Source organism: Euprymna scolopes, chromosome 36, assembly GCF_053919585.1.
Source record: "Euprymna scolopes isolate OS-2025 chromosome 36, ASM5391958v1, whole genome shotgun sequence".
NCBI classification, from domain to species: Eukaryota; Metazoa; Mollusca; class Cephalopoda; order Sepiida; family Sepiolidae; genus Euprymna; species Euprymna scolopes.
This window is the reverse complement of record NC_136517.1, coordinates 54,100,267-54,229,074: the sequence shown is the minus strand read 5'-3', so window position 1 is coordinate 54,229,074 and position 128,808 is coordinate 54,100,267. Positions and strand designations below refer to the sequence as shown.

Sequence of the window (128,808 nt, the reverse complement as noted above, 5' to 3'; positions counted from 1 at the left end):
TATTATGCACACGTGCGTATGCATATTATGTTTCCTTCTGTATTGTTCAGTAATAATATTTAAGGGAAATAACTGCTGTAGCGAACATCATAGTTAAGTAAAGTTATTTCCCATGGGTAGTATTCTATATCTTTTTTTATTATTATTATTTTGTAACTGTAAATGTTATTTTTACTTATGTATTTACTTTTTTTATTTTTTTACATATACTATTACTTATTTATTGTAATTTTTATTATTTAGTACTGTTTAGTAATAATGTAATGGGAGTAACTAATCCTTTGTTGTCCACAGGTGGCACACACGCAAACTTTCTTTATCATGCTACAGAACTGCTCATGTCAATACATAGACTAGCCGCACGCTTCTACAACATATAAACACACTGAATAATTTTCTCTTTCTTTCTCCGTGAGGAGCGTTAGAACTAAGCTGAAGTAGATTTGTATTCCTGGGTGACGCCAGATAACCCAAGGATTTAAGATAGAGAAGATAAATATATATATTTTATTTCATGTCAAAATAGATATTGTTTTAAACCAGAGAAATATATTTTTACGGCTGAAAGTTGATGACAGGAAATTTCACTTATAACATTGTCTGGCCTTAAATGAACCCAGGGTCGGATGTCAGAATCGACATCTGACCTTGAAAATCGTGAGAATGAGTAATTCAGATTTCAGGTATGGGAATGGTGCCCACCCAGAGACCTGGGACTTAGGATTTTGTGGAGATTTTGTGGAGATTTTGTGGCGAAATCTTATTGGCTGGGGAGAATTTCCACCCCATCCACATACCTTACTATATAGACGGCTGTCGTGCGGAAATTAGCGAGAGTGGAGAGTTTCAGATAAGTTAGAGTTGAAGCAGATTGCTTGTTGAATCCGAGAAGAGACGTGACCCCTCTCCACCTCATCCATCCGTCTGTCGCTGTCTGTAAAGAGATTTGAGACTTTGAAAAAAAACTTACAAAATATGAATGAGAATTGTAAAAACATTTTTGTACATAATTTTGTGAAAATTAAGCTTCTGTAGATTGACTACAATTGTTTGTCTTTCTTCCTGCCTGCCACTTCGATATTCGCTTTCAGCATACCAGATTTCATGTAACAACCTCAGAGAAGTCTAGACGACACGAGCCAAGAATTCAGATAGACAAAAGTCCCTAACCACCTTCTCGAATGAGGCGTTACACCGTTAACTGGCCTATCTCATCTACATCTCAGGACTATCTAATCCTTTGTCCCGATTACTACTGACTACAACACATGTACACTGAACTATTCTCTCCTTCAACAAGCCGGTATAATATACAATCTATCTTTACACACAACACTATAAGCTACTACCCCATTTCTCACATATACGTGTGAAGCAAAATGTAGTAGGCAAAATATCGCCCACCTCTAGAAGAGAGGGATTTCTTGACTGTAATAGCCGTAGAGAAAGAAGAAGGAGACAAAAACAAGAAATAAAAAAAAAGCAGAAATAAAAAACTCACTTCTCGCAGAAACATGGTTCGTCACAAAGAACAATTCAATCGCCGGAACCACCAACACACAATCTGCATGACATTGCCTGACTGCTTTCCTGTGTCATGCCTCTATAGTGGCTGGGAATTATATATTTGCATAATCGCGCGAGAGCAGACGCAATTCTACGAGAATTGCATGGGGTCAACACTGATAAAACCCATGGACATCATCTTGGAACTCTCTCTTCCACTCAGTCCGAACCACAACAGACGTATCTGAGGTAAGCTCTCTATTTCCCCTCATTTCGGTTATTGCTAATTCTGCTACACTCCCCCCTGATCTTATGATCACAAACAGGGCAGGGGGGTAGTCGTCTTTGTCGGGTACTTCTTCGAAGAACTGGAGGCAGCACTTCTTCCTTGCCATCTTCCTCATTCCCACCGTTATTGCCAGCAGTCTGTTCCATAAGCGGTGTTTCACAATCAGGGCAGGGGGAGGGGCAGTATTTGTCTTTTTCGGGTACTCCTTCGTAAAGGCAAGACGGGTGGTCCCTCTTCCGCTTTTTCAGTATGTGCATTATATGGCTCAAAATCCTCTCCGTCATCCTGCATCATACTCTCTGTCCTTTCAGAAGACATCATACTTTCTGAGTCTTTCTCTTACTCCGATATAACAACATAATGGCGAGGATGCGGATCTTTCACGTGGCGAGGCACACCGTCCACCAAAATCGATTAAGGACTGATTACCTTGGTCACCTCACCCTTGCCGAACCTCGTGGTACATCGATTTTGACCCACACGTGATCTCCAACCTGGTAAGAGCTGTTCTTGGGACCTGGGGACGCAGTTGCGAGATTGGTCTCCTTTACTCGAACTTCGTATCAATAAATCCTGTTGGCAGGCGCAGTGAATGGAGATGTGTCGTCTCTTGGTGTGATGTTATACCAGTAGACAGCCTCCTGTATGGGACAGCACATTTTAGCTGTTATTCGTTTCACTGTACGATGACATCGCTCCTCTATCCCATTCCCGGCTGGAGCATATGCACAATAGCAAGTGAACTCCCCATTTATGTGCAAATGCTTGGAATGCGTTGCTGCAGACAGCCACACTCGAGGAACACTGTTTCCAACTGATGAATCACGCTTGCCGAGTCATGCCTCGCCAATTCCTCCAAATGGAGAAACGCAATGGACCACAGTCTGTTAGAGTTAAAAAATGGAAGGTGCCATAATGTGTGATATCCATTTCAATTCTCTGCCAATTCTCGTTAACTTCCAGCTTTCCCTTTCCCCACCTGACTGGCGTTGGGTCAATGGACTGACATTCCTCACATTTCTCTATGACCATTTTAACAGTTGCTTTTGTCGTGGTTGGCCAACTTCTCCTGACAAAGTAGGTAGTGCGTCGCACCCCTGGATGTCCACTACCTTTGTGAATAGCCATGATTTGACTCTCATCCAGCTCGTCTGTGTGAACCGCACCTATCACCAGGTCAAGCCCATTTTTCTTTTTCATTGCCTCAAACCACCGCTGTGGTACTCGCGTCAATCGGTCAGCGATGTTTTGTGCTGATGGAACCAGTGTCATGTCCACTGTCAGCCCGTATTCTTTCATGAGCTCCTTGAGAGTGCTTAGTCACCTCCTAATAAGCATCTCACTTGCTGCTTTGGTGCGTACTCGCGCCTTTCCAGTTAGTGTGTCTGAGACCCAATGGTATACGCAGACAGAATCTGTCTTTATGTGTAGCACCTTGATCTGCCACTCAAGAGCCAAATTGATGGCTTTCAATACGGCATCCAGTTTGGCTAAGTTGATTTGATATGTTGAGAGCCATCTTCAGGTTGCAGCCAACATACATTTTCCAACACAGTTTCATGCATCTCCAAGGCTACACCAATTGCAAGGGAGCTAGCATCGACCTACACGTTCAGCTCTTTGCAATCCACACACCAATTTCCCCAGGTTGGATCGTTCTGCTGCACAGATTCTAAGGTTTCGAACATTATACAATGCAGTACGGCGTCCCTTGCTTCATCATCCCAGCCCTTCGTTACCAAACTTACTCTCCTTCTGAGTATTCCACAAGCCAAATGAAGCCAACCACTCACAGCAATGTGCCCGACAAGTCGACAACACAGGGAAAACATTGTTCATCGTGTAACAATGCTGGGAGCCTCTGGAATTGCATTTCCACGCTTCCACCGCAGTTCACTGCGTTCAATCCTGATCGCCAATCTCAGCACCCATGCACCATCCTTCAACTGCTCCGGATTCTTGCACTCCAACCCAAACTGCGCTAGGTGTTCTCTTATATGGGTTGCGGGCACCACGTCTTCATTGACAAAAATGTCATCAATATAAGCAGATGCTGCGCAGCTTACAACTTCTTCCTGGGATAATACTTCGCTGACAATTGCTCTCATGATCAGGGGAGCCACATTCAAACCGAACCCCAGACGGGTCAGACAGTATTTTTTCCCGCCGATTTCCACAGTCTGGTATGGCCACAGTGTCTCATGGACCCGTACTTGTAGGTATGCTCTCCTGAGGTCCAGTAGAAACATGTTAGCACTTTTTTGTCTCCATTCACACAGCTTAGCCGCACAAACATCTGCGTTGGCCGTAAACACGTCTATGTAGTGATTTAGCTCCCAGTAGTTCATCACTGGGCGCACTTTGGCTTTGTTCTGTTGTATCACAGCCATCAGGGGAATTAGGCCTTGGGGAGGGTCCCAATTTATCCTCTGGGTATGGCACGAGCCAACCATTATCTATCCAGGTGCGGAGCTCCTGCGTGTATTCTTCACAGATTTCTGCCGGCACTGGGTATTCTGACACTCGATTGTGTAGCCTTTCAGAGGGGTGGTCCTCAGACCACTTCCACGATGCAGTCCAAGTTCGGTTTTGATGGTCAAAGGTGACAGTGAAATCCGGTTCATTAATAGAAATGGCTGCGCATTTAATATTTTTCCTGACGCCCAGCCGCACTGATCCTGTAGACTTGACAACGACACCTCCCAGAGCTTTTATGGCATAGATCCCTAGAAATAAGTCAAACCCCAGCGGTTTGCCATACACCACCAGCACATCGATTCTGGCAGACACCTTCATCAGTGGATACAGGACCACTCCAACACCACAGCACGCATGGGATATTCCACCAATCATTTTGACATTCACGGTCGTTTTTCTCCAAAACCGGCACCGGTCTGCATGTAAAATCGTTCTAGAGCATCCTGTATCAATAAGTGCCAAACATCGCGTCCTGTCAACATGGATGCTTATCACCGGGAGCATCGTGTTCACATCTTGGTGGGGAAGGATACTGGCACTTATGCGTCCTCTCCTTGCTCATTTCCCGAGCAGTTCCGAGCCCAGTGTCCACTCTCACCGCAACGGTAACACGGTGTTCCGCGTTTTTGACAGTCCCTTGCAAGGTGGCCTTTAACATTGCATTTGAAACAGGTCACACTAACAGGAATATTCTGGACCCTGCTGTTGGGTGAGCGTGTGGCTGCAACCACATCCTGATTTTGTTCCCCAGTCGTCGTCAAAATTCTCGCTCTCGACATTAGCTCCCCCATGGTCAGGGCTTCGATATTCGGCACCTGTTGAAGAGCAATTGAGATGGCGTCAGGGAACCCAGTGATGAAAGTCAATTTTGTGAGTCTCTCTAAGCCATCTCCTGTGAATCCAGCCAATCCAACCAACTGCCTGATTTTGTTGGCGTAAACATCCACACGTTCGCCAGCCCATCTGACCATAGTTATTTTGCTGTATGCTGCAAATGTGTCATCAGTGAAATCCTTTAATCAGGCCTCAATCTGGTCTATCTCCTTTTGATCGTCCTCCTCCATTTCCATGTAGAGGGCCAGTGCATCACCTTCCAAAAGGTAGCAGACTCACTACATCATCCACCTGCTGAAGTTGTGCAATGTCTCACTTTTTTCAGCCACGCTACAACGTTGCCCTCGCCAGAGAACGGCTTGATAATATCACTGCTTATCTGCACCTTCGCCATAGTCATGCCGAAGTACCTTGAAGCAAAATGTAGTAGGTAAAAAAAAAATCAGGAACACAGATAGGAAATAGTCAGTATCGCCCACCTCTAAAAGAGAGGGATTTCTTGGCTATAATAGCCATAGAGAAAGAAGAAGAAGGAGACAAAAACAAGAAATAGAAAAAAAAAGCAGAAAGAAAAAACTCACTTCTCGCAGACACGTGGTTCGTCACAAAGAACAATCCAATCGCCAGAACCACTTACACACAATCTGCAGAACACTGCCTGACTGCTTTCCAGCGTCATGCCTTTATAGCGACCAGGAATTATATATTTGCACAATCGCGTGAGAGTAGACGCGATTCTACGAGAATTGGATGGGGTCAATGCTAATAAAAACCCATGGACACCATCTTGGAACTCTCTCTTCCACTCAGCCCGAAACACAACAGACGTATCCGAGGTAAGCTCTCTATTTCCCCTCATTTCGGTTATTGCTAATTCTGCTACAACATGCTACTAATGAAGATGACAAATAAAGTTGTTTTTGAAATATTAAAATGAGACTTCCTTTCGTTGTCTTCATATTTAACTAAAAAGGTTTGAAAAGTTCTGTTTGAGGAGAAACTAGCTTGTGTACCGTACACAGGTGTTAAAGTTAGGATCCAGTGGTAGCCATGATACATAATGTATCTTTTTGTGGAAGTCAGACCTAAAACAAAGAGAGAAGTTTGGAGATTGGTTTGGAGCACATGGAATTTTTGTTGGTACCTTATCCTGACCAAGGAAAAGGGAAGTAAGTCATATGCTAACCCTTTTTATCATATTCTATCACATGCTCAGCTCGCCTGAGAGAAAGCCTCTGATTGGACAAGTCAGAAAAGAAGTTGAATGCTTGCGCGAATAAGCGCCAAACTTATAAACCAAATACAGATTCAACAAACTTGTAAACTGTTTACTATCATTGTTGCTGTGATCATCTGTAACCGCCACTGTTGCTACATTCTCCTAGGCTTTTTGTTTTTTATTACCCAAAAGATGAAATTTGATAACGTCACCAAAATTCCACATATTATGCATGAGGACGTGTTAAGAATTTAAGAAGCCACTTTAAATAACTTTCTATTTGACAGTTTATATGCTTCCAAATTCCTTTCAAATTTCTAAAGGCCACAAAGTAATTGATCTTTTTTCAACTCAGCTATGGACAAAATGATAAGATGGGTTGTTTGTATACGCAAAACGGAAATGCATTTGAATGGATTTAATTCCGCAATTAAATTATTTTTAAATGGACTTTCTCTTAAATTTTGTTTCATTTTAGGCTACTGCGTTAATAACAATACATAATCGATTAATAATAAATAATAAAAATAATGTGTACGTTACATAGAGGCGAGAAACACACATATATTAATACAGGAAACGTGGTCAAATTAAAGATTTAAATTATTGAAATAAAAATGGAAGCTTATTACAGTGAAAAAAATTGGTTTCATTTAAACTGAAAATTTTAATTTTTAAAATTAACATCGAATTTTAATTATGAAAACTACTAATTAAAATTATAAAATGTGTATAGGGATGTTGTAAATTATACTAGTCTTACACTACTTTATACTATACTGCTATTTATAAAATTAAACACGTACATATACATACGTGAAGTGGTCGCACAATTTTATTCGTATAGAGTTTTAAAAGTGTAAGGAGAAATTTTTTAGGGAAATAATTTTAGTGGGGACTATTATGAAATGCACCGGTGACATTATCAATTTGCTATTTGATTGGTTAAATACGGCAACAAATTCCCGATTATCCAATCAGGAATCTTGTTGCATCTCGTACTGTGAGTTGCACTACTCAACTTGTGTTGCCATGCTTAAAAAAAAGGTTTAATTTTCTTAGAGAAAAATGTTCATAATTATCCTGTAAAAAAAAAAGTGATTATTTACCAAGGTTTATATTTTCCAATATTTATTTTCATTGCAATTATGGCGGATTAAGTTATTTTACAGGTAACTATCAGGATTTATCAGTTAGTAAACATTGTTACGTTTACGAAAACGAAACCAGCTGAAAATATTATAAACCAAAAAAGAAAGTAATTTTATAGAATCGCTCCCATTTCTAAATTAACGCATAAGAACTATTCGCGTTTATAATGACCCCCCCCCCGCCCAAAATTTGTTTATGCACTTATGTTACCGCACTATTTTTTAAATAGTATTTTTAAGTTTTACGATATATTTTTTAATTAAATTGTGAGGTGAAAGTTTAGAATAATTATAAAACGCCCTCCCCATGTTAAGAATAGCTTTCTAAATAACGTTATTAGCACGGTAACATAAGTGCATAAGTACCAGTGATTCTATAAAAATACTGAAAAAGAAGAGTATTTGTATGTTTTCAGTCCAAGGAGGAGAAATCTTGGATTTGTTTTACTATACATAGATTAGAAATATTCTTAGAGTGAGGCAAGTTTTTTTTTTTTTTTCCGTTCAGAATACCATTTTGAGGCAAGTGTCCCTATTTACTTGTCCTTCCGTGAGGGCAAAGTTATACGGCGATTATTCAGAAGCATAGGCGACCCTGTACCGATGTCTTGTGAAAATGTTCCAAACCAAACCGAACTTCCTTTTTTTAGTTTAAAATGGTATTTCTACAGTTTATCGCCGAAAATGGAGACGCCATTTTTTTTTTTTTTTCGGCCGCCTGCCGTCAAAATCAAAGGGAGAAATCAGTATTTTGAACTATGATTGAAGCAATGAAGCATGAAATAAATAATAATAATTAAACTAGATAATGATGATTACTCTCGGAAAGAACTAATTACTACGTGACTCATAGTAGTATAAACACTTATAATCTCCCCATCTTAAGAACGGCTTTCGGAATACCCCCCCCCAACCTCGAAAGCCGTTCTTAACATGGGGGGGGGTGTATATTACTCTGTGGGCATGGAGTAATTAGTTCTTTCCGGAAGTCATCATTATCTAGTTTAATATTTTTTATTTCATGCTTCGGTCATAGCTCAAAATACTGATTTCTCCCTCTGATTTTGACGACAGGTGCCCGATAAAAAAAAATGGCGTCTCCATTTTCGTCGATTAGAAGTACCTTTTAAAATAAATCTATAAAATATATGTAAAAATCAAAACGTGTTCATAAGTTTCACATTTTATTTCCTGTCAATTTGCTTATTTATTTTAAACTGAAACAAGAAGTCCGGTCTGGTTATCGGAACATTTTAACATCAAGGCTAGGTTTTCACCTGACACCGGTACGGTTTCACTGAGAGTCGCCTATGCTTCTGAATCGCAAATTACATATAATATAGCCTTTTTTTTTTTTTTTTTTTTTTTAAACATACGAAGTAAAGTTCATCATCACCTTCTCCACATCCCCTCTCCCAAAGGGGGTAATTCAGAATATGACCCAAAATACCTGTTTAGTCCTATTGGCACTCCCTCAGTCGATAAACAATCCTCTCATTGCCATGTGAAAGCAGGAACCGACCGAATCTGCCCGTTCTACTGAAGAAGAGGCATGTAGAAAGTTGTGTAAGATTGTTGCAGAATTTTATGCAACAACTGATCGCCGAGGATTTTAAGCATCTCAAACTGAACATTTTCTGACTCCAATTACAATGGTTTAAGTTGGCCTTTTGGTCAAGATCAAAGTGTAGTATCTTTTCTTCAGATGCTGCACTGCAGTTGCTGCACTTCAATTTCTTGTTCTCTTTCGGTGGAGGAGAAATCCTTCACGACTGAGACAATTTTTATTTTTGTACCTTTTCTCCACGTTAAAAAACGACCCTGGTGTCTAACTCTGTCCCGTGGGGAGGCATAGTAAATAGGTACAATGGTTTAAGTTTTTTATTCGATTTATTCTACCACCTTCGTATCTTGGCGCTAGAATATGCACGGCACGATACTATAAGCTCCTTCCCACTATGTTTCGTCTCGATAATTTTCCTATCGCTTTCTCGTTAGATTCATTCATAATTTGGTACCGCGCTGAAATAACGTTATTTCGAAAGCTGTTGTAACATAGGGAGGGGAGGGTGTTTTGTAACTATTCTGTGCTTCCAACTAACAATTCAATAATACCACGGCTCGGTGGCCTCGATAATACTCGCTCAATATATGTTACTGTGACATAGGCTGACATATATTCGGTGGGTTTCTACCAGTATTTTGTATAGTTTTTTTTATTTTTAACTCTTTTTCCCAAACTTGCCGTGTTCAACATAGTCCGGCGTCATTTTAAATTTTCGAATACATCGATAAACACTGTTTTTCTGGTATTATTATACAAACACCGTGACAGCGTTAGGGTTAGGGTTAATTCGCTGTCACGGTGTTTGTATAAATTTACCGTTTTTCGAGCTGAATAAACATGTAACATTAAATAAAAACACTAAAAAAGTATCCAGTTAGGTAAAGTAACTTATCTTGTCTTTGATAACATTTATTTGTTATATATTTGGGTAAATTTTCAGATTAAGTCCACCTCCACAATTTTCTTTTAAATGACGACTTTTAAAGGTTTTCGGCCATGCTGAATATGAAAACCGCCTTGAAATTTTGCTGAAATAATTAGTTATCGAGATATAAAAAGTTGTAATATGCATTGTATTCTTTGGCGGCCATCTTTGTTACGCGCGTAAATTTGTTTATGGCGCGCACGCGCGTAAAAACGATGGCCGCCAAAGAATACAATGCATAATACAACTTTTATCTCGATAACTACTTATTTCTGCAAATTGTCAATGCGATTTCCGTATTCAGCATTGAAAACTTATAAAAGTCGTCATTTAAAAGAAAATTGTGGAGGTGGAGTCCAGGTGGACCTAATCTAAAAAAAATACCTATATTTGTTTTTTGACAACTTTTTCGAATCTGTGTATAGTAATACAGACCCTAAAAAAGATATCGTGAAAAACTACCCCCCGGGCATAATGTAAACAGAATTTGTGTGAAATATTAAACGGTTCTTCTGCATGGTTAATGTCGGCGCGTTACTTACGGAAAACCGGTTAATTAAAAAGCAGAAGTACCTGTTCAAAATTTACAAGTTCTTACGGAAAAACGATTAATTAAACTACAGAAGCAATAAAAACTATACAAGTTATATGATTGAATGCCCCCCCTTCCAAAAAAGAAACAAAAAAAACAAAAAATATAAAAACATGTCTTCGTAATGCGTGCATGAAAACAATCTTGTAAATCAATCAAAAAGCATTAAATCTACTAACAACACAAAACGTGAACCATATATATATATATTTTTTTAACTTATTTCAAATGTCCGCTAAAGATTCCTTCGCAATGTGACAAGTCACTTTACTACTCGCGAACACAAGGCGGTGAAATGGTGCAAAATAGTCCCAGGATCCATGCAAACGGTAAATTTGCGATGGGTTTAAATGCCAGATTCGTTTTCAGCAGCCTCGATAACCCCTAAAAACACAAACTAGAATGGTTGGTGTTGTGTTACAATTAAAACAAACTGCGCGTGTGTGGTGCTGCATGTGAGATGACACCACAAAAAATAGGGAAGAAATGATGAATGTGAGAAATGTGAAGGGTCAACATTGCCTTCACATTTTCACCCAGTTTTAGAAAAATCTAATAGATGTGGCAAAAGTTATGGGGAAAAAAGTGTCATTATTTGCAATTTTGGAGCATTTGTGATCCCCTTTGAGCTCCTGGGAATGCCAAATCCCAGTGAAAATGGACAAACAGTGCAGTTTTATGCCTTAAGACATGTATATTTAAATTCAGCAGCATGGAAAACCACTATATAGACATACATATCAAGTTTTTAAGTAATATAAAAAAAAGAGTTCCAAAAAGGCATGTTTTTTAGCCCTAAAAGTCCCAGAGGGATGCAAACCAGAATTTTGCCAGGGTCACCCATACTGAATTTATATTAAGAACAATGGCTTCCACATTTTGGCCAAGTTTCAGGAAAATCTAATGGATGAATCAAATGCTATGGGGCAACAAGTGTCATTTTTGGGCATTTTTGAGCTCTTTTGAGCCCCTGGAGACACCGAATCCCAGTGTAAATGGATAACGATGCAGTTTCAGGCCTTAACACATGTATATTTGAGTTGACCACCATGAAAAACCACTATATAGTCAGACATATCAAGTTTTTGTTGAGAAATATGAAAAAGAACCACAAAAAGGGGCGTTTTTAGCACTAAAAGTCCCGAGGACGCGAACCAGAATTTTGCCAGGGTCACCCATATTAAAAACAGTGGGTTCCATATTTTCGCTATGTTTCAGAAAAATCTAATTAATGGATCAAAAGTTATGGGGTAAAATGTGTAATTTTTGGCCATTTTGGGGCATTTTTTTTTTTTTTTTACCTCTTTTGAGTCCCTGGGGGCGCAACGGGAATTTTCACAAAATTTTTTTTTTTACTGTGCACATCTATTTAATGAAATACAATTTGTGGCAAAAATTCAGGAAAAACTAATAGACGGTTATCTGGCAATCGTCCGGAATAACGGACGAACGCCGCTGAAAAGATAGGTCCCTCTCCAATAAATTGGGGCCCTGTCGGTGGGGCATTAGAATATGCCGACTGCCCCCCTGCAAAGGGTAAAAGTCCCTCAATGGGGGTCCTGGATATGACCTTAAACTATATCCAGTGGTGAGGCCCCAGCTTGTGGGCTTTGGGGAGTGTGGAGCCACCCTTTAATTACCATTGCTCCCAGGTCCACTCTGACCTGGAGTGGTAGTACCTGTTAGGGTCCCAACTATGGGTTAAATAGAAACCGACATGAAAACAACAAATATATTCTATTAAAAAAAGTTTTACTTCAAAATCTTTGGATTCGGCATTAAATAACCCGAAAAGGGTTGATATGCCGTAAAACAAAAACAACCAACCAATAAATTGGGGGACCAATAAGCATTTACCAAATATCTATATATCCATAAAAGTGAAATTGTCTGTCTGTCTGTGTACATTTCCCTACCAAACTACTCTTTCAATTTTCAGTCTACAGACTCGAGATTTGACATAAGGGGTATTGAGATTTGGGAAAATCATTTTAATCAGGTTTCGGCCAAAAATTTTGCTGTCAAGGGGTCAATATTCAACGATTCGACCTTTGAAAACTCTACCAAACTTCGTCTAAACACTTTAAATTTTAAATGTAGGTTACTTGGGCATGGATCTAACTTTTTAATTTGATTTGAGCCCAAAACAATAAATCTTAAGGGGTCAAAATTGGGGTCAAAGTTTAAAAAAAAAATTGACCTCTGCGGTCTCTACCAAATTACTCAGCCAATTTTTGGTCTAAACATTTGAAATTTTACATAAAGAGTATTGAGAGATAGGGCAAGCTTTTTAATCGGTTTTTGGCAGAAAATTTGGCTACCAATGGGTCAAAGTTCAAAAGATTTGACCTTTGCGATCTCTAGCATACTTTTCAGCTAATTTTGGGTCTAAACACTTGAAATTTTAAATGTAGGTTACCTGGACACGAGTGAAACTTTTTAACATTTATATACATATGCACATAAAGTTATGAACAGTACATGAGGCTCGAGCAAAGCCGGGCTGAACTGCTAGTAATAAATATAGACTTATGAGTGTGAATGGTAAAAAATGAATAATATTGAAAAATATATATATATATATATCTATATTGCATATTGGTAAAAAATGAATAATATTGAAAAAAAAAATATATCTATATTACATATTACCCGTTATCGAATTAAATTCTCATAAAATCGATTTCACTTAATTTGATAAAGTATATATTTTTTTATTTTTACAGAGGAAAATCAAATTTTGATAAGATCAATCACATCTCTCCATCTTACCTATTTCGTAGACGAGAAGGGGACGCTCTATCACCGCTTAAAGTTTGTCAAAATTTGACAAAATTATTTTGAAACCTGCGGCTGCGCAGAAAAAGTACATAAATATTTTAGTTTTTTTTTTTTTTTCTCACTTATTTTACAAAGTTTCTCCGTCCTTTTTAATCCCTTTTTCATTTTGTCCTTTGTTAATACCGTTTTCATTTAAAGGCGCCCCCTCCTCGTCTGCGAAATAAGCAAGATGGCTGCGACAAGATTGATCTCATTAAAATTTGATTTTCCTCTGTAAAAATAAAAAACTTGATCAAATTAAGTGAAATGTTTTTATGAGAATTTAATTCATAACGGGTACGTACAATATAATTTTTTTTTCAACAGACGCGCCCTATCCGGCCTTGATTGTGTTCAAAATGGGCTTCAAAACCTAGTAGATGCCCTAGCAGTATCAGAATTTTTGTAGGAATTTTTGACACCCCTAACACGAAACTGCGAATACAATATAAAAATCTCGTAATTTCTCTGTTAAAAGTGGGTTATTTATTTTCTTTATGGATTATACTTCCAAAATAAACTATTACAGTTGTTTTAAAAGTAATAAAAATATTTTTATTTTTTTTTTAAACAGTAATGAATTTTCCGAACTCAATATTTTTAAATTTTTAAACTCAATATTTTTAAATTTTTAAATTTTAAAAATCTATCAAAATTTTTCTATTGATTCTATTTTTACGATATTTTCAGGGTCAATGTGAAATTTTATGTTCTTTCCAATAAACCGAATATAATATTTTAGACAAACGTTTTTTTTTTTTTATTCACGGTTCCCCCCCCCCCCAGTGTCTATTACAAAGAAAATACTTAATTTAGTCCCGGATAAGTACATAATTATTTACTCACAAATTGAAGAGAAAAGGTCAATACATAATATATTCAAATTTAAAAAAAAACGGACATCGTGTTCTTGTAGAATTTTACCTGTAAAGTTTGAAGTTTAAAACCTTTTTTTAAACCACGTTATTTGTTTTTTCTTTTTTCTTTTTTTTTTTTTTAATGGAACCTTGGTCCTTGCTCCTTTAATTGAAAAAAAAATTAGGGCTTGAATTACATTTTTCGAGGAGTTATAAGCTTGGAAAGACAGGGGGTCGAATAATTCACGCCTCCAATTTTGTAAATGTCTAATAATAATTAATTTCGACTCGGATAAGTACATAATTATTTACTCACAAATTGAAGAGAAAAGGTCAATACATAATATATTCAAATTTAAAAAAAAACGGACATCGTGTTCTCGTCGAATTTTACCTGTAAAGTCCGAAGTTTAAAACCTTTTTAAAAAAAAAACACGTTTTTTTTTTTTTTTTTTTTTTTTTTTAATGAAATCTTGGTCCTTGCTCCTTTAATTGAAAAAAAAAATTAGGGCTTGAATTGCATTTTTCGAGGAGTTATAAGCTTGGAAAGATGGGGTGGAATTATTCGCTATTTTCACAAAAAATTCTGATATGCCCTGTTCTTTTTTCTGCAACTTGTTTCCTACAGAAAAAAACGTTGCGAGCCTGTCTCTATTCTATCATAATTTTTATGGTAAGTGCTCGACTGAACTCCAATATATGGTCCCACCCTTGCCAAACTTTTACAAAAAAAGACTTGACTAGTCACAACCACTCTGTACGATCCCCCCCCCACTCTCTATTTGTGCATAATCTAAGCGCAGATTCCATGAACAAAGCTTCTTTCCCAGAACTGCTCGCCTGTGGAATACTGTTCTGCTGGGCGCTGGTCTGCTTCCCGGTTGAATACAACATGTTGGTAGCCTTCAAATCCAATGTAAACAAGTTCTTGTTGAGCCGTCTCCATCAATAATCAATTTCTACCCAATTTACACCATTAATGATTACTACCATCTTGCATTCATTACTCCTTATCCTCGAGTGGCCTTCGGGCCTTGATTGACTCCCAAGTAAAAAAAAAATGTTGGTATTTAAAATGGGGGATCAATTTCGTATATAAATTTAGCATAAAATGATCCATTTTCGAGCCGTTCTAACTTTTTAGGGCTGTTAACCATTAACCAATATTTTTTACTAGGTATTTATACAGAATAATACGAACCTTGCTTTTTTTGTTTTTGTTTTTAGATAGAATTTTCAAGTTAAATCCAATTTTAGGGTATATTTTGTTTAGATTGTTAGGTGAAAGTACTAAATAGTTACGAAACGCCCTCCTCTCATTGTTAAAAATGAATTTCTAAATAATAACGGTATTATTTCAGCACGGTCCGTATTCTACATAAATACCCCAAGTCCTAACTAACCCTGAGTTCAACAACTGACAAGGTCATAAAACCACATGTAATCAGAGGTAAAGTAGACCCCCCCCCCGAAAAAACAGAAATTTATCTCCCATAGCAAAAAAAAAAATTGGAAAAATAATGGTTATCTGCTCAAAAACGCTAGAATGATCCGCATTTTAAGTTAAATTTATATGCGAAAATGATCTCCCTCCTACTCTAAATTCTAAAAAAAAATTTTTCAATATTTTTCCGTATCTACGAGATTTTGGATGATGCTGAGGATGCTCATACGTTATCACTCCCCCCCCCCAAAAAAATGGTACTTATATACTTATGTTATCGTGCTGAAATAATGTTATTTAGAAAGCCATTCTTAACATGGGGAGGGGGGTGATTTTAATTATTCTGTACTTTCACCTAACAATTTTATAAAAAGATATCGTAAAACTTGAATTTAGCTTGAAAATACTATTTTTAAAAGTAACACGGTTAGAAGCAGAGCAAAGCACCGAAAAAAAAAATTGGGGGGGGGGGGGCAACAACACTACAGATGCCAATGTACAATAATGCATATTTTTATTATTTTTATAACTTGTGACTTAATTGTTAGAGATGTTTTCCCGTTTTTAAACAGATTTACTTTATGAAGTAAACGATTCAGTCTTGCGGATTTCGAGTTGGCTTTGTTTTCCTTAAATTCTTCCTCTTCGTGCTACTATTTTGATTGTTGATATCACTTTCATTTTTAAACTGTTCTGCTTCTATAGAATGGTTTACCGACCCCAAAATGATTTTTAAGTTTGTCACTCATTGAAAAATTTAATTTTCTATCGAGAAATTTTGTTTTTAATTCTTTATTTGCTAAACCTTTGACCACACGATCTGAATATTAAAAATGAGATTGTATTTTATTTTCGTGCAAATTGCACTCTCGAAAGAAAATATTTTAAATTTTAGAATGGGGTTCATTCATAAAATGGTCATCCAGTTTTTAATCGATCACATAGCATACGACAGAACGAGTAACTATTTTTTTTTTCGTATTATTATTATGACTTAGTGTTGTGGTTAATAATAAAAACATTTTTAAAGGATCCTGCTTGATAAAAAAATACATTTTGCGTCGAAAATAACGAATTTTCTGTTAACATTTTTATGTGTCATCAATAAATAATGCGGGTACTTATTATAAAAGCTCAGTCACCATGACTGCCAGTATTTGCGTGGTAAAAATATGGGATTATCTTTACGATTACTGTTCCAACAACACTTCCGTCTTCTTCTCGTTTTCGACTGATTTTTTTTTTCATGATACCTTTTGCGCATTAAATTGTTAGGTGAAAGTACAGAATAGGTAAAGGACCCCCCCCAACCCACACACACTCCATGTTTTGAACGGCCTTTCCTAAATAACTTTATTTAATAATAAAGTTTATTATTTAGAAAAAATATTCTAGGGAAGAGGCAACCGGAAGTGAAGTAGAAACTGTAATCGTAAAGATAATCAAATACAATAATGACAATTTTCGAAATTTAAAAAAAAAAAAATGGTTATACGTGCTGTCTTATGTGGGCAAGAACTGGGTGATCATTTTACGTTATGTTTATATGAGTAAAAGTCCCCCCTCCCCCCATTTTAAAGTCTAAACTATTTTATTTTAAAATGATTTTTGTCCAGGTATTTCCAAGGCGTTGACGTGTAATCACACGACAAAAAGAAAAGTAAAAATTAAAAAAAAACAAACATGTTTAATTTTCCATTTACAGTGTGAGGGCAAAGGGTAAAATTTATCGTTAGTTTGGATTTTGAGCTTGGTTACTATCACAAAAAAAAAACAAACAAATCTAATGGCGTTAGTTTCAATATTCATTTTTTTTTCTCCGTCGTGTAACTTTTTTCTGTTATAATAATACTTTTGTTTTTAATAGTTTATATTCTGTCTGTCTGTCTGTCTGTCTGTCTGTCTCTCTCTCTCTCTTTCTCTCTCTCTCTCCTTCTCTGTCTCTCTTTCTCTCTCTCCTTCTCTGTCTCTCTTTCTCTCTCTCCTTCTCTGTCTCTCTTTCTCTCTCTCCTTCTCTGTCTCTCTTTCTCTCTCTCCTCCTCTGTCTCTCTTTCTCTCTCTCCTCCTCTGTCTCTCTTTCTCTCTCTCCTCCTCTGTCTCTTTCTCTCTCTCCTCCTCTGTCTCTTTCTCTCTCTCCTCCTCTGTCTCTTTCTCTCTCTCCTCCTCTGTCTCTTTCTCTCTCTCCTCTGTCTCTTTCTCTCTCTCCCCTTCTCTTTCTCTCTCTCCCCTTCTCTTTCTCTCTCTTCCCTTCTCTTTCTCTCTCTCCTTCTCTGTCTCTTTTTCTCTCTCTTCCCTTCTCTTTCTCTCTCTCTCCTTCTGTCTCTCTCTCTGTCTCTTTCTCCTCCTCCTCTCTCTCTCTCTCTCTGTATTACAGCTCACCGGAAAAGGTCTAGGAAAACATAGTTGGATATAATAAAAATGGATTTTAGAGGAAATGGGATAAAGCTTTGCCCACAGATAGGTTAGTTTGGAAGCCAATTTCTTTAAGCCGTCCAACACATGCCACCATGTAAAACCAACTTTGAATCGCATGTTTCTCCCTCATCAGACCAGATAATAATAATAATAACGACCAGGGAATCAAGAAAACTGAAATCGTAAATTGTAAGTTAACTATGCCCCCACCTCCCAATTGGTGGCATTGGCTTGCGCTACTCTAAAGAGTCACAAAGGGTCAAGGAGAATGGAAGAACCAAGGAGGGAGATCACTAACCAAACTGCCACTGAAACCTTGGCGAGGTGTTTTGCCACCCAAACTCCAGATAATACCAATGGTCATTGCCAATGCAAAATAAATGGTAAGCAGTTGTTGCGATAATGGAAAGTCATTTGCAGTGGTTATCGAAAGAGGTGGAAAGCATTGGAAATCTGAAGAGACTTTTTGTCACTCAGACTCTACGGAACATCACAGGTTATTGCCATTGAGTGATCACGTGTTATGGCTTGTGAGAACTCTTAGTGAGTAAATAATAATCCGTTTCATAGTATAAATCAAATCAATTCATCCTCAAACATTTTCTCTTTATCCTGTGGAATATGATGAATCATGTACCATTTCCAATTTATGTTGGTGATGTTCTCAACATATAACCAAATGATGTAGTCCATCCAGTGGGTTTAGTTTGGGGGAAGAGAAGGGTACAAAGTCATAGAACTCCTTCTGAAGCTTAGCCTGGGTCTTTTTGGACTTGTGGGCTGGCACTGAGTTCTGCTGCCACACCCAGGATCTGCCAGCAGCCACCTGATTGCACCAGGGGATCACCACATTCTTCAGCACATCGTGAAACCACACCAAAGACCATAACCGTAGGTCGTCTGATGCGTTGAGCTATGCCCTCAAGTGTTGAACAATCCAGATTTTCATTTTGAGGGTGCTGTCAATGGTCCTGTTGTTATAACTTGGATCGGTAGAAAGCATGAGTTGTACAGTGGTGCGTCTCCGATCTCGCTCGTTGAACATTGTGTCACTTTCAGACATGATAGAAGGCTCTTGGGATTTGTACATAACTGGCCAACTAGTAGTTGGTTTGCAACAAAAGAAGAAAACCAGTTTTCATCAAATGGAAATGGAATCATGTCTTTTTTTTTTTTGTAGGGCGACAATTTTATCGTTTCACCCTATACATTATTTAACTGATTAATTTGAAAGTACAGGCACATACATTACCATACTATCTTGTCATTGGTTTCTCTTCTGCACCCTTCCACTATTCCTTCAAAACATGTTTCTCACATTGGCTATTCAACTTTTGTTTGTATCTATGGTCCTAACTGTAACAGCATTAACTCCAAGTGGAAGGAGTCCACGTCAAGGTGGTCCATCTCTGCCAATTGGCAACTGAGTCCTTGATATACTCCAGCCATTCTTCATTCCAGTGTCAAACACCAAAAACAAAACACAGAGATCAGCCACCAGCTTCATGTCTGCCTTCACTGTTTCTATCCAAGCCTTCACTTTACCGCCTTTGCATTTCTTTCAACTGACAGGTGCAATTGGGGCTACTAACGACGAGATGTTGCATCCCTCTGCCTGTTCTACAAATACTTTAATGGTGAATGCTCTGACGAACTGCAAACACTTGTACCTCCCCGACGTAACTACTCCCGACAAACCCGACAAGCTACTAAGTCTCATCCCTTTACAGTAGAGATCCCTAGGTGCAAGAAAGCCTTTTACTCCAATAGTTTCTTCCCCAGAACTGCGGGTCTTTGGAACTCCCTTCCGGAATTCTGCTTTCCCAACTGCAATGATATGCAGAAGTTCAAGTGTAATGTTAACAAACATCTTTCTACTCTTCTCCCTTCATAATGACCCCGCTAATTAATTCCCTAATAGTAGCCCCCTGCTTCAAAGTGGCACTGTGCCTTGTTTGGGGTGAAAATTGAATTAAAAAAAACAAAAAAAAAACAAAAAAAAAAACTATAACTTGCAAATAAATTCTTCCATAGAATGTCAAAGAATGCGACCAAACCAGCAAAGGCTTCTTCTTTTAAGAAGAGTCTTTGTAATTCTGGTTGTGTTGCATGTTACATGGATGGTGCGGTTTTGGATTTGGTCTGAGATACGGATGCAATAAGGCAGTACATATTGAAAACCTTGAGTACGTAAAGATATTCTTTGTGCTTATGAGCCAGGTCTCGCAACCATACGGCAGTCTTGTAAGTGTCAGCATTTGGTATAGTTTCAATTTTGTTGAATTTAATGGCTCATCAGGAACCAATTATACTTTGGAGACAGCAGAAGACTGTGCAAGCATGATCAATACGGATTGTAATCTCATCTTATCCTGTCTTATAGTTTAGCTATGTTAGTTGAATTGCTTGACTTCTTCGATGATGACGTCATCAAGAATGGTGGGAACTTTGCTGGAAAGTGAGTAATTGGCTGCCAGAACCTTTCCATTTAATTATGTACAAGGTTAGCAATTCAGAATCTTAACCCTTGTTCTAAGGGAAATAATTCTATTTTACCTAAGAATTGTAAGAAAAAAAATTTTTTTTTTCAACTACTTTATTTAATGTAACAAAGTTTTATATAACATTAATGACAAAAACGTAGAATGTGATTTTATTTTTCTTAAAACATTTGAGTAATTGTAAGAAAAATGATTTTTTTTCAACTACTTTAGTAACATAGTTACCTCCCTTAGACCAATGAGGTAAAATTCCAAATTGCTGCAAGTTTTATTTCATTTATTTATCTATTTTATTAATTTTTTTTTACTTTTCTTCACCTCAAACAATTTGGATTTCTATTATTTTTTATTTTCGAGTTTTGTTAAGCAATTCTTGAGACTTCAAAGGTAGTAGCCTCATGTTTGACATCTTTGTTGTTTGAACTTAAGCGCTTGGCACTATCTGTATTTCACACTTAATAAACGCTTTAAAATAAGTTAAAACTCCAAAAACATATCCAGTTAGATAGAAAAGTAACTTATCTTGCCTTTGATAACATTTATTTATTATATATTTGTTTTTTGACCATTTTTTCATTTTTTGTCATTGGGTATGTTTTACTATAGACAACAAACCAAAAAAGTTGTCAAGATAAAACCAGAACAACGATGTCATATATGAGACTGCCATGTTTGGAGTCTGAAGAATCACTCGAAAATGAATAAAAAATAATGGTAGAAATTAGTGATGGAACAATTCCAATATTTTTCCCGATTCTAATACAGTTACTGATTCCGATCCATCATAAATCTCTAAATATTTAACTATAGAGTTGTATTTTTTCTCTGATTACCATAAGAACACACATGTTAAATGTGCAGATATTTTCCTAAACGTAAAAATATACTTGTGGGGGAAGATCTATCGCTTTTATCTTCACAGGTGGTTTTAAATCAATAAATATTTATTTTTTTATCATTATTACCAGCAATGGAAGATTTTGCTTTAAATAAAATCAAATTAAAAAGACAAAAGAATCGTTTTGGCATTGGAAAATCGGTACAAATTTTTCCAATTCCGATACTCTCAAATATTCCGATTTTAGCAATTCCCGATTCCAATTAATCATCCCAACACTAGTAGAAATCCACCAAATCAAAATCGCCATTTGCACATAAGGGTTTACTATGTAGAACCATGGCTGCAAGGGCACTATATAGGGGAATTGATCAGACAGATATCTGTTTGTATTATATTTAAACTTTTGCATATCAGTATAGTAGGAAACAGGGAGGGAATTCCAAAGTTGAGCAGTTCGAAGCAAGAAACTATTGGTATTGAAGGTAGTATCAACTGAGATCAAATTTTAGGTTTAAAATTTTACCTTAATTCTGTTTTGAGTGCTTAGCACTCATGATATGTTCAGTTTTTTACTGCGAACGAAAAAAGCTAACTTAATTTCTGAGGCTTGTACAGAATAACAAACCAAATTAAATTGACTTCTTGAACTAAAACTTAGTTTAGAGTTAAGTTAGAAAAATTAGAGTTTGGTTCATATTGTGTTCATTGGTTTGGTGAAGTTTAACGTTTGTCAGACTCAGAAGTGTTTAGTGAAACTGAGAATTGATGACATCAATACTGAAATTTTCTTGGATGCTTATTCCTAAAAAGTACTGTTTTCACTCAAATTTTGTCTTGTAGTTAAATTCTGTTCTTTCTTTGTTTTGTTTTTTTAATTTGTAGTGTTTCATGGAAACGTGCAAAATTAAAGTCCTACCCAAGTTCCACCATAATTTGTCTCACCATCTACCCAACACTTAACCCTTATCCTAGAGTGACTTGCAAGCCTTGATAAGTGGTAACCTCCCAAGAAACAAAAAAAAAGAAAAAAGTTTTCTTACATCTAATGAAAATATCTTCAACAACAACAAAGAAAAGCTTGATTTTGTAACTCTTTTTTTTCTCCAATTTTTATATCAACAGTGTATTTCATCCCGTTTCCAATTTAACAATAATAGGTACAAAGCTCCAACTCTATCTTGTTTACTAGTTTGCGATAAAAATTAGCCAACATTATTCTAAAAAAATCGGCAACCTCTTTTGTTGTTTATAATGTAAAAGCATTTGTTTCGAAAGTCCTACTCTTGCATAGGTAAAAGGAAGACCAAATACAATCTTTGATTTAGCTTTTGATGAGGATGGCCTAGTAGTCAATTCACTTGTTGATCTGTAAAGAAACAACGATGCTTGTTCTTATGGTTCACATTGTTTATTATGGAAAAACAAAATGAGTGAACCAGGGTCAGTTTAAAGTACCGCAGGGGGGGGGGTGAAAATGTTTCCAGTGTTTTAGTCATCGGCTGTCAGAAAACACATCTGTCTCTACTGGAATGTTAGAGAGCAAGTGAGACAGGGAGTGGAAATCACCTCCGCTCTTCTGGCTCTGACTTCACCTCCTACCTTACTCTAATTCAGTTATGAGAGGGTATGGGAATCGAGTCATCCACACAAGTAAACACACAAACGGATGACCTTAAGGCAAACACGATTATCACCCTTTAACTCTGGCAATATCATTTATGGCCACAAGGGGGCGATATTGGACTTTCACTTCCGGTTTGTATCTTTTATCCTTTTTCTTCATTGGACCTCAAAGAGTGCAGATGTGACGATAAACTTTCTCCGGTCTGGCGAATGCCAGTCCGCCCCTGACCTCGCTGTCAACCTCTCATCAAAGACTATAAACACAAGTAATGTTACTTATAATCTCTCACTGAACTCTTGCTATCATTTATTTTGTATCTGCTGTAAATAAATTTACTTTGGTTTTTATTGTATATCAGCATATTTTGTGTCATAGGAGGCCATGCAACAAATAACTTCAATCTCCTATCTAATAAATAGAGGATGGGGTCACCAACGACAATAATTGGCGACACCGTTCTCCCCCACTCCCTTAGGTTGAAGCATCCAACATTGTTATAGCATTATTACAATGTAGACAGAAAATATAAAAACATTTTCAGATTCATACTGTAATTCTTTCTTTGATTAAATCACAGAAAATTGTTTCCACTACGAGTGTTTATATGATTTAAGATTTCTTTTTCGGTTTCTTTTTTCTTTTTTTTACCTATTTTTTTTTTTTCTTTTTTTTTTCATAGAAAATTTTTTTATCTCTCTCTTTTTTTATGGAGATTAAAATAATGATTTTTCTTATTTTTCAACCTGCAGATGACTGGCCGTGAAGCTGCCACCAAGAAAAGAACTTTGTTAATATTAACATTTTTGAGCTGAATATTCTTAATACTGAATTCAAGGTAAGTAAACGTGTAACATAATGAATTTCATAGGAGGATGTCACAAGCTTCTTTCTTAGAAGTGCACGCCTGTGGAACTCTGTTCCGCTTGCCTGTTTCCCACCTGACTACAACTTGGATGTCTTCAAGTCCAACATAAACAAATTCCTGATAAACTGCCCCCTTAAGTAAGACACTTTATCAAATCTCCATTACTAATGATTACTATGATATTATTCCATTGATTACTGTACACGCAATAACCCTTATCCCCCAGTGGCTTCCGGGCCTTGATAAGTGGTGACTACCTTGTAAAAAAAAAAATTGTGAGAAGGTATTTATATAGATGTTTCTTGGTTCAATGTTTCTACCAGTTGATGTTCAGTGTATAATATTGACATTATTGGCATTTTATTTGTTATCTATCGAAAATAATATGGCTGCTACAGCACGGACCACACAAGATTGAGTATTGAACTAAAGCCACAAGTCGTATTACAGAAGGAATATGAGAAAAAGCCGGTTCTCTATTTTAGAAAGTTAAATCTTCATTAAATATGTAATTCTGTGGTGCGCTCTACATTGATCTGTATAATTTGCAGTTAATAATATTTTTGGTCCCTCGACAAAGAAGGGATTAGACCTAGTAATTCGCTCCTATTTGTTTGTTTGCATGCCTTGAATTTTTAAAAATTTTGCGCAAACATTTCATGGCGAAAGTAAATTTTTGCCAGAATGGATTTTCCAGCATAACTCTAGTTGCATCCCCAATCCCACCATATGGGGCGGCATTATAAGGGTAACGTTGCCCCCAAATTATTCATCCATTCGTTTGTTCAAACTTTTCTCAATAAACACGTCTTGGATTTTTAAAAAATTTTGCACAAACATTAGTCACTGTAAAAGTAAATTTTTCACTTGTGGAGGGGGAGCCCACATGCTCGGCTTGTTTTCTATATAAGTCTGTCATCATCATCATCATCATAATAAATAATTAGTGATCTTAAATAATAAATGTCTGTTTCTATTAAGAAAAAAATGATTCTTTTTGGGAAAATAATTGTTATTGTCAGCTGAATAATAAACCTGTCTCTTTTTTTATTTTAAACTTTTATAGCAAATTAATTATTTCTAAAACAAATATATTTCTGTCTTATCATAAAAGTGGCAGCTAAATATTCTTCAAATCGATAAAACGTCATTTTTGTCAATGTATTTATTTATTTAAACTGAGCGACAATCTGATTTTGGAATAATTCATTTTAAAAAGGAAAAAGTCAGAATTTTTTTTTTTACCTTAGTGACATCAAATTAATCCCCAATTACCATCCGTGTGTGTGAAAAATCATCATATTGTATGAATATGAAGATTCTATTGTTGGCATTGGTTTCCCTGATATTTTTGTAGTCGGAATTATTTCTAGAAAGACATCAGATACTTATGGGGGGTGGGGACCACGTGATGGTAGCCAACATCACAAGTGAAAGTCTTGGTGCTACCAGATCAGGCTGTCTGAAGATATTGACTTCCTGAGACAGAATGCATCTAGCATTAATGCTTTTTCTTTTTCTACTTCCTTTTGAAAAACTTAATTATGTTCTCAAAAAACAACAACCCATCTTTTCCCCTCCTTTTCCTTCTTCCCATTTCTCCTTTCTCTTTCTATCTCCCCCACTTCCTGACTGGTTTCCTAACCTAAAATGTACCAAACATTAATATTGTAACACTATCCCATTGCAAAACTCATTCATGTTCTGCAGGGAACAAAAAATGTTAGTGTGTGTGTGTGTGTGTGTGTGTGTGTGTCTCGCAAGAACTTTCGACAGACATGTCAGAACATGACAAAATCAGTATCGTTTTAAAGCTCGGTCTCTCAGACGACAAATATCAGAAAAATTGGCCAAAAACATTAATTCCTTCACCCTGAACTAAGCAGTTTTCTACATTGAGAGGGTCACTTTTTTTGTCGACATTTTCGCAAGTCATCATCTCCATTGGATTGACTACCCTTAATTGAACACTCATGACTTGCGGTTTCACGATGGACACATCAGCTAAGATGTTACGCTTTTTTTTTTTTTTTCACCCTCTTTTCCTTGGTAAGTTCCTTGTAAAAAGAAAAGAAAAAAAATGGAATAACCGATCACATTAGTCATGAATTCTTTTCAGGTCCTAAGTAATTCACAATTGTATTTTTCAATCGCCCACACTGAGGATTGAATCTTCAGGAGAATATCATTTTTTCCAATTGGTTTTTCCAAGTAATCTAACCACTGTGCCACAGGTCCTTGAGAACTTAAAGGTTCAATCCTCAGTGTGGGCGACATTGTGAAAATCACACTCAAGATGAGAACAGTAGTCTGATGAATCCAAATAGTATGAATAACCAATCCTCATCTCCAAAATTCACAAATGTCAAGAAAAGGACAGTATTGAAAAAATATACAATATACTGACTATAATATAATTGTCTTCAAGTCCAATGTAAACAAGTTCTTATTGAGTTGTACCCTTAAATAATCAAATTCTATCCAATTTTTACGGCTAACAATGGCTATCATGTAGTCTTTGTGGCCACCATACACTCATTAACCTTTATCCTCAAGTGACTTTCAGGCTTTAATAAGGGGTGACCCCCCTTGTAAAAAGAAAAAAAAACAGGGAATATAACCAATCACATTAGGCATTAGTCATGAATTCTTTTCAGGAAATTATCTTTTAACAAAAATGTTTTCCTTTTGTGATGACAAAAAAGAACAAACGTCACCCATAGCAATTTACTTCCCGATTTCACACACACCTGCTGGTCATCGGCGGCCATCACCACCAGCTGTCAGCCTCCATGTAATTTGACTTTTTAGTTTTCTAATAATGCATGACCAAGATTATTTCCAGAACATAGTTGACTCTTTTTCCTTGAACAGAATGTGGGAGGAGTTCTGATTGAAGCTTATTATTACCCAACAGTAAGGGGGCCCTTTAAGTTAACTATAAGAAAAACAATATTTTGACTCAAAAAAAAAACAAACATGTTATCTCCCTTACTCCAAGTTTGGTCCAAAACAGCACAAAAAAGAGCACCTCATTACCTTGCACCACGATGGCTAGGCATTTCCATACAAGATGCAATGAACAGCTTCGGCTAGAATAAAGTAATTTATAATGTGATTTGTCCCAAAATATATAAATTTAATGTTTGAATTTGCATTTTCAACAGTTCTGCTCTAGAAATCAGGTGATTTCTCAAAAAAAATCTATCTATATATAAAAGCGAAAATGTGTGTGTGTTAGTGTGTGTGTGTGTGCATTTTTCTGTATGTCCGCAAAAGGATTTTTTCTGGCAACTTCTCGAGGCCGTCGCTCATTCTTTAAACTTTTTATATCACGTCAAAATCATAATACGAGGGGTGTGCAATAAGTAATGACCCTGACCCACTTCCCATAGAAGTAGAGCAACAAAACTTGGTACAGTTCTTTCTCTACATAGGAACCACCCAGAGTTATGCATTTCTCCCATTGTTTGATGAAGCTCTGGAGACCGTTTTTGTAGAACACCCCAGGTTGGTCCTCCAACCACGATGTGACTTCAGAAATCAAGGCTGTATCATCTGGGAAACGCTTTCCTTTCAAAAACAATTTCATGACGAGGAAGAGATGAAAGTCAGAGGGTGCAAGTTGAGGAGAGTAGGGAGAATGGGGGAGGATTTCATAACCACACGCCTGTGCTTCTGATCTGGCGACATACGAGTTGTGGACCGGAGCATTGTCCTGCAGGAGGAGGGTACCTTTGCTGATCTTGCCCTGCATCTTGATTTTGATAGCTTCCTTTAATTTCCTCAAAAGTGAAGCATGATAGGCTCCTGTAATTGTGGTACCCTTTGCCAGGAAATTTGTCATCACTACTCTGTCCTGGTCCCAGAAGACTGTGAGCATGACCTTGCCAGCGGAGGGCTGCACCCTTGCCTTCTTTGGAGGTGGTGAGTCCAAGTGCTTCCACTGCATTGACTGGGCTTTGGTCTCTGGATCATAGTGATGGACCTAGGTTTCATCCTGTGTAATCAGTCTTTTAAAAAACGTTGACTCATCTTCTTGGCACATCTCCAAATTCATCATCGAGCACTCGACACGTTCTCGCTTCTGGAATGGTGTGAGCAACCTGAGAATCCATCTGGCAGACACTTTATGCATATGCAAATGGTCATGAATGATAGTTTCCACACACCCTGTGCTAATCTTGACATCTTGGACTATTTGGCGAATAGTAATGCGCCGATCTTCCAAAATAGCAGCCTCAACTTGACGGACAGATCTCATCAATGACAAAAGGGGAGGGGGGGCGACCAGGTCTGGGAGCTGTTTCCACAGACTTCCGGCCATGTTTGAATTCACGATGTCAGCGTTTTATAAGGTCATATGATGGGGCATTATCACCATAAGTTTCTTTCATTTCATCAAAAGTCTCCTGTGGTATGCGTCCTTTCAAATACAAAAACCGGATCACTGCTTGACATTCAACATGCTCCATTTTACACCTGACTCCGTTCAAACACCTGTAAAACAGAAACCATGATTAGTTCAGAGCTGTAATTTGCCACATAACCTGTAGAGATATAAATCATTGCACATGCAAAATTTCAGCTAAATCAGACAACTGGAAGTGGGTCAGGGGCATTACTTATTGCACGCTCCTTATATCTATATATTAACTATAAATGAATCTGTAGATTTGCCTTTTTCATATAATAAAAGCGAAATTGTCGAATCGTTCCCAGCGCGATCACCGGGAATGCGGATTTTCTCTTTATATCAGACAATCCCCTTTCAATGGGGAGCTGGTTTCCCCCCTCCCATCATCTTGGAGAAGCCCAAACTGCCTCGCAATAAATGAAAAAATGGCCCCGCAGTGAAACAAAGCAAACAAATGCTAAAAAACTGCCCCATCATCGTAACGCTCCCACAATGACCTCATTAAGCGGCCCCCTGTCAATCAAAACTCTTTGACTTGACTCACTTTAATCGCTCTTACATTGCCATTGTCGCTGTAGCACAGGTGTTCAGGCTCAGTCTGTAGGCGTCAATCCTGGTTCGAACCCATATGCCACCAACCTCACTCTTTTTTTATTTTTTTTTAAATTGCTATCGTTAAGTTTCCTTTTTGTTCTGATTTACCACCACGAAACACACACACCTACAAATACCCGGGCAACGCCGGGTACCCCCCGCTAGTCTATATATATATAAAAGCGAAAATGTGTGTATGTATGTATGTGTGTTCACTTTTTGTGTATGTCTACAAAAGGCTTTTTTCGCCATGATTCTTGGTTGGCTCGCTCCTTCTTAAAACTTTTTATATGCTGTCTAAATAATAATATCTACAACTAAGGAAATCAGGTCACAGCTATCTTTAATTTACCCGACTTTTACAAGCTATTTTCGAGATATTTTTTGATCGCCGCGTAACAGGGAAAACAGAAACTGGCTTCCAGCCCAAAACTAGGTCAAACATCACGCGACTTAACGTTCTCGCACCTGTTAATTTCGCTTTATAAACGTCAATTTAACACACTTATCAATTCATCTATTCCCGTCGTCGAGATGGTTAGGTCGCAGGGGTTTTTTTTTTCCATTTCCTTTCCACCTCCGTGTCAAAGGTTCGGGGTTCAAGCCTACCTTTCTACTAAAACTTTTTTTTCTTTTACACCTCCAAACACCCGGCCTATGTTTTTTTTTTTTTTTTAAACAGGGTATTTTTGATCTAACCCCCCCCCCCCAACACACACACACCTCCAAACACCCAGGCAACCCCGGGTACCCCCCCGCTAGTCTATATATATATATATAAGCGAAAATGTGTATATGTTCAATAAAGGCTTTTTTATGAGAAGCGGTAGGTCGGCTCACAGCTTCTTAAAACTTTTTATATCACATATAGTTAACAAGTTTATATCACATATAGTTTTCAAGTTAACAACCGAGGTCGCCTGTCTATTTAATTTGCTCGACTTCGGGAAGATAAATATTCAACATTTTTCACTCGCCGCATGTAGATAAGGCTTTTTCGTATCATAAAAGCGACACTAATTATGGCGGTATTTTTCCGGTCGTGATCGCCAGGAATGTCTGAAAGCAATCAGCTTTGATCAATGTGGAAATATTTTCCATATATCAAACAATTGCTATTCAATTTGGACAAGGGGAGCTGCCCCCCCCCCCTAAACATCTTGGGAAAATAAAAATAAAAAAAGCGTTCCCGCATTAAATAAAATACTACCCCGCAGTCGAAGTTGACCTCATTAATCATTAAAATGTGCACCTGTCAATTCTAAGTAATTAAATAAATTAAAACGTGTTTCTGTTAGTATGTCACGGTGGCCCAGTGGTTAATGTCGCACTTTTTTTTTTAAACTTTAATTTCCAACTTTGCCTCCAGGGTTCGGGTTCGGGTTCGATCCTCAGACTCGCCTACCAAAACTTTTTTTTTTATTCCCCCCCCCCATGAGTTTTGATTTACCCAAAACCACACACACCTCCAAACACCCAGGCTAGTCTATATATATAAAAGCGAAAATGTGTGTATGTTTGTATGTATGTGTGTTTGTATGTCTCGCAAAAACTTTCGACACGGGTCACAGATTTTCACAAGATTGGTATCATTTTAAAGTTCCAACCTTCGCCTGACAAATATCGAAAAATTGGCCAAAAACATTAATTTCTTCATCAGTTTTCTACAGGGAGGAGTCAACAAAAACCGTACTCTCATTACAACTTCACTTCTACGCATGTGCAAATGATGTCGGAACATGATTTAGTTTAAATTTTAAAAAAACAATCCAATTTCGTCGACTTCGTCTTAGCTCAGTTGCTTAGAACACGGCCTCATTATCTAAAAGTTTTGGGTTCGAATCGTGGTGTGAGGTGTCTTTTTTTTCGATTTTTTAAATTTTAATATTGAAACAGGGTTATTTAAGCTAGTTTTTTTTTTTTTTTTTGGTTTTTATTTTTCACATTTTTTTAAAGAAGTTTTAATGTTCGTTTTTCTGTTTTATTTTTCCATCACATTCGCGTTTTCTTTTTTGTTTTCCGATTTTTACATTTAACATCGTTCGTTTGCCTTACGTTAGATTGTTTTGTTTTTTCGATTTTTTTTTTAAGTTTTAACATTTATTTTATACTAGCGGGGGTATCCGGCGTTGCCCGAGTGTTTGGAGGTGTGTGTGGTGTTAAATAAAATAGAAACCGGGGAGGGTAGGATCAAACCCGAAGCCCTGAGGCGAAGTTTGAAAATAAAATTGGCCAGCCAGAATGAGTTAGTGAAAGATAGGTGCGCGCTCGGAAGTCGTCGAGCATTACGACGACGACGTCAATGACCAGATTTGTTTGTTATAAGCGAAGTAAAAAAAAAAAACGTTTTAATCAAGCGAAAAAAAAACTTACATAAGGCAAACGAACGATGAAAACAGAAAAACGAACATGTGAAAAATGGCTTAAATAAGCCTGTTTCGATATTAAAATTTAAAAAATCGGTGGGTACCTGGGTGTTTTTGGGTGTGTGGTCGGGGGTGAATAAGCGAAGTAAGAAAAAAAAAACAGAAAAACGAACGTTACGTGAAAAAAAATGGCTTAAATAACACTGGTTCAATATTTAAATTTAAAAAATCGAAAAAAAAAAAAAAGACATCTCACACCACGATTCAAACCCAAAATGCTTAGATAATGAACCAACGCACTAATCGACTGACCTAACGCGACGTACATGAAATTTGTTCAGTTTTTCAACTATTTAAAGTAAATCAGGTCATGAAGTCATCTAGCACATGCGTAGAACCGCTCGACGTTACGACAAGACCGTTTTTGTTGACCCCCCCCCCCCCTGTCGAAAATTGTCAATTTCGGGGTGAAAAATGAACATTTTTGGCCAATTTTTCGATATTTTTTGAGCGAAGGATGGGGCTTCGATATAATACTGAGTTTGGGAATTTTCGTCGTGTCTGTCGAAAGTTTTTAGCAGACACACAAACACACACACACACACACATACATACATACATACATACATTTTCGCTTTTATATATATAGATAAAATATTTACTTCGCTTATTCTTATGTTTTGATTATCCCCCCTCCCGCCCAAGCACACACACCTCTAAACACCTGGGCAACGCCGGGTACCCTCCGCTAGTATCTATATATATAAAAGTGAAGATGTATGTATATATGTGTGTTCGCTTTTTCTACAAAAGGGTTTTTTCAGAGACGCGATCGGTCGGTTCACAACTTTTTAAAACTTTTTATATCACATATAAATCGTAATATCTCACAGTTAACAACGAAGCTCGCCTGTCTATTTAATTTGCTCGATTTCGGGAAGATAAATATTCAACATTTTTCGCTCGCCGCATGTGGGTTAGTCTTTTTCCTATAACATCTTGGGAGAATAAAAATAAAAAAAAAGCCTTCCGCAGTAAATGAAATACTATCCCGCAGTCAAACTTGACCTCATTAACTCATTAAAACGGGCACCTGCCAAATCCAAGTAATTAAATAAATTCAAACGTGTTTCCGTTAGCACCTCGCAGTGGGGCACTGGTTAACGTTGCACTTTTTTTTTTCACACTTTAATCTACAACTTTGCCTCAACGGTTTGGGTTCGATCCACATACTTTTTTTTTTTTTTTAAACCCCCCCATCCCCGGAATTTCCACACACACCTCCAAACACTCGGGCAACGCCGGGTACCCCTTGCTAGTCTATATATAAAAGGTAAAATGTGTGTGTTTTTGTATGTCTCGCAAAAACTTGGGACACACGTGACGGATCTTGACCAGATCGGTATCGTTTTGAAGCTTGATATCTTTGACGACAAATATCGAAATTTTGGCCAAAAACATTCATTCCTTCACCCTCAACTGGCCAGTTTTGTACAAGGAGGGGTCATTTTTTTCACCAAGATTTTTGCAAAGTCATCATATGCGCTTGCAATGACTAACCTTAATTTGAACGGCAGCGAAGTTGTATGTCATGGTAGTCGTGGGGAAATAAGCAGTTTGCTGTTTTTCACCTTCTTTTCCTCTTTTGCGTTACAGGTTTGAGCCTGCCTGCTTATTCCTTTTTTTTTTATTTTTTCTCATTTTGAAGCTTACGTAATGGGATTTTTTTCCTTTTAAAACAAAAACTGAATTATTTTACCATTCGCTTAAACTTTTTGGGTTTTTTTTCACACATCTCTTCATCCAGGCAGCATCTATTTTTTTTTTTTTTTTTCTGGTTGTATTAACTCCTTACTACACCACCTCTGGCTGATGTATAATAGTAATTGCAATTATTAGTTTGTTTTTATTCTGTGATTTCTTTTTTCTTGTCATTTTTACACCATGTTTGTTTATTTATTTTTATAGATGGTGAAAGCTGCTTACGACTCAGTCAAGAAGCTGCCTCGCTGCTTGCGGACTGAAGATCTCCCAATTCATACTTTCACACCTCGGACATATCAGGTGATTAACTCTGAATTTTATGCTGTTTGAATCATGTCTGTGAAATCAAAATCAGAAAATTATTTTTGGATTATCAATTCCGCAGACATGTTTTTATTATCTTTAACAATTTTTGTTTTGCTGAAATCAATTGAAAATATATTTTAGCAGGCTGCCTAATGTTGCCCGATTTTAATTTATGTAGATTTTGTATTTATTATTATGAGGCCAATTCTCTATTGGTTATTATATTGTACCCAATATATAGTAGTGATTTCAAGTTTAAAAAAAAATGACTTGGATGCCATTAGCTAGAATTGAAACCAAAACATTTAGCTCTCTAGCAGTATTTGCTATCAACTGAAGTAATGATATATGCATATAAAATCTTGTCAAATTAACGCAGTTCAACATATAAATATTGTTACGATCATGCCCCACATGGGACTACATAAAGCGCTCACGTAACAAAAAAAAAAAAGAAAAAAAAAGGTCCTCTGGGTTCAATATATTTTGCCGAGCAAGAAGGGATGGGAAGAGACTTTCAAAACCTGGAGAATATGAAACGGATGAACAGCACATGAAAGCAATGAAACGCAAATACAAGTATTAAAGTTTAAATCAATTTTATTACAAAAATAAACTATGGGAGGATCGGGGAGAGGGGGAAAAAAAAAGGAAGGTGAGATTAAACAAAAAAAAAAACAAGTCATGAAGATGGAGGGGCAGGGTCTTACGCTAATGTCTAAAAATGCTGAACGGAAAATATATCCATGAACAACAAAAAAAGGCAAAAAAAAAAAAAAAAAAGACATCAATCCAATGCACAAGGAAAAAAGAGAGAACTTACAATTCGTTTTTTTTTTTTCTTTCTTTTATTCTTTTATTTGGGGGGGGGGTCCTTCGACAGATTTTGTTATTCTAGTCGCTCATCTTTATTCTGGCTTCACCTTGTTCAAAAACACACATCCACGACTCTGGGGCATATTGTTGCCCTTATCCTCGCATTGGCAAATTCCACTTCTCGAATTCACCATTGAAATGTCTTTTGACTAAAGTTTTTCAGATATCACAATTCTTACCGAGATTAATTTAAATGATGACTCGCAAGTTTTCATGTTTTTGTTTCAGATTATTTCATTACTATCCTTTGTCCGTTGTAAACAAGTTTGCTCAGGTTAGCTTTTCATCAGTGCAATTCTGTACCCACTAAAGTGTAGCTTTATTTTTGGTTGACTTCCCCGAACAAAGTTTCGCCATCCGGTCATCATGGCCTCTTGCCGAGAAGTCTCTAAAAAAAAATGTATTTCTTTTTTTTTTTCCTCTCCCTCCCTTGTTCTCCTTTTTCTTTTTTCATTCGCATTCTGCTTGCTTCTGTTTTTTTCTTTTTACTTTGTCTATTTTTGGCGATAAGCGTCCTAGGACCAAGAAGGAGTGTGTGATTTTATCAACTGACTGACTCCTTAAAAAGTGTAGGGGAGGTTAAAACCTGTTAAACCTTTTATTCGATTCTCTCATCCTCTCTCTTTCCCACTCTCTTTCTCCTCGGCGATAAATAAAACAAAATAAAAAGCAAGATATATTTTCCGGCAGCTAAAAAAAAACGATAAAATTTAAAAATGTTTTCTCACTAAAATACATAATCTGATGCAGCAACTATGTGACCATGTATATTTTTTTTTTTTTTTTTTTTTTTTTTTTTACAAAGGCATCACCACATTATCAAGGCCCAGAGGCCACTCAAGGATAAGGGTTAAAGAGTGTACAGTAGAAGTTGGTCAATATAGTAATAATTAGTAATGAAAATTTGGTAAATTTAATAACTTATATGGAACGGCTCATCAAGAACTTATTTACTTTAGACTTGAACAAAACCATATTGTAGTCAGCCGGAAAGCAGGAAAACGGAAGACAATTCCACAGGCGTGCAGTTCTAAGAAAGAAGCTTTGTTCATGGAATCTACGTTTAGGTTTAGGCACAGATAAAGAGTGGGGGAAATTATTGATAGTGTTTACAGCTAGACGAGTGTTTCTTGTGAAAGTTTGGCGAGGGGGGACCATAGATTGAAGCTCAGTTGAACACTTTCCATGAAAATAACGATACATCAGAGACAAACTCGCAACATCTCTTCTGTGAGATAGAGGTTGCAAGGAGGAGAAAAGGACATCTCCTACGAGGCTACGAAGTCTATTTTGAACTCTATCAAGGCAGGACAAGTTCTTTCTAGCAGCTCCTGCCCAGATGTGGCAACAGTATTCCATCCTTGGACGTACCTGGCTCTTATATAGATAGAGAATAGCATCAGCAGTGAGATATCTACTGGATCGATAGAAAGATCCCACCATTTTTCCAGCGGCCTTGGCAACAGATTTGATATACGTGTTCCATTTAAGATCAGGAGTAATGGTCAAGCCCAGAAGCTTGTCAAAACTTGAGGCCTCCTGAAGACGAGAGCCATTCATTTCAATTGATGACAAATGTGGATTAGAATGTTGATGATGTAAAGAGAGAAGCTTGGTTTTAGATGCATTAAAAGTAACCAGCCACTCCTTTCCCCATTGTACTACGTGCTCAAGATCAGAGGAGAGAGAATTGGAGAGAACTTGCTCGTTTACTGTCTTAGATGTGGTACCATAAATGGTAGTGTCGTCAGCATAAATGTCTACAAATGATGTAAGGATATGATTTGGAAGATCATTAATGTAGATCAGGAAAAGAGTTGGGCCCAGGATGGATCCCTGAGGGACACCGGCATTAATATTGTGAGCTTCTGATTTTTGCCCCTCAACTACTACTCTTATGAATCTATCAGAAAGAAATGATTTAATAATTGAGAAGACTTTTCCAGCTATACCATAGCTAGCGATCTTATGAAGTAAACCTTTATGCCATACCCTATCAAAGGCTTTAGATATGTCAAGAGCAATTGCCCTAGAAAGATTGCCACCGTCGAGAGATTTGCTAATCCTATGCGATATAACTGTAAGGACATCTGCTGTAGATCTAGCAGAACGGAAACCATATTGAGTGTCACTAAGAAGGTTATTTTTGTTGAGATGTTTGATTACTTCTGTATTTAATACAGATTCTAGCAACTTACTCATGACGCACAGGAGACTTATTGGCCTGTACTGAGAGGGGGATGAGCGATCACCTGAATTCTTAAATACAGGGCATACTGATGAGATTTTCCAGGGAGATGGGAAACTATTCTCCTTAAGACAACGTTTAAACAGTTTTGTAAGTATGGGCGCTAGTTCAGGTTGAAGTTTTTTGAGTACTATGATTGGAATACCATCAGGGCCAGTTGCTTTACTGGAATCAAGGTTTTTGATTAGTTTGGCAACATCACGTACAGATATACGTATATCACATAGCGTGTTTTCTGATACAAGAGGAAATATTGGGGGTTGGCGGTCTTGGTCGCAAAGGGTAGAATTAGCTGCAAAGTTCTTGACAAAGAGTTTGGCTTTGTCTGATGCTGACGAGATTACCTCAGATCCATTGATAATAGTTGGGATGGAGCACACGCTTCTGTTCAGGATTCTGTTTGCTATTTGCCAAAACTGGTGGGAACCAAGCCGCTGCTCAGCTACTTTGGACTTAACAGATTGAGCATACAACTTTCTTGCGTTCCTTATTACTTTCTTACAATGGTTGCTGGCAGTCCTGAAAACGGCTTTAGTTTCCATACATCTATTACGTTTGAAGCAGTGGAAAAAGTGATTTCTGTGCGCAATGGCAGCAGCACATTCTGGAGAGAACCATGGCTGGCTGTTAGGTTTTTGCTGAAACTTTTTAGAGGGTATGAAATGGTCAATACCTACAATTAACCATTCAGTTAGGTCTAATACTATAGAGGACACATCCTTTTTAAACATGGAATGCAGAGGTAGATCAGATATAAATGTACGGAAGCTATCCCAGTCAGCCTTAGTGTATCGATATACTGTACGATGAAGAGGTACGTCTGGGGACTTATTACATTTCATTTTTATCTTAATTGATACAACAGAGTGGTCAGAAGATCCAAGAGGCGACAGAACAGAAACTGAACATAGTTCAGGGCAAGTTGTGAGAAAAAGGTCTAGTAGGCTCGCATACTGGCCGTCATTATCGGGCACACGGGTAGGTTCCTGAACAATCTGAGTGAGGTCATAGGCAATGGAGAAATCATGACAGAACCTCCCCTCATCATCGGTCTTGTTTGAGTGGGTCAACCATTCGACGTTGTGAACATTGAAGTCTCCACATACGTGAATGTTAGCTGAAGGATAAGTAGAAAGGACTTGGTCAATTTTCTCAGATATGCTTTGAAAGATAGTAACTCCGCTGTTGTGGGGGCGATAGAGAGTAAATATAAATGCAGTAGTGTGAGCTAAAGCAACCCGGAAGCACATATAAGGTAAGTTAGGATCTTCCCTGGAGATGTCCCTCCCACATGGAAAGCTATCTTTAATATAGGCACATATTCCATGCCCATGGCGATCTTGGGGGTCAGATTTAGAAGTTAAGTTAGAGTATCCTGTAATTGCAAACTCATCAAGGGAAATAGCCTGTCCAATGCCAGTTTCACTTAAAAATAAAAGGTCTGGTTTAGTCTCCTGTAATTGGGTTTCAACCTCTGGAAGGTTAGAACGTAGACCCCTGATGTTGGAGAAGGAGACATGGTAGTAGGGGTCTACGTTGGAAGTTGGAGAACCGGGTTTAATCGTGTATTTTTTCTTGAAACTTGTCATGATGAAATTTTGGAATTTGTGGACTAGGTCGACAGATTTACTTAGAGCAGGACAGAGAGGGGAAACTAAGAGAGAAAAAGAAACGAAGAATTTTTTTTTTTTTTTTTTGTACCACATAAGGTAAAGCCGTAACAATTACCCACTAGTATGGCATCGAGAGGCCCCACCAGAAGCTACTGCATGGTCCAGATTCCATTCACCAAATGGCAATACAGCAGCCCCAGTACTTTGCACCTGCTGATAGGACAGCCTCCTTAGTGGTTAATCCAAGGTTCGGGTCCCTGACTATCAGGCGGATAACGTCAGCCCAGACAAAACGTTTACCTCCAGCACCCTTACTAGTGACATGGCTACAAGGATAGACATAGAAACAGAAAATTTCCACCAACTCTGCCAACTGTTCGCGCAAAAATACTGCCAACCTAGAAAACAGCTTTTTCTTCTCCCTTTGTCAGAAAAATCACTCATTTAAAAATGAGGACTGAGGGACAAATAGGAAGAAGCGAGAGTAACAGGAGCTGCCGATAACGCATCCACAATGCGTTTTCTACTCTCCATTAAAAAAAAAAAAAAAAAAAAAATAACTATTAAGTATTGTACTTAATAAAAGTCCAACGGACCTGTTTAAGGGAAAGTATGGTGATAGATTCCCCTCCCACGAACTAAAAATGAGTACAATTAGGTAATCTATTTTTGCAATCAACTCGGTAGATAAATAAACATTTATGGACGAGAAAAAAAAAAAAAAAAAAAAAAAAAAAAAAAATTAAAGCTAGCATTTAATACAACAGAAATACATAAATTAAATACTGAAATAAAATGTAGTTATTAATATTTGAATCTTAAAATAAAAAGTGCGAATTAATAGAGAAAATCACTTATCACAACAACGCATTCCGTCTCCAAACTAGTGAAGAATTTAACTTTTAATAGCGTTCAGAAGATTTTTTTTTTAAATTAACCGTTAAGAGAAAGCGTGATTTTATTCTGAACTTTAACTAATCACGTTTTAAGCAACTTAGGATATAAAACAAAATCGGATGGGGGGGGGGTTCTTCCGAAGTTAGTTGGTGACGATTATAAGTAATTGCGAGATAAGATGGGAGCCAGAAATTAGGGGTGGGGGACTGAAAATGATAATATAATGGATTGATTATACAATATTTAAGATCAACTTGGTAGATAAACATTTATGGACGAGAAAAAAAAAAAAAAAAAAAAAAAAAAAAAAAAAAAAAAAATTAAAGCTAGCATTTAATACAACAGAAATACATAAATTAAATACTGAAATAAAATGTAGTTATTAATATTTGAATCTTAAAATAAAAAGTGCGAATTAATAGAGAAAATCACTTATCACAACAACGCATTCCGTCTCCAAACTAGTGAAGAATTTAACTTTTAATAGCGTTCAGAAGATTTTTTTTTTAAATTAACCGTTAAGAGAAAGCGTGATTTTATTCTGAACTTTAACTAATCACGTTTTAAGCAACTTAGGATATAAAACAAAATCGGATGGGGGGGGGGGGGGTTCTTCCGAAGTTAGTTGGTGACGATTATAAGTAATTGCGAGATAAGATGGGAGCCAGAAATTAGGGGTGGGGGACTGAAAATGATAATATAATGGATTGATTATACAATATTTAAGATCAACTTGGTAGATAAACATTTATGGACGAGAAAAAAAAAAAAAAAAAAAAAAAAAAAAAAAAAAAATTAAAGCTAGCATTTAATACAACAGAAATACATAAATTAAATACTGAAATAAAATGTAGTTATTAATATTTGAATCTTAAAATAAAAAGTGCGAATTAATATTTGCACATGCATAGAGCATTTTGACCCCTTAGCAGTTATTTTTTCAGCTAAAAATCAAATTGATTTTGTTCCACAGGTTCAAATAACCCTATATATCTAGTTTCAAACCTGTAGACCAAAAATTGACAGTAGTTTGGTAAAGACTATTTTGCAGACAGACAGGGTCACATTTAAAATATATAACCATATATATATATATATATATATATCTACAGACACGTGTTTCAACGTACCATGGCTAATCAGCATAGCTGACTGTACTTGGGCTCGAACCTCCAACCATAGGTACTATGATTGAATGTAGGTACTGTTACACCACAATACCGCAATTGAAATTATGTGCTATTTTTATTGGTTTTAAAGTTATGTTGATTTTTTAACGATAATTAAATTTGATATAGAGCGTCTCCTAGGAGATCTAGGAAGTTGTCTTTTCTTAGATCCAAATGATTGCACTTCTCTTCTTTTTTTTTTTTTCTTTTTGACGTAAACAAATAAATATTATTTATTTTACTTATAAAACTATTATCTATGGGCACATTTTGCCATATCAGTATTCACACTTGATCATAGTAACTATGGTTAGAGGTTCGAGTCCTGGTATAGTCAGTTATGCTGATGAATTATGCTATGTAGAAACATGTGTCCATGGGTGATCGTTCAGATCTAAGGGAAAACTACTTTCTCGATATCCTAGGAAGAAGACACACTATACCAAATTTAATTATCCTTAAAAAAGTCAAGAAAAAAAAATCTCCATGTATATAATTAAATAAGTTCAAATGTATTGAGCTAAAATAAGCAATACTTTTTTTCAAAAGTGCTCAATACATATGTAGAGTTATTTTTGGAGTGACGATTAATATTGTGGAAACATAGATTAATCTGCATTGGGTTATTCTTGATGTTTATATAATTTAACTTGTAATAGCTCTATATATGTATTGAGCACTTTTGAAAAAAAAAAAATTTTTTATTCATTTATTTTTTAATTTAATTTTTTTTTTTTTGAACCCCATGAGGATATGATTAATATTGATGATTAACAAAGATTTGTTTTTTTCTGATTTTTATGTAATTTCACTTGTATGTAAATTATCAAACTCTGTGGACCATTTGACCGCCTTTGGTTGCATTTTATCTATCAAAAACATTGCTGTCATGGTAACCAGCTTGTATTTAATAAAATTTACACTCCTTTCCAACCATATTGAATACAAATAAACTTCAGTCTTTGCTTAACTTATAGACATAGTTTCAATCATGAAACTATGTTTTTGGTTTCAGTTTCAATTCTAGCTGATGGCACTAAAATCATATTTTTTTTTTACTTTTGAAATCATTACTATATATTTGGTACAATTGACTCTATAATAATAAATTCTGCGTAAATTAAAATATATTTAAGCATATTTTATGATCTGGCAGTGCTGGGCACCCCTGATAGTATTTTTAAATAAATTCTGTGAATATTCTCTAGAATATGACTATCCTTTATGTGTGCTATCCTTATTATAAAATCCTAATTTCTCGTTTCTTCTATTCAGCTTGAACTGTTGGACGCAGCTCTTGAGCAGAACACAATAATATGCGTCAATTCACCCGCAGGCAAGACGTTCATCGCAGTCATGCTCATCAAAGAGATGGCTGTCGATGTTCGACCCATGCCCATGGACTTCAATAAACGCAAATTCACGATCTTTATTGTATCCTCAGGTAAGTAAAGAATCACTTTCATGTGATTATCTCTTATTTCTGATTATTTTTCAATGATTTCTGAACAACAAACATTTATGCAAGTTTTTTACTTAAAAAAAAATTTTTTTTTTTTATTGTTGTTAAATCCAGAAAATGATGATTATTATAACTAGGGCTATGACAACAGCATATTCTTTTCATTGTTTTGACTTTCGAGTATATATCCGGCACAGTTAATCAGCAGAGAACCACATCACTCTGTATAAAAGCATATAAGATATTAACGGATACACACTCGAGAGTCAAAACAATGAAAAGAATGTGCTATTGTCCGAGCCCTAGTTATAACTAACAATTTGATATAAAACTATTCTTTTTTTTATATATAGGGGTCGTCCAGTGTTTGTTTTTTTTCTTATCTATATATATATATATATATATATATATATATATATATATATATATATATATATATATATATATAGGGAAAAATGTGTGTGTGTGTTTGTATGTCTCACAAAATCTTTCCAAACACGCAACGGATCCTTGCAAGATTGGTATCATTTTCAGGCCTGATCCTTCGGGCGACACATATCGAAAAATTGGCCAAAAACATTCATTCCTTCACCCTCAACTGGGCAGTTTTGTACAAGGAGTTGTCGCTTTTTCTTCCGACATTTTAGCAAGTCATCGTCACTGTTGGGTTGACTACACTTAATTTCAATGCTCCCGACTTCCGGTTGCATGATAGAAACCTTGGCTAAGACGTTACGTTTTTTTTTTTGTTTTTTTTTTCACATTATGGGTTCAAGCCTGCCTGCCTACTACCACTTTTTTTTTTTTTTTTTTTTTTGACACCTCTCCTCACCCAAACTGCCTACTGTTGTTTTGATTCTCACCTCCCTCCCCCACTACTACCTCTTTTTTTAACCCACCCCACCCCCGGTGTTCCTTGGTACCCCCACTAGTATAAATATATAACCAAAAATTTTATATATATATATATATATATATATATATATATATACACACACATACAGAGTGCATTCGGTGTTTGAGAACATTTATATACATTTTTAAGGATAATAAAAATATAAACAACACCACATCTGTAATTAAAGAAAACGACATTGGTACATAAGCAACATTCTTATTTAATAAATTCATTCAATGAAATCTTCTGCTTTAATGACGGCCTCTATTCAAGACCTAAACTTTTGGTAGGTACATATAACATGATCCTCATCGATGTTGTCTATTACTCTGACTAAGGATGCTTTCAGAGAATCTTTTGTGTTGTGAAGATGTCTATTAATATCTCTCTCAACAACACCCCACATGTAATAATCCAACGGATTAAGGTCTAGAGAGCTTGGAAGCCATAAGTTGGTCAAAGTTCTTTTTGTCTGAAAAAAAAAAAACAAAGCATGTCTTATTCAGCAGAATATTTCAGTTTGTTTAAAAGTTTCTTGGATCTCACTAGATGATTTTCTTTTGGTGATGTCGGACATCACATAAAACTTGTATCAAAGATTCTGATAGACAGTCCTTTGAATTGTGGCTCCAGAGACACCAAAGTCTTTTGCAATTGATCCCATTGACTTCTGGGGGCTCTTGTCAATGATATTCTGAACTTGTTAAATAAACTCCTGTGTTCTAATGCTGTCAGAGAAATTTGGCCATCAATATCTTCTAATTCTTTGTGACCTTTAAAAACAAAAGATCAGGTGACTTTAAGAAATTGTGCAATTTGCAAATCGCTGTGTTTTGACATCGTTGCAACTATTAAAGCATGTCTTTTCATTTCCTGTGTTAGTTTGTTATCTCCCTTGATTGATTGTCTGTAAAAAAAAAAAAAAAGGGTAAAAGTTAATATACAGGAAAGAATTAATAAAATAAGTGATGTTCTCAAACACTAGATGCACCCTGTATATAAAAGTTTTGGTTCTTGTCTAAAATTAAACCTAATTAAAAAACAAAAATACACAAAAATTTGTATGATGTATATATCTGTCATGAAATGAAAATGTCAGATTCCGAAAATCACATAAATTTATCACAGTTTTTTTACTAAAAAAAATAAAATTTTATGAGGAAGCGAGGATGGTGTATTTCACTAATATTTAAAACTTTAAAAAAAATGTATTTTGGGGTAAACTAGACCAGGTTTCATGAGGAGAGGGAGCCGACTATTTTCAATGTTATCTCTTCTGATACAGGAGAGATGAATGACTTATTTTTATTTTCAGTACATTAAAATATGAGAGAATGGGCTGGGCAAAGATGGAAGATAGGTGGGGTGAGAGAGATGTGAAAAAAACAGGGAAGGAGAAGAGATAAAGAGGGAAGTTTTTAATATAAAGATATTATACACACTTTGTTAACCTTTTCTTTTCTTTTTTTTTTTTTTTTTTTACCCAAGACAATGCCAGGTAACCTTGCTCATATATTATAAATGGGAAAATTAAGATATGGGTGCTTATTTATATTGAAACTCGAGAGAAATATGGCAGTTCAAAATAAAATGACAGGAAAACATGTATATACTTACTCATCAGTGAAGGATATTAGTGTATGCTAAAAAATTAATGAAAATAAAAAAAGTAGAATTTTCAACAAAAAATAAGTTTACTGTTTGGAGCCCACTTTTTTTTTTATTAAAATTCTACTGGATACTTTTCCATAATTTTTGGTGTACACTAATATTTTTAACTGATAAGTATACAAATTTTTCTATAATTTTATTTTGAACTGTTTTATTTCACTTGAGTCTCATTACAAATAAGCAATTTTTTTTTTTTTTTTAGATAGGAGTCGCCACTTACCAAGGACCAGAGGCCACTCGAGGATAAGGGTTATAGAGTGTTCAGCAGTCAATGGGATAATATTGTAGTAATGGAAATTTGGTAAATTGGATTAATTTGTTTATGTTGGACTTGAAGACAACCAAGTTGTAGTCAACTAGGAAGCAGGCAAATTAAAGAGAGTTCCACAGGCGTGCAGTTCTAAGAAAGAAGCTTTGTTCATGGAATCTATGTTGTGATTTAGGCACAGATAAAGAATGGGGAAAATTATTGACAGCTAGACGGGTGTTTTTCGTGTAAGATTGGTGAGGGGGACCAGAGATTGCTGTATGAGATGTGTCCTAGGAGAACGAACACAGATAGGAAGTTTATTGTAAACTTTTAGATATATACAGATTGGTCAGGGACGTTAAATGTGTATGTCATATCATCTCTGATGTTTGATAATCTGGTAGACATGATTAAATTTTTTTTTTTTTTTTTTCTTTTTTTCAGAATCTCAGTTGGAGAGCCAGGCGAAGGTAATTGCTCATCACACAGACTTAGTTGTTGCTCATTATGCTGATGATGAAATACTGAGCAGCTGGGATAAAGAAGAATGGAGAGCCGAACTGCTGAAGCGCCAGGTGCTGGTCACCACTGCTAACTTCTTGCAGAAACTCTTGGAGCGTGAATATTTCTCCTTGGCTTACGTAAACCTGCTTCTCATCGATGAGTGTTCTAATATCTGCAGCAGCCAAGCACACATGGAGGTAAATTCGTCTCGCCTTGCTTTTCTTTTTGTTTTAGTATTATTTAGTATACATCACTGCGCTGCTGTATGGATGTGAATCTTGGACAACCTATAGCCGCCATTTGAGAAGTCTGAAGATCTTCCACATAAAATGTCTCCAGAAGATCCCTGGCATCATATGGAGGTACAAAGTTCCGCACAGAGGTATTGGGGAGAGCAAGCAGCTACAGTGTGGAATTCATTATGATCCAATGCTAACTCTGGTAGCTGGAGCACCATCATTTGAATACCCAGCTACAGACTAGCTACCGCGTAGAATCCTCTATGGTCATTACTTCAAGTGCTGGTAGGCAGAGGAAGCGTTTCAAAGACCACATCAAGAGATCCCTGAAGAGGTGTCAAATAGACCTCTCTTTACTAGAGAAACTTGCTTCCTGCTGAGATCTCTGGTGCTTCCTCTGTTCATAGGGAGTGGACTGTATTGAGGAGCAGTGAATACAAGACCATACAGTGAAGCATATAAAGAGGAATACTCGCAAGGCTATGCCTGCTCCACCTGGCACCTCCTTCACATACCCGATCTGTGACCGTACTATCATCATCACTCGCAAGAAGATCCTCCTCCTCATCGGATAACAATGGACAACTAAAAAGAAGAGTATTATTTCTATTATTACTTGTACCTACCCTGGAGTGTTTGGAGTTTTATTTTTTGCATTATTTTTAAACTATGCTGTTTTTCTTTTTTTGTTTTTTGTATTTTAAAAGTTAAATTTAATTATCCCAGTGTTGTATGATCCTTAAATTACTAGGTACTTGTACAGTTTAATCAAGACATTAAAAAATGAAAATATCAAAAAAAGTTTATATTATACGTATCTGTTATGGAATGAAGTTCTCCGGGAAAAAAAAAAAATTTTACTTAATTTCATCAAGTAGGTTTTTTTTTTTTTTTTTTTTTTTTCACAGCAAAAAAACAATTTATGATACTAGCAAAAGGTTTGATTTTTAGGAAGAAAAGCTAGTATTAAAGATGAGGAGGGAGTGTCTTCGCTTTGAACGGCGTTATCTCCCCGTGGCATGTTCAATAAATTCAAAGATGGCTACCTTCAACTTGCTGTCATAAAAACATGTTTTTCTGCTGTAAAAAGAATAACTACTAGATCAAATTAAGTGAAATTTTTTTTTTATAGAGATCTTCAGTCCAAAACTGATGTGTACAATATAACCTTTTTTTCGATATTTTCATTTTTTAATGTCTTGCTTAAACTCTACAAGTACTAATTATTAATTTAACCAAATTATTATAAAACTCTAATTTATTTACAGTTGTCGCAATCTTTATTTATAAAATTATTGCATGCAAATAGCTTGTAAAACTTTAAAGGTGGATTTGTTAAGAATGTTAAATGCTTTCAAAGGAAGCTACTCTTTCGGAAAAACTGACAGTGGCTAAGTGGTTAACAACTTGGAATGAAAACCTAGGTGTTCCAAGTTTGAATCGAGTTCGTTTCACAGAAACATTTTCACCAAACTTACATCTGACCTTATCTAACCTCCTAGATAGGCAGTAAATAAATATTCTTGGGAAAAAAAACTTGATTACTTTTATGATAAGGAATGATGGCAAAGTGATCATGAGTTGTTTACCATGAAAAACTTTGGGGGATTTAAAAACAGCAGTATTTTATCTCATGATTTCTCAGCATTGCTGATCAAACACTATCCTCCTTTAAAAAATACAAACAAAAACGTTTTGGATATCAAATTAATTTCTTTGCTAAACTATTTATGTTATTAATTATGTAGAGCATGGTAGATCTGAGTTGGCTATGTGCTCGTTGTCGGGATACTTTCTCAAGCTCAATGTGGGTGCAAAGGAAATATAAGTTTGAATTAAAAAAAAAAAAAAGAATCAAAATACCGTTTCACTTTGTAAATATTCCTATCACCGACTAATAGGATTTTCAGATATCAAACTTATTATGATGGTATTCCAATCTTTGTCCCCAGTTCTGATACAATTACAGATTCTATTCTAAATTTCTGATTCTGATATGATTACTAGTTTTGATTATTTTATAACTTCTAAATATTTAGCTATAGTTATTTTTTCATTTGAATTACCATAAAAACTTGTGTCATATATGCAAATGTAAAAATACACTTGTGGTGGTCGTGGGGTGGGAGGTTTAATCTATAGATTTTAATTTTGCCAGCAATTTAAAATTATTAATTATTTATCATTTTTTCATAAATGCCACAATGGAAATTTAAAATTTTTGAACGGAAACAAGCAAAAGAAAAAATAAATAAAAACAATTTTGGGGGGGCTTCGGAAAATAGTTTACAAATTTTTCTGAATCCGATGCCATAGAAAGTTTCAATTTTGATTAATCGTATCAGCACTATTATATGCACAAATTTTATTATCATAATCTATTATTGTTCTGTCTCTTGTCTTTAGGTGATGAAGATATGCGAAAAGTGCCAGCATATAAGCCAGCCCCGGATCGTCGTTTTGACGGCCACTTTGCTTTCCAGCAAGTGCAAAGATCCCGTTGAACTTGAAAACACCATCACAATGCTGGAAACCACATTTCACTCAACAGCTGAAACTTCAACTCTTGTCTTTTCTGAACGACATGGCACCAGTCCAAAGGAAGCCCTCTACGACTGCAACAATGATTTTGATGAAATCCAGCAAATGCCCGACGTTGCTGTCGTTCTACAAGAGGCGCTTTTGTTTATTGATGAGTGTGTTCTGTCCGAAAAGGAGCTGGAAAACTGCAAGGACCCTCTTCAGGTGCCGAGGACGGTTCTTTCCGAATGCCTGAATATACTAGACGTTCTCGGTCCTTGGTGCGTGAACCATATCGCGGAGATGTTTATAAAGCAGGTGGACAAGTTAGTATTGCATGAGCAATCTGATCTCAGCAAGATGGTGCTGCGTTACACGGCGACTCAGTTGCGTCTTGTCACTCGGATTTTTGAGAAACTATTTAACATCGATTATTGCATCGATGAGTTCATGAAGTTCGTGACTCCGAAAGTCATCAAACTAGTCAACATTCTGCGCAGTTATAAACCTGAATTTGAATTTGTGATATTGCGAGATGAAGAATCTGACGGGATGCTGGATTCCGATGATGACACCATGGACGACATGTCCGACTCTGATGACTGCGATAACTCCGGGCATCAAAGTAAAGATTTACATATCACCCTCAAGCATCCCACTGCTAGAGGGGAGAATTCTGCAGCAGATCCCCTTGAGCAGGATGAGGAAAAGAAACTGTGCGGATTGATATTTGTGGACTGTAAATACGTTGCTTACGCGTTGAATAAAGTGATCGAAGAGGTGTGTGCGTGGGACGAGAACCTATGTTTTGTGAAGAGCAGTCACATCACCGGTTACAAAAACGGCGGCAAAAGAGATTCAACAAATTTCCGGAAGCACGAGGAGGTTTTACGCAGATTCCGGATGCAAGAGACTAACCTGCTGGTAGCAACATCCAATTTTGAAGAAGGTATTGACATTCCGAAGTGTAACCTTGTGGTTTGTTTTGACCCCCCGAAAGATTACAAATCATACAGTCAGTCGAAGGTAAGAACCGATTACTTATTGTTTTCACATGAAGTGTATTTTCAGCATCCAAATAATGCTCGCAGCTGAGATGAACAAGTTTAGCATGACACTATTGTCACTGAAACATGCCATGCCTTTCCAAACGTGTCTTGTGCTCCCTCAACGTACATATCCCCGACTAACCCAACAAGCAACAAAATCCTACCCTTTCAGTGTTGGTATCTAGATGCCCGAAAACCTTTTACTCTGATAGTTTCTATTAGACTTTGGAATTCCTTCCCTGTTTTCTGCTTTCCTGACTGTACTAACCTGCAAAAGTTTAAATGTAATGTGAACAAACATCTCACTGCTAAATTCCCCAGAGTCCTCTGTTAGATACGATCCCAAATAGTAGCTGCTTACTTTCCAAGTGGCAATATGCTTTATTTAAAGTGAAAAAGAGTATACAAAAAAGAAAACAAACACATAAAAAACAAAAATATTTTCAGATTTTTTTTTTTTTTTTTTTTCATTAAAAAGTCTTACAAATATATTTACATGTTTTTATAGTCAGTAGGATTTTATGTGTAAAGGAGCTTCGTTGTGTATAAGTTTTTTTGGGGGATTTTTTTTTTTTTTTTTTTTTACACTTATCAAGGCCTGAAGGCCACTTAAGGATAGAGGTTAATGAGTGTAAGGTTGTCAGTGAGACAACAGTGTAATGATTAGTAGTTGTGGAAATTGGGTAGAATTTGATTACTTAAGAGGACAGTTCAACAAGAATTGTTTACATTGGACTTGAAAACTACCATGTTGTAGTCAGCTGGAAAGCAGGCATGCTGTTCTAGGAAGTAAACTTTGTTCAGTGCTTCTGTAATAGCACTATTAGTAATCTAACCCTACCTCCTTGAAGATTACAAATTACACAATCAAAGGTAAGAACTGATTACATGCTGTTTTCAGGTTAAATATATTTTTCGTGTCCTAATGCTAACAGTTGAAATGAATGAGTTTAGCATAGCACCATATCTGATGTCACTCACATATGCAATGACTTTCCAAATGTGTAAAAGAAAAAAACCCACATATTTTCAACTTTGTTTTCTTATAAATATATTTACAGTGCATTTTGAACAGCAATAGGATATGTTCTATATGTCTAAAGGAGTTTTTTTTTTTTGTGTATGAGTTGCTTTTTTATAATAGTACTGAAATTTTGAGATGAGGATTGATAATTTGGATTATTCGGATTACTGTTCTCATCTTGAGTGTTATTTAACGTTTTGGTCGATGTAACTTTTTACCTTCTTCAGGTGTCTTTTGTTGAACTTGGGAATTGTGCATGAAAATTTGAACGGAACCTTTTTTTAATTTCATGAAGATAGCATACTCTCATTCCATGAGCAATGACCACGTAGAAGTTTTTAATAATTCTGTACCTCTATAAGACCACCATTCGCCCATGTATGGAGTATTGCTGTCACATTTGGGCTGGTGCATCTGCTGCTTGTGTCTCACTCCTGGACAGGGTTCAAAAGAGAGTCGCCAACCTGATAGGTCCTGAACTGTCATCTAAGCTTCAGCCTCTATCCCATCGACGAAATGTTGCATCTCTCTGCCTGTTCTACAAATACTTTAATGGTGGCTGCTCTGACGAACTGCAAGCACTTGTACCTCCTCGATGTGACTACCCTCGACAAACCCAACAAGAAACTAAGTCCCACCCCTTTACAGTAGAGATCTCTAGGTGTAAGAAAGCCTTTTACTCCAATAGTTTCTTCCCCAGAACTGCAAGTCTTTGGAACTCCCTTCTGAGATACTGCTTTCCCAACTGTACTGATATGCAGAAGTTCAAGTGTAACGTGAACAAACATCTTTCTACTCATCTCCCTTCATAATGCCCCCGCAAATTGTCCCCGATAGTAGCCCCCTACTTCAAAGTGGCACTTGCCTTGTTTGGGGTGAAGATTGAATTAAAAAAAAAAAAAAAATTTGCAATTGTATTGTGTTGTACAATTGCAGGTTACTTAAGACTTCCATTCAATCGTGGCTGATGGAACTAGAGCATGCTACCTCTGTGGATTAAATAAACGGATCCATTTGAAATTCCATGCATGATTCTCAACATTTTGTGTACAGTGTTGTCAGATCGAGTTATGGGTTTTGTGTGAAGGAAAACTTGCTTTCAAATTGATCACTAGAATTGATGGGATCTGATAAGAGAAAGAGTCCTCATTATTTTAATTTAAATAGGTGTGAATCTGATAATGAAAAGAGAGCCTTGATAATTTTTCCGATGACTTAGAGAAATAAGAATTATTAATGTTATCATAAAAGAGTAATGGCATTAAGGCATGCATATTTCTTCCTCTCCATGACTTTTTGATTTATGCTGATCATATTTATTTACCGGCACTTGTATCAAGACATTAAAAAATGAAAATATCGAGAAAAAAAAAAGGTTATATTGTACATATCCGTTTTGGACTGTAGATCACCGAAAAAGAATTTCACTTAATTTTATAGAGTAGTTTTTTTGTTTTTTTTTACAGCAGAAAAACACATTTTTATAACAGCACATTGAAGATAGATGTCTTGGAATTTTTTGAACACGCCACGGGGAGATAACTCAATTTAAAGCGCCGACACTCCCTCCCCATCTTTAATACTAGCCTTTCTTTCTAAAAATCGAATCTTTTGCTCGGTATCATAACAAATTGTTTTTTTTTTTTTTTTTTGCTATAAAAAAAAAAAAAAAAAAATAAAAAAAAATTGCTAAGTGAAATTTGTTTTCGGAGAACTTCATTCCATAACGGATATGTACAATTTAAACTTTTTCGATATTTTCATTTTTTAATGTCTTGATTAAACTGTACAAGTACCTATTTACCTGTATTCGGTTTGTTGTATTCAGTTACTTGAAAAAAAAAGGGGGGCTAGCATGCCAATGAGGTACCCCATATTGGCTATCAAAGAAGCTGCTACCAATCTTGACACTTGGATCTTTTTTCTGAATCTGATGGCTTTTATATTTGATGTAATTTTTTTTAATGGTTTTGTTGGTGCATGTGGCAACACCAGGCCCAGGTTTATTTTATTGGTGATCCTAACACAGGGATAGTGTTTATTTATCCCATATGTAGAAATAACAGTGCATAATTACACACATTGTACATGTTAGGTGTTTATGATGAAGAATGTTAATCAGTATTTGTTTTAATGGCTTAAAATTAGGCAATCACTTATCAATATAATCCTGATGTCAATTTTTTCCAAATACTCAGATTATGACCTCAAAAGACATCCAGTAGTGAGGCTCCATTTGGGGACTATAGAGTTGTCCCTTGGTTACCATTGCTCTCAGGTCCACTTTGGCCCTAAGTAGTAATACCTGTTAGGGCATCAAGTGCTACCAGATCAAGCTGTCTAAAGATACTGGCTTCTTGACCAAAAATGCCTTCAGCATTGATATTTTTTCCTTTCTCTTTACAAAACTCAATCATGTTGTTCTGCAAAGTCAAAAACAAAAATAATTTTTTACTACAAAACAATCAAACCAAACACCAGGAATAAATATGTCAAGATATAAGCAACTTGAAGAATAAAAACTTTTTTTTCCAAAATTACTAGATTCAACATTAAGTAATTAAACCAAACCAAACCCACTATATACTTGTTAGCAAAAACATTTAAGACTCATTACTTTTCTAACTTGAAGAAAGTATTCACAACAGCAGCTGTTAAGGCATCTGGGACAATGAAGTAAGCCATTGCAGTTAAAGACTGAACTTTTGCTTTCTGTAGGTCTTGTTTGCTGTCCCATAAGTCGAGGTACAACCAGTTTTATTTACTATAATTTCTAATAAAATTCTAAATATATTACTAGTTTATACCCGCTCCTTGAACAGTGTTGGCACAGTACCTGGGTATGTCAATCTCCATCTTTACCTAACTTCAACTGCTTTATAGCTAGTACAAAGAAAAATATTTGAAGTCGTCTCCTTCCCTAAGTGGGATGATGTGACACAAGGGTTAGAAAATTAAATATGAAAAGTCAGTGTTCTAGAGGAAGAGCATTCTAGTCTGCAAAACATGCCTGGTCAGCCCAATAGGGACCCCTCAGGCAATTAACAATAAACTTAACTTCTCAAAATAAGAGAAGATAAAGCTTAGGAGGGTGGCCCTCCTGGAACTACACAGGACCAGAGGCATACCTCAGTCAACGGGGAACAAGCTATCTAGAAAATGGCCTTGACTTTAGTGCCAAGGAAAAAAGTAGGAGGAAAAAAAGGGCTACTTGATATTTACATGAGAAAGTAACTATGATGAATGTATTTACATATTGTTTTTTATTGGCAAAAACTGTGCTCTTGTGGTGTAATGATATTTTGAACAAATTCATTTCGTGTAAAAGCACTATTATATACTTAGGTGTCAATGTCGAAATTAGTATAAATTCCAGTAGGAAAATAATTAACCGTAAAAATAAAATTGAATTATAGTTTTTATCATATGTTTTAATGTGGAACATTTCTTTGCAACTAATTCTGTATAACAAACTGACTTATCTCCCTTGCTTTCCTTGAAATTCGTCATTGAAAAAAACAAATTGTTAGATGCTAGTGTCTATGATTTTCTTTTTTGTGTGTGAAAAAACGAATCTAACACATCTTCTATGGGGTTATTTTTTAAAGTTTTTCAATTTTTTTATTAATTTCAACATGGCACTTAAATATGTAAAAGTGTTTTTATCTAAAATGCATTTGTTTGAAATTCATTTATAGTGCACAAGTACGGCAAAAATGTTAGGAATTTAAAAAAAAAAAAAAATAATTCACTTTAACTAATACCAAATGCTCTTTATGTCTTTTTTTTTTTTTTTTTTTTTTGCAAATTATAAAAAAAAATATTTATGTTGATTACTTAAAATTTATGAAACATGTGTCAAAAAAAAAAAAATCATTTAGACTTCTGAGAGATTTGAATTTTAATATTGGCATCGTAAAAAACTACTGCTTTAGTACTCTGCCTATTCTTTTTTATCAACCAATCACATTTGAACTTATGTGTGAACATGTTTCTGAATTTTGGAGATTATTCGTATTATTTGGATTCCTTTAGACTACTGATGTTGAGTATTATTTTCATGTTTCATTCAGTCTCTGTAACCTCTGGGAATCTTTTGGTCGGACTCGGAGGTGGGATGGGGGATCTTTCTGTCGGACTTGGGAATTTCAAACCGAACCCCTTATTTAATATATGGAGGTAGCATGCTTTTGTTCCATTATTCATGACTGGGTAGAGGTGCTAGGTAATTTGCAATTGTATTTTAGTATCGCCTGCACTGAGAATTGAACCTTCAACCTCTAGAAGAGTGTAAATTACAACTGAATTTTGCCAAGTACTTTATCTACTACGCCATTGATCCTTGCAAAGGTTTCATTGGCCGAAATGTTGTGAAAGTGACACTCAAGATGAGAACAATAGTCGTAAGAATCCAAATAATATGAATAAATGAATGTTTTCATCATGTAAATTTTGAATAGGAAATTCTTTTCTAATCGTTTTGTTTGTGATTATTTTTTTTTTTCTTTATTAGGCTCGTGCACGAGCGAGGAATGCAAATTTTCTGATGCTCGTTGACAGTGAGAAAGCGAAACCATTCACTACTGAATTAAAAACCTACAAAAGAATTGAACAGGTAACTAGATTTAATTTCTTCATACTCTTTTTTTTTTATTTGTATATTGAAAGGTAACCCTAAAACAATAGGACTAATATATATAAAAAGGGTGTGTGTGTGTGTGTGTGTGTGTGTGTGCAGAATGATCTGTAACTACTCTGTCAATTTTTGATCTACAGATTTAGACCTGTTGATTTGGCTTTTAGCCAGTAAAAATAGCTGCTAAGGGGTCAAAATTGAAACTTGGCACGTGTAAGTTGACTCTAAGTCCTCCTCTACAGATGCGCAAATCTACATTTATGTGTTAAAGTCTATTGATTTTTAGAGTTTTGATATCCATCTGTCGTTAGCTCAAATAATAATAAATAAACGCTGGAGCACTAGATATTTTAGTTTCAATTCTAGCTGATGACACCCAAGTCATATTTTTTTTTTAACTTTTGAAATCACTACTGTATATTGGGTACAATATAAAAATCAATAGAGAATTATAATAAAAATGCAAAATCTGCATAAATTAAAATATGTACTAGCCTATTATTGTCTATAATATAAAAGCGAAAATGTGTGTTAGTGTGTGCATTTTTTTTTTTTTTTTTTTTTGTATATCCAGCAAAGGCTTTGATGGAGGGTCATGACATCATAAGTTATTGTGGCTGTGACAGCTAGTGCATTACCATTTTTTTCCCTTCTTTTCCTCTTTCGTGTTTCAGGTTCGAGCTTGCCTACTGCAGTTAATATTTTTTTCTTTTTTTTGCGGTCACATGGGCACTCACTGCTATTTTGATTCAAAGAAAAGTTGTTTTGATTCATTTATTTTATTTTTATTTGTGTGTGTGGGGGGGGGGGAGGGGTGTCCAACGCATGGGCAACAAAAGTGCTTCTCTTCTTATCCCTTCTGCCAAAATATCTGGTCGGGAAATTATCACCCACTTTTTTTTTTTTGAGCAATTCCGTTTTTTATTTTTGAAATTGTTGTAGGGGTATCTAAGAAAGTGCTCGATATCCTTTGTATAACACCTGTGTCCAAATTTTACTTCATGCCCACTTGGGCAACACCGGGTGTCCATGCTAGTCTATTATATAAATCTTACCTGATTGCTTTTGTGTTTGTTTGTATGTCTGCTAAAAACTTTGTCATTTACATTCAACTGGGTTGAAATCAGAACTATCTTAAAGAGTAATGCTTCGGATGCATAATATGTGAAAATTAGAAAAAAAAGATTAACTCTATGGTGGTCAACTGGATCTCCTTTTTGGAAGGGAGGTCCGATTTTCGTATCAGTTTTCACACGTCCTGCACGTGTAATTAACTAAAACTGTTTAAAAATGTTATTTTACAATGTCGTGATATCATAAGCACTTGTTTGCCCATAACTTTTTGCCTTCTTCCCCTTTGTCGCGTTTCATGTTCAAGCCCAGCCATCGTGACTCTTTTTTTTTTTTTTTTTTTTTCACTCCTGATATTTTGATTGAAAGAAAAGTTGTTTTAATTCATTTATTGTTTTTATTTCCTTTAGTTTTCAAATTGTTGTGGGGGTATCAACGTTGCCCACGATGAAAGTGTTCAATATCCTTAATATAGTAGGTGTGTCCAAACAGAACTTCATGTCAACCCGGGCAACGCTGAGTATCCATGCTAGTCTATTATATAAGGGAGAGATGTCTGTGTGCGTTAGTGAGTTTGTTTTATTCAGGGAAACCAAAAAGTATACCCTCCTTTGGACACAGAATTAAAGAAATAATACATGAAATCAATGAAAACCCCGACAATATAATTACTCAAAAAATAAACGACAGACCACCATGGACATTACACAAACCAAAAACCGACCTAACACTTACTGCTTACAAGAAAAACATTACAAATAATATAAAAACAGAAGCAACTTCGGAGAACTAAGAGAAAAATATGCAGAATACATAGAAATATACACCAATGGGTCTAAAATTATAAATGGAACAAGTGCAAAATCAATATCAAATACGACTGCCCAACGAGGCTTCAGTATATACAGCCGAACTGCAGGCCATCAAAATAGCTCTCAAACACATCAAAGACATCAACGAATTCATAATATATACAGACTCGCTATCCTGTATCATGGTCCTTGGAGAAAAATCTAAACACCCTTTTATCACAGAAATTATACAAGAATACAACAAAATAACCAAAAAAAAACAATAAAAAAATTATAATAGCCTGGATACCAAGCCATGTCGGCATCCCAGGAAATGAAAAGGCAGACAAACTGGCTAAAGAAGCCACAAACCACCAAATGAAAAAAATTAAAATAACCACACACAGACCTAAAAAGAAAAATCAACGAATATATAGGAAACTAGTGGCAAGAGGAATGGAACAAATGCACTGCAAACAAATTGCACAAACACCAACCAATAATTAAAAAGGAAAAACAAAATATTTTTAAGGGAAGAAGAGAAGAAATTGTACTAAACCGAATACAAATTGGACATACAAAATTAACTCATTCCTACCTAATCAAAGCGGAGGAAACACCAAATTGCACACTCTGCAAACTCTGCAACCAGCAACTAACAATTAAACATCTACTGATGGAATGTAGAAAACACAAACACACTCGGAAGAAATATTTTAAAACAACAAACATTAGAAAAGTGTTCCAAAAAGTGGAACCCCAACAAATCAAACTATTTAAAAGAAACAAATGTATTCAAACTCCTATAAAGTAAACAAGTAAAATTCATTTTAGAAAAACAAACCTCTTACAACTAAAACAATTTTTCGGAAAACCTAAATCATCTTGCTTCAAAAGATAAACTTTTCAAGAAACTTAAAATATTTTTACAAGAAACTGAAAACCTATTATATCAACAAAACTTTTTTGGCATTAAATGACTCTTAGAGGTTGAAATGCCATTAAACAAACACACTCACTCACTAGTGAGTTTGTATATCTGCTAAAAACTTTTGTCATCCACATCATACATGCACCAACTCAGCGTCATTAGAAAAAGCCATCTCTTGGACAAATAATATCTAAAGATTAGAAAAAATGGCCAATTCTTTCATGTAGAAATTGCGTTTTATTTCAAGGGGGTCACCTATTATCGTCTTTTTCTAAATGATTTCAACATCCGTGCATGCATCAACCATTGTTTTCTGAATTAGTTTAAATACAAGAAATTTTTATGTGATTTGTGATGAGATGGATTAGAAGATTTTGATAACCATTAGTTTTGAGGTTCGTGCACTCTTATCGGTGGGCTTTTTTTTCATTCAAACAAGTTTCTGTAATGTACAAATTACAATTTCCTTATTCCGATTTTTTTTTTTTTTTTTTTTATCAGCAGTTTAAATCAACTGAGGGTTAAATTTATATTTAAAAGAAAAAAATTCCAATCCAATTATGATTCTTTAATTAAAACAAAAAAAAAAAAACTTTCATTTTCGATTTTAGTCACATTTTTTTTTCTATCCATTAAAATATACTTCAGCGGATTTTATGAGCCCCTCTCTCCCTCCTTTGATGTCATTTTTTTTTTTTTTTTTTTTTTCTGGATAAATTAAAATATTTAAGTGGATTTTATGACCAGAAAATACCGCCAAATGAAAAAAATAAATAATTTATGGAAAAAATAAATGAATAACCAATCGTATAATAAAAATAAATGAATAACTGATCATTTAAAAATAGGAATGAATAACTGATCGTATAAAAATATGAATGAACAACCGATCGTATAAAAATATGAATGAACAACTGATTGTATAAAAATATGAATGAACAATTGATCGTATAAAAATGTGAATGAACAACCGATCGTATAAAAATGTGAATGAACAGCCGATCGTATAAAAATGTGAATGAACAATTGATCGTATAAAAATGTGAATGAACAACCGATCGTATAAAAATGTGAATGAACAGCCGATCGTATAAAAATGTGAATGAACAACCGATCGTATAAAAATGTGAATGAACAACCGATCGTATAAAAATGTGAATGAACAACTGATTGTATAAAAATATGAATGAACAATTGATCGTATAACAATGTGAATGAACAACCGATCGTATAAAAATGTGAATGAACAACCGATCGTATAAAAATGTGAATGAACAACCGATCGTATAAAAATGTGAATGAACAACCGATCGTATAAAAATGTGAATGAACAACCGATCGTAGAAAAATGATATTGCTGAAAAAAATAAAATAAAATAATGAAATGTCTTTTGCTTTACATTTTAGGTTTTATTACGCAAATACAACAACCAACTGGATCCGACGAAAGAAGAGTTGAATGAAATCTTGGAGAAGTTTCAGATTCCACCATTCCTGCCTTCAAATAACAATGATGAGAGCGCAGCACCACCCATCACTTTGTTCTCAGCCATTTCTATCATCAACAGGTCCGTCAGTATAAGAGTTCTTACTTTTATCATCCACATCTGGATGATTCCACAAAATAGGAGAACTTCCTCATCTTGAGATAGATCTCTAGTAACAAAAATTGCCCTCCCAAATATTTGAATCTTAATCGTGATGAGCTTAAAAAAAAAAATGTAACAAAGAAAATTCCTTTATCTGAAAATGGATCACGTCGGTGCTGATCAACCCATTTTGCATAATGGCTAGTGTAAGCTAATGGGTCGATGGACTGGGAGCGATCCTCAGTCGAGTTTTATCAAAGATTCAAAAACTGATACTTGATATCGCCTTGCTTAAACATATAGCATTATAAGATGAAGATCAAGGATAAGTAGAAAGGAGTGGACCCCTGTCTTACACGTCATTACATTTGAACCAGGTAATATTTTTATTAGATGATCACAGTCCATTTATCATAATGGTAAGCATGTTCGCTAATGTTTGTTTTTTTTGTCTAGAAAGGAGTTACCACTTATCATGGTAATCTCAGGAAGACAAGTGAATACCGTAGTTTCCCGTTGCTTTCTATCTTGATTTGGGTGTGTGTATATCCCCCCATCCCTCGTGAGTTAAACACACCTCCAGATACCAATCTGGAAATTTGTACGACTCGGTGCGATACATATATAGCGCCTAGTCTTCCTAAGTGGTCACCCATTTGGTACTGGCCAGGCTCAGTGTTGCTTAACTTCGGTGATCTGGCGAGAACCGGTGTGTCAACGTGATTGTGCCGTATATTAAAATACTCAACATTAAAAGGTGAGGATCAAGGGTAAGTGGAGTAATCCTGGGAAAGGAGTGTCACCCTTCCCTACATCTCAGTGTAGTAGCTAATGAAAATGAAACCTTCGAGTTATCCTTTACTATGGTCGATCACTGTATTTTTACTTCCCTTACCTTAAGATAGATCTCTGTTTGAAAAAACAAATGGTTCTTGTCCAGAATTCTCCCTACATTAAAAAACAAAAATAAAGAAAAATCTGTATGAAGTACTTACCCGTAACAAAAATGTCATATTCCAAGAATCATATAAATTGGTCAAGTGGTTTTATTTTTAACTAAAATCAAATTCTATAGTATCTGAAAAGTTGCCTGCCATTTTGAAAAAAAAAAAATCGCAATGGAGAAGGGAAATAACTAAAAAATAATTCATACTTACTAAATTTATGTTGTAATGCCTACAAATTCCTATTAATTGCTTAAAAATGATTTTCTTTACAAAATAAAACTATTTGATCAATTATGTGATTTTTGGAATATGATATTTTCATTTTGTCATTATACTGATTTTTCGTGTTTTTTTTTTTTTAATATAAAGGGAATTCTGAACAAGAACCCAAAAATTCCTCAGATATTTTGTATCTCAGTCTAGATGACTTCAAAAATCTAATAGAGAAATTCCTTTATCTATAGACCTTAAGTGAAATTCAATTTGGATCTATTTGATTTCTGAAATATAATGGAATTTCTTTATGTGGAGAAACATGTTGGTTTAAAAAAAAAAAAAGAAGAAAAAATTTTTATCCAAATCTGAGTAACTTTGAAAATCTAATGGAAACTTTCTTTTTTGAAGATCTCTGATAATATTATATACTAATGTATACCCTCCATTGAAAATGAGAAGAAAAAATTACACTTTGTCAGTGTTCGCATTAAAAAAAAAAAAGCACCAACCATTGACTTTTGAAGTAGAGGATTTCTTTGTGAATTCATTTCAGTCAGTGGGAATTTTCTGACTTACTATTTGCTTTCACCATTCGAAACCATTTTGTCTAACACAATCATTACTTGCTAACTTTTGTGATGAGATGGATCATCTCAGAAACGGCTGTACACCTAGTCCTTGTTAATCTGTAATTCTTGGAATTGAAATATTATAAATTTGTTTCAACTTACTCCACAATAACTCTATTTAATCTAAAAGTTCAATCATTGAACTCATTTTAATGCCAGCAGTATTGAAGTGTTGAATATCAAATATTTCATATCAGCTTCCTATTATGCTGGAAGTAATTTTCTCTATTATCGGAATCAATGTTTAATTGATTTAAAATAATCTTTTGTATTTATATAGAAAGTACTAGTTAGCAAAAAACGTTGAATTTTTTTTGTTTCAGATATTGTGCCAAGCTGCCAAGTGATGCCTTTACTTACCTGACTCCAAAATGCAGTGTAGAACGAACAGAATTTAATAATCATCTTTACTATGTAGCTGCTCTTAAGTTACCAATCAACTCTCCTGTGAAGAAGGAAGTAAAGGTGTGTAAATTGTTATGTCTATTAGAAGAGAAATTATACCCTCCCCATTTACCCTTTGATGTCGATGCTTTTAATGTTGTGAACCACCAGGATGCAAAGATTTTTTTTTTTTTTTATCCAATGGGAACCCCAACTTAAGTTTCTGAATGTTAAACTGCAAATCAAACATCTCATCCTCTTTTCCTGCTTCTCTCTATCCTTTTTCCTACTTCTCTCTTTTTCCCCTGATCTCTACATTCCCTCCTCTTCTTTTTTTTTCTTTTTATTTTTTAATAATGAGATTTATTTTGATATGTATATTTTTTTAAATTGATCTTTTTAATAAATTGTTTGATTTTTCAGGGTGTACCAATGCCTATTGAAAAATTAGCTAAAATGTCTGCTGCTCTTAAAATGTGTCAGGAACTCCAGTTACAAGGTAATTGTCATATTCAGGTCAACATCTGTTTTAAATGCTGGCATGTGTTGGACAGCTTTTAGGAATTAACTTCACTCCCAAACTAGCCTATATTTATTTATCCCTCCTTCTCTCAAATACATCCTTTTCACTTCCTTTCCATGCTTTCCTTTGTCTTCCCCTATGAACTGACCCTGCTACCTCAACTGTTCTACTAGCCCAAGAACTCTAATCCATTTTTTTTCAATATAGCCATACAATTAACCCTTTATCACCTGGTTGAACTAATTCGTTCAGTCATAAATAAATGAATATAATGGCATAAATTAAGTGGGAATGGATTCAAACACACCTTGTACGTATTAGTTTAATATCTGGGTAGATGCCAGATACCTTCAGATTGCATTGTTTACATTCAGTATGCCACTATCTGTCTCAGAGAGTGGAGGATTTTGTTTGTTGTCATAAACACACTTTTTTCAAGCACTATCGATAATAATCAAGGTAAGTTTATGAAATGCAAAAATTCTCAGTGGAAGTTTAACTATTGAACTTCATAATTTTTCCAGTTTGAAGACAATCATAGTATCATTACCCTTTAAACCAACTAAAATTAACAAATATATTTTTAATCATCTACATCATAATTTAGGTCATAAAGGGTTAAAGTCTGCACACATCTCCCTATATTTAATCTTCCTCTAAGATCATCAGATCTAAGCTTGCCTTAGATTCATTCAGCACATCCATCATATCATTCTCATCATTTCTCTCCATGCAACACATGTCCTCAATCTTCATTGGCTAAATTTCACTTTAATACTTCATCACACTGTACACATGCCTGATAGACTATTCCCATGCTTGAAAATACTTTGCTGGTTAGTAATGACAAAAGTTTCTTGAACTTCTAAGTCTTGCAATCACACAAGCACCTGCTCCAATAGTATTAAAAACGTAACAAAACTTTTGAACAACCTCCGTAGCTTCGCCATCCAGATATATTTTCTCTGCATCTGAATTGTCATTCAATGAAATTATATGTTTATCACAAACCGTTTGTATAAACTAAATTTATTAGTGTGAATTGATTCTATCATTTTGGCATTTAGAATGAAAGTTAATAGTGTGTGTGTGTATATATATATATATATATATATATATATATATATATATATATATATATATATATATATATATACACACATATGCACACACAAATATAGTAGCTTCCTTCAGTTTTGACTATGGATACTCACTTGATGAGTGTCTGTGCATGAAATTTTTTTGTGCCAAGTGTTGTACAATCTCCAACCACATCTCTCCTGAGTCAGTGTTGTTAAATACCAGTGGCAAGTGGAGATTTAGGACAACTGGAAACAATGCTGAGATAAGCGGAGAGCACATACAGCCACTAGAATTTCCAAATGATTACCTATCTGTTACTAGCCAGGCTCAGAAATACACACACATGTGTGTGTGTATGTGTATATAATAGAAATATCTTATTGGAAATTTATTAAAATTTTCACAAAAACATTACAAACCTGTAAAGAAAGTATACAAAATTTTACTTATCTGACAAAGAGTACAAATAAACTTAAAAGACCTTATTCCGTGGAGTTTTGAAAAATGCAATTCTTCTCATCAGAGGAAATAGGTTTGCAAAATATACAATAAATTTTGCAGGTTAATGCATTGAAAGAAACTATAAATATAAAATTAATCATATTTGCATAAAAAGGTTAAACAGTTAACGTTATAGGGATTCAAAATTATTATGAAAGCAGGAAACGGGGTGGTGGGGAAGGAGAAAAAAAAATATATATATATGTATACTAGCATTTCAGCTCAGCGTTGCCCGGGTGTTTGGAGGTGTATGTTGAGCAAAAAAAAAAAAAAAGTGGTAGTAGGAAGGCAGACTCGAACCCATACCGTGAAGGAGGAAAAGAAGGGGGGGGGGAATGTGACGTCTTTGCTGTTACAATCACCACCAAACCAGAAGTGACATAGGTTTAAATTAAGGCTAGACAATCGAAAAGAGGGGATGACTTTCAACAGTATTGGTGGAAAAAGGCACCCCTCCCTGTAGAAAAGTGCCCAGTTGAAGGTGAAGAAATTAATGTTTTTAGTCAATTTTTCGATATTTGTCGTATGAAAGGTCGAGCTTAAAAACGATACTGATCTTGTGAAAATCCGTCGCCTCTATTGAAAGTTTTAGGCAGACATGCAAACATACATACTTTTATTTATTGGTAGCTCAAATTTTTGACCCAAACTAATTAAAAAGCTTGCCCTATCTCTGAATACCCTTTATGTCAAATTTCAAATGTTTAGACCAGAAATTGTCTGAGTAATTTGATAGGGTCCGCAGCGGACAATTTTTTTTTAAATTAATGTTATTACCTCTTAACATTTATTGTTTTGGGTTCAAATCAAGTTATTAAGTTAGATCTATGTCCAAGGAACCTATATCTAAAATTTCAAGTGTTTAGACCCAAAATTAGCGGAGGAGTTTGGTAGAGTTCTCAAAGATCAAATCATTGAATTTTGACCCCTTAACAGCCAAATTTCTGTCCTAAAACCAATTACAAAGATTTTCCCAAATCTTAATACCCTGTATATCAAATTTCGAGTCTGTAGACTGAAAATTGACAGAGATATGATGTAAGGAAATGTACGCAGACAGACACTTTCACTTTTATAGATATAATAATTTATTTCTGTGAAATCTGATGAAATTATCAGATCGTTACCACAACTCCAGTAATTGAAACCTGTGTAACTAAGCAGATTAAAAACGGTAATAAAGACATATATATAAACACACACACACACACACACACACACACAACGGAGTAGGTTGAACCGGTTTCCTCCTTCAAAGGAAGTTACATGAGAATATCAAATTCACAAACAATCCTCAGTCGCCTGTCAAGAAAGATGATACTAGATTCTTGCAGAGAGGTGTCAACGCTCTCCTATATTCAGTGCCTGGTATTCCCAAACAATCACCCATCTGGTACTGATCAGGAGAAGTGTTCCACCGCTTCTATATCCCCACAAAATGAACTGTTCTATAACACTAATTTAACTTAGGTTCAACCAATTTCTTATTTGTTTCATTTTACTTCAGTTGAAATTCTCAGAAATAGAAAGGCCTCTTTCTAGATCTAACACTTGATCTTTATTTGAGATGCATAGATATCTGAATATTCCATTAACGTTCTCCTTCCCTGTCAAATGTCGAGTTAGTAAAAAGAAAAAAAAATGAAAGACATTCATTTTTCTCTCACTAATTAACTGGTTAAATATGCTATTGTGTATTTTTGTTGTGATCTCTCTTGATCTTGTCAGATCTCGGGACATGTCTAACATAGTTATATGGAATAATTCAGAGAGATTTGCAACCTTGGTTGAAGTGAGTGTTCCTAATGATGGAGGTCTGAACAGAGCTGAAAGAGAGAAACAGACCAAATATCAAGGTCTCATGTATGATATGAAAAGAAACTGGAATCTTCGGGAGGTATCAATCATACCAGTTATTATAGGTGCCACAGGGCTTATGAAGAAGAACCTAAAGTCCTACCTAACTAATATTCCTGGTGAACCAACTGCAAAAGAAATCCAGACAATTGCACTTAAGGGAACAACGAGGATACTAAAAAGAGCTCTTGGTTGGTTTCAATAAAAAGCAGGGAAATGTTAGCAGCGGGTTTGGCTGCTCCATACCTAGCGTTACAATCTTCAAAAGAAGAAAATTAAAAGAAAGAAAAAAAAAGAGAAATATTCTGCTTTGTGTTGTTACTTAAGATAACATCACTTGGAGAAGGTGCACCATTTCTTGTATGAGCCAGTGTATAACTGTGTGGGGGGGGGCGTACTTGGGTTTCAACTACAGTTTTATTTTGAATATTTGTTCAGAGTTTACTTGTAGGGAGAAGCATCTTCATGTCAGGTTGTCCTGACAAACCCTTGCACTAAGAAGAGACTAAAGACATTTAAGGATAGTGTCCAGTAGGTATATAACATAGTGTGGATGTACGGATGTAAATGTATCTGAAGTAACGTCACTGGTGAGCAAAAGAGGATTATAAAAAAGAGAGAAAGAGCAATCACGAGGAAGACGATCATGTGAGGGGCGTCACAGCAGTAAAAAGAGAATGAGGAAATAAATGTTGCTACAAAAAATAAGCGAATTGGAGTCATTTCCTATTCTATCTTGGTTTCCTTTCCGACTGAAACTGGACAATGTTACAAGTAATTCGAAATCTCTCGTATCTAATTTCTTACTTATTACATTCTTGTGTGTGCTTATACCAATCTTGCATTTACCTATAAATAAATATATATTTTTTTTTGAACAATAATGTGCCGAGTATTTGTTTAATCTTTAAAAATTGGTATCAGTTTATTTATTTTATTTCTTCTGTCTTTTTATAGGTGAGCTTGATGATCATTTTCTACCTGTTGGTAAAGAGATCTTAAAGTACGAAGAAAAGGAAGCTCTGAAGGACCCTCTGAAATTTGGTGAAGAAGGAGAGTGGGAAGAAGAAGAGGAAGAAGAGATGGTTGGATGTCCACGTCCCGGGACCACAAAACGCAAGCAATATTACTTCAAAAAGGTTAATAAATCTATTTCTCTCGCACCAATATTTCATGAATAAAAGTTCTTTATGAAACTCTAATTTTTAAATATTACTATGTGACTTTTTAAAATTTCTGATATATTTGACTATCAGGGTTACCTAGTATCAGCCAGCATTCTAATTTCTGTAACTTTCACAGATTACAGAAAAGACTAATGTAGTATTGGGCGCAAGTGAAAATCGCATTCCAAGTAAAAACTCTTTGATATATATATATGACGTATCATGTCAAAATTAGGAAAAATTATCAAATAGAAGTTTAATTAAAAAGAATTTATTTTTCTGTAATGAAGGTTACATCTATGTTTATTGCTGCCTGGAAGTTAGGTTATTTTTGCTAGTTATATGTAAGATTACCGTATCGTGATAAAAAAAATGTATTTGAAGACCAATTTTAATTGGTTTTATGGAATTGAATTGAATGGTCCTCAAAGAAAGCCTAAAATTTACCTGATTTTTTATATATATATATATATATATATATATATATATATATATATACACACTCTGAAAAAACAATATTAGAAAAAATGCTGCCCAACCTTTTTTATTTCATTGATTATAGAATTTCAACAAGCCTATATTGGATTAATTGCTACCTGAGAGGCAAGCACATTTGTACAATTCTTGTCCAGAATGTCTCCCATAATAATAAAAATAAAGAAAAATCTGTGAGATGTCCATACCCATGAAAAACAAAAATATTTTCCAAAAATCACGTAAATTGATCAAGTAGTAAATCAAATTTTATGAGTATCTGTAGAGTAATTATTTCACTTGTCGTTTTAAAAACAAATTAAAGAAACAAAGGGAAATAACCCAAATGATTATTGACCAATTTATGCGATTTTTGGACTATGATATTTTCATTTCGTCACTCATGTACATTATACAAAATTTTTTTTATTTTTTGTGTTTTAATTTAATGGAATTCTGGACAAGAACCATTTTTGGTAATTATATAAAAATAAGCGTATACCCAATTTATTTTATTTGATTATCGAATTTCCACGGTCTCTATTTGTCTAAACTAAAAGAAAAGGCTTATTCTTTATTTGCCATCATGTTTCTAGGCAGCAGATGCTCTAATGTGTTGCCACATTGAAGTTGGTAAGCAGTGCCAGTTATATAACATCCACATGGTGCTTACTGGTCCTATAACGGAAGAACAGAACACGCGTGGGCGCAAGATTTATGTCCCAGAAAATACACCCCGTGGATTTGGAATCTTGTCATCCAAAAACATTCCTCAGGTGAGTGATACTCTCATTTGTAAATTTGCTTGAGTATTTTTTTTTTTTTTTTATACAGCATATCAATCTTTTTTAGATTAATTCTTGAAACACGGTATCTATTCTATATCATCCATTGCAGTAGTTTATGAAAATGTGGAAATTAAGTTGCAGAAGATTTTCACATTTCATCTCGGTAGGAATGGTCTGGCTAAAACATGTGGGATTTCTGTTACCAGATGTTTTTATTTATACACGTGATGCTTAGTGTAATTAGTTAAGTAATTAGATTCATTGTTATTCTCTCTCATGGGTTAATGTTTCCATTCGTCAATGACAAAGCTTTTCTCAGACAAATGTTCAGCTGACCATTACTTCCTCTTCTGTTCTTTTTTTTATAATTGTAATGCAACGTGTTTTTTTTTTTAGGGGGGGGGGTGAATGTGTGAAATTAATAGGTGACCTTATTTTAACACATTTAGAGTACTTTTTCTATTTCAATTCTAAGTGTTAGATTAGTTTAGTTTTTTTTTTCTTTTGTATTGTTGTCCTAAGATAAAGTATATTCTGTTATTCTGTGTATACTGTTGTTTTGCTATTTCACTTCTATAGTTTAATAGGTTTTGTGGGCCTTTAAAGTTTGGAATTTAAAATTTTTCATTCAGATATAATCTACACGGGTCATCTATTTCTACATGTACTGGGCTGTTGTACTATTTTCGACTATTATTGGCAAGTGTACACTTTGAGCTCCCAGTAGTAGATAGCTAGTTCTGTTTATATTCTGATTCATTGTATACAACTGATTGAAAACAAGTTGCTAATTTATCCTAAAAACAATAATATAACATCATGCAACAATCTATATATTAATACGATAGCGTGTTATTTTGTGTGTCACGTTTACATCTTTTTTCTTTCGAGTGATTGTCGTTTAATTGTTATGTCCTTCCATTTCTTGTAATAAATAATTTTACCAAAAATTCTTCATAAGTTTTGGTTTTGATTCAAGCTGATGCACCCATAATGGTCTTGGATTTGACCTTAAACTATATCCGATGGTGAGGCCCCAGCTTGCAGGCTTTGGGGAATGTGGAGCCAACCCTTAATTGACACTAGCGAGGGGTACTTGGCGTTGCCCGGGTGTTTGTGGGTGTGTGTGAAAAAAAACAGGTGCCCGTGAAAAAAAAAGCCTTGACGACGCGCAGTTGGAAAATAATAAAGTGTGAAAAAAAAAACAGGTGCGCGTTTTTGATTGCGTGACGGCGATAGCTATTCAGCAGTTAGCATTTTGTGCGGGACAGTTTTTAATGAGGTCAATAAATCGGTTTGTTTGTTTTTAAAAACCCGCTCCCTCGTCTCGAAATGAAAGCTACCGTCTGATATGACCACATTGACCAAACGTTACTTAGCTCTCTAGAGACCACTGGCTCTGGGCCTGTGGTATTTATTTGCGCCCCCACCGAGCAAATTAGGCACAAGGCCAATTTTTAATGTGAGGAGTGAAGGGAGGGGGGAGGGAAAAAGGGGACCAGCTCCCGAGAGGTGGGAAATGGGAGCTGGTTAAAGGTCATCTGTCGGAACAGATACTACACTTTGATCTTGTCGCCCGGGCCCCGGAGGGCGGCAGGCCTGTGTTTATTTATTTGCTTCCCCACTGAGCAAATTAGGCACAAGGCCGTTTTTTAATGTGGAGATAGAGGGAGGGGGGAGGGAAAGGGGGATCCTGCTCCCGAGAGGTGGGAAATGGGAGCTGGATGGTAACTGTGGTCGTAGGGTGATCCCTACCTTGACCAAGTTCAGATATGTGGGGTTACCCCCACATATGGTCTTTGCTAGTCATAGCTGGTCTTTGCTTGCAGCATCTGCCGGAACAGATACTACACTTTGAGATATTAAATCTTTTATTCATGTTAAAAAAAATACAGAAAAAAAAACAACGATGAACAAAAAACTTTGGCACATGGCCAACTCAAAAGGGGGGATTTTGAGGGTCGTTGGTCATCCTTGTCACTCCAGAACTAAACAAAGTCAAAAGTTTCTCCCAGCTAGTATCTTCTTTCACCATAATACCGCATTCACCCTTTCATATTGGGGGACGTCCTAGTAACTCCCAATTTTTAAAACATTTTTTATTGACGTGTAAAAACAAAAAAGATAACAATAAAATGGTAACAATAATTCATTTGTGTCGAGGGCGGGGGAAGAAAAAACAAAAGGTGATTAGTAGGACCCTCCCAACCCCGTCTAATTGATAGCCTGCCCGTTCCACTAGGTTTGTAAAAGGAACCTCGCTTCTGCGGGTCAGTCTCTAGGTGGGGATGCCCTCTAGATGGGGGTGAATGGAGAAAAGAAAATTTTTGTGGGTAAGGGATGGAGGTTAGTTTGTATTCCTTTTTCTCCAAGATGGGTAAAATTTAGAGGAAGGGGTGAGAACAAAAATTGCAGGTAAGAGGGGATGGGGATCTTGGAGGCTTCCTAATCAGGGAGGGATGGAACACACACTCAGCTAGCTGAGAGACTACTTGTTTAATTTTACTTAACAGAACTGCGCGTTCCACACCTAGGCGGGGAACACGTATTCAAATTTGGCTCCTCTTCGTACACACAGACTTGCCACATGTATCCATCTTCTGTCAAATGCCGCGCGATGCAGCCTTCTTCTATCACATCTGATCTTCACCCGTAGTTGGTGTTTAAAGAAACCGATCAGATCTTGATCAGAAAAAGACAACACCCCCCGGCAACCTTGCAGACGCGACGTCCAAATCACCATTCTCGCCACGGCCAGGATCGTAACGTAGACCATTTGTCTTTCCCGGTCCCACGGCGGCCTCACGTTGTCCACAACATTGGATACAGTAATTGGGCGAGGATGCTCAGGATCGATGCGAGCCGTCACCCCACTGACATACGACCAGTACTGGCGGAGTTCGCGGCAATCGAAGAAAGCGTGATCCGTAGTTTCCACGGCCGTTGTCCCACAACGGGGACAATCAGGCGACTCCAAAAACCCAGAACTGCATTGTATGTTGTTGAGTGGAAGTGCATTTCGGGCCAATCGCCAGGTCAGAGAGAACTCCGAATTGTTCAGATGACTCGAACCTGGCGCCCAGCTCCACGCGGAGCGGATCTCACTCTGCTGCCACCCCAAACGCGCGCATAGCGGGTCATCAGCGGCCCCCTTCACTAGATCCCTGTGGAGTTCCCTACGGGTAGCAGTCACAAGGTCACTGGACCTTGGTAGTCGTTTTAGCGCAGCTCGGCACTCTTTCATGTAGGCAGATTCTCCCCGCGGCCTGCGACGGCTCTCGATGGAAGGGTCGAGAACGAGGTCGGGGAAGGCGGCAGTAACCACGGGGTGCCACGGTTGGTCCTCCTGCATATAGTGGCTCAGGAAGGCCAGCCTCTCAGCATCTCGATGACACTTCAAGTCTGGCATCCCCAAGCCTCCCTCACACGGACGTTGAATACAGACCTGTCTGCTCACCCAGTGTCTTCCTCTGTCCCAAAGGAGCGAGGACAAGAGTTCGACAAGAGCTTTTAGGTGTTGTGCAGGCAGGGGAAGTACGGCCAGTCGGTAAAGGATGAGAGGAAAGACGTAAGTGGCGCACGCCTCAGCTCTACCCTTTAAGGAAAGTTTCCTAGGAAGCCACGAATTGACTGCAGCCTCCACCTTTGACCGTACCTCCAACCAATTCTTGTCAAGCTGGAGACCCGGTCCGAACCACACGCCGAGGATCCGGACCGGGCCATCTGTCCAGCTGAAGGGCGCAGGGAGGTTTGCGTTGCCACTCCATGCGCCCAACCGCAGTCCTACCGACTTGTTGCGGTTTATCTTGGCCCCTGTGATTCTTTCGTACTGTGTGAGTGCCTCCGACACGACCTCAATGTCTCTGAAGCCCGACGCGAAGATCGTGACATCATCGGCGAACGCGGATACCTTGGCAGCTGAGCCGCCAGGCAGAGCCATTCCGCGCAGGGCCGAATTTGCCTCCCCATGTCTCAGCTTGCGGAGAAGAGGCTCCAAAGCCAGGACATAAAGCAGGGGCGACAGCGGACAACCCTGACGAACTGACCGAGAGATAACAAAGGGTTTCGAGCGCTTTCCGTTGACTTGCACGACAGCCATGGGCTGTCGATACATTATGGAGATCCACTTGCAAAAGTCCGGTTTAAAACCGGCGGCCTCTAAGACAGATGCCAGGAAACGATGGTCGACCCTATCGAAAGCTTTGGACTGATCTAAGTTTATCAGCGCGGCTTCGGTGTCGTCATCTATTCCCCCCTCTAGGATCATGCGGATCAGGTGCAAGTTGTTCTGAATCGATCTCCCCTTCACAGCGTAGTTCTGTTCCGGTTCAACCAACTCGTCGATAACAACCTGCAGCCGATTCGACAGGACCTTGGCCAAAATCTTCAACTCTGTGTTTAGCAGAGTTATGGGCCTGTAGTCGTCTAACCCTCCATGCCCGTCACCTTTCTTCAGCAATGTGATCACTCCCTTGGTCACCTGCCCTGGGATGGATCCCTGAGCAAACCAATGGTTGAACATATCCGTCAGAAGAGGCAGAAACATGGGCGACAGCCTCAAGTACAGTTCGTATGGCAGACCATCAAGTCCTGGCGATCTGTCACAGTTGACCTGCTTCAGCGCAGTAAAGACCTCCCGCTCCGTCACCCGGCCCTCGCAACTAGCCGCCTCGAGGCGGGGAGAGTCGGCCAAATAGTCGCTAAACTCAAGGACCGGAAGATCGGGCTGCTGCGTAAAACGCTCCTCGAAATGTTCTCGAAACCCCTCGCAGATCTCCCGAGTCGATTCCAGGGTGCGTCCATTCGGATGTTTTATTTTTGCAATGTATTTGTCCGAGCCACGCCTAGAAACCTCACGGCGCACATCTGCATCAGAATTGACTGCTTCGTTGCCTATCTTTCTAAGCCTAGCTCTAACTACTTGGCCTTCGTAACGCTCGCTAGTCTCGCGTAGAAGGTCCTGCTTAGCTAGTTCCTGACTAACCCTATCACCCTCCCCTGTAGCCTGGGCTAGTTTCTGCTCTAGCTTGTTCTTCGTCTTGGCCTTATCTAGTGCGAGGCGCTGGGCATACTTGACGGAGAAGCTTCTGATCTTGGCTTTGAGACCTAACCACCACTTACTCCCGGTAACCGCCCCCACTAGTGCCTTTTTAATCAATTCTCTTAACTGATCTTGGAAGTCTTGTATCTCCAGAAGGGAGGTGTTTAACTTCCAGTACCCCGCTAACTTAGGCCTATTTCCTAGCTTCAGCCGGGCCATAACTAATTTATGGTCCGTCTGGCCTAGCCAAGTGAACGTGGGACAAGATAAGAAGTCTACTTCGCCTCTCCTAACTAACATCCTGTCCAAATAGGTATTTGGATAGGAGGAAACACTATTGGTCCACGTCCACATCTCCCGCCCCGGATGCTCGAACCGAAACCTGTCGACCAGACCGCATCTAGCCATCAGATCAGCCAGGCTGGACTCGCACCTCTCCGATCCTCTAGCTCCGCCTCCTACCTTATCTATGTCGGGCTCTAAGATGGAATTCCAATCCCCCATTAGCACTACCCGCTTCCGACAATCTACAAACGCGTCAAGCTGACTGAAGAATGAGACCCTCTCACAAGCGGTGCTGGGCGCATGAACCGCAATCACCCGAAACACAGAATCTTTTACGGCAACATCGGCCACAACCAGCCTACCCACCGCATCTCTATGGACAACGTCGACCGTCGCCGACAGGGTACGTTTAACCAGAACGGAAACTCCCTTCCCCCGTGGGCTGCCATATGCTGAGAAAACCTCAAAGTCTCGGGCCAGCACCTGACAGTCCACAGAGGAAACGAAATGCGTCTCCTGAATCGCAGCCACATCCACTCCCAGGGATAAGAGGTCGTGCCGGAGGCGAGCCGTCCGGCCCGATGATCTCAAGCCCCTCGCATTCAGACTAGCTAAATTCAAAGCCATGGTACCTACCTTAAGGTGTGTTACACTCAGCTCCGAAGTCAGCCGGGGAAAGGACACCGACGTTGTGTGCAATGCTCAAGGTGGTCAGGTTTTTCATGTCCTGACCTTCTCTCACAATGCCGCCGACATCCAAAGGGTAAGTCAATTTAAGGGCCCTATAGAGTGACGGATGGACCAACACTGGGACCCTTCCCTTGCATTGTTTTGCGAGTTCCTCAAGGGAAGGGTTATTTTTCCTAATCAGTTCAAATCCCGGACCAGCCCCTTCAGCGGCTTCCAGCATTGTCCACACGTTGGTTTTGCAGGCCTCAGGAAACCTGACGAAAGTTGTTAGCCGTGGGGCGTCCGGGAAATTAGAGGGGACATTAACGTCTTTTCCCCCTATCTGTTGGAAGTCCAGCAGAGGTTTTAAATTTTTTCTCTGCCGGTGTGGTAAGCCCATTGCCACAGACAGGGGGTCTACAAAACAAAGTTCCTCTCTCGTTTCGAGAGCGAGAGTCCCTGTTGGAGTGAGTCCGTAAGTGGGAGAATCTGAAGGGTCTCTCTCCCTCCCGGGTTCATTCTTTTCTTTCTGGGATGGCGGCTCAATTTGCATTGGTGTGGGGACGAGTGTCTGTGTGGTGTCTGGTGTTGGTGTTGGTGCGGTGTCTGGTGTTGGTGTGGTGTCTGGTGTTGGTGTTGGTGCGGTGTCTGGTGTTGGTGTTGGTGCAGTGTCTGGTGTTGGTGCGGTGTCTGATGTTGGTGTTGGTGTTGGTGTTAGTGCGGTGTCTAGTGTTGGTGCAGTATGTGGTATGGGGGTGGAAGTGGGTTGTGTTGTTGTTAGAGGTGGTGTATGCTCACAGGGAGTGGGGGCTGCCTTTTCTTCCCCTTTCCTTTTCTTTTTTATTCTTTTGAATGAACCGGGGAGTGGTGAGGTTGAGTTCCTCTCCCTCTCACTAGCAGATTCATCCTCAGAGGAGCAGTGTTTTCTTCGCTTGATCCCTGTCTCAATTGGTGTGGGGACTGTTGGTTGTTGCTGCTCCTCTAATTGTTGTTTCTCCGGTTGATGCTGTTGCTTTTCTGGTTGCTGCAGCCGTTTTTGTTGCTGCTGCTGCTGTTCTGGCTGTTGCTGCTGCTGCTGTTTTTGTTGTTGCCGCTGTTTTCGTGGCATTGGTTGTGGCATTGGCCGCGGCAGCTGATGTTGTTGCTGCGGCTGGTTCAACGGCTGGTTTGGCTGCTGCTGCTGTGTCTGCTGCCATGGAGGTTGCTGTTGTTGTTGCTGCCTCAGTTGTTGGGTTGGTTGTGGGACGGTGGCAGATGGGATTGTGGGCTTCCGTTTCTGCCTCATTACCGTGATCCATTCCTCCCCTTTGGCCTCCTGCACAGTTTTGGGTTTCCTCGGTGCTGGGGTTGGTGCTCCGGTTGCAGGAGTTGTGACAGCCTGTTTGGACACTGGTGCTGTCTCAGAGGTTGGGACCGCCTTTAGTGTCACTTGAGTAGGAGTTGACCTTTGAGGGCAGCTCTTGGCCATGTGACCCTGTTTTTGGCAGAACCAGCAGTGCGGACGACGCCCCTCCACTACTACTGTCATTGTTGCCTCCTTAAATGTCAGCTGTGCTGGTATCGCCTGGAAGCCTTCTTTCTTTAGCCTCATGGCCACAGTGTAGCTGCCCAAGTGCATGCCGGTTTTCGACCGCACTGGGGTTATTTTTTCCACCTCGCCGAACTGTGAAGAAGGATCCCAGGATTTCTGCTGATATTTGCATAGGTACATTGAATACCTGCACCCGGGTCCTTGTCCTGCCCTGGTATTCGGGCTTTAGTTTTATTCTCCCATACTTAATTTCCTGTAGGGAGAGTCTCTCTGCATCTTCCTTGATGGGTAGGAGGATGTCCCACATGGCCTAGCTCCTCTGGTACAGGTATAATACCGGGATGTTTAGCTTGTGTAGGAGCCCTGCCATGTCTTCCTTTTTCATCCCTAGGAGGCGGTTTTCCGGCATATCCGAGATGAGGGAGAGCACTCTGTCTTCGATTGCCTCCCAAGCGCCTGGCACTGGTTTAATTTCTGCCCCCTCTATGTATTGTCTGTACTTGGTCAAGTACAAGTCTCTATACTCTTGAGGGGACAGTTGCTTCTCTACAGTCTTCCCCCATGCCGACCCTCTTGTTGGTGTTGGATCTTTGGTGAGGTTGGACTGTTTTTGCTGTTCCTTGGCGGAAGGGTTGCTATTTTGAGGGGCATTTCCCTTTCCGCTTTCCTTTGGGACCGACTCTCCCTGCTCTATACTTCTTCCAGGAAATACTTCCCTTTTTGGGGAGTCGGCCTCCTGGGGAGCATTTTCCTCTTTCTTGTCCTTGGGAGCTTTTGCCCCTTTTGTTTTGGGGAGGTCTAGGCTGTATGCCCCCTCGTTTTCTTGATTTGCTCCCCTTTTGGGGCAGTAGCCCTCCTGGGGAGCACTGTCTCTCTTATCGTCCTTTGGGGCTACTGCCTCTTGATTTTTGTTGTCAGAGCGGGATGCCCTGTCCAACATTGTTTTTTCTCCCCTTTGTGGGGAGTCGCCCTCTTGGGGAGCACTGTCTCCCTTATCGTCCTTTGGGGCTACTGCCTCTTGATTTTTGTTGTCGGAACGGGATGCCCCGTCCAACATTGTTTTTTCTCCCCTTTGTGGGGAGTCGCCCTCTTGGGGAGCTGCTGGTGAGTTTTCTCCCTTCTGGGGGGCGTCCTTCGGTTTAGTGTCCGGGCGGTATGCCCCGTTGCTTTTTGCTTCCCCTGTTGGGGAGTCGTCCTCTTGGGGAGCAGTTTTTCTTGTGGTAGCCCCCTGGCTGGGGGTATCGGTATTGGTGGTCCCCGGGCTGGGGGTGCCCATTTTTGAAAAAAGCTCTCTCTTCCCTGTATAATTCACCAAAATGAGTGACGTGGAGTCGGCGTCCAAAGTGGGAGCCGACTTTGGCGCCAAAAAGAAGTGGCGCCAAAGGCGGCAAGAGAGGAGATAGAACTGAGAGAGGGAGTGGGAAGTTAGTGGAGGGAAGAGAGAAAGTGTTTCCGACCCTCCCTCGCGGGAAGGTCGTAAATTATCAGCTCGGATCCCCCCGTGAGGGGGGAGAGCAGAGAAAGACAGACCAAGTGGGGGTGCGGACAGAACGCTACCCAACAAGCTCGCCGGGCACGTGTCCCCCGTGCCACAGAGGGCGGCGGGCCTGTGATTAGAGTCGAGTTTCGCTTTTTGTTTTACCGAAAACCGAATGTAACGCGTGCCGATGCGGGAAATGTGGAATAATTAACGTTTGAAAGTCAATAAAATTAAATAGACAGGCGAGCTCCGTGGTTAACTGCGAGATATTACAATTTATAGATAATATAAAAAGTCTTATGAAGTTGTGAAGCGAGCGAGCGCTTCTCTGAAAGAAGCCTTTTGTGGGCATCGAGGAAAAGCGTACGTACATACATACATACATACATTTTCGCTTTTATATTTATAGATTGCTCCCAGGTCCACTCTGACCCAGAGTGGTAGAACCTGTTAGGGTCCTAACTATAGGTTAAATAGAAACAAACTTGAAAAAAAACATATTCTATTAAAGAAATTTTCTTCAAAATCACTGAATTCAGCATTAAATAACCTGAAAAGGGTTGATTTGCTGTAAAACAAAAACAACCAACCAACCGATGCACCCATGATGGATATATATTTTATTTTTGAAATCACAACTTTATAATATATAAGAATTGATAAAAAATTGACTCTGTTATATCTATGAAATTTGCATAAATTAAAATACCATATTTAAGCATATTTTACGACCGGGCTATGTCGAGCATCCTTGCTAACTTAGATAAATACTCTTGCAGTTTTAACAAAAGAGTTTTTTTTTTCTTTTTTTTTTTTTTTACATGGAAGTCACCACTTATCAAGGCCTGAAGGCCACTCAGGGATAAGGGTTATTGCGTGTACAGTGATCAATGAGATAGTACTGTAGTAATCATTAGTATTGGGGGTTTTGATAGAGTGTCTTACTTAAGGGGGCGGTTTGTCAGGAGTTTGTTTATTTTAGACTTGAAGACGTCTAAGTTGTAGTCAGGTGGAAAACAGGCAAGCGGCAGAGAGTTCCACTGGCGTGCAGTTCTAAGAAAGAAGCTTTGCTCATGGAATCTACGTTTGGATTTAGGCACAGATAGAGAGTGGGGAAAATTATTGACAGTAGTTTCAGCCAGACGGGTGTTTCTCGTGAAAGATTGGCAAGGGGGTATGAGGGATTGGAGCTCAGACGAGCACCTGCCATGGAAATGACGATAAAACAAAGACAGGTTTGCAACGTCTCTTCTGTGGGAGAGAGCTGTGATAATATAAAATTTTTGAAAAAATTCTAAAGGGACAAAATTGTTTTAGAACATTTGAAATGAGAATTTGTATTGTTTGGACTACAGTTCTCCTCCGGGTTGTTATTTTCACATGGTTTTGGCATATATAACTTCCAACCTTGTTCAGTTGTGTCTTTGCAACATCAGGGAATCTTTGTCTAATTCAAGTTCTTTTTTTTTCTTTTTTTTTTTTAATACATAGTAGAATTGGCTTAATGATTAAAATGTTGGTTAATGCTCAGTTTAAAGTAAAATCTTCTAAAGAAGGTTCAATCTTTACTACAGGCAATAATAATTAATGATAACATATAAAATAATTAACATTTCTATCCAGTCATAGTTGACGGAATAAGAACAATATATCCCATGGATTTAAATAAATGGTTCAGTCGGAAATTCCAGTTTCCCAGGTTTTACAAGGCTTGCAAGTATGTGTCTGAAGACGGTCAGAGTTTGCAAGTTTCACACAAAGGTAATTTATATGTCTGGCAGTGTTCTTCGATATGTTTTGTACAGAAATTCATCTGATAAATATTGAAAATTGGAAAAAAAAAAAAATCCGATGCTAAAAATAGTCTTTCTTTCTTTCTAGATAAAAATAATTTTTACAAGGGAACATTTTTCGTTACACCGACCAAGGAAGATAATTTTCAGCAAATTAAGAGAGATTCAATTCTCAGCAAATCGTTTCTTCTTAAAAAAAAAAAAAAAAAAACAGAACTCTTGTCATCTGGAGATATAGCTCAGTGGTAAAGTATTCAACTAGAGATCGAATGGTGCCCTGTTCAAGCCGGGGTGTACCTCACCATTTTATTTTAATCTTTTCTCATGAGTCCAATTTATGATAAAAGAAGAGATATCATTTAAAATCGTTGCAAATCATTTCTTCGTTTGCATGTTTTAAAACTCAACATTAATCAGAAGTAACTTTTCCTGGGCATTCCTCGTCAGACCCAAGTATCAGCTGACATGATATTGTAAACGAACACAGACGGAATTTGATGAACAACATTATCATTATTATTTTTTAATCTTTTTTGCAGGTTAGTTCACTGAGCAAATTATTTCTTAAATATAATATTCAATAGAGGATTGATTCTATAATGATACATACGCAATCTGCATAAATTAAAATATCATGTTTAAGCACATTGTATGACCAGGCAACGCCGGGTGTCAAGCTAGTAACAAGTAAGGTGAGAATTGTAATCAGAATGATCCATGTGACTATAATATAAAAGCGAAAATGTGTGTTTGTGTGTGTGTATTTTTTGTGCATGTCCGGCAAAGGCTTTTTTTGGGGGGGGGGCTCAGTAAGGTCACTCATTCTTAAAATTTTTTATATGCTCCATAGATTATAATATCTATGATTTACGAAAGAGTTCACGTGTATCTTTAATTTGGGCGACTTTTACACGCTATTTTCGCGATATTTCTTGGTCTACGCGTGTTTGTTTGGCTTTTCAGTATAAAAGCGAAACTGAATCCGTAACATCAGTCAGCTCCCTGGCACTTGTGCTAGGGATGTCCAGAAAAGCAATAAGGTTTGATCAATGCGGGGGAAACTCCCTTATATCAGACAATTGCTATTCATCATTCCCCTATTTATGGGGAGCTGGTTTGCTCAACATCTTGTGGGGAAACGCAGACACTGGCTTGCAGCCAAAATGAAGTTTCGCCATATGGCGTGATGCTTGACCTCATTAAGTTCACGCACCTGTTATTTCACTTTTTAATCGTTAAATTAGAACGCTTTTCATTCCTCTCCCTTCATGGCTGAACGGGAAAGATGCCAGTTTTTTTTGTTTTCCTTTTTCTTTTCTTGTTTTTTCTTTTTCTTTTTTTCTTTTTCTTTTCTTGATTTTTTTTTCTTGTCTTTGTTTGATTTTTTCTTTGTTTTTTTTCTATTTTCTTTTCGTTTCTTTCCTTTTCGTTTTTCTTTTTTTCTTTTCTTTCTTTTCATTTTCTTCGCCTTGCATTTTTCTTTCCATTTTCCCACTAACATTTTTCTTTTCTTTTGAGATTTTGTTTTCACAATTTTTTTTTTTTTTTTTTTTTTTTTTTTTGTAAAATTTCTTGTTATTCCTTATTACTATATTTAGTCTTACCTTTAACTTCTCTTTTTCTCTTTGCAGGTCCCTCGTTTCCCTGTCTATACTAGATCAGGAGAAGTTACTGTGTCAGTGAATATCGTTCAACCTGACTTGTATATTACGGAGTCTCAAATGAAAAAGTTGACTGCTTTTCACCGATTTGTCTTCAGTACTGTTCTGCGTTTAGAAAAGGATCCAATTGACTTCATGCCAGAAGAGGCGAAAGTGGGCTACATCATTGTACCTCTTATTGAAGGTAATAAAATGATATCTGTTTCATATATATATATATATATATATATATATACTAACCAAAATGTTGAACTTTTATTACATATTGGGGCCCTATCTCAGTAGCAATTAAGTTAGCTAGTGTGAATTTTGACAAAAGTTACATTAGTACCTGTTAGGATAGCCTTGATCTGCAAGCAGAATTGTACATTAGAGATGAGTGACTTAAGGACAAGGCAGGGTTAACGGAGGCCAAAACAGACAAAACAAAATCAAATGATCACGAATGGAAAATAATGTTCCGTTTTCTTTTAATGAAAGAAAACTAAAGTTTTCAATTAAGTTTTTCTCGGGAAGCCGTATGAACCTGGCAATGATGTAGAAAACTGATAATCTCAGCAAATGTTATCAATGTCTGTCCTTAAGTTAGGAATTTAAGAAGTAAATAATTTTTGATACATTAGTCTCTCTCTCCATAATTAAATTCTCTCCAATAAAACCTTTATGAAACTTTGAACATTTCCTTTGTATTCTCTTTCTACATGATAAGAAGGGAAAAACTATGACAAAGAGAAATGGCAAAGTCAGTCAGTAATGAAGAAAAAAATAGGTAATTCGCACTTTGTATCTTTGACAGACATTTAACCCCGTCACTGACTATAAAAAAGAAAAGTAGAAAAAATTAGTTTCTGAATTTTTGAGATCAGGTTTGATTATTCATATTGTCTGGATTCTTTGAACTACTGTTCTTATCTTGATTGTCATTTTCACAACGTTTTGGTCGATATAACCTCCAACCTTCTTCAGGTGTATGTTGTCAAACTTGTAAAATCTTTCTGTCACACTTGGGAATCTGCACTGAATTTTGAACAGAACCTTTTATTTAATTCACAAAGATAGCATACTCTCATTCCATCAGCCATAACTGGGTAGAAGTCATAATTGTTTTTACAGTCACCCACACTGAGGATTGAACCTTCAAAAGAATGTAAATTTTTACAATTGAATTTTTCTAAGTACTTTAGCCAGTCCACCACGGGTCTTTGCAGACAAATCTAGTACAAATTTTTGGAACCTTAAATCTATTTTATTTCTAGATGTAAATGTACCGTTACATCAGACAATTGCTATTCATTTAGATACTACCCTTTTTTTTGGAGAGCTGGTTTACCTCAACATCTTGAAGAAACAAAGTTAAGTTTCCCCTATCGCGTGATGTTTGACCTCATTAAATTTACGTACCTGTCACTTAATGTTTTAATTGTTAAATTAAAATGCTTTTCACTTCCTATCCCATCGCAGTAAGCGATAAGGTGTCAGTTTTTTTCCCGTTTCTTTTCCACATTCGTGTCAAAGTTTCAGGTTCAAGCCTAGTTACCAAAACTTTTTTTTTCTTTTACGCGTCCAAACACCCGGGCAACCTCTGGCACCCCTGCTAGTTCTTTATAATTAACAGTTCCCATATGTTCTGTACTAGGTCTACTAAGTAGACATAGTATATAATTTAATATGATATCAGAACCATTAATTATAAATAATATATTTAGTAATTAATAAATATAGTCATGAATAGTGATATTTACATCTGAAAATACATGTAGCACTTACTATTAAAAAAGAAGAGTAGACAGGAATTATGTTTCTGAATTTTTTTAGATGAGGATTGAATATCCATATTAGGATTCTTTGGACTACTGTTCTCATCTTGATTGTCATTTTCACATTTCGATCGATGTAACCTCTGACCTTCTTCAGGTGTATCTTGTCAAACTCAGGGAATCTGCATGGAATTTCAAACAGAACACTTGACTTAATTCATGAGGTAGCTTGCTCTTGTTCTGTCAGCCATGACTGGCTAGTAAGTAGTCTGCAATTGTAACACAATTACTCATTATTTGCACTTTTAATAACAAAATTAGAAAAATACAAGTTTTTGTTTTATTTGAAATTTTATAAGAAATATGTTTATGAAATTATAAAAATAAAATTATTGAAATCAAAATAACAAACATAATAAAAACGTACCCAATACATAATATTCTTTAAATAGTTGGCTTTGATTCTCTGCCGCCACAGGAATTCTTACAGATGACTATTGAAAAAGACCATTGTTGTGGTATTTTTATCTGTATAATTTTGTTAATTTTTATTGTATATTTTTTTAGTAATGTCCTTTTCTTCTGTTTTATTTCAATAAATCGCTTCACAATAAAAACACTGAAGAACAATAAAAGTTAAGGAACTGATTTTCCTTGTCACCGCTTCCAGTAGTGCTTCACCGGAAGTTAGGAAATACGTTAGCTACAAGTACAGGTAGACATGAAAGGATGTGATTAAGGATGGACCTTAAAGATGAGAGGGATAACAACTTGCCACAGTTTGTAAATCAGTTTGTAAAAACTATCCAACACATGCCAGCATGTAAAGATGGACATTAAACCGAATATGATAATGAGTTTTTATTTCAGTTCCTTGAGCGTGAAGTCATTCTTGAAATGGATAGAAAAATGTAGTTGCAAGCAAAAAAATAATGGTGACATAAATCCAGAAATCCATTTAGATAAGCTTTCCCAGGCAAAAAAATTAATTCGATTACCGTCAGCAGAAACGCAGAGGTTTTCTCATTTTGACATGGAATGATCAACACTGGAAAATTCAACAGCGATTTTTATCCTCGGCCCCCAAAATCAACAAAGATTAGACTGTTCCTGTAATGATCTGGTCCCTATTGATTGTAGCGTAATCCTGTTCCTGTGCAGTTCTAGGAGGTCCATCCTCGCAGTCTTTGCCTTCTCTTTTTGAGAAAAGGGTTAATTTGTTGCTAATCGCCTGGGACGCCCTTACCAAAGAATGCAGTAAAAGTTAAATGACTTGAGTGTAAAGCCATTCCTGAAACAGAAAAATGTAATTCCAAGCAAAAAAAAATTGAATTGCAGCATAAATTCAATTAGAGAAGTTTTCCAAGGATAAGAATTGATCCAGTTATCGATAAGCAGAAATGTAGTGGTTTTCTCATTTTGAAATGGAAAGATATCGCTAAAGAATTCAACATGGTTCAATCTATTTTATAAAATTATCCTGGCATCTGATTTGTTTGTTCTTATCACACATGGTTATGACTAAAATCGACCAAGCTTATGGGGGTCATACTTTTCTATTATGTCAAAAATATTGTAACTTTGTTGTAGCTCATGCTTTTCAAATTTCATTGTCCATTTTTTTTTTTTTTATGTCAAAAATATTGTAACTTTGTTGTAGCTCATGCTTTTCAAATTTCATTGTCCATTTTTTTTTTTTTTTATCTTTTCCAGATGAAAACCTTGAGAACCAAATCAACTGGAATTTCGTTGATGAAGTGCAGGATTCATTCAGCAGGAAACACCCGGATATTTACGACCCAAAGCGAGAAAAATTTGAGTTTTGCACAGGCGATTTTGAAGATGCTGTTGTGATGCCCTCCTACCGCAATATGGACCAACCACAGCACTTCTACGTTGCAGAGATTAAGCATGACCTGAATCCCAACAGCCCGTTTCCATCGCCTGAGCTGTACCGAACTTTCAACGAATATTACTCCAAGAAATATGGCCTGCATATCACCAATTTAGAGCAACCATTACTTGACGTGGACCACACGTCGGCACGTTTAAATCTGCTGACCCCACGGTATATGAACCAAAAGGGAATCGCACTTCCTACTAGCAGTGCCGAGACAAAGAAGGCTCGGCGCGAGAACCTGCAGCAGAAACAGATCTTGATTCCTGAACTCTGCGTTGTGCATATCTTTCCAGCCTCATTGTGGCGCAAGGCCGTGTGCCTTCCTGCAATTCTTTATCGAATCAACTACCTTCTCATTGCGGAAGAAATTCGGGTGAAAATTGCCCAGGGAACCAAGATTGGGTTGATCGATATTCCAAAGGGCTTCCAGTTTCCGAAACTTGACTTTGGGTTTGAGACTAATCCTGAAAAAATAATTGATAACAGGAACGAGAGTGAAACAAAGTCTGTGAAATCGATCGATGACGACGACGATGATGATGAAAATTGTGAGTCTATGGAGACGGTTATTGAGACAAGCACTGGTCGTCGCCATCATCGTCATAATCATCAAGATTCCCAAAAATCTTCTGCAGAGGAAGAGAAGACATTGCACAAGTCAGAAAAAAAGGAATCCAGTTTTCAAGCGGAAAGAACTTCAAAGTTTGAAAAGGACTTAAAGAATGCTAAAGAAGCTGAAAACAAAAATAAGTCTTTAGAAAAAAATAATTCCTCCAAAGCCTTCCCTAATAACACATCAGCATTGCCATGTTCTAAATTATCCAAAGCCTCAACCAATAATAACACACTTCCACAACCATGTTCTAAAACCTCCATCAATGATACCCCACAATTACCATGTTCTAAAGCCTCCATCGCCTCCATTAATAGCACGTCACCACAATCATGTTCTAAGTCCTCCAATACCTCCACCAACAACACATCTTCGCTACCATGTTCTAAGTCCTCCAAAGACTCCACTCACAACACACCGTCGCTATCATGTTCTAAATCTCCAGCTAAATCTCATAAAATCACAACAAATAAAAACAATAACCCTCCATCGAAGGTCACGACGGATAATCAGAAAATCACTGCTGCTGATAATACTTCCTTTAGGAAATCCACCAAATCGGATGCAGCAAAAAAATCCTCGCAACAGATAGATTTCGTCACCCTAAAAAACCTTGAAAACTGGGCACAAAATTCCTCGTCTGTTGACCCACCACCAAAAGAATCTGTGTCTTTTACGAAATCAACGTTTCCAAATTTTCAAGGTTCCAGCAAAATACCGGAGGCAAGGAAAGAGGATTTCAAAATAACTTTTGACATTCCGAGAGACTTGGGAGTTTCCAGCGAAACCCCAAATGACAGTTTTGTTGCATCGGATTCTCAATCTAAGATCCAGTTCCAGAATGAGAGTTTGATGAAAGACTTGGAATCGCTTGACATTCGTCTCATCTGCAGTAACACTACCACATATCCAAAGGAAAGCACCTTCAGTGCGGTGGATGAGCAAATCCGGAAAGAAAGGCAATCGAAGACTATTTCCAGCTGGGGTGATAAAAATCCGGGGAAGGATAAGAAAAGGACTACTGCCCCGATTGAACCACTCAGGTCGTCAAAGTGCAAGATTGTAGAACTCTCACCAGAGGACGCTAGTGTAGAATGTCAAAATAATGACGGAAACTGTGATACAACAAATCCCAACAATCTTGTACCGTGTACGACTGTCAAGAATAATCCATCACCCACCCCACCTGACACCCTCTCTACTCAGAAATATTCCCCTCATTCCTGCTCAAATACTATCAATGCTCAAACAATTTATGCTAACAAAACCAATCCTGCTGAAGTTAATGGCAATATCTGCTCAAATGATAATTCGGAATCTGCTGTACATTTTGCCAAGACTTCCACACCTGACAACCCCACACAGTCATCTGAAAAGTGTACCGATGGCTGTGGGGTTACCTGCTTGTGTGATTCTAATTCTAATTCAGAATTTGCTGCAAGGACTGCTGCGCACATCACCAATGCTTCTACACTTAATAACCTTTTGCGATCATCCATGAATTACATCGATGAATCTGGAATTGTCTGTTCTGCTGTCGACCCTGAATTCCAGCCCGTTCACACTGCCACGCCGAATATACAGAAATCCTCGTTATCATCTTCGTTGTCTTCATCTCCGACGTCTTCAATTTCTCATCGTTTATTGTCACCAGCAACAACAGCGGAAGCATCCTCCACTAGCAACACTTTATCGACACATCATCCATCACCATCCCAAGGTAACCAGTATCAGCATCATTCTAACGGTCTTGGTCAACATTTATCAGGCTCAACAGAAGAACTTGTCAAAGACTCTGCCGCCAATCCCAACTCTGCCTCCAACCCCAGCTATGACTCTGCCTCCAACCCCAGCTATGACTCTGCCTCCAACCCCAGCTATGACTCTGCCTCCAACCCCAGCTATGACTCTGCCTCCAACCCCAGCTATGACTCTGCCTCCAACCCCAGCTATGACTCTGCCTCCAACCCCAGCTATGACTCTGCCTCCAACCCCAGCTATGACTCTGCCTCCAACCCCAGCTATGACTCTGCCTCCAACCCCAGCTATGACTCTGCCTCCAACCCCAGCTATGACTCTGCCTCCAACCCCAGCTATGACTCTGCCTCCAATCCTGACTCTGATTTCATGTCCAACATAGACTCTGTCTCAAACTCTGCCTCTATCTCCAATCCTGGTTCTGCCTCTGATTCCAATCCTGAATCTGACATTTCCTCGTCATCGGAAACCATTCCTCACCCTGAAGATAATACCATAATAAAAATGACATCTCAGACATCAACTCCTTCACCTGATCATAAGGCTAGCACCATTATGCAAGTGGATCCACCCATACCATTAACCACTAACAACAACAGTAATACCAAAAGCTTGGTTCAGTCACCGCCCGCTTCTAAAGAGATGGTAAAGAGCGATGGTGAAAGCATTCCTCCCTCGTCCACTAACCCTAACCCTCCCTCGTCCACCACCAACAACAATGCTAACTGTGATATCTCTCCCACCAATAAACCTGATCTGTCTACCGATGTCTTTCAAAATGTGACATCCTTCTGCGGTGAGTCGGCGCAGCTCGATACAAGCAAACTCTCTGACTATGGTGTCGTTGCCGATAAGGTCAATGCCAATTTTATTTACACGTATGCCTCACCTCAGGAAATTAACACGGCTTCACCTTTGCCACTTCCGCAGATGTCTTGTTGCCCTCCTCTGCTCTTGGACACTGATATAGAACTGAGTAGCTTTATTGGTCCAAGCCCATGCGTCATTCTACAAGCGCTTACAATGTCAAATGCCAATGATTTCTTCAGTCTTGAACGACTGGAGACGATTGGGGATTCATTTCTCAAGTATGCTATCACCGTTTACCTATATTGTCAATACCCCGGCATTCACGAAGGCAAGTTAAGTTATTTACGCAGCAAACAAGTCAGCAACTACAATCTATATCGTCTTGGTCGCAAAAAAGGTCTCCCTGAGAGAATGGTCTCTGCCAAATTCGAACCCTACGAAAACTGGCTACCTCCTGGTTACGTTATTAATGAAGAACGTAGACGAGGTCCCGTGCACAAGGTACATATCTCTTCGAGCAGTGGCAAATTCGAAAGTCGCTCCTTTGGCAGCCGATTAAATGGGGACATTTCTGAAGGAGGCGACTATTTCCAAAAAGGGGACGAATCAAAGAGCTCGTCTGATAATTCTTTTGAGTTTGAATCAAAATCCAACAACGATTCGTTAAGTTTTATTGAAGACTTTGATGAGAACATTCCGAGCCATATCCGCAAGGCAAATTTTGAACAGTGGAAATTCAATCAGGAACTGGAGGAGTTGAAGCAATCGCAGGAACAGGATGGCATCAATGGGAACGGTAATTCGTCAAATGAAAAACCATTAATACCATACAGTTTGCAGACTATCCACAGCATTCCCGATAAAAGTGTTGCTGATTGTGTGGAGGCCCTCATTGGTTGTTATCTGACTTGCTGTGGCAAGAGGGCTGCTTTGTTATTTATGTCATGGCTTGGTCTCAAAGTTCTACCGCAGAAACATATCTTGACTGATAGAAATAGAATTGAAGACGTAAGTTCATTTTAAAAAAATTTTTTTTTTTACCTTTAATCTTTTAGTTTATTTTGTGTAGGTAACATCAATCTCTCTCTTTCTCTACACACACACATATATATAATGTATGTATAAAAAAGTCTATTGATTTTTTATACATACATTATATACAGAGTGGTCCACTTAAAAGTAGCCCGAGCTGTCTAATCTTTCTCTTCTCGACCAACTAACACCACAAGACAAAGTACAATTTGTTTTCCAACAAGATGGCGCTACATGCCGCGCGTCTCACAGATCACTGACATGAGTTCATGACATGTTTACGGAAGAGAGAACAATATGCAAAGGGTTATGGCCACCACGTTCCCCGGATTTGATATCATGTGTTTTTTATCTTTGGGGGACTTTAAAACAAAAAGTTTATGTAAATAATCCTCACAATCTAGACCAACTAAAAGAGAACATTACCAAAGCTATCAGGAGAACATCAGAGAAGATCTACAGGCAGTATCTGCAAACGTTAAACGTGCTCAGAAATGCATAGATGGCAATGGGAAGCACTTCTAGTATCTTTTCTAACAATATAGATAATTTAAACAATGCTATGATGTTCCTCATCTCTACTAGATTTTCTGGGCTACTTTTAATTAGGTCACTCTGTGTGTGTGGATATATATATATATATGTATGTGTGTATGTATATATAGAGAGAGAGATTGATATTACATGCACAAAATAAACATGAAACCTTTATAAATGTCTGTATTTTTTCTATTTATTTTTTATTTAACAGTAGCAATACCAGACACCATAATGTTCAATGCTGGACAAGGCACACACTGCTATTTGACACTCATAGTCTTTAAATGAGTAATAAGTACATTTCTTCTACATCCATCAAAATAAAACTTATATAACTGGATTGACAATAAAATTTACTTGAAAATGGTATTTTAATATTTTTGTTGTGATTTGTATATTCGAAGAAATCATTATTTAAATCCAACTATTAACGACGAAACATGCCCACATAGCATGCCCGCTCGCGGTAGATGACTTTTTGAAAATAAGCAGAAGTTGTACACATCTACAACGTTTCTGTTTTAACTAATTAGAGAAAAGAATTGTCTTTGCTACGGGAATTTGAACACATGTATGTCTTTCCAGTCAAAAGTTAGAATATCTCAAAGTTGACGCTTTGTAGTAAAAAGATAGAAACTGTGTTCGAACGCTATTTAATAGCAAATATATTAATTTCTTTTGTCCTAAAATTTGTAAAGAATTGTATAAAAACTTTTTAGGCACAAGTAGATAAAAATAGTGACAAACACACGTGAACATGAGAATTTTTGTGTGGCATGACACGCACAAAAAAATCTGTAAACAAATCATTTGTCAACTGATTTACGAAAATAAAGTATTCATTTTTTTTGTTTTTGTTATTATTTAAAAAACATAAGTTTTTAATTATGGACAAGAAAAGATTTTTTGGAAAAAGAATAACTGACAATGAACATTGTTATATAAAATAAAATACGCATCAAGTGTGCTTGAAAACCAAATCACAACATAATATTAGGAAAATAAATATTTTACTTGTTTGAAATTTATAACATAAATATATTTTGGTGCTAAACTCCATCCTTAATATGTTGTTTTCTTTAAGTAAAAAATAAAGTATTCATTTTTTATTTTTGTCATTATTTAGAAAACAAATTTTTAATTATGGAAAGAAAAAAAAAATTCTTTGAAAAAGAATGACCGACAATGACCACGCTTTTAAATGAGTTAAAACGCATAAACCACTTATCCAGTTAAGTAAAAGAATAACTTTTATTGGGTTTGTTTTACAATCCACAGAGGTATGAAAAAGTGATCAAAAAACAAATAAATGCAATCAAAGGCAAGTTACTCTTCTACCTACCTCGATAAATTTTTAGTGTTGTAAATGTTTATTCTGTTAAAAAACAAGTGTCGAGCGTTACATGAGAACAAGAAAAAAATGGCTGCAATGTCTCTTGAAGTCTCAACAATGATGTGAAAATAAAAAATTATACAAAATAGTGGTAGAAACTCACCCGATAATTGTCACAGTAACTTGAAGCCGTTAATGCACTTGAAAACATTATTGTAATCTGTACAAAATTTCCTTTCATTTGATATGCTACAAGCCATATTTTGTTAATTTCTTCGAATTGTGTTGTGGTAGTCATCTTGGATTTCCTCGTTGCCATCTTGGATATCCTGGTTGCCATCTTGGATTTTTCATGGTTACCATCTTGGATTTTTCATGGTGTAATGATAACAAATGATAATGTCCATCAGAATAATATTTTGTGTGATGATAAAGCCTTACCTCCCATTTTTTAACTGTTTTTTGATGCTTCTACTTAAAGCCATTAAAATGAAATTTAATTATGCTAATTAGTTTAATGTACTTGAAAACAATTTTGATCTGTACAAAATTTCCTTCAATTTGATATGCTACAAGCCATATTTTGTTAAAAATTTCTTTGAATCGTGTCATGGTGGCCGTTTTGAATTTCCTGCTCACCATCTTGGATTTTTCATGATGTTATAAGGGCAAATGATAATGTCCATCAGAATAATACTTGGAACAGTGCGTAGGCAATGTGAGAATAACGTCAAGGGTGTGAACTCCATATAGAAACGTTGATTTAATTTGAATAAAATAAAATACGCATCAAGTGCACTTGAAAGCCAAATCGCAACGTACTGTTCCAACGTTTCAAAATACAACCGCTGTGATACAACACACAGCTCTTTACTTTTCTTTCTCCAACTTTACAACATGGAGAGAAAGAAGAAAAGAAAAAAAAAGAAAGAAAACAGCATACTGAAGATGGAGTATATCTCTGAAACATATTTATGTTATAAATTTCAAACAAGTAAAATATTTGTTTATTTTCCTAATATTACGTTGTGATTTGACTTTCAAGCGCACTTGATGCATATTTTATTCAAATTAAATTAACGTTTCTGTATGGAATTCACACCCTTGACATAATTTTCCACATCTCATATTAATGATGAAATGATAAATATTTATTGATTTTTACACTACCAGTAAAACATTAGTCCTGGTCAAAGTAAATTTTTCACTTATGAAGGGGGAACCCCGTATGCTTGGCTTGTTGTGTCTGTGTGTTTTTTCAGACAAGGCAAAATTATCCTAAAATTAAATCAATGAGAAACAAAATGTAAAAAAAAAAAAATCAAATTTTCAGTCTGATCCAATCTATTAAACAAAACCTTTTTTATGTTTCTGAATTTTTTTATCTTCTCTTTATATTATAACGGCTTCAAGTTAATGTGACAATTATCGGGTTAGTTTCTGCCACTATTTTGTATTTTTATCTTTTTTTATATCTTTTCTATGTATTTGGATTCTTCGAACTACTGTCCTCATCTGCAAGGACCCATGGTGTAGTGGTAGTGGATTCACTTGTCAGTTACACTCTTCCGGAAGTTGAAGATTTAATTCTCAGTGTGTGCAACACTTAAAATACAATTGCAAATTACTTAGGACTTCTACCTAGTTAAGGTTGATGTAGATTAAATAAAGAGTTCCATTCAAAATTCTCTGCAGATTCCCGAGTTCTACAGAAAAATTCCAGAGTTTGACAAGATACACCTGAAGAAGGTCATAAGTTACATTGACTGAAACGTGAAAATAGCACAAGATGAGAACAGTAGGCTGAAGAATCCAAATAATACAAAGAAAACTATTTTTAAATATTTGTTCAAATAATTTTTGCTTTTATAAAAAAAAAAAAAGTAAAAATGTAAGAGACAGATGGACTAAAATTGTCTGAAGGACAAATTTTTCATGTGTTCACGTCAATTGATGTGTGGATGTTAATTAATTTTTTTTTTTTTTTTTTTTCAGAGTGTAACAGAACATCAGCTTGAAGAACTTGAAAGCCCGGTGTCTCCTCTCCTGACTCACATATCAAATGCAAATGAAGTTCTCGAGCATCTGCTCGACGGATATGAAACATTTGAAAAGGAAATTGGGTACCAGTTTCGGGATCGTTCCTACCTTCTGCAGGCCTTCACTCATGCCTCTTACCATTATAACACGGTAACGGATTGTTACCAACGGTTAGTAGAATCTTCCTCATTCTACGTCTTTGAGTTCTTCACAAATAAATTGAACAAAACGCAACTAATTTCTGTAATATGAGCTTTTCTTTTTCATTGTTTTCTTTTTTTCTGTCAATTTTTTGGGTTCTGTGACAATTTCTACAGTTTCTGTTTGTATTCATCTTATTCGGTTTAACATGTTAGGTTAGTTTCTAGAAGCTGTCTATCTCTGGCCAGGTCTTTATTCATTTTTAGCACCTCCTTATATGTCTTCCTTGACCTAACCCTGCTAACTGATCTTGCTATCTCAACTTTTCTACCTCTATTAATCCAAGATTTCTTTTCCATTCTTTCAATGTGATCATACCAACAAAGTCTCCTGTTTTGTATACATTTTTCTATACTATCCAGACTTTGTCTTCCCCTGAGGTCATTAGATGTAAGCCTATCTTTAAAACTCACATGACACATTTACCATATCATTTTGATATTATTTACCTGGGTATGACCTAAAAATACATTCACTAGTGAGGTCCCATTTGCATGCTGTGGCAAATGTGGAGTCGTCCCTTATTTATTATTGTTCCCAGATCCACTTTGGCCCAGAGTTGTAATACCTGTTAGTAGCTCCAGGTACTACTCAATCAGTCTGCCTGAAGATACTGACTCCCCCCCCCCCAAAAAAAAATGCACTAAACATTAATGTTGTTGTTTTTTTTTCTTTTCTCTTTGCAAAACCCAATCATCTTCTGCAAAAGCAAAAACAACAATTTTCGTCTACAAAACAATCAAACCAAACACCATAAATAAATATTTGAAGATATAAAGAACTTGAAGTATAAAACATTTTTTCCCAAAATACTGAATTCAGCATTAAATAATTCAAAGATTGTTGCTTTGCCATAAAACAAACAAACAACCAACCATTTGGTTTTCAACCTTCACTGGCAAGTTTCACCTCCATATATCATCATACCGATATTGATTTTATTTTTTATTTTATTTTTTTATAGTTTGGAATTTCTGGGTGATGCCATTTTGGATTATGTGATAACGCGACATTTGTATGAAGATTCTCAGCGCTACTCCCCCGGGGTATTGACTGATCTTCGTTCAGCCCTTGTCAACAACAACATCTTCGCAGCTCTAGCTGTGAAGTGGAACTTTCACAAATTCTTTCGGGCGATTTCCCCAGAACTCTTCAATGTTATTGAGAGGTTTGTTGCCCGGCAGAAAGAGAAGGAAGACGAAATTGATTTAGAGGAAGAGGTAAGACATTTTCGTTTGTTTACTTGACCTCCCACAAGGGCAAAATTAGACTTTATGGTTTTAATGCAGAGAAAATCTGTCTTTTTAAACTACTACTTCAATTGCTTTAAACATAATAGATGTTTTGAAACTAAGGTCACCTTTAGGACTGCCAGCAATCATTGCCAAATGATAAAAAATGCAAGAGAGTCGTATGCGCAGTCCATCGAGTTCAAAAGTACAAGGGTGAATAACAATGTCCTAAACAGATGCAAGTCCCCTGTCCTGACCATCATCAACAGAGTTGGAGTGATTTCATCAACATCTGACAAACTCTTTAAGAACTTTGCATCAAACTCAACCCTATACAATCAGGGTAACCTACCTTTCAAATTTCCTACCAAGACCGAAAGTAATCTGAGTAAAATTCGCATATCTGTTCATGATGTTGCTGTACTCCTTAAGGACATTGTTGCCAACAAGGTAACTGGTTAAAATATTCAAGTTATAATACTCAAAAAGCAGCAACCATAACTAGCACCCATACTTACAAAGCTGTTTAATCGATTAAATGCTTCCCAACACCTTGGAAAACCTCATTAATCTGCCCAGTATTTAAAAATACTAGAGATCAGTCTGCTGCATCTTAGTAAAGACTAATTAGTCTTGTGTGTTTCATAAGTACAAGAGCAGAGGCTTGGCTATCATGAATTTTGGCGAATAACAAACAATATCCTAAATAAATGCAAGTCCCCTGTCCTGACCATCATCAACATCTGACAAACTGTTTAAAAACTTTGCATCAAACTCAACCCTATGCTTTCAGGGTAACCTACCTCCCGAATTTCCTACCAAGACCGAAAGTAATCTGAGCAACATCCTCATATCTGTTCACGATGTTGCCAACAAGGTAACTGATTAAAATATTCCAGTCATAGTACTGAAAAAGCAGCAACCATAACTGGCACCCCTATTAACAGGAATAATGAACTATTCCATGGTGTCACTTCCAAGGAACGAGAAGCGGTTTACGAGAGACATACGAAGCGGATGGTTGTTCATGACTAGTCCTGCCATGAGCAAAGATATTGTTCAATTACTATTTTTTTAATGTATTTTTGTTAATACATCTTTATTTAATTGTTACTGTGTCTTTCTCATCATTTATTCAACCACTAACACCACAACAAACCCGTTCTTGCAAAGCTGTTTAATCGATCCATAAAGGAGAAATGCTTCCCAACACCTTGAAAGACCTCATTAATCTGCCCAATACTTAAAAATACTGGAAGTCAGTCTAAAGACTAATTAGTTTTGTGTGTGTCATGATGTATAAGTTACTTGAATATGTGTTAAATAAAGAAATTGTAAACCATTTCAGCCCAAAAAAAAAAAAAAAAAAACCTATTCAGTGACTAGCAATATGGTTTCCATTCAACAAGATCTACAGCTGATATACTGACTAATCTCGTATAGCATCGGTGAAACTATCGATGGTGGTTTCCTCTAGAGCAATAGCTCTTGACATATCAAAGGCATTTGATAGTTTGGCATAAAGTTCGCTTCACAAGATTTCTAGCTATGGAATACTTGAAAATGTCTTCTCAGACATTGAATCCTTCCTCTCTGGTAGATTTATACAAGTAGTCATCGATGAACAGAAGTTGAAGCTCAGAGTATCAATGCTGACATGCTTCAAGGATTCATCTTTTTTTTTTTTTTTTTTTTTTTTTTACAAAGGCATCACCACATTATCAAGGCCCAGAGGCCACTCAAGGATAAGGGTTAAAGAGTGTACAGTAGAAGTTGGTCAATATAGTAATCATTAGTAATGAAAATTTGGTAAATTTAATAACTTATATGGAACGGCTCATCAAGAACTTATTTACTTTAGACTTGAACAAAACCATATTGTAGTCAGCCGGAAAGCAGGAAAACGGAAGACAATTCCACAGGCGTGCAGTTCTAAGAAAGAAGCTTTGTTCATGGAATCTACGTTTAGGTTTAGGCACAGATAAAGAGTGGGGGAAATTATTGATAGTGTTTACAGCTAGACGAGTGTTTCTTGTGAAAGTTTGGCGAGGGGGGACCATAGATTGAAGCTCAGTTGAACACTTTCCATGAAAATAACGATACATCAGAGACAAACTCGCAACATCTCTTCTGTGAGATAGAGGTTGCAAGGAGGAGAAAAGGACATCTCCTACGAGGCTACGAAGTCTATTTTGAACTCTATCAAGGCAGGACAAGTTCTTTCTAGCAGCTCCTGCCCAGATGTGGCAACAGTATTCCATCCTTGGACGTACCTGGCTCTTATATAGATAGAGAATAGCATCAGCAGTGAGATATCTACTGGATCGATAGAAAGATCCCACCATTTTTCCAGCGGCCTTGGCAACAGATTTGATATACGTGTTCCATTTAAGATCAGGAGTAATGGTCAAGCCCAGAAGCTTGTCAAAACTTGAGGCCTCCTGAAGACGAGAGCCATTCATTTCAATTGATGACAAATGTGGATTAGAATGTTGATGATGTAAAGAGAGAAGCTTGGTTTTAGATGCATTAAAAGTAACCAGCCACTCCTTTCCCCATTGTACTACGTGCTCAAGATCAGAGGAGAGAGAATTGGAGAGAACTTGCTCGTTTACTGTCTTAGATGTGGTACCATAAATGGTAGTGTCGTCAGCATAAATGTCTACAAATGATGTAAGGATATGGTTTGGAAGATCATTAATGTAGATCAGGAAAAGAGTTGGGCCCAGGATGGATCCCTGAGGGACACCGGCATTAATATTGTGAGCTTCTGATTTTTGCCCCTCAACTACTACTCTTATGAATCTATCAGAAAGAAATGATTTAATAATTGAGAAGACTTTTCCAGCTATACCATAGCTAGCGATCTTATGAAGTAAACCTTTATGCCATACCCTATCAAAGGCTTTAGATATGTCAAGAGCAATTGCCCTAGAAAGATTGCCACCGTCGAGAGATTTGCTAATCCTATGCGATATAACTGTAAGGACATCTGCTGTAGATCTAGCAGAACGGAAACCATATTGAGTGTCACTAAGAAGGTTATTTTTGTTGAGATGTTTGATTACTTCTGTATTTAATACAGATTCTAGCAACTTACTCATGACGCACAGGAGACTTATTGGCCTGTACTGAGAGGGGGATGAGCGATCACCTGAATTCTTAAATACAGGGCATACTGATGAGATTTTCCAGGGAGATGGGAAACTATTCTCCTTAAGACAACGTTTAAACAGTTTTGTAAGTATGGGCGCTAGTTCAGGTTGAAGTTTTTTGAGTACTATAATTGGAATACCATCAGGGCCAGTTGCTTTACTGGAATCAAGGTTTTTGATTAGCTTGGCAACATCACGTACAGATATACGTATATCACATAGCGTGTTTTCTGATACAAGAGGAAATATTGGGGGTTGGCGGTCTTGGTCGCAAAGGGTAGAATTAGCTGCAAAGTTCTTGACAAAGAGTTTGGCTTTGTCTGATGCTGACGAGATTACCTCAGATCCATTGATAATAGTTGGGATGGAGCACACGCTTCTGTTCAGGATTCTGTTTGCTATTTGCCAAAACTGGTGGGAACCAAGCCGCTGCTCAGCTACTTTGGACTTAACAGATTGAGCATACAACTCTCTTGCGTTCCTTATTACTTTCTTACAATGGTTGCTGGCAGTCCTGAAAACGGCTTTAGTTTCCATACATCTATTACGTTTGAAGCAGTGGAAAAAGTGATTTCTGTGCGCAATGGCAGCAGCACATTCTGGAGAGAACCATGGCTGGCTGTTAGGTTTTTGCTGAAACTTTTTAGAGGGTATGAAATGGTCAATACCTACAATTAACCATTCAGTTAGGTCTAATACTATAGAGGACACATCCTTTTTAAACATGGAATGCAGAGGTAGATCAGATATAAATGTACGGAAGCTATCCCAGTCAGCCTTAGTGTATCGATATACTGTACGATGAAGAGGTACGTCTGGGGACTTATTACATTTCATTTTTATCTTAATTGATACAACAGAGTGGTCGGAAGATCCAAGAGGCGACAGAACAGAAACTGAACATAGTTCAGGGCAAGTTGTGAGAAAAAGGTCTAGTAGGCTCGCATACTGGCCGTCATTATCGGGCACACGGGTAGGTTCCTGAACAATCTGAGTGAGGTCATAGGCAATGGAGAAATCATGACAGAACCTCCCCTCATCATCGGTCTTGTTTGAGTGGGTCAACCATTCGACGTTGTGAACATTGAAGTCTCCACATACATGAATGTTAGCTGAAGGATAAGTAGAAAGGACTTGGTCAATTTTCTCAGATATGCTTTGAAAGATAGTAACTCCGCTGTTGTGGGGGCGATAGAGAGTAAATATAAATGCAGTAGTGTGAGCTAAAGCAACCCGGAAGCACATATAAGGTAAGTTAGGATCTTCCCTGGAGATGTCCCTCCCACATGGAAAGCTATCTTTAATATAGGCACATATTCCATGCCCATGGCGATCTTGGGGGTCAGATTTAGAAGTTAAGTTAGAGTATCCTGTAATTGCAAACTCATCAAGGGAAATAGCCTGTCCAATGCCAGCTTCACTTAAAAATAAAAGGTCTGGTTTAGTCTCCTGTAATTGGGTTTCAACCTCTGGAAGGTTAGAACGTAGACCCCTGATGTTGGAGAAGGAGACATGGTAGTAGGGGTCTACGTTGGAAGTTGGAGAACCGGGTTTAATCGTGTATTTTTTCTTGAAACTTGTCATGATGAAATTTTGGAATTTGTGGACTAGGTCGACAGATTTACTTAGAGCAGGACAGAGAGGGGAAACTAAGAGAGAAAAAGAAACGAAGAATTTTTTTTTTTTTTTTTTTTGTACCACATGATAAGGTAAAGCCGTAACAATTACCCACTAGTATGGCATCGAGAGGCCCCACCAGAAGCTACTGCATGGTCCAGATTCCATTCACCAAATGGCAATACAGCAGCCCCAGTACTTTGCACCTGCTGATAGGACAGCCTCCTTAGTGGTTAATCCAAGGTTCGGGTCCCTGACTATCAGGCGGATAACGTCAGCCCAGACAAAACGTTTACCTCCAGCACCCTTACTAGTGACATGGCTACAAGGATAGACATAGAAACAGAAAATTTCCACCAACTCTGCCAACTGTTTGCGCAAAAATACTGCCAACCTAGAAAACAGCTTTTTCTTCTCCCTTTGTCAGAAAAATCACTCATTTAAAAAATGAGGACTGAGGGACAAATAAGAAGAAGCGAGAGTAACAGGAGCTGCCGATAACGCATCCACAATGCGTTTTCTACTCTCCATTAAAAAAAAAAAAAAATAAATAAATAAATAAATAAATAAATAAAAAATAACTATTAAGTATTGTACTTAATAAAAGTCCAACGGACCTGTTTAAGGGAAAGTATGGTGATAGATTCCCCTCCCACGAACTAAAAATGAGTACAATTAGGTAATCGATTTATGCAATCAACTCGGTAGATAAATAAACATTTATGGACGAGAAAAAAAAAAAAAAAAAAAAAAAAAAAAAAAAAAAAAAAAAAAAAATTAAAGCTAGCATTTAATACAACAGAAATACATAAATTAAATACTGAAATAAAATGTAGTTATTAATATTTGAATCTTAAAATAAAAAGTGCGAATTAATAGAGAAAATCACTTATCACAACAACGCATTCCGTCTCCAAACTAGTGAAGAATTTAACTTTTAATAGCGTTCAGAAGATTTTTTTTTTAAATTAACCGTTAAGAGAAAGCGTGATTTTATTCTGAACTTTAACTAATCACGTTTTAAGCAACTTATGATATAAAACAAAATCGGATGGGGGGGGGGTTTCTTCCGAAGTTAGTTGGTGACGTTATAAGTAATGCGAGATGAGATGGGAGCCAGAAATTAGGGGTGGGGGACTGAAAATGATAATATAATGGATTGATTATACAATATTTAAGATCAACTTGGTAGATAAACATTTATGGACGAGAAAAAAAAAAAAAAAAAAAAAAAAAAAAAAAATTAAAGCTAGCATTTAATACAACAGAAATACATAAATTAAATACTGAAATAAAATGTAGTTATTAATATTTGAATCTTAAAATAAAAAGTGCGAATTAATAGAGAAAATCACTTATCACAACAACGCATTCCGTCTCCAAACTAGTGAAGAATTTAACTTTTAATAGCGTTCAGAAGATTTTTTTTTTAAATTAACCGTTAAGAGAAAGCGTGATTTTATTCTGAACTTTAACTAATCACGTTTTAAGCAACTTATGATATAAAACAAAATCGGATGGGGGGGGGGTTTCTTCCGAAGTTAGTTGGTGACGTTATAAGTAATGCGAGATGAGATGGGAGCCAGAAATTAGGGGTGGGGGACTGAAAATGATAATATAATGGATTGATTATACAATATTTAAGATCAACTTGGTAGATAAACATTTATGGACGAGAAAAAAAAAAAAAAAAAAAAAAAAAAAAAAAAAAAATTAAAGCTAGCATTTAATACAACAGAAATACATAAATTAAATACTGAAATAAAATGTAGTTATTAATATTTGAATCTTAAAATAAAAAGTGCGAATTAATAGAGAAAATCACTTATCACAACAACGCATTCCGTCTCCAAACTAGTGAAGAATTTAACTTTTAATAGCGTTCAGAAGATTTTTTTTTTAAATTAACCGTTAAGAGAAAGCGTGATTTTATTCTGAACTTTAACTAATCACGTTTTAAGCAACTTATGATATAAAACAAAATCGGATGGGGGGGGGGGGGGGGGGTTTCTTCCGAAGTTAGTTGGTGACGTTATAAGTAATGCGAGATGAGATGGGAGCCAGAAATTAGGGGTGGGGGACTGAAAATGATAATATAATGGATTGATTATACAATATTTAAGATCAACTTGGTAGATAAACATTTATGGACGAGAAAAAAAAAAAAAAAAAAAAAAAAAAAAAAAAAAAAATTAAAGCTAGCATTTAATACAACAGAAATACATAAATTAAATACTGAAATAAAATGTAGTTATTAATATTTGAATCTTAAAATAAAAAGTGCGAATTAATAGAGAAAATCACTTATCACAACAACGCATTCCGTCTCCAAACTAGTGAAGAATTTAACTTTTAATAGCGTTCAGAAGATTTTTTTTTTAAATTAACCGTTAAGAGAAAGCGTGATTTTATTCTGAACTTTAACTAATCACGTTTTAAGCAACTTATGATATAAAACAAAATCGGATGGGGGGGGGGTTTCTTCCGAAGTTAGTTGGTGACGTTATAAGTAATGCGAGATGAGATGGGAGCCAGAAATTAGGGGTGGGGGACTGAAAATGATAATATAATGGATTGATTATACAATATTTAAGATCAACTTGGTAGATAAACATTTATGGACGAGAAAAAAAAAAAAAAAAAAAAAAAAAAATTAAAGCTAGCATTTAATACAACAGAAATACATAAATTAAATACTGAAATAAAATGTAGTTATTAATATTTGAATCTTAAAATAAAAAGTGCGAATTAATAGAGAAAATCACTTATCACAACAACGCATTCCGTCTCCAAACTAGTGAAGAATTTAACTTTTAATAGCGTTCAGAAGATTTTTTTTTTAAATTAACCGTTAAGAGAAAGCGTGATTTTATTCTGAACTTTAACTAATCACGTTTTAAGCAACTTATGATATAAAACAAAATCGGATGGGGGGGGGGGTTTCTTCCGAAGTTAGTTGGTGACGTTATAAGTAATGCGAGATGAGATGGGAGCCAGAAATTAGGGGTGGGGGACTGAAAATGATAATATAATGGATTGATTATACAATATTTAAGATCAACTTGGTAGATAAACATTTATGGACGAGAAAAAAAAAAAAAAAAAAAAAAAAAATTAAAGCTAGCATTTAATACAACAGAAATACATAAATTAAATACTGAAATAAAATGTAGTTATTAATATTTGAATCTTAAAATAAAAAGTGCGAATTAATAGAGAAAATCACTTATCACAACAACGCATTCCGTCTCCAAACTAGTGAAGAATTTAACTTTTAATAGCGTTCAGAAGATTTTTTTTTTAAATTAACCGTTAAGAGAAAGCGTGATTTTATTCTGAACTTTAACTAATCACGTTTTAAGCAACTTATGATATAAAACAAAATCGGATGGGGGGGGGGGTTTCTTCCGAAGTTAGTTGGTGACGTTATAAGTAATGCGAGATGAGATGGGAGCCAGAAATTAGGGGTGGGGGACTGAAAATGATAATATAATGGATTGATTATACAATATTTAAGATCAACTTGGTAGATAAACATTTATGGACGAGAAAAAAAAAAAAAAAAAAAAAAAAAAAAAAAAATTAAAGCTAGCATTTAATACAACAGAAATACATAAATTAAATACTGAAATAAAATGTAGTTATTAATATTTGAATCTTAAAATAAAAAGTGCGAATTAATAGAGAAAATCACTTATCACAACAACGCATTCCGTCTCCAAACTAGTGAAGAATTTAACTTTTAATAGCGTTCAGAAGATTTTTTTTTTAAATTAACCGTTAAGAGAAAGCGTGATTTTATTCTGAACTTTAACTAATCACGTTTTAAGCAACTTATGATATAAAACAAAATCGGATGGGGGGGGGGGGTTCTTCCGAAGTTAGTTGGTGACGTTATAAGTAATGCGAGATGAGATGGGAGCCAGAAATTAGGGGTGGGGGACTGAAAATGATAATATAATGGATTGATTATACAATATTTAAGATCAACTTGGTAGATAAACATCTTGGGCTCAACTCTCTTCCTTATCTTCATCAATAATCTACCAAGCCACATTCTAAGTTTATTCATTGACATATATGCAGACGACACTACCATCTATGGCAATGCTTCAAAGGCCAGCAACGATCAAAATCTCTTTGAGTCTCTCTCTTCCGACCTTGAGCACGTAGTGCAAAAGGTGATTGGCTAATTTTAACACATCCAAAACCAAGCTTCTATCTTTTCACCACCAACAATCTGATCCCTACTTAACCTCAACTGATATGAATGGCTCTCATTTTCAAAAAAAGCACCCTGTTTCAACAAGCTTCTAGGCTTCACTCCTGGCTTGAAATGGAAAATTTACATCAAATTAATTGCCGAGATCATTGGGAAAATAGTTACATCATTCTACCGCTTCAGAAGGTATCTTACTCTTGATACAGTCCTCTACCTGTATACGAGCCAAATATGTCCTAAAATGGACTACTGTTTCCACATCTGCATTGACAGTTTAAAACCAGCTTCATAATTTAATAGATGATGCCCTTTTCTCCTCCCTGTAACCTTTCCCACAGAAGAGACATTGCAAGGCTAGCTCTACTCTATCATTATTTTCATGGCAGGTGCTAATCTGAGTTTCAATCTATAGTTTTTTCCTGCAAAATATTCACAACAAACACTCGTCTAGCTAGAACCACTATCAACAATATCCCATCTCTATCTGTGCCTAAATCTAAATGCAAGTTTCATGAACAAGTCTTCTTTCTTAGAATTGCTTCCTGGTGGAACTCTGTTGCACTAACCCTCTTTTCAGCTGACTACTATATGGTCGTCTTCAAATCCAATGTAATCAAGTATTCATTTTCTTTTTTTTCTACAGCGAATAAACAATTTATGATACCGAGCAAAAGTTTTGATTTTTAGGAAGAAAAGCTAGTATTAAAGATGGGGAGGGAATGCCGGCGCTTTAAATTGAGTTATCTCCCTTGGGCGTGTTCGAAAAGTTCCAAGATGCCTACCTTCAACATGCTGTTATAAAAACGTGTTTTGCCGCTGTAAAAAAAAAAAAAAAAAAAAAAACTACTCGATCAAATTAAGTGAAATTTTTTTTTCAGACATCTTCAGTTCAAAACAGATACGTACAATATAACCTTTTTTTGATATTTTCATTTTTTAATGTCTTGATTAAACTGTACAAGTGCCTCAGTCACCATAATATTATATTCATATCAGGGGTCGTCCTACTAAAGATTCTCATTGATTTTTTTTTTTAATATATTTTATATACGTTTTCAACTATGCTTCAATGTTTGCCATGAATTAAGTTTTTTTTAAGTAATCCAGTAGAAAAAGTGGAAAAAAAAATTTTTTCAGTCAGATTGTGTGAAAAATTTACAAGTAGATTTTAACAAACAAAACGATGAAAAAGTGTAAGTTTTAAAAACGATTGCAGCACAGCAACATAATTGTTAAAGATCTCAAACACAATTTTAAATCCTTCTGCTTGTGCTGTGATAAAACTTCTAAAATGCATTTGTGATGTTAGTCTGTGTCAGTGTTAACTTTAGTCAAAATCAGACTGTTTCTTCTTTAACTGAATTTTTTATACTTATCTGAGGCATTCTGATACAAAACCTATCTAAGAACTCTCCCATGTACATAAGGTATATTTGTGTGAAATTTCAAAAAAAATCAGTCCAACCATTTCAGAGTCCATAGGAACAAACTCCCCCCCCCACACACACACACAAACTGCTTCTTATATGTAAATAAATTAAACAAAATTAAAATAACTCACATATTGACAAAAAAAAAAAGGAAATGCATACTGGTAGATTTAATTTTGTAATGAAATGGCATTTTTTTAATATGATTTAAAAAAAAGAAAGGTTATTGCATTTTGATTTCAATAAATATTTGATTAATAGTAAAAAATAATTATAATTGAATGAATAATTATCAAAATCAGGTCAACACAAAAAGTACACGCGTATGAGAAGTCTCGTGATTTTATTGAGATTAAATTTTATGAGGGAAAAGCCAACCAATATTTTCTGCTACTGTTTTTTTTTTTTTTTTTACTGGCTTCTTCATTCACAGACCCATCAACTTTGTTTAAATGATGTTCCACAGAATGCTAATATTTAATTTTAGTTAATTTGATGTGGAAAAATGTTTTAAATAATTAAAAAAAAATAGACAAATGAAACTCTTATTGAAAATAAGTAGAGCATGCATGGTCCTTTGTGAGTGAACGCAGCATAAAAAAAATTACTAATTTCAACATTTGCTCCCCACCCTCCCTTTTAGCCCCAAAAGTCCTCAGGGTACGTCAAATCCTGGTAAAAATGAACAAACAGTGCAGTTTTAAGCCTTAACATATGTAAATTTGAGTTCTACACCATGCAAAAAAAAAAAAAATGACTAAGTCCATCATTTGCATCCAACCCTAGCTCCACCCCATTTAGGCCTAAAAGTCCCCAAGGCCTTAACATATTTAAATTTGAGTTCAGCACCATGCAAAACTGCTAAATAGACATATACAGAAAATTTTGGACAAATATGGTAAAATAGTTCAAAAAATGGAGTGTTTTTATTAGCCCTAAAAGCGCCCCTGAGGCACACCCAAGAATTATCGCGAAGTATAGACAAACAAAATTATATAGAAATCAGTTAGTTACAACTTTTCAGAAAGTTTTATAAAAATCCAAGCCATCAATTTTTTTTAAAAAGCACAAAAGTATCAATTTTAGCCATTTTAACTCGAAAGGCACACCTATGGGGCAACAAGAGTTTTCCCAGAAAATCTGTTCTGTTACGTTTTTACTCACATGTTTAACGTTTGTGCAAAATTTCAAAAAATTCCAAGGCTTAAGAAAAGTGTGGACAGACGAACGGACAAGGGTGAATTTACAGGTTTACCATCCTTTTGTCGGGGGATCAATAATCTATTGTATAAAGGACAGTTTGTGCATGTGTGTGTCCAGTTAAAAGTAAAAAAAAACAAAAAACTACAAAACAAACATCCACAAATATTTATTTATTTATGTTCAGACTGTTATCCTCATCTTCATAGTTGTTGCTTCACAATGTTTCAGCCAACTAATGCTCTGCCCTTCGTCAGGTGGTACACTGCGACGGGATAAAAATGCTGAGTCTCTTAACTGTATCCTCAATAATTACTGCCTTCCATAGTTATTGTCGTCTCACCACATTTTGGCCAACTAATTTTCTGGCCGGCTTTGATTAGGATTGAAACTGTTATCTCCAGACAATGCTCACCTGAAACCGTAGAGACTCAATGCCTCTATCCACTGTGCCATGAGTCCTGAAATGTTGTGGAGCAACAACTATGAAGATGAGGATAACGTTCTGCTGATAAATAAATAAAAAAAATATACAAATTACTCATCTCAAAGGATTCCAATAATAAAACATCCACAAAGTTGGTATATTCTTGATTGGCATTACCCTGGATGAATGATACCTAAAATTTAGGAAAAAAATTTTTTTTACCCTAAACTGGTACAGAACATGTTAGGAAGGGTCTGCTTCTTGAGGCATCACTAAAGAAAATGAATTCTGGTTTTGGATCAAGGAGTTACTTCACTTCGAGCAATCTATATAAAGGAGAATTGTCTGTGTGTGTGTGTGTGTGTGTGTGTGTGTGTGTGTGTGTGTGTGTGTGTGTGTGTGTGTTCAGAGAGAGAGATGAGCTAGACGGTGGAGAAAGAGTGGGAGAGGGGGGACAAGAGAAAGATAAACAGAGGTAAAGAGATAGAAATTTTAATGGAAATATGTTACACTTTTGTCCTGGGCAACATCGGGTAGCTTTGCTAATTTGTAATATAAAGTAAACACGTAAAATATTTTGTTTTAGCCAAAAAATCTTAATTAATTCTCAATTTTCAATTGGAAACCATTATGTAAACATAAATTAAAAGAGGCTTTTTTGTTGTATACACAGCATGGCTTCTGCTAAACAAAAAGTGAAAGTCAAAAAGAAATGAGCATCTAGAAATTAACTTTAGATTTTATTGAGATCCTCTCCAACACGTTAGACACAAGGCTGGTGCAATTTTTTTTAAAAGCCAGTGCACTAGGATGAGTGCGCTCTTACTTGCAAAAAATGCCTGAACAGCTCAGTTAACATTCTTCGGACGGTACACCTCAGATTATTATCCATAAACTAATCCCTTTTCAAAGAGAAGGTAAAGTCTTGGAAGGGTGGACATCCTAGGAAGTCATTTAAATTTCAATTTAAATGTTCGTCCAGGGCCACTTTAAAAACTTGGATATGGTAGTCATCATTAAAACCTCCTTTAACAAATTGTTTTACAGAGCAAAAACACAGAAAATGCTAGGTTTCTTCTGTTGAGCCAAAAGTGGTAATCTTTAACGGGTGCCCATGAAAACTATGACTTGGCATTGGGCTGAAAACTCCTGAAAAGATAGATTTACATTTCTGTTAATGGTATTGTATGCCAGAATCAAGGGTCCTTGCATCCACCGCTGCTCAGACGAAAATAGATTTAGTCTTTGGAGCTGCTCTTTGTACGTAAGCATAGAAAATTCTGTCACCATCCTTGTTGTCAATCAAGTAATATACACATAAATTTATATAAAATATAATGAAAATTGTAACTAAACTGATTGGATTCACTATTAAATAACTTCAAAAAGGGTTGATGTGCCAGTAAAACAAATGTTTGTTAGTTTTCTTTTAAAAATTTTAAGAAGTAAATAAACAAAATCTATATAAATGTATTAATAGTTTCTTTGCTGTTTTTTGTTTTATTTTTGTAACTTCAAGTCACTATTTTTGGTCACATGAAATTTATTTCTTATGTGTAAAAAAAAATGTTTTTCAAATTTTTTTCTTTTAATTCCATCAAAACATTTATTTAATAAATAACAGATAATAGTTAATTATTTTTTCTATCATTGCTAACAAAAATGTTTGTTCATTTTCAGGAAGAAGAGGAAGAAAATTCTGGTGAAGAAGTGGTCGAGATGGAAATTCCAAAAGCCCTTGGAGACATTTTTGAGTCCGTTGCTGGTGCCATATACCTTGATAGTGGCATGTCTTTGGACGTTGTGTGGAAGGTCTACTACCACATAATGAAACCTCAAATAGGTAAAATTACATGTTACATAGCAAATCTTTGTTACTTAGATAGCTGCAAGTGTCCGAAACTTTGGGGTGGGCAACACGAGGCAATGTCTCGTGCTTGATCTCCATGCAGTTTGAGCTAAAGGATTGATGCAGTCATATCACATCTTACATTCTTGAGCCAGATCTTATTTAGTCTACCATGCTCTCTAGTACGTAGGATAAGGATAATCCCACCAATGTCGTGTCTGATGAAGTTCAGTTGAACAGATCCTCGGTATTATCTTTAAAGACAGTGGTGAGTCTTCATTTTGGTCTGCGAGAAATGTGGTCTTGCTCCATAGTTACCATTGCTTCCAGATCCACTTTGACCCAGAATGGTAATACCTGTTGGGATATTTGGTACTATCAGATCAGGTTGTCTGAAGATACTGGCTTCCTGAGAAAAATTCACCAAACATTGATGTTATTGTTTTTTTCCTTTTCCATTGCAAAACTAAAAAAAAAAAAAAAAAATAGCAATTTTATTCTACAAAACAATCAAACCAAACTCCGTAAATAAATATTTGAAGATATAAAGAACTTGAAGCATAAAACCTTTTTTCCAAAATTATTGGATTCGGCATTAAAACACCTGAAAAGAGTTGATATGTCATAAAACAACCAACCAAATCAGTTGAACAGTTTCCAGGCAACCAATGTTTTGGGCAAGTGTTTGAAACTTGATCTGGTTTTGGGATTTAAAGTTCTGTGATTGTCCTAGAATCCAGGATGGGTAACACCAGCCAACTCTTCATGCCTACTCCCCATGCCAGTTGGGTCTAAAGTGTTGGCATTAGTCAGATTAGATACAGTCAAGATAAGATTCTTGTGCATTCAAACTAGGTCTTCCTCAGTTTACCATGTTCACTAGTGCCCAGAATATCCGTTTAAGAGGTGGCATGCTGTACATTGCCGAACTACTTGAAAGAAGGTATCTAACTTCTGACATAAGGCTTTACCTGCCAGATATGTCCTAAAATGGAATAATGTTGACATATCTGAGTGAGAGGTGCTCAGAACACTCTCACCTATCTTGAAAAAAGTTCAAAACCTGCTATGAAACCTAGTAAGCGATGCCCTTTTTTCTTACCTGCAACCTCTTTCCCACAGAAGAGATGTTGCGAGCCTGTCTGTTTTATCGTTATTTTCATGGCAGAAGCTCATCTGAGCTTCAATCTATGCCCCCCCCCCCCCGCCCTCGCCAAACTTTCACAAAAGATACTCATCTAGCTCCAACAACCATTAACAGTTTCCCCCATTTTCTATCGATGCCTAAATCTAAACACAGATGCCATAAACAAAGCTCCTTTCCTAGAACTGCCCGCCTGTGAAACTGTTCCGCTCGCCAACTTTTATCGTTTTGCTATAAACACTGGTTCCCACTTGGTCCTAATGAATGGCTCTCATCTAAAAGAGGTTTCCTGTTTTGACAAACTTCTGAGTCTGATCTTCACTCCTCACCTGAAATGGAAGACTTACATCAAATCTGTTGCCAATGTCACTGGAAAAATGGTTGCGTCTTTTTATCATTCAAGGAAGTAACTAATTCCCGATGCAATCCTCTAGCTGTATAAGAGCCTAAGAATGTGTCCTAAAATGGAGTACTGTTCCATATCTGGGCAGGAGCTGCTTGAAGTACCCTAACCTGTCGACAAAATTCAAAACTGGCTTTTAAACCTAGCAGATAATGTCCTTTTCTTTTCCCTACAACCTCTTTCCCACTGAAGAGACGTCACTGCTCTATTGTTATTTTCATGGCAAGTGCTCGTCTGAGCTCCAATCTATGGCCACATCTTGCCACACTTTCACAAAAGACACTCGTCTAGTTACAACAACCATTAAGTTCCCCCCCCCATTCACTCTGTTCGTGCCTGAACTGCCTGCCTGTGAAACTGTTCTGCTCCCCTGCTTTCCAGCTGACTACAATATGGTCGTCTTCAAGTTTAATGTAAACAATTTCTTGTTGAGCTGCCCGCCTTAATAATCCATTTACTATTAATACACTGTTGTCTCAGTGACTACCATACACTCATTAACCCTTATCCTTTAGTGGCCTTGGGCCTTGATAAGTGATGACTCCTATGTAAAAAGAAAAAAAAATATGCCAAGCGTATAAGGTATCCGTGATGTCACTAATATCAAGTTTTTGATGATTAATAATTGATGGGATCAATCCTTTTGTCCAGTTTACAGCTGTATATCCAACTGGTCATGGTACAATTACGGATAAAATATCAGACCAACATGATAATAGCTAATGGATATTTTATATATAATATAGTTGAATTGGAACAAATACGTTAAGGAATAAGTGTGGTGGTGATGATGGAATGATTGTTGATGTACGTAAATGGAGTATTCTTCTGATAATATCAGATCATAAATTGCTTGTTTTGTTTTTGTAGTGGTAGTAGGCAGACAGGCTCAAACCCGTGACGCGAAGGCAGAAAAGAAAGTGAAAGAAAACCTGACATCTTACCGCTACGCCATAACGCAAGCGATATTGTAAAGTGTTCAAATGTAGCGATGTCAATCGAAAAGTTGACTTACAGAAATGGATAGTTAAGTGAATGAATTTACACAGCTGCAGAAATGAACATCTGGCTGGAGGCCAGTTAAGCTTTCAGCTTTCTGCCATATTTGTTTCCCCACGATGTTAGGGAAAACCAGCTGGCTCCTAAAAAGAGGGGAACTCTGGCAGTGTCCAAATGAATAGCAATTGTCTGATACAAAGGGTTTCCCCCCACAACATTGATCAAAGCTAATTGCTTTCAAGACGTCCCGGCCCAGAAGGCCAGGCGGTCGACTTTGCTCCGATCAATTTCGCTTTATTTATACGAAAAAGAAAACAAAAACTGGAAAGGACGGGACGGAGGGAATTTTTTAAAAGTCGATCAAAATAAAGATAGAGATGATGTCCCTTTTCGAATCTGAGATATTACAATCTAAGGTAACTTCTCCAAAATAGTAACCTTGTCGAGAAGCCCGTCGAAAAAAGCTTTTCTTGGACATACTGAAACGTGTACGCCCATTTTGCCTTTTATATAATAGACTAGCCTGGATGCCCGGCATTGCCCATGTGTTTGTAGGTGTGATGTGTGTTGAGCAAAAAAATTAAAAAAAAAAAAAAAAAGTTGCAAACCCATGATGTGGAGGTGTGTGTAAGGGTGTTGATTGAGCAAAAAAAAAAAAAAATTTCCCAGTGCAAAAAAAAAAAAAAAAAAAAAAAAAAAATTCCCAGTGCAAAAAAAAAAAAAAAAAAAAAAAAAAAAGTGGTAGGAGGCAGGCAGGCTCGAACCCGTACCGCAAAGGAGAAAAAGAAAGTGAAAAAAAAAGTGACATGTTAGCTGTGCCCATCGTGAAACTGGAAGTGACGTAGGTTTAAATTAAAGCTAGACAATCGAAAAGAGGTGATGACTTTCAAAAATATTGGCAAAAAAAGCGACGCCTCCCTGTAGAAAAGTGCCCAGTTGAGAATGAAGGAATCAATGTTTTTGGCCAATTTATTGATATTTGTCATCCAAAAGGTCGAGCTTCAAAATGATGCCGATCTCATGAAAATCTGTCGCCTCGATCAAAAGTTTTTGCGAGACATACATACATACATGCATTTAAACAAACAGGTGAGATTTATATTATAGACTAGCGGGGATACTTGGCGTTGCCCGGGTCTTTGGAGGTGTGTGTGTTGTGGGTGGGGGTAGATCAAAACAAAATGGAAACTAAATAATAAGCAAAGTAATAACTCTGTTTAAATATTAAAAAAACGATGTTAAACTTGTTAGAAACAATCGGAAAAACAAAAACAGCAAAAAAAGTTTTGAGAGGGAGGGAGGCTCGAACCCGAACTTAATAGTCTGATGACTTAGCATGACACCACAAAGGTAGGGACTTGAGAACAGCTGAAAATAAACGTTTAAAAACACAGGTGGTTGAATGTCAACGTATGTTTTCTAGGTCAAATATCATGCCGTAGCAGTAGTAGAGAAAACGCATTCACAACGCGAATTTTGTAAGATAAAAGTCACTGAAATAAAAAATATTTATGACGTCGTTTCATAAATCGTAGATATTATAATCTAAGGAGTATAAAAAATGTTCTAAGACATAATAACCCCCCCCCCCCCCCGAGAACTCCCTCCAAAAAAAGCATTTGCCGGACATACACAAAAAATGCACACACACAAACACATTTTGACTTTTATATATATAGAAGATGTGATTCAAATTGTACGTAATCAATTATTCTGCAAATAAAACAATGAAAATATAGTCACTGTTTTTTTTTTTTATGAAGACATGGTAAAATAAAAAATTAAAACTGACAATGAAAGTTAAAAAAAAAAAAAAATGCATAAAAAATTGTGAAAAAATATAATCCACACCTTGTGTGTATTTGTATCCATCTTAGCCAATCCAACCCTAAAGCTATATATATATATATGAAAGGAGTTGTGTTTGAAGTTGTTGTTGAATACGGTTCGTAGGAAACCCCGTGGACACAAGTTGTCATATGATTAAATAATGACAGTATTAGAAATTTTCAATCATATTATGTTTATTTGCCAACATAATGTGCCGTACAAGATGGGACACCAACACCTACCATCTTATATGACACATTATGTTGACAAATAAATGTAATATAATTGAAAATTATTGAAAATTTCTTCTAATATTGTCATTCTTTTATATGCTAACTCTTGTCCAGTGTTTCCTACCAACAGCATTGATATAGCCTTCAAACACAACTCCTTTCACACTATGCACAATGCTTCAAGCAAACTACAACATTCTTCTCATACATATATATAATAAATGAGCTAAAAAAAATATTTTCTTTAATATGCAAACTTATCTTCAGGTAAAGCTTCTACTATATATATATAGTAGAGAGAGAGAGAGAGCTGCAGGAGGGGGATAAATATATAATTATGACTGTTTAAAAATAAATAGATACTATAGTTCTAGAAGTGTAAGCCATGTTTAGTTTCAAAACAGTTTTCGATGGTTCGTTGTTCCACACAAGTCTTGAGAGGTGACTGGTTTGCAGTAGACAGTTCCACAGAGCAAAAGATTCTTACCGTGTCGAGACGAAAAAAAAAAAACATGCGAAATTGCTACAGAAAAGGTTTAATATGGAGCAAATCTGGTTTCTGATTGGTTGGTAGCAGAACGTGAATTAATTTGATTTGTCAGTTCCTAGCAGCATCGTTTATAAATAGAATTGCCCGACTGTTTGGGATCATACTCCATTATATTTCCAAGATATTGTAACAATAGTCAACTTCATTGCCTTCTATTTTATATTTACCTCATTGTCATAGCCTTCTATAATGATACTTTATATAATATACACAATGCTTTAAACAAACTACACCACTCCTTTACATATAAAGTTCATTATTCAGTTTGAAAGAAAATCAACACTTCTAATGTATTTAATTTGCTTTAATTTTCAGACAAATATTTGAAGAGCATTCCTAAATCGCCAGTTCGGGAACTGCTGGAAATGGAACCGGAAACGGCAAAGTTTGAGTAAGAATTTATTTTACTTAGATTAATATATTCATCTTGTCAAAGGATATGACTTTTTTGGTGCTTATTTAAAATTAGAATTTATTTTTTAAAAAGTACAGACAAATCTATATGATGGATGACCTCATCATGGACCAAAGATGTCATATTCCAAAATTCACATGAATTCCTCAAGTTGTTTTTTTTTTTTTTTTTTTTTTTAACTAAGAAAATTAAAATTTACAATTTTTACCAAAACAAAAAGCTTGAATTATTTTGAATGCAAACAAAATCTCGGTAGCCGAATCAAATTACCCACCCTTGAATTTTAACATATTCTAAAAACACTCATCATAAAATTTGATTTCCTTTTTTTTTTTTTTTTTTTTTTTTTTTTTTTAACTACTTGATCAATTTACATGATTTTTGTAATATTACATCTTGATTCCATGACAAATACATACATCATAAATATTTGTCTGTATTTTTTGTTTTTCTTAGTAAGCTGAATTCTAACCAACCTTTTTTTTATTGTTTACTTAAAAAAAATTTATTTTCATTTTTTTAAAATTATCAATGTGTTTTTTTGCTAACAGATACCTTTTTTCTTTCTTCTTCATCTAGTTTAGATGTTTCAGGTGATGTAAGTGTCTCAGACTCCAGAGTAAGCAACATAAGACAGTGTCGGGTGCCTGTTTTTCATGAATTCTGATCCAAAAGATTGACATTTGTCAGATTGCATAGTAATGTCACGCTTATTATATAGTCAGGTCAAGTTTTCCTTAGTCTATCATGCTTCCTAGTATGTTGAATACGTTGTACGTTAGGAAGTAGATGCAAAAGGTGCCACACTGTACACAATTGGCCTAGCCAAGATGGCAAGCACACAAAGCATTCATAATCACACCAAGTGTTTGATAAAGCAAAGTTCATGAACTTTTTCCTGCATTCAGTCCTGAGTATGACCTTAAAAGACATTCAGTGATGAGGCCTAATTTGAGGATTGTAGGAAATAGTGAGTTTTACCCCTAGTTAGCATTGCTCCTAAGTCTACTTTAGCCCGGAGTGTTAGGTCATCCGGTGCTACCAGATCAAGTTGTCTAAAGATACTGGCTTCCTGAACAAAAATGCACCAAACATTGACATGTTTTGTTTCTTTTACTTTGCAAAACTCGATCATGTTCTGCAAAAGCAAAAACAGCAATTTTCTTCTTCAAAACAATTAAACCAAACACAATGAATAAATATTTGAAGCTATAAAGAACGTGAAACATAAAGTGTTTCCAAAATTACTGGACTCGGCATTAAACAACTCAAAAATGGTTGATATGATGTAAAACAGAAAGAACTAAACCAACAAATATCGGTCTTCATCTAAAAGAATTCTAAGAGTCTAAACGAAAAAATGAATTGTGAATTACATTTTAATTAGACTAATTATTTTCCAAACAGTAATGATTGTTGTATCCTCTCAAATGAAGAAAAAGTTATCTCCTTTTCTCGATATTTTTTTTCAAAACTTGTATACGCATAAAATTTGGTTTTGTTACTTAAAAATAAAACTGTGATCAATTTACGCGATTTTTTTTTAATATGATATTTTCGTTTCATCACGAGTATGTACATCATGAAAATTTTTTATTTTTTTATTTTTTTATTTTTTTCAATATAGGGCAAATTCTGGACAATAACCAACATTTTTAGTATTTATGCTTAGTTAAAATAAAAAAAAAAACAAATGAAAAAATGTATCTTTCTTTAAGATGTTATAATAGAATCTGTGTGTGTCCGAGATTTAGATATAAATCTCTGATAAATAATTTTGCATGTTCCTTCGTTACTTAACACAATTGTAATGGTGCAAATACGCATGCATTAAATCTAAGAGATATCATGCATCCAAACTCTATTTAGTGGTAGCATAAATACAGCTTTCTATATGCAATAGGTCCTCAACTGTCATTTAAGCTTCAACCTCTGTCCCACCGACAAAATATTGCATCCCTCTGCCTGCCTGCATATTTTAATGGTGGATGCTCCGACGAACTACAAGCTCTTGTACCCTCTCGATGTAAATAACCTCCCTCGAACCCGAAAAGCAGCAAAGTCCCACCTCTACACAGTAGAGATCCCTTCTACTCTAATAGTTTCTTCCCCTGAACTGCTAGACTCTGGAATCATTCCCCTTTGGGTTCCTGCTTCCCCAACTGTACTGACATGCAGAATTACAAGTGTAATGTGAACAGACATATTTGCTGCTCAACTCCCTACATAGTATCCCTGCAACTTATGTCCCTGATAATATATCAAAAGTTGTTTGGGGTAAAAATGTAATAATAATAAAAAATGAATAAAAAGCAGACAACAACTGATTAATTTCAAAGTTTTACTTAAGTTATTACCCCTAATTTCTGTAAGAAAGGCGTTAAAAATAAAACTAAAAATAAATACATTTTTATTTTTAATTCTTGTCCAGAATTCTCCCTTTTTAAAAACAAAAATAAAGGAAAATCTGTTTGCTGTATATACCTGTGACAGAACAAAAATATCATATTCCAAAAATCATCTAAATTGATCAAATAGTTTCATTTTTTAATAAGATTAAATTTTATGTGTAGCTGAGGAGCGACTGTCTTTCTATCCAATTTTGAAAACAATCTCAAAAAACAAAGGGAGACAATTCAACCATTCAAACTTGCAAGAAGTTTCTTGTAATTAGGTACCGGCAGCCAAAATTTTAAAATCGCCTATGGCTAAATTTGATCCTCTCATATAAAAATACACACAAATACAAGAAAAACAAAACAAAAATCATGAAGATATCTTGTTTAGTCTTCAAGTTATGATCATTTTCATATTTGCAAACGTAGCATGACATTGTTTACATTACGACATGGCAACTTTGAAAGCAACTGACAATAAAAGTAACCGGTAAAAACGTCACAAAAGATGCTTTCATCAGTCTTAGTATTAGAAGACAATAGGAAATAAAAGTATAATCATATCTAATTCAATTTCAGCCTTCATTTTTGAGATCTGAAAAGTGAACATTGCAATATTTATAATTGCAAAATCGCACTGGTGGGCACTTTTTGAAGTATCAGCAAATAAAACTGAATTAAAGAAAATCAAATATGAACATGCAATATAATTCTATGCATAGTGGTTATTATGCCTATTTTTTTTCAAACAATTCCAGCTGCAAGTTTTTTCATTATAAGTTGATAAAAATACTGATATGTTCAATTTCAATGGCGGAAATAAAGTACCAAATGTTTTAAACATATACAAACTTCAAAATCACAAAAACTATTAAAGATACAGTTGCGAAATTTTGCATGCATAATCAATACATATTGTAGAATATCATATCTGAATTTCAGCTTTGTACATCTTGTAGTTCTAAAATAATAAACTTAAAAATCGCAATAATTCACTGTTTATCATGGCGAAGTATCGTATATAAGCAAACATACCTGTTCAACACCAATTTACATTCAATACAAAAGGAAGCTGCATGTTAACAATAGAGTTCTCTATACAATTGATATTTCCTTGTGATTCTGTTGAACTCTTCGCTTGGAACTGACCACATTCGTCCATTTGAGGTGGTTACCTCAAATCCCCAATCAAACACATACAGAGACGAGACTTTCTCTACTTCTGACCTTGCCCATCTAAAGGCATTTATTTTCACCTTACACTTGTCCAGAAATTCCACTTGTCCTTCACTACTTGTGACAGAAATTACTTGACCTAAATAAGTCATCATCATAATATACTGCCACAAACTGTCCTTGTTTGCTAAAGCTGTAGATTCCAAACTCTGCCTGATCAACTAGAGCACTTTTTTCATCTGTTTCGCTTTGTTTGGCAAGGACATGCCCTTTGCCAGCATACCTTAGAGATGATCGCTCTGATGGCAGGTCTTTTGTGTGTGAAAGATGTGTCTTGCTACAATATCAATTATCTTTTCACAATTCTTGCCAGATACTTCTGCTTGCCTTATCAATTCAATGACACACTTGATGACATCTTTGGTGTACCGGTTGCTATTATATTCCTTCATAGAAACATTTCTTTTCTCGGCCTGATTAAGAAAATCAAATTTCATAACATAGTTTTATTTTTGGTTTAATTTTTGGAAAAGTATTTGTTTTTTGTCTAATTTTAATTTTTTGCCAATACTACACTGTGACAAGCCAGTTTGGTACACGAGTGCACATTCAACAGCCTTCATTTATGCTCGTGCGTAACGTAAACGAAGGCTGGGCTGTAAAATGGAAAATAGTCCTAGCATTCAGGAGTTAATACCATGCAAAAGAAATCAAACAAAAAACTTTTTAGCCAATAATCACAAAAAAAAATGCACCCCCCTCCCTCTAAGGTGCCCAGAAAGTAGGTACTCATTTTAAGTTAAATTTAAATGGAAAAGTGATCACCCACTTTTCGAAAAAGTAATTTCTTCATATCATGAAACCTATTTTTTGCGACGGAAACGGTTTTCAGATTCGTTTTTAGCACTCCGAAATCTACAAAAAAAACACATTTTGTTATATACGGACGTGAGACGGGCCTTAAAGTAAAATAATACCGCGTCTTCAACATAAAAGTTATTTTCATTGTGCTAATTTGATTTTTCTGTCTAGAATAAAATAAATTAAAACAATGAAAACAATGGTACTTATGAAGTGAGCTATTATTTAGGAAACATGTGAGGGGGGGGGCGTGTTTTTTAACTAGTCTGTACTTTCACCTAACAATTTAATAAACGATACAAGAATAAAATATATTAAAACAATAGTATCAATAGTATTTATGAAACAAACTATTATTTAGAAAACCACTCTTAACTGTGTCGTTTTTTTTTTTTTAAGAAAAAAAAACAATCATTTAAATTAATTTGTTGTGTATCTTTCAAAGTTGCTTTAATTCAAAAAAATGTTTAAAATTATTTATTTGTTCAAAAAAAAAAAAAAAGGTGCTCGCCCGGTTTAAACCATTATGAATATGTCATTTCATTCATTTTATGTTTTTAATAAAAAAAAAAATGTTCCATGAAAAACTTTCCCGTTCTCATTAATTAAATCGAAACATTTCCAATTAAACAATTACGGATATATGTTCTCTTTCACTTTTTTTATTTACTTTTTTCATAGTTCTTTCCGGAAGTTTAATTTTTTTGTTATTTATTTCATGCTTCGGCCACAGTTTAATATAATGTTCTCCCTTAAATTTGGACAGCAGGTGCGTGAAATAAAATGGCGTCTACAATTTCGACAATAAAGTGTAGATCACTGTATTTTCAGCTAACAATTTAAATTATACAAAAATAAAAAATAAATGTTAAAACAATAAAAGAAACAATAGTACTTATGAAGCAAACTAACATGTGGAAGAGAGGGTGTTTTTTTTGTTTTTTTTTTAATTTAGCCTAGTCTGTACTTTCGGTACTTATGCACTTAGCGAACTGTGCTGAAATAACATTTAGAAAGCCACTCTTAAAAAGTTATCGTAAAACTTTAATTTAACTTGAAAATACTATTTAAAAATAGCGCGGTTTCACTAAGTGCAACCACCGTACTTTCATCTATGGACGACAATAGTTTTTTACGTTTATTCAAACTTTAATTTTATGCAGTCGCATGCCTTGAATTAAATCTCTACCATGCACCAAATCATTTTCAAATAAATACAAAATGCTAGAAACATGCCGTTCAATTTGCTTCTTGTCTAGCATTTTTTACGCTCTTTTGCCAAGTTTGTTTACTTTCAGGAAACTGGTTTAGAATGCCGAATAAATGAATATTTAGATGCTCAAACGTTTTAAAATTAAATCACTAGTTTTATAAATGGTTTATTATAAATACTCCCTGTTTATTTCTCCCCTAAAATGATACAATATTAATTTAATTTTTGAAAAAATCCAAAATATCGCTTATTTGTTTACGTTAAAAAGCTGAACACGTGCTAACTAAATGTTGCAAAATACTTCTGAATATTTAAAATATTCAAACGTAAATTTTACAAATTAATGTACAGAAATGTTTTCTTATCGCTTATATTGAAATTGAAACAGTATAGTTACCTATTTGGTGAAATACCGAAGTCGAACAACTTTCATTCATTGACTCGCACATTTTCACCATGTTCACGGTTCACGTAATTTTGTCCAAAAGACTCCCGAGGTGTCAATTTTCTTTCGCCTTGTGCATTTTCGTGAATAAAGCTAGGTACAATTTCTTAGCACCATTTTATAGGAAATTGAATAAACTTTAATATCACGTTTGCCATGGTTATTATGAATAGTTAATTCACTAGAAGCAAATTAAATCAGAAAAAATTTAAAAAAGAATTTCGCATATTTTTTTTCTTTATATTTGTTGTAATTTTTATATGTAAAGATCATTCTTTGCTTAATTTGATGCTATTTATAGTTTTTTTATTGGTCGAATGGCAAAAATTTGCGGAGTTTTAAATAAGGGATATGATTTTCTTGATTTTTTAAAAAATTAGCAGCTAGTGTTCCACGTCAAAATGTTATCACTTTTGTTGGTGCTATTAAAATAAATCAGTAAAATTGAATTTTTATTCAACAAATACAAAATAAACACCATACGAAAGAGAGAAATTTGCTCTTTCATTTAATATATATTTTATCCAAAAACAAATTCAAACAAATGAAATACAGGCTGGTGAACATAACCTAAAGTTGACCATTTTTTACGAATTCAACTCATTTTTCAGGCTGCTGCCGGTACCTAATGTAATGCCTACAAATCCCCATTAATCAGGGTAAAAATAATGGAATCGTCCCATCACTAGTCTGTTCTATTTAAAATCATGAATGCTATGTATTCATTTTAATTTTATTTTTATTTTATTTTCAGAAAACCGGAACGAACTGTAAATGGCAAGATTCGCGTAACAGTTAAAGTGGCAGGCAAGGGTGTTTACCATGGAGTGGGGCGAAATTATCGTATCGCAAAAAGTGCTGCTGCCAAAAAAGCTTTGCGCGTTCTTAAAACTATGCAAGCCCAGGGCCTCATTTTGTGAGCAAGTTAATATTTTATTTCCTTACCCCATAATTCCACAAACACTTTCTCTAGTCTTATTATTCCGAACCCGAAATGATGAATTTGGTGATCAAAGATTGTTCTCTTCCAGATCTCTGAAGATTTTTTTTTCTCGATTCTTGATATTCTAATTTAGAGATCTTTGACTTATTTGTGACCATTTTTAGACACTTTCTGGGGGTTCTTTGATATGGCAGAGGTACAATCTAAGTTTAATGCTTTCCTTTCGATTTTGGAGTACAAACGAACCATCATGCTTGACTTTAAACTTTAATTAATACTAGAGATTACTTTCTAATCGACAGCTTCTGAATCATATTCAAATTTAGAATGATCAAACATTCTAAAAAAATAATGTTGGCCATTTATTTTTCATTTCATAATAATGCAAGGCAAAAAAATGGACGACATCTCTTTACGTATCAGAATTTTGAAATGAGTTTGAAGTTTCTAAATGACTGCTTCAAAAGTAATTTCTAATTGAAATTAAAATCTCTAAACTAAAGGAAAACCTTTTTTTTTATGTGCCAATTTTGTATCAAAGAGGCCATTGTTGATAGATGAATGAATTCTTGGAGAGGAATGCTTATCAGTTCTTGTCCAAAATTCCCCCTTAAAAATCTGTATGATGTACATACCCATGACAAAATGAAAAATCTCATATTCCCAAAATCACGTATATTGATCAAGTAGTAATTTTAACTTAGAAAATAAAATTTTATGAGGAAGCGAGAGGGCAGTCACTTGCTCTACCAGCTTCAATAAACAAAGGGAGATAACTCGATTCGAATTTCCATTTTTTTTTTTTTTTTTTTTTTTTGTAATGGTTACAATTTACCATTAATCGCTTAAAATTGTAAAAAAAAAAAAAAAAATATTTGATCAGTTTATGTCATTTTTGGTATATGATCTTTTTGAGTTCATTATTGGTACGTACATCATAAAAAATTTTCTGTATTTTTATTAATATAGGGGGAGTTCTGAACTACCACCTCCTTATCTCTTGGGTTCTTCTTAAATGAATCTAAACCGTTTATCTGTTGATGTTCATGTGCAGATTTTTTTTTCTCAACCCAAATGATGAGCATTTCATCTCCACTCTTCCACCAAAAAAGTGTGTCCTGTAAAGAGAAAGTATTTCCGAATTATGTGGCTGGCTCTGGGTATTCTAACGATCTTCTGTTCAGCTTCAATCCATTCTAACCACCCTGGTCCAACCCTTTCTTATTACAAAGCTTGAAGGAATGAAAATTGTATAATTTTTTTAGACACGGATTTTGAAATTGGCAAGTCAAGTTCAAATCTTGTCTAATTTATTATATTCTCTCATGCATAATACCATTGAGAAAAGTATGACCCCTATTTCCCTCCCACTCATCCTCTTAAAGTTATTTGTAAAATAGAAGTTCATCTTGTTTACAATGAATTGTTTTTAATGGGTATTGTAATTTGGCGTTAAATAACCAAAAGAAAAAGGTTCGTTATGCAATCAAACATCTAAACCAAACTTTCCTATTTGCAAGTTGTTATTATTTATTATTCTACGTGTCAATTGTTACAGTGCCGTTTGAGCTATTTTCAGCGATTTAATTTAGTGTGTACTGTGACTCGCAGATTCAATTTTTAATGTGTCCACAGAATATTTTATCCACAGAAATCTTCTTTTTTTTAAATTTTTTTCTACACTAATAATGTATTTCTTTTGAATTGTTTGGTTACAAAGAAAATGGTGTGTTGGTCGGAATCAACTTTCTTTACAGATAGCTTGAAATTTGACGGGGGATAACAAGGGGTAAATTCACTCATGAAAATTTCATATAAAAAAAAAAAAAAAAAAAAAAAAAGCTATTCTCATCAATTAACACACCCCCTAATGGATTTTCTGTGTGTATTTTAAAGTTTTTTTTTTTTTTTTTTTTTTTGGTTTTTGTAATGAAAAAAATTTCCATGCATCAGTGATGTGTAGCAACATTGCTATCAGCATTTCTGCAATTTGTATTCAGGTTGTCATCATATCAGAACTCTTTACTTTGATATATTATACAAAAAGAAATTTCATATTTACTGTTGATTGCACAGAGGTAGAAAAATGAACATTATTAATGTTTGTAAAAATAAATAATAAAAATGTATGAGAAATATTAATGTTAATAAAAATTAAAAAAAACGTGCAATATGAACATAATTAATGTTTATAAAAAATAAATAATAATGTATAAGAACCCTATAAATATTACTACTTATAAAAAGAAAGTAAATGATAAAATGTATAAGAATCTTATAAATATTAATGTTTATAAATAATGATAAAAAAAAATGTATAAGAAATATTAATGTTTATAAAAATAAATTATTAAAAATTTTATTAAGCTTTAAAAATACATCTGACAGCATCTAATATTTCTGGAATCATTGGTTCTTTCATGTTTTTCAACATCATATACCCTCCTCCAGCTGACCCAGCTGGGATTGATTGAACCTTAACTTGTGTCCAGATGACTACCCTCTCTGTCGCTTTGTTGGTACCGAGGATGATTCTCTTCTTCCTCTATTTTTTGATGCTCAAATTACGGCTTCAGCTACAAGTCCTCTGTACCATATGTCCACTGGGGAGATATCTCACTTTTCATTCTGCCTACTGATCACTGCTGAATAACTATAGAATTTGTAAAACAGGTGTGTAAAAATGATGCATGTAATTTTTTTTTTTTTAATCATAAAACACAATGCTGTATAAAGGTTTGAAATAAATCATCGCTGTATATGAAAATTGTAGGAATCAAATAAAACTATGACACTTCTTTATAACAAATATAATATGCACCTTCATTTGTTAGCTGCTTTTCTCTTTGTGTGACTATGAGGTTTTTGGAAAGGAAAATCGGGTTTGTATTACTGTACACATAGATTCAAAAAAGTTGTCAAAAAACAAATATATAACAAATAAATGTTATCAAAGGCAAGATAAGTTACTTTTCTACCAAACTGGATATAATTTTCGTGTTTTTATTCAATTTAACATGTTTATTCAGCTCGAAAAGCATACAGTGTTTACCGATGTATTGGAAAATTCAAGATGGCAGCCGATTCTCTCTTTAACATGGTAAGTTTGGAAAAAGGTGTAATAAATTATAAACTAGACAAAATATTATTAAAAACCACTGAATATATGTCAAGTTATGTCACGGTAACATATATTGAGCGAATTTCTAACAGTATTTTGTCTAGTTTATAATTTATTACACCTTTTTCCAAACTTACCGTGTTAAAGAGAGAATCGGCTGCCATCTTGAATTTTCCAATACATCGCTAAACACTGTATGCTTTTCGAGCTGAATAAACATGTTAAATTGAATAAAAACACGAAAATTATATCCAGTTTGGTAGAAAAGTAACTTCTCTTGCTTTTGATAACATTTGTTATATATTTGTTTTTTGACAACTTTTTTGAATCTATGTGTACAGTAATACAAACCTGAAAAATCATGTCAAAAAAACATATTGAATGTATAAAAAACAAATATTTATATCATTTGAAATTGTTATGTTGTGAAAGTATAATAAACAAATATTGGTATTGTTTGAAATTATGTAATATCGAAGGTATAAAAACGAATCATTTGAAATTATTTAATATGGTAAGTATTAAAAAAAATAAATATTGGTATCATTTGAAATTATGTAATATGGTAAGTATTAAAAAAATAAATATTGGTATCATTTGAAATTATGCAATATTGAAAGTATTAAAACAAATATTGGTATCATTTGATATCGAAATGTAATTATGTAATATCGAAAGTATTTAAAAACATATTGGTATCATTTAAAATTATGTAATATCAAAAGTATAAAAAAACAATGAATATTTGTATTGCTTGAAATTATTTAATATCGAAAATATAAAAACAATGAATATTTGTATTGTTTCAAATTATGTAATATTGAAAATATAAAAATAGAGTATTCATATCATTTGCAATTGTCATATCGAAAGTATAAAACTGAATATTGTTTGAAATTATGTAATATCAAAAAATATTTAAATATTGATATTTTTGACAACCATAGTCTGCATGGATACATATAAAAGTAATATTGCTTTGTGAAAATCTGTAATTGTGGTGAGTGTTTGTGTATTTTAAGAAATTGATTTTGAGGAAGGAATCATGAGGCAAAGTGGGGGACAAAATTCTAAAACTATATTTTACATTGGTACCATATTTTTTTGTTATATCATGAACATTTTTACTTTAAAGATATATAAAAGGGAAAATTTTATGAATCATTGTTTTCCTAATATGCAAATCACTCGATTGTGACAATATATATATGTGTGTGTGTGTGTGTTCATGTTTTTTTGTTTTCTTATATATATATATATATATATATATATATATATATATATATGGGGAAATTGTACAAAATGTTTTCCTAATATTTAAATCACATGATCATTGTAAAATTTATTTATATATATATATATATATATTACTAGCTGGTAAATTCCGGCATTTCCCAGGAATGAATGTGGACTCCTAAACCTCATATTACTATTTTCATTCTTTTTTTTTTTTTTCTAATAAAACATTATGTATGCTGCTTATTGACTTCTCGCATTAACGATGCTGCCCCCCTCCTCCATAATATTTTTGTAAAAAAAAAAAAAAAAAAAAAAAAAAAAAAAACTAATCCCAAATAAAATGTCATCATCAGATCATTAAATTTTTTCCTGAAAGTCTTATGTGAGAAAAGTTGTGTGATTTTAATGGGTTTTTTTTTCCAATTGCTTCTGCCAGATAAAAAGGCTACATCACATATTTTAAATATAAATCATTATTAAAATTACAATTCACCTCACAGGTCCCAAAATAAGACTGATTTATTTGATTAAAATAAGTCAAGCAATGACAAAAATGGATGAGAAGCAACATCTGATGAGTCACTTAGGGACTCACGAAATCTGGTGTAATGTTGGAATTTGTGTGGGAATGAATTGTAACTTTAAGAATTGTATCAGCTTTGTTCTATAATTTTTTAGCATTTTATAAAATAATGTTAATATTTAAAACATCTTTTCTATTTTCTCTTTATATGTATATTATATATGTATACTTTTTTTGAAAGTTTGCATTAAGTCTGTGTGTGTATATATATATATATATATATATATATATATATATATATATATATATATAATAAATAACAAAAAACTATATTCCGAAATTCATGATGTTGACATTTGCCGTAAATTAAAGGAATAAATTATAAGATAGTTAACATCATGAATTTTGGAATATGTTTTTTTTTGTCGTTTATTCACTATAGTGCTCTGTAATTACATTGAGCTTCTTAAATAAGGATTGGTATATATTATAATAAAATATATTTCTACAGAAATATATATATATATATATATTAAATGAAGCTAACTCACATCTTCAACAGAGCAAACTTTATTAAAGCTAGTAAAGAATATATCCCTAACAAAGTAAACTTATCAAGATAGGAAAAAACTCAACACAAATAAGAGAAGCAATAAAATATATTAAATAATATATATCGCATGTTTCAGGTAGGTGGAGCTCATCAGTCTTGGAAAGCAGTGAATCTACAAAAATGTAAATCTCTATTTCAAACCTCTCCTGTATTGTGGAATATCACACATGAAGTCAACCTCAAGGATAAATCTAGAGTGGACCCCTAAAGTAGTTTAGCGTTACCTACAGTGCCATTCTACCAGCTTCTCTAATGGCGTTAGTGTCAAAATTGTCACCCTTGCCGTTATTTTGAATCCATTGGCAAGGAGGATGGTGGAATGCTACATGGACAATAGGCTGTCATCCCTATCACACCACCCAAGATAGCATGCAATGGATGCGTCGTCAATGGTTGACCTTGGCCGACAGAGGCATATTACTAACATACCATGTAAAAAATAAACTAAAATGAGAAGAATGTTTTATTTATATATTATATAATTAAGATTCCATCAAATGGTACACAGATTTACAAAACCACTACTAGTTTTAAAAACTATGCAGATTTATGAGTTAGAATGTTCATTGACCACCAACATGGAAAAAACAAGGATCCAGAGGTCTCTTCCAGGTCCTTGTTTTTTATGAAATCTTGATTGTATAGTTTGTAAATATAACACACACACACACACACACACACACACACACATATATATATATATATATATATATATATATATATATATATATATATATATATATATAAGGATAGCAGTATAGTTATATTCCAAGATCCAAATATTTATTTTTCATGCAAAGCAGCTTTTCCAGCATGTTAAAATTTTGGTACATTTTTTACACATCCATCCTGTTATGCAGAAACAAACGGTTATTATTATGTCAATAATGTCTCTTTTCATGCATATACTCTTCAGAAAAATTAGAAATTCTTTGCTTAAGTAGAAAAAAATGCATGACTATATAATTCTGCAAGAAGAAAAAAATGTTCATAGAAGACTCAACATTGTGTGTTTGTTCCTTCAGCCATTTTTGTTCATATTTTAATGTGCTGGAGGAGCTGTTTTGCATGAAAAATAAATATTTGGATCTTAGAATGTAACTTTACTGTTTTTTTTTTTTTTTTTTTTTTTTTTTTGGTACTTGTACAGTTTAATCAAGACATTAAAAAATGAAAATATCAAGGAAAAAAAAAAAGTTATATTGCATGTATCCGTTTTGACATGAAGATCTCCGGAAAAAAATTTCACTTAATTTGATCGAGTAGTTTTTTTTACAGCGGAAAAATACGTTTTTATGAGAGCGCATTGAAGGCAGACATCTTGGATTTGTTTTAAATTTTTGTTTGAATTTTAGAAACGACACGGGAGATAACTCCATGTAAAGCGCCGACACTTCCTCCCCATCTTTAATAACTGGCTTTTCTTCCTAAAAATCGAACCTTTTGCTCGGTATAACAAATTGTTTTTTCGCTGTAAAATAAAAACTACTTGATGAAATTAAGTGAAAAACAATTTTTTTCAAACTTCTTTCCATAACAGATACGTACAATTTAAACTTTTTTCGATATTTTCATTTTTTAATGCCTTGACTAAACTGTACAAGTATTTTTTTTTTTTATATATTAGGTTGGTGCAAAAATAATGTTTTTATCAGATATATATACATCAAAAAATGTGATTATATTTGTACCAACCTAATATATGCTCTGTTATATTTAACATATATTGAGCTTCTAAACAAAATGGATTGGTATATACACAGAGTGAAATATAATTGAAAAAAAAACATATCTTACCAAAACCACCCACACACACACACACACACACACACACACACACATATATATATATATATATATATGATAGTAGACTTATTACTTAACAAATACACACTAGACCAGAGTTTTCTACTATATCATTGGACATTTGAACACTACACTTCACCAACATCTGAAGGAAAATGTGCCAAGCATCACCACCACCATCATGGTACGTAAAAAAAAAAAAAATGTATTTCCTGATGAAGATTCTGCTTTGAATTGAAATTTGAAATATTGAATTATTTTTGGTCTTTAAACCATTAAATTTTGAAATTTTACATATATAAGTTCACAGTGGTAAGAAAAAATTATTTTTAAAAAGAAATAAAAATATTTAACTAAACTTCAAAAATCCATTAAGAAGCCAGATAAAATGATGCAAGATTTTTTTTTTTTTTTAATTCCATCCAAATTTTCACTTTCATGAGCCTTCTCCAGGGTGATAAAGACATTTTTTTTATTGTCAAAATTTTACAGTATTGCCAAAGATCATTGATTTCTTTCATTCTTGTTAAAGAAAGTGTTTTTAATGCCCGATACCTGTAAGGAGATGCACTGGTACACATGTACAAATATTGAGATCAATTTTACTACAGTAGAAGTATCGGTATAATGATAAATTTTTTAATAGATTTTCAAATTTCTCATTTATACCAATGCTTCTACTGTGGTGAAATTGATCTCAACATTTATGTAAACATTATTTTATAAGGTGTTCGGTAGTTTAAATAAAAATATATATGTAGTTTATTGGTTGGGAGGTGGAGGGTGGCACAAGCAGAATACCAATGGAAAGAAAAAGCAAGTTGGAAGTCGTTTATGAAATGTCTAACCTCAAGCTTGAGAAAAGACAAATGATAAAAATAAAATAATACTAGCAGGATCTGTGGAAATCCCACAGCGAACTCTTTCGTATGTAATATATATTGCTGTTGGCATTCTGTGGATGTTCAGTGTAAATGGAGATGCCCTGATATTATTGTAGCTCTTTTGTTAAAATTGCAAAAACATTTATTTAAGCTAGCAGGGACGTCTGGCGTAGCCCGATCATAAAATATGTTTAAATATAATATTTTAATTCTTGCAGATTTTGTATATATTATCATTGAGTCAATTTTCTATTGATTCTTATAAAATTGTGATTTAAAAAATAAAAAAATATGTCCATATGACTTGGGTGCATTAGCGTGAATTGAAACCAAAACTTATGAAGAAAAAATATATGCATATATTTGAATTCTTTCAGCTATAATTGAAACAAAAACTTATGAAGAATTCTTGTTAAAATTATTTAAAAAAAAAAACAAAAAAAACAGATCACTTGAGTACAATCAGCTATAATTGAAACTGAAACCAAAACTTATGAAGAATTCTTGGTAAAATTATTTATTACAAGAAATGGAAGGGCATAACAATTAAACGGCAGCCACTCTGAAGAAAAAAGATGTAAGCGTGACACACAAAATAACACACGCTATCGTATTAATATATAGATAATAATGACAGAGCTGATACAATTTTTTTAAATTACAAATCACTCACAGGTCCCAACATTACACTATGCATTCATACCCCTACTTATTTGTAGTGGCATTCACCTGGGATGGCTTGAGCCCGCTCCAATGGTGTTTACCACATCTCATGTCAAAGCCATCTACAGTCGGCAGCAGAGTCAATGGCATGATCCAGCCATTCACGGTTCCAGCGACAGACATCAAAAACACGAGGACCAGACATGATCTCCATAACTGCTTTGACTGTTGCAAGCCAAGTCTTAAGTTGACTACTTTGGCACTTTTTCCAACCAGTGGGTGCATTGGGCACCACCAATTGACGGATGAACGCATCCCTCAACTAGCGCAACACGTGACCAAGCAATCAGAGTCTCCTTCTCAGCAGTTTTTGTCAGGCCAAAGATGTTACATC

General features: G+C 35.7%; 1 protein-coding gene across 1 annotated transcript; it reads left to right on the top strand.

Annotated features, from left to right (window-relative positions):
• Nucleotides 1–7,314: 7,314 nt before the first annotated feature.
• On the top strand, nucleotides 7,315–120,067 carry LOC145260492 (endoribonuclease Dicer-like). The gene is made up of 19 exons (XM_080118603.1): nucleotides 7,315–7,498; nucleotides 23,813–23,898; nucleotides 33,274–33,369; nucleotides 41,454–41,622; nucleotides 44,904–45,160; nucleotides 47,609–48,748; nucleotides 54,309–54,410; nucleotides 58,632–58,792; nucleotides 60,929–61,070; nucleotides 61,413–61,488; nucleotides 65,911–66,092; nucleotides 67,190–67,369; nucleotides 79,812–80,025; nucleotides 83,312–87,687; nucleotides 91,580–91,794; nucleotides 92,790–93,045; nucleotides 106,789–106,951; nucleotides 112,432–112,507; nucleotides 119,377–120,067. Exons 3-19 carry the CDS (start codon nucleotides 33,274–33,276, stop codon nucleotides 119,540–119,542), a joined length of 7,971 nt encoding a protein of 2,656 aa, XP_079974729.1. The 5' UTR covers nucleotides 7,315–7,498; nucleotides 23,813–23,898; the 3' UTR covers nucleotides 119,543–120,067.
• Nucleotides 120,068–128,808: the final 8,741 nt, after the last annotated feature.

Bases quoted from the DNA above. Each gene is read 5' to 3' on its own strand.
- LOC145260492 (XM_080118603.1), top strand. From the start codon at position 33,274: ATGGTGAAAGCTGCTTACGACTCAGTCAAGAAGCTGCCTCGCTGCTTG. The intron at 61,071-61,412 runs GTGTGTAAATTG...TTGATTTTTCAG, and splicing joins CTGTGAAGAAGGAAGTAAAG to GGTGTACCAATGCCTATTGA. The intron at 87,688-91,579 runs GTAAGTTCATTT...TTTTTTTTTCAG, and splicing joins ATAGAAATAGAATTGAAGAC to AGTGTAACAGAACATCAGCT.